General features: G+C 39.4%; 4 protein-coding genes and 1 long non-coding RNA gene across 6 annotated transcripts in view; 2 read left to right on the plus strand and 3 right to left on the minus strand.

Annotated features, from left to right (window-relative positions):
- Positions 1–2541: 2541 nt before the first annotated feature.
- On the plus strand, positions 2542–15195 carry BRD7 (bromodomain containing 7). The gene is made up of 17 exons (XM_035336374.1): positions 2542–2705; positions 3038–3246; positions 4004–4133; positions 4534–4591; positions 5505–5649; positions 6062–6172; positions 6500–6684; positions 7486–7609; positions 8256–8331; positions 9226–9333; positions 9709–9841; positions 10704–10815; positions 11977–12033; positions 12818–12929; positions 13088–13231; positions 13877–14020; positions 14995–15195. The coding sequence occupies exons 1-17, from the start codon at positions 2657–2659 to the stop codon at positions 15057–15059; spliced, it is 1962 nt and encodes a 653-aa protein (XP_035192265.1). The 5' UTR covers positions 2542–2656; the 3' UTR covers positions 15060–15195.
- Positions 15196–18504: 3309 nt separating this feature from the next.
- Positions 18505–75752, minus strand: ADCY7 (adenylate cyclase 7). Its single transcript, XM_035336373.1, has 28 exons — positions 75411–75752; positions 58464–58612; positions 48230–48763; positions 46779–46979; positions 44601–44762; positions 43646–43795; positions 41206–41354; positions 40795–40906; positions 39389–39516; positions 38977–39135; positions 35281–35413; positions 33811–33996; positions 33652–33695; positions 32643–32723; positions 31800–31872; positions 30939–31036; positions 30080–30164; positions 28375–28512; positions 27109–27171; positions 26478–26516; positions 25053–25219; positions 23774–23855; positions 23044–23199; positions 22204–22350; positions 21675–21782; positions 20503–20617; positions 19748–19872; positions 18505–19651 (listed from the first exon to the last, which is right to left on the minus strand). Exons 3-28 carry the CDS (start codon positions 48398–48400, stop codon positions 19505–19507), a joined length of 3219 nt encoding a protein of 1072 aa, XP_035192264.1. The 5' UTR covers positions 48401–48763; positions 58464–58612; positions 75411–75752; the 3' UTR covers positions 18505–19504.
- Positions 75753–86952: 11200 nt separating this feature from the next.
- LOC118172484 lies at positions 86953–87459 on the plus strand. Its single transcript, XR_004753720.1, has 2 exons — positions 86953–87046; positions 87159–87459. It is a non-coding gene; the product is annotated as an uncharacterized LOC118172484 (long non-coding RNA).
- Positions 87460–88051: 592 nt separating this feature from the next.
- On the minus strand, positions 88052–113327 carry TENT4B (terminal nucleotidyltransferase 4B). 2 transcript variants are annotated; one of them, XM_035336375.1, is made up of 12 exons: positions 113260–113327; positions 109160–109283; positions 104226–104272; positions 101590–101710; positions 100469–100576; positions 97758–97886; positions 96221–96434; positions 95215–95341; positions 95007–95110; positions 92976–93163; positions 92204–92368; positions 88052–90943 (listed from the first exon to the last, which is right to left on the minus strand). In XM_035336375.1, exons 1-12 carry the CDS (start codon positions 113310–113312, stop codon positions 90764–90766), a joined length of 1560 nt encoding a protein of 519 aa, XP_035192266.1. In that variant the 5' UTR covers positions 113313–113327; the 3' UTR covers positions 88052–90763. The 2 variants fall into 2 exon arrangements, with proteins under 2 accessions (XP_035192266.1, XP_035192267.1); XM_035336376.1 differs by lacking the exon at positions 113260–113327 and adding an exon at positions 109515–109663.
- A 10256-nt stretch (positions 113328–123583) lies between these two features.
- LOC118172867 (putative mediator of RNA polymerase II transcription subunit 21) overlaps positions 123584–127874 on the minus strand; it is a 5225-nt gene continuing 934 nt past the window's right edge. Inside the window, exon 2 of the mRNA XM_035337053.1 lies at positions 123584–123692. Coding sequence (XP_035192944.1) covers positions 123584–123692 — 109 coding nt within the window. The remainder of the gene's footprint in view (positions 123693–127874) is intronic.

The raw sequence follows: 127874 nt of genomic DNA on the forward strand, positions 1-127874 counted from the left end.
CAACAAAATCTTACCACTAACAAACCTTTAGGGTTTATTTTTGGTGTGTGGGTTGAAATTTATGATTTTTATAAAAAAAAAAAAAAAAAAAAAAAAAAACTTTTTTTTTTTTTTTACTCTGGTAAGGCTTTGAAATTGTTTTCCTAATCATAGCAATTTAAAACAGCTGGACAGCACATTCAGGAAGCATTACAAAAACAGAATTTTAGAATGTGTGCTGCATGCCAAGTTAGGTCCCAGTCATAAAGTCTAGAATATTGCTAATAAAAGTCACAGAAGTATGAAACAGAATTCAATAAAGAATCCATAAATTTGAGTTGGAATTCTGAAGAAATCACCAGTCTTAAAATTTATATTATTTTATTTGACTTCTAGGTTTCTAGGGTTAGCTTAAACCAGATTTCCAAGTCTTTGTCTAAAATAATAGTATGTAATAACATCTAATTTTAATTACAGTTTATAATTACAGGTGAGTACATGGTTCCAGTAGATGTGAATTTGGCAAAATATTGAAGTGTGAGACTTGCAATAAATCTGAAAGAATATTAAGCTTTCTGAAGCTTGTAGCTCTGTCTACACTGACAGCTTTTTTACTATGTCACCAGGCAAACTTTATACCAGCCAAGCTTTAGCTATCTGGAGTCAGCTCTGTAAACTACCAGCTTTCAGTTTTACTGGGTGAAAGGAAAATTTATAAACAATGTGATTTGTTGTTGAAAAATAGCATCTCATTTGAAAATATGAAAATACATCACTGGGAAACAGGAGGTCATAAGTCTTCTTCTTTATGGCAATAGAACAAATCACTTCTCAAACATTTAAATGACAGCTGCTCCAAGTTGTACACAGCCTTTGTGTTGATTTATAGGACATTCAGGACTTCTGTGTTTCCTCTTTACACAACTGAATTCCCCTGAAATTGCAAGAACTGCCCACGATCAGGGCTGAGAAGACAAAATGCATTGGAAGAGGATGCAGGGATAAGATTCCTTTAGCTTTCCTCTAGTGCTACAGGTAACAGCAGAGCCAGCTGAGTAGGCAGGAACAAAATGTGCTCAGTTCTCAACGAAGAACTGTGTTTTGAAAGGCAGTATTAATACTTAGAAGGGAAAAGAAATACATATCCTTCAATTGAAAAGGAGACATCGAGACAAGGACGGCAAAATGGCATGTATTCTAGGAATGAGGGCCTCTGCTACCAGTTGTAAATGTATCTTCCTCTGATCCAGATGTTACTGAATGAGACACCTAGAAAGGGCAGCCCTCAGCATTGGCAATATCCACATGACTTGTTTGTGTATAATTCTCTCAAATTTCATTAGATTCCGGACGAGATTAGTCAGGAAATTTCAGAAAAACAATTGAAAAAACAGTCTTGCCATATAACATTTAGAAGAAAAAAACTTAGAAAGCCTGCCAGTTCTCTTGTGGGAATAGAGGATATAGCAACTTTTTTTTTTATTCTATAAAACATGTCCTTTAAATATTTACTAGACTTGTATTTTCTATATGTGGCCAGGTCCCAAGCAAAGCCCTCTACATCTCACTGAAGTATGCTTAAGAACACTCACTGCATATGTAATTAGAGTATTAAAGGATCCAGATGTGAAGTAGAAAAACAACTGTGTCTATTATAGCTGAATTTCAAACTACTGGAGCAAGATCAAGCAGGAAAGCTGTGGTTTATTCCAGAGCACCACCCACACGATCCTCTGAGTAGGTTACCAAGCGGCAGTAAATCTCCCCAGTACAACGCAAAACAAAGCTGTCACATCTGATTAAATTCCCTGTGACTGAGTGGCTAACAGACATTTTTCTGGATCTTCTCAAGCTTTAAAAATTAACCTTGTGAAGATGTATAATAAATCTCTAATTAACATCTAATTATTATTTTCTTTGGCTATAGAACATCACATATGAGTCAACAAATTTGAGGAACAGTTACAGGATTATCAGTGCGGGATTAAAATTGAAGTTTCCCTTTAGAACGAGGCACAGTTTATTTCTGCACTCAAACTTTACAGAAGTAACATTCTGACAGGCGTTACGGGGCAGGCGTTAACAGAAAACAGTAGCTACGGCGGTGCTGCTGAAAACGTGGAGGCCTCGACAAATATGCTATTAAATTCGAAGGAGTTTATAGGAAGCCTTAGTTTCCATCTAAAAGATAATTTTTGCACTTGTAATGGACAATAGGGGTGTTATTTCCCGAAAACGTACGAGTGGGGTGGGCTGTGAGGAGCGGAGTGAGCTGTGAGGAGAGGGAGCGGGCGGTGAGGGGAGGGGCGCCCGGGCGGGCTGAGGAGAGGGAGCGGGCTGCGAGGAGCGGGATGGGCTCTGAGGAGAGGGGAGCCCGGGTGGGCTCCGAGGGGGCTCTGCGGAGGCCGCACCCTCGCCCCGGGCTGCGCAGGGACGGGCACGGCTGAAAGAGCCCCCCATGACCTGGGAGAGCCGCTCGCGAGGGGAACCGCCCGCTCCCCCCGCTCACCGGCGCGGGGCGCGCCCTCACCGCCGCAGCTCACGGCCGCCGCTCCGCATGCGCCGTGGCACCTCCGGGCCGCCAGGGGGCGCCGCAGCACCGCGGCCCCATCTCCCCCCCCCACACACCCCGGCGCCGCGACAACAGCGCGGCCTGGCCGGGCCGGCCGCTGGCGCCATGGGCAAGAAGCACAAGAAGCACAAGTCGGACAAGCACCCCTACGAGGGTGGGTGGGAGGTCGGCGGCTGGGGGGCCTGCAGGGAAGAAGGGAGCGAGCGAGGCGGGCGTGGGGTCTCGGCCCGCGGCCTGGCCGGGCCCGCCGGCCTTGGGCTGCGGCTGACGGGCGGGGAGCTGCCGGCCCTCAGCCCGGGCTGGGCTGCGTGTGCCCGGCTGCGGGGAGGGCGCTGCTGCCGGGCCTGCAAGGCGGGGGGGGCTCTGCGCCTGTGGCAGCCCCGGGGAACCGTCTGGCGGAGGCAAAGCTGTCCCTGTGTTGTTATCCGGGTGGAGTGCGAGTGTTTTCTGCGCTGCTCATGTGCCTTATTTCTCTGCTATCCTAAGAATACGTAGAAAAGCCCCTGAAGCTGGTGCTGAAAGTTGGAGGAAGTGAAGTTGCCGAGCTCTCCACTGGAAACACAGGACTTGATTCAAGCCTATACGATGACAAATCCGAGCACGAGAAGCACAAAGACAGAAAGCGGAAAAAGAGGAAGAAAGGAGAGAAACAAGTTCCTGGAGAAGAAAAGGAGAAAAGAAAGAGAAAAGTTAAGGTATGCATTCGTACTATTGCGTTTAAGCCCTCCACCCCCTCCCCCCCCCCCCCCCCCCCCCCCCCCCCCCCAAAAATAAATCTTCAGCTTTCTCTAGACCTCTTGTCAGATGGTGAGCAGATATGACTAACTTGTATCCTTAAACTGGAGTCCATTCAGAGTGCATATGCTGGTTCTGCCAATGCCTTTCCTCCAGGTACTTTCAGAAAAAGATGAGTAAAGCCATCTGAAATAGTGGCCAGTATAAACAAAGAAAATTAAAAACAGAAACAATTTTCACGTCTAAATAAATTAATTTACATAAAATGAAGCCTTACTAGTTCTTAATTAAAAAGAAGGAAATATATTTCCCTTTGGGAGTTCCTTAGCTGATAAGAAATTATACCGTACTTATTTGAAGCATTAGAGGTACCCCTCGTTTTAAACTTCCTGTCTCTTTCCTACTAGTTTTTCTAAAAGCTTCAAAATAATCGTAGGGGCTTCAATGGAGATAATTCTCTGTGCAGAATTGTTCCGCTCATACTATAAAAGTCTGTCATGTTTTAAAATAATAATAATACTGGGATAGATTGTTATATAGCTGAATTAAAGTACTGTCCAGTAGATGGAGACAGTACATAAAGAATACAGGGCCTTACAATTACTTTAAAAAAATAAAAATGCTAGATTGTATTGAAAAATCTGGAGAGCATTACATGCAGTAATAATACTGGTTTGGAGGTTCCCTGAGCTTCTATAACAATCTTTCTCTTGCTAGGACGATAAAAAGAAACGTGATCGAGACCACCCAGACAGCGATGGAGAGCAGGAACTGAAATGTCAGACCCCTATCAGGTTGGAATTGCCACCAGAGAAACCATTGACAAGTACTTTATCAAAACAGGAAGGTAGGAAAAAAATTACATTTTGTTTATCCTTGGTTAATTCCAGTTTTCTGCAATTGACTTATGTTTTGTTTGTTTCTGTAGCAACTGTCTTGACTTTTTTTTGCCATCCCAATGTTCTTCCCCATCTTACAGAAATACATGAAACTATGTCACCATGTACTTCTTTTGCAAAAGGGTATCTAGTGTCTGTGTCAGTGTGTGCAGGGTATTAAGGTCAATGAGAATAGGAGATCCCCTACATATCCTGTTGTTTTTGCAACCTTTTTTTTTGTTGTTGTTGTTAATCAGGAATTCTCAATTTAGATCAGTTTTACTTGATTGCTAATATCTTGGAAGTTTAGTACCACTTGCTGTCAGTTCTGTTTCACATCCTTTCTCCCCCGCCTTCTTTTTGGTCTAGAGGTGGAGCAGACACCACTTCAGGAAGCTCTGAATCAACTCATGAGGCAGCTGCAGAGGTAAATATCCATGCTACAGGCTTTCAGAGCTATGAAATGAATATAACATACATTAAGAGAAGAAGCTTATAAAAAGCTGACTGAAAATGTCGCTAAATATTATGCTGACATGACTATTTTAGAAATTGAAGTACTAGTTTAAGAATACATAGTTAGAGTTTCTGCTCAGTTTAGGCTTCTTGTAGTCATGTCAGTTTTAAGTTTAAAGTAATTTTAGAAAACCCTTGAAAAAACAAAAAAAACAACAACACATACACAAAAAAATCTGTTCTAGAATAGAACCTCAGCAGCTCATCAGCCTAACCTGACTCCACAGAGAAAATACCAAGCAACTAAATTTGATGTTAATGCTATTAGAAGCACCCATGAACATCAGTGTACATCAGAGATCACAGAAAGCCTTGGAAACATTTTAACGTAAAAAAGAATGTTAAAATTGTGTGAACTGAAAATGAACAGAATTATAAATACATATGTTCTATCACAGATTTTGGCAACAAGCTTTCCCTTCTGTTAATTTCAGGGGAAGAAAATTAATGAATGACAGGTATACGTTCTTATCGCATTTGTTCCCTTTATTTTTCATCGACCAAAGTATAGCATAAAACCACTCGTGGAAAGACCAAAACTTCAAAAGAATGTTTTTTATTTTTAAATCTTTTGAAGAATACAGATAGTTATCCAACTGTAGAACTAACTCCTAAAATATGTTTGTAGCACTTTTCTGGTATATGGGTTTGTTATGGAATCTTTCCAGCCTTCAAAAGTGAAAGACTGTGCTGACACAAGCCATTTCTGGCTTTATGCTTTTGATTCCTTTTCAGCCTAGTCTGTTCCTTTCTATTTAATTCCAAGCTCAATATGTTCTTTATTATAAAGTCAAAACATAAAATGTCTTTTCATATCTTAACAGAAAGGATCCAAGTTCTTTCTTTTCATTTCCTGTGACTGACTTTATTGCTCCTGGCTATTCCATGATCATTAAAAATCCAATGGATTTTAGTACAATGAAAGAGAAGATCAAGAACAATGGGTACCAGTCCATAGAAGAATTAAAGGTAATTCTGTAAATTTCATTTTGACTAGAGATGGATTATGGTCAGTTTACTTTAGCTCTAGAATTTTATAAGAATATGAAGTTACCAAAAAGAACCAATACTTCGGCATGAAGAAATATTTCTTCTTGACTTTTTTTGTGAGAAAGAGGTTTTGCATCAAAACTTTAAAAATTAGAAACAATGCTTAACATTTAGGAATATTTTCAGGATGGTATTGGGAGGCTAGTTTTCAGAGGAGTTTGATTTACTTATTTCTGTTTAAATCTTTAATTAAATACATTTAAATTCATTTAAAAGGTTCTTTGAAGTTCTTTTTCACTAAAGCTCTAGATAAATCATTTGCAACAAGGATTTTAATACAGCATGCTGTAAAATTTTAACTTTAATTCCAAATTTATTAATGTTTGCATAGGAAAACTTCAAACTGATGTGTACTAATGCAATGACGTACAACAAACCAGACACCATTTACTACAAAGCTGCAAAAAAACTGCTGCACTCAGGGATGAAGATACTTAGCCAGGTAATAGAAAATTACAAAACAAACTATTAAAAGATACCCTTCTTACCTTTTGACTCTTCATTCTGCTTTTCTTACAGGGATCTCATGAAAATGAATGAAAACTTGCTTAATATTTGTCAAATGCTTGCATATTAGGATTTCATTGTATTAAAAGCTCATGCTTTAGTACTGCTAGAAGATCACTTATTTGCATTTAATATTTGATTTTTCTAAATTGTCTTTATACTTGCTAGTAAAGAAAGAAAGGATTAAAATTAAATCTCTGCAGGTAAGTTAAGAAAAGATTGATTGAAGTAGGAAACAGAAAGATTCTGCTGTGTTTTTTAGGAGAGGATTCAGAGCCTGAAACAAAGTATAGAATTCATGGCTGATCTGCAGAAGACAAGGAAACAGAAAGACAAGATGGAACAGCAACTAACTGGAGAAGATGAAAATGGTTCTGGGAAAGACAAAGGAGAATCTGTGGATGGTGATACCAAAGCATTCAAAACACCCAACAAAGAACACAAAAAGTGAAGTATTGTCTCATTACTGATTACAGGATACACCTCTTTAAAGGCACTGAAAGATGACAGCTATTAGGGACTAGTAGATGTGGGTTTCTCTGGTACAGGATATACACTGAGTCCTTCATCTCAAGGGAGCAGCATGTATATAGAGCATTCTTGTATACCAAAAATATATGTAGAATCTTTTATATAGTACCATCATTTTTTGTGGAGGTAACCCTGTACTGGTCATCAACTCCATTCCTGCAGTTATTTTCTATTTTAGTGTCTCGTTCACATAGACAGCACTGTTTTGAAGAAAACTTATATCCCAGTACAAAATAATTGTTTAGCCATTTGCATGTACCAATTCTTTTGTGCATAATACTTGTATTTGAAACTTGTAAATGCGTAGCTACAGAACATATACTTTCTAAATTATCTTTTAATATCTATAAATACTTCTGTTAATGTTCCGAAATACTAGTGAATTCATTTTCACAGATTCAAAAATAGATACTAAAATCCAGAATATACAAATTAATTTTACCCAAAATATCCATGCTTGTTTTGTGGGAGTAATGATGTATAATCTGACAAGCTGCCAAACTAGGACATCTGCATGGCTAAAGTAAGCTAAACAAAGGCCTTTACAGTCACTAATTTAAAAAGATTTTTGTATAAGTAGTGTCTGTCACATTTTTTCCTGCTATATTAAAACAGTTTGCATAGTTGACAGGAAAAAAAATCCACTTTATCCTTTCCTGATAGTTAGCTAATTGGTGTCTGTTAAAGCTAGTAATTAAGACACAATTTTATTCACAGGAAAGACAAAGATCTACTTGAAGACAAATTAAGAAACAATAGCCTGGAAAGGGAACAAGAGCAGATTGATCGCATTGTTAGAGAATCTGGAGGAAAGCTAACAAGACGACTTGCGAACAGCCAGGTAAGCCTTGGGGTGTTTGCTAACTCCATTCACTTTTTCATGGACCAGGCTCACTTAGCATCTTAAGTCAGTTGAAACTCAAGGGGTGCTTTTACTACAGCTTACATCATTTTACATGAGTAATCATGTCCAAGATAAGAGGGGGATGGGGAGAAGGAAGGATACCCATTGAGCGCATGCTGGCTTTCATCAGCAGAGCAAGTTCAGCTTAAGTTTCCTGTTTTTTTTAATAAAACAGCATAAAAGGTTGAATACTAAGAACTTCCAAAAATATCTCAAATCTGATCTGAAAAAAAAAAAAAATTTGCTCTTAGTTCTGAATTTTGAAGCAGTCAGATGTCTGAGCAAAGACTGTTAAATATATAGGAGGGGGAACCCAGTTTGGTAAAATTGGGCCTACTTTTCTATCAGGTATGAGTTATGTATTAGTCTTTACAGAAATGTTACTATTTTTGTAACTTGTTAATTCCTAGATCAGTAACAGTTACCTAGTGAGAGTAAAAACAGTAGGAGCATTCACTTTGAATCGGACTGATCTTTCCAAACTGCTTTCTAATTCATACAGTTGAGAGTGTTTTATTAGAGGTATTTATAAAACTAAGAGCTGTAAATTTCAACTGGTGTATAAACTAAAATCTTACTTCAGTGTGAATTTGAAAGAAGAAAGCCAGATGGTACAACAACTCTGGGCCTTCTTAATCCAGTCGACCTTACGGCAGGAGGTAAGTTGGCATGGTTCAGGTAACAAATAGTTTCCACCTACCTGTTCTGTAGCTTTTTTGCTGGGGTAGATGCGTGAATGGTGCCTAGCATTCAGATGGTTCTTACTAGCCTGGTAATTTGAATTTTAAAAGTTGCAGCTGATCACTGTTAGGAGGAACAGGAGAGAGCCCTCAGTGGCTATTGCTTCTCCATTTTGCATCACCTGTTCGTGGGAGGTGTGAGAGACTTATTCTGCTATAGAGATGGAACTACCAGTCATGCTAGGGCACATTTAATTTCTGGACTACCCTTAAGTCAGGATCATTTGTAGAGTGAAGTCTGGGACCTGAAGGGTCACAGACCTTTCGAGAACTGGGAACCATCTGGGACCTCAATCATTTGTCACATCAGTGCCATCTGTGTAGTCCCACTAGCTAGAAGAGTGCAGGTGCTTGATTAACTGTCAACTCACTCCAGACCTTGTCAGATCAACTCTGCAATAGAATGAAACCTTGCTGAAAGTTTGACTTGTCCATTCCCCTAATTTGTGCAGTAGGAAATCTCGGCAAGAATAAATAAATTTGTCTGTCACATTTACAATCAGATCCTCTTTAACAATAAAGCCTTTGTTAGGGGAGGCAGGAAGGAAGAAAATTAGTAGTGAAAACATCTAAGTTAAATCTTCTGTCCTTACCTAGCGTTATCACTTGAACTGGTATTATCATCGCTTGCTTAAGTCTGACTTCATGTTCAAGACTACACATAGATAGACTTTAATACGAAACAGTTGGACAAAAATGCACTTGGGGTTGTATCCTGAAGTTTCTGGCTATGAGTATTAAATGAGTTTGGATGTCTTCCTATGTCAGTTAACTATGCCATCATTACTTTTGTATTTTGATTATATCCTATAGAACCAGGTTACTGCCCTGTGAAGCTGGGTATGACAGCAGGGAGACTTCAGTCAGGAGTTAATACGTTACAAGGGTTCAAAGAAGATAAAAGAAACAAGGTTACTCCAGGCAAGTGCTGAATTATTATTTTTTGTTATTATTTTAATTCTTTTTATATAAACAAAATAAGTCGATCTCATTCCTCGTACAGTTTTGAACTTATTCTTTAATGATAAAGCACATCTTTGCATATATTTATCACACAACTAAACAGCACATCACAAACTTACACGTACAAAATGGGAGGCACATTCAATAAAATCTTCACCTACATTGAGAAGAGGAACCATACCAGTGAGGTACAAAGGTTTTTGCTAAACATGTTTTCATCTTAAGAACTGTGTTCTAGAAATTACTTTGGGGGGATTGTTTTACAACCGCTTCTCACTTTTATCTGATACGTGCATACCAGAGGTGATAATTAGTGCTGTTGTTATTCATTAGTGACATACTTGAATTATGGACCTTATAGTTCCTATGCTCCGACATACGATTCTACTTTTGCCAACATCAGCAAAGAAGATTCTGACTTAATCTATTCAACGTATGGGGAAGACTCTAATCAAGGATCTTTCAGGTAATCAAACAGCTAGGATGTCTATTACAGTTTTCATGTTCAGAAGCAGTTTTGTGCAAATCTCTGCATGGACTGCATCTTTGCTGCTGGAATGATGTTGCTACTGTCTTACAGCCTACTGTGTTTTTGTTAGTTTTAAGAGCAAAAAGTAAGAGAATTTGTATGTGATGTAAAATTAGCCAGGGTTGAAGGATCTTTATGGTACCAATACATAAGAGCATAGAGTCTAGCACTTAATTATATTCGTAACTAATTAATTCTGAAGGACTCATGTTCGAAACCAGAAAAATTGTTGAGGTCAGACAAACTGAATTTTTAAATGTTAATGAGTTTTATTACTGCCTTGAGAAAAAGTCATCTTTGTTAACGTCAAATAGTGACCACATTACTGTGGTTACAGTGAGAGATCTGAGTCCAGACATAGTGATTCCTAATTTCATTCTTAAATAACGTCTATACTGCTTGATTGATTTTCCTACTATTTGCTATGGCAAAAATAATTCCCATGGCTGCTATTATTCTTGCTTGTAAAAATGTCAGAATGTAAGTCCTTTTGTTTTATGAGAACTCATAGAATAGAAGACAGTAGTACAAACTCGTATGAAATATAGGAATACTTAAGTACAGCGCAAATGTTAAGTGCCTGTGCAACTTTGCTGTCAGTTTCACGCAGCTGCCTAAAGCAGTATACTTTTAGTCCTTTTTCAGGTTTTGTAAGTAATCTGAATGGGTCCCTAGGCTACAAAAGCCATAGATAATTAAACAAAAGCAAGTTATTTAGATTAAATTCTATGCTGTTTTTTTGTGTTTTCCATTCTGTAAATATTGGTCTACCTTCCTTAACTATCTTTTAATCTTCTAGTATTCATGAATTTTTGATGAAATCACAAGATTATCCTTTCCTAATGGCTGATAGTTTGCTTGATGTTCTAACTAAAGGAGGACACTCTAGATCTCTCAGAGAACTTGAAGCGGTAAGAGTGAGTTTGTGGACTTTCTAGTCTTTATTTTTGCACATAAGCCACAAAGCTAGAGAAAGATGATACTGATCCTATTGATTGGCCCCCTTTTAAGTGGTAAAATTTGGAAGTGAAGACACCTTTGTCTCCAGTGGATGGGTTTTCTGGGAGGAGATTATGCTGGTTTGTTAATTAAGGAACTGTGAATAATTACAAAATATTGGAAGTTACCCAGAGTCCCATGGCCTTTTTCTATCTATTCTGGCACTAGTGCTTAGAAAGAAAACAGCAATACGGGCCTTAGAGACAAGGCAAGCCCAGGTTTTTTTGTTAGTTTCCATGAAAAGTTTCGCATGCCCCTAGCAGCCACTGTTCATGTCGGAATTACTACCTAGTTTTTTTTTTAATAGTTAGCACATACTTGAGTTTAAAAGTACTGCACTATGAAAAAACACTGAATAGGTAGTCCTCAGATGCTCCTGAGACTCAGTACCCACATATGCCAAACATGACTCGAATCAGAGGATCTGATGAGGTGAACAGAATGAGACTAAAACTTCATTCACAATCCTAGAATTAGTCGAGCATCTCCAGAGGGCAGTTACTGCTAACTAAAAGTGTTCATTTGACCTACTTCCACATGAATGGAAACTTGAAATACAGATCATAGCTTCTTAGTAATGGTTCATATACCAGCTAAACTAATACTGGAAATAGCTCATAGAGCAAAGATCAGCCTCTAGCCTCCAGTTCAGAGCTTTGCTTAGCATTACTCTTTTCTGGTACCCAATAGTGACACTGACTTACAGGGTTCAGTTGCTATTGGTGCAAAATATTAAGAAATAGGTATGTATTGAAGTGGTCTATTTCAGCCTCTAATCATCATGCTTCCTTTCCTCCCTTCTCCCCAGTACATAATCTTTGAGCTGATGGCACTGGGGAAAAACACATGGATGTTTGCAGAGAGTAATAAAATGCATGCTATAAAAATGTAATTTTAGCCAACATTGGTATCTGAAAATGCCTTCTAAAAATAGTTGCTTTGTAATGTGGTTTTACAAAGAAAGCTTGCACCATTTACCTCAGTTTAAAATACCATATTGTAAGGTGTTACTTTGACCTTAAGGAAAAGTTAAGTTTTAATGCCTGCTGCTTTTAAAACCCTTTGTTATTCAGCCCCTGGAGGAAAGTGAAGGCCCACATGAGAGAAGTGATGCAATAAAAGATGTAAAGGTAAGATTCTTCTATATCTATTAGCTACTGTAAGCAACGTGTCTAGCTGGTCAGTTATAAAACTGCCAACAATTGTAAAGCCTATGAAGCAACATTGGAAACTTGATTGTAAATATACACAATGTAAATCATGACAACTGCATGCTATTTTGGAGAATCTCCAAAATCTTCAAAAAGTTAATTCTTAAATTAGACTGTATGTCAATGGAAGTGGACGAAAATGCTTTTATATACTTCTGTCTGCAATTATTATACAATCCACTGGCTTTTCTGGTTGGCAGCTGTAGTTATTCTAATTACTCCTAAAAATGATTTCTTTTAACATTAACTTGTAATAAGTATAAAATACCATACCCAGTGACTTTGAGTCACATTCTCAACTAGCTTGTGTCACTGTAGGCATACAAAATATCTCTAAATTCATTCCACCTGACAAACTTTGTTCAGTTAGAGAAAGTGTAGTAGTAGTTCTACTGAAAGGCTGCTCTCCTGAAGCTATAACCTGCTGCCCGTTCCCAGGCTGTTTTTGACTTTTGGTCTCAGATCATACATAAGTTCTGTTCTAGGTGAGATACCAATTTTTGAGTATGAAATAGTCAGCTGAGTAATTAGAGAACAGTAGAAGTTTCATAGGGTATCTTTACTTCTTTCCTGCTATAAGTTGACTTATTTTTTTCAGACCTCATTGATTTTAACTAATTTGGTATTCTGACTTCCCCAAAACAACTTTGTTGTTTCAAGACTGATCTAATATTATGTAAATTATTTCTTGCTGCTTTTTTAGATTATGGAAATTGACATTGCAACAAGGTTGGACTCTGCTAATAATGACAGACTCACAGCACTAAAAGCTGTTACAAACTTTGGCATGCCTGTAGAAGAGTTTGATTCTGAGGGTAAGTTATCTTGGTACTAGCAATTCTGATGTGTCTGTAACCTTTAATGAAAGGTAATTAATGTTCTCAGTCTCCTTGCATATTCAGTCTTATGTATTTTATATCATAATGTAAATAAACACACACTCTTACTAACAGGACTTTTCTTCATTAAACAGAGGCTGAAATTTTCCAGAGGAAACTTGATGAAACAACAAAGCTTCTCAGAGAACTTCAGGATGCTCAAAATGAACGACTAAGTACAAAACCACCCCCGAACATGATTTGCCTTCTGGGTCCATCTTACAGAGAGATGCACTTAGGTAAATATACTTTTTCTGCTCATTTTTGGGGAAGGGATTAAGTCTCAGTGTTTATCAAGGCAAAACTTTAACAGTCGGGAGTCTCTGCCCTGTTGGGTATAGTAGACTCATTTGTTGTATGGAAAGCCAGATGCCAGTTTTAAACAGTAATGACAAGTATTTCTTTACTAAGTGAATTTCCCTAAAATTGAGAACTTTCTCAATGCCCCAGGGCAGATAGCCAAGCACTTCTAACTTCATGATTTTTCCAGTCTTTGAACAGGAGTAATTTAAATGTTAACAAGTTTTTACTGTAAGGATAGTTTTCTTCTAGTCTAGTCTATTTTATTATAACCAATGAATAGCAATCACTCTTCAATTATTTGCGTAAAGCCACTTCCTCCAGAGCTCAGTTCCACAGCCTGTGTTAACAGCAGCCTTCTCTGACAGGACTGCGTGAAGAGAGTGTCTATTCTGTGAGTAAAACTAAATTGTGCAATATCCACTGCAGTGTATGTGGCCTAAAATTGCTAGCTCACTGAGAAAAGATAAAATCCCCATTATTGCAGAAATATGACCAATGTTGGTCCAGTTCTATGTCAGTGATTTTATATATGCATGCTTGTACATGTAGCCTATGAGTACATCTATTTTTTTTTTTTATAGCGGAGAGAGTAACCAGTAATCTGAAAGAACTGGCCCAACAAGTGACTCCTGGTGACATTGTTAGTACATACGGAATCCGGAAAGCAATGGGAATTTCGATTCCTTTACCTGATACAGAAGATAGTGGGGTAGATCTAACAGATGGTGAGTATACAAAACTGTTTTGTAGCATCTGTTCAACTAAAACAAAACCACATCTGCAAATCATTAGAATGGCTTGTGGTAGAACTTGGCAGTAACTTAGTTCCAGCTTTCAGTTATTCTCTATTTTTTAAAATTTTGTCTTTAATGGAAAGTTGTTGTGCTTGGTCTCAGTCCAAAGTTAATCTTTTGAATATATGGAACTTTGTTTCAACTACTCCAAGTGGTTATTTTATCGTTCATCTTATAGCACTGCCAAATTGTAAAGCTTGGCAAATGTATTAAATTCTAGTTTTTCCATTTAGAGTGAAGTTACAAGAAAAGAGTTAAAATTCCTCACTTGCTAAAATGAGGACATCGTGCTTCCTTCTTCCCCAAGCTTTTGGCTGTGCACGCCTTTTGCTTAATTTGGCCAGCTGTAGTGCTTTTCAGTTGACAGCATCAACTCATTTATCCAGCACGAAGTAACTACTGTTTTTGCTGGATTGACGAGTTTGTTCAGTGGAAAACCTAAGTGCCAGAACCAGATCTCCCCCTTGTGGCAGCGGCTTATTAAGCCACGTAAACTGTGAAAGCATTCCTAGAATTTGTGTGTGTCCGCAATTTATAAGACAGGCAAGAATTTAGCTTCAAGAAAGGCAATTCACACAACAAATTTGCACAATATGTAGCTTATAAAAGGTTTCAGGTCTCATGTGACTCAATGAGAAGAACAGGACTGCTTCAGTAACTTCTTTTCAAGGAAACTATGAAATCTCAATTTGACAATTATTGAGCAATTTCTTTTTCATAGTGTACTACAAGCCAGACTATGTAACAAACAAACAAATTCTTGAGCTGTTACAGAACACAGAGTTAACTCAGGACTGTCTGCACAAATAACAAATTACTTTAGAAGTATTATATTGTATATGCACTTCTTTCATTGACAAGTTATAAATATACTTATTAACCTGGTGTCTGTTGTAATCTTTCAGAGTTTCAAGAACCTAAAAAGACTGTCAGCATCACTGAAAATGAATGTGGGCCAGTTAAAGTCTGAAGCTTCAGTTAAGTTTACAGGAGTTTGTTTGATTCTTTTTGAGAACCAGATAAACGTTCTTCAGGTGCATTCACAGAGCATGTGTATATTGTGTGTTAAAGAAACTACTTTTGTTTATTAAATTTTGGAACTGAAATTTGAGTTGGGTTAAGAGTTTCTTCTGCTACTTAAATACATTTAATTATTCTTTTGTCATTTATTATTTTAAAGGACTTAAGCATGTAAGTTTTCCTTCCATTAATATATGTCTGGAAAAGTCAAAGAATGAGTGAAAATGGGGCTATGTATGGCAAAAGGACTCAACCACAACTTTCCAAAAGCACTGCTTTAGCTGTAGTTAATCTTGGTTGAGGCAAAAACCATTAGTATGTGAACATACAAGTTTCCCTTTTTAAAATAACCGTGCAACTCTTATGATCATGAGGGACAGGAAGAAAACAACACTGAATGAAACTGATGTAGCCTGATAAGTTAACAAAAGCTCACCTTTGTAAGACTTTCAGCATAGATTAATTTCCTCATAGATGAGCAGCAACATCCATTCAAAGTATTCTAAAACTTGAAAGCTTTGAAATGCATCATGACAACAGTAAGGTAAGACTAACAAACCCATTGGCTGCCAGTAAGTAAAAATTCCACATTAATGTAGCAATATTAACTCCGGTTGCATGTAGAAAACTAAACACCATCGAAATAGTTATTTTAAGCTTGTTTATCAGAAAGAAGAGCATATTTAGAAAACTAAATGGCAGTTAAAAGATGATTCCCTTGTCACCAAAATTGCTTATAGTGTTAAGTCTGTTTTGTCTACACTCAGGCAGAGAGGAGTTGAAGCATGGTGGCAGTATTACGCAGAGCCAGAGAGTTCTGAACAAGAATTCTTCCTATGGTCTAGTCAATTACTTTCACACACTTGTCCAGTGCTATACCGTTCTACCAGAGACATCATTACCTACTTTTAAATATTGCTTCTTTTTACCCCATAGTATTTATTTATTTGAAGGTTCCAGTGTTACCGTGGAGTGTTAACAGCGATGACATGCAGCAGTTCATCGCCACCTGATTAGCAATGTATAATGTTTGTAGTGGCATGGAACTGAAATGAAGAGGTAACTTAAAGACAAAACAGAATAATGAATTCCACTCGTCATTCCTAGTCTTATGGCCAACATCACCTTTATACTTCCTTTCCTCTTCCTCCTCCTCTGTAAAAAGGAGCTGCAGAGGTGTTTAATTCCAGTTTTAAAATTTCAGTTCTTAAAACTCATTCCAAAAAGTTTGAACTGTCAACCTGAATACTTCTCCAGTAGTTTCAGATATCAAATCATCACAGAATAGTTTTTTGTTTTCTTTAAATAAAATATTAAGTTGTTTTTTTCCCCCACAGTAGTGGCTAATTGTAGCTGATTACTTTGAAATACTTCAGGGAATGATTTTTTTGATAAATATTTAACTCATTTTCACAATACAAGAGAAGGCAAGATGCAAAACGTTATTTGCTCAGTCTATAGCATCTCATTTCCCATCATTTGTCTTTCATATAGTGTAGTAGAAGGCCACAGATGGCAGAAAACAGAGCATGGACATTTTTCTTTAGCTGTTGAATAGATGTATTTTCTACTTAGATAAATTCTCCAAAATAGGAGTATTAAATTTACTTTAAGTAAAAACAATCTCATTAACTCTATGGAGATATATATCATGCCTCCTGTTTATGGGGAAACTTCATCAAAATAATTACAAAAAACAAACAAGTTTCAGGAAGTTCTTTATTTAATGGTAAAAAGAAAAGTTTGTTCTTTAAAATAGATCGCTAATTCAAAACACGTTATTAGCTCTTCAAATTAGATACAATGCCACTTTTACAGTTCAAAAAACCAACATAATGCTGTAAAGATTTTCAAACAAGATTACTGCTTCAATCTTAAGTTTCACAGTTCCTAAGAAACGACTGCTAAAAACGATTACTTAAAGACAGTTGCCATTTAAAGTGAACTTAATGTCTGGTTGAATAGAGCTCTCTTAGTATACACTTCCAGTTCTGCTAAGTTAGTCATTCTCAGATATAACCCTTTTTCTTTACACGTGGTTTCCAACTTTCTCCATTACATAAGCTAAAACTCAGTGAGCGGTGTAAGTACACAATGTCCTTTTAAAACCACGACAACAAGAAAACAAACTACTACGTCCAGTTCAAAAGCTACAGCTTTTTATACCACTTCTGTAAATGAGGTTAAGTTTAAGTTATGCCCAAGCAAGTTATTAGCCTGATAGGCAATATAATGTAAACAAAAGCATTTCAAAATGCTGTTACAGACAGCCCATTTTTTCATAGATAACTTACACCTACATTCTACTAGTTCTGTGAACAGAAACACTTCAGAGCCAGCTCTATTTATAGGCATAATGCACTTTCCAAAATATATTAGAGGCAAATTGGGACTTTACGTAACATATGACATCAAAGACTGCTGAAAGGAGCCTTTGACACATGCATGGTCCTTACAAAACAATAAATATCTCAAGATAAATGCTTGCTGAGCATCTGTTACTACAAATGCACAACATACAAGAGTAGCAGAAGCTGTTTGAAAGTCTATTCAATTGTAACACTGATCTGATGCTGACAAGATGCCGAGTCTGAAACTTCCTTCTTCAGCGGGGTCCGTACATGACTCAGACAACCTCGAACTATGGTTTTCTAACATGCTATTTCCTGTCGGAGGCTTACTACAGACACAGTTTTGACCTACTCAATTGAAAAAGGCTGTAAGCACAAGTTTTAATCCACAGTTGGACAATATCTAGATTTGTTTCTGTCTTGAAACATAGTCACTTCTAAAGAAATTACACAGTAATTAGAACGTGGCAGTAATGCATATGACTGCTTGTTAAAAACTTTTCCAGTATAGTTTAATAAGTGCTGCTTTGTTTGTAGAAGAGTAAGGATTAACAAAGCAGATGTATAACTTACTAACCACTGTGCTGTTTAGTCATACTCCGTGTGGTATGAAGGGGTAAGGGGAGAATCCATCCTTAGTTAATGCATACATTTAGGCATGAGATGTTGTTACAAAATACTGTCATTCCACTAACAGAAAATAGATTGATTACAAGTAGAAAAATACTAATTTAGAATTTTGCCAAAGCTATTAACACAAATAATTTACAAACTAAGAGCAAGTCTATTTCCATGATCATCTTACCAATGCACCAAGCATACTTTTAGTATCGAGGCTCTGCTGAAACGTGTCCATTAAGCATGTTTTTCCACACTTCCTTTTGTAATTTTAAAAACCAAACTGTTCTTAAACTGCATTGCATTTCAAAGGAATTCAAACCAGCAAGTAGCTAGTCAAATTGAAGAAACAAAAATAGAAAATAAAGGAAGAAAAAAAGAAAACCCATCTCAGTTGCAGTTCTGTTTGTACAGTATTAGAAACAGTAACAGTTACTATTTTATTAGTTCTGTTTTTCAGTTTCCAAACTATTCAAAAATGCCCTCAAGAATACAGTCAGTATGCAGAATTCCAGCTGGATGTCAGTGATACGAGCCATTATCAGAGCCTGTCTAACCAAGCATTCAGCATAAATGCAGGTGCCCAGTGCTCCTCAAGATAAGTTTTTTTGTTTTGTTTTGTTTTTTTAAAAAAATTCAAGCCAGAATTTTTAAAGAACATTCTCCTATGTGACTGTACAGAGTCTGCATGCAGATGCTAATTACAGAAGCACAGAAATACAAAGGACAATATGTATTAGAATGTAAACACTCAACTAGTTTAAAGATTTCTGAACAGCTGCTGGTCAGGAAAAGCGTTTGTACTACTGTAGAGGATAAGATAATGAAGAAGGGATCCAAACTGCAATTAATTCCCTCCACAACCAAAGGAGCTCAGCACAATTATCATACGATGTATTGGAGTTTACTTGCATTTCTCTTTCTGTTATTCAGCTGTCTTCTGTCATGAAGTTTGTTTAGCATTAAAAGCAGGGTACACGGTGCCCAGAGTATCATCTCAGTACGTCTGTGACAAATGCAATACTGTGTGCACGTGTGACAAAGAATGAAGCAGTGGAATGTTTTAAGGTGGTAAGGAGTTCTACAGTGCATCCACGCGGGTTGTTACTGGAGCTGTTAGACTCTCTCAGTGCAGGGAAGGAAAGGAACTAACCGAAAATGCTTCACGCAAATTCCAGGTAAATCCTCAAATAACTTTGGGAAAAGGTAGACTTTTTCAAACTGGTGGTTCCATGTCTTCTACAAACTTCTCAGAACTTCTTTCAAAAAACAACAAACACAACAACATTCTCCTATCTTTAGATGTAGAAGAAGTATGAATAGTATATATAGTTTTGAATAATCTCCTTTACATAAGGAGGGAAATTCTAAGTCTTCACAGAAGGGAGGCAGTTCGAAGTCTACTTTGATTAACTTTGTTATAGCCTCAGTTCAGTCCAATACCTTGGAATTTGGCTGTTTCGGTGCAAACAAAGTAAGTCCTCAGTTCTCCCTTGCCTTTGACATTAATGAGTCCCCTACATTCACACGAATATCCCAGCTCCTGTAGTATTCTACTTGTTTCTTCTGTGACCTTTGTGTGAAAAGAATTAGAAAACTCTTGTGAAATTCTACTCATTATTCAAACAAACAATTATAATTTCTTAGACATTTCAAGGCTCACGTGTACCTGGATTTTCCCAAGTTCCCCCGTACTCTCCATTCTGCTAGCAACATTAACAGTGTTGCCCCAAATATCATACTGTGGTTTCCGAGCACCAATTACACCAGCAATCACAGGGCCATGATTTATCCCTGTATAAATAAAAGCACGTGTCGTTACTAAAGTAGGTGGTTACATGATACCTACCTTCATTATTAGCTATAAATTGTGAGCTTCAGGGAAAGAAAAAACAAACAAACAAACACACCACACTAACCCCGCTACACTTTTCTGGCAGTATTATCACTGTTCTATGAATAATAGTACTGAACTTCAGGAGATGGGAGGTCACTCAGTCATTATATAATGGAAGTCCAAAATGAGCTAGGGCAGAGTTTATGCCAAAGCAAAACTTTTCTACTTTAAATATATAGAAATATATATTTCTATAATGACAGTACTGTCTTTAGCCAACAGTTAATAATTACAGACTACCTCCCTCTTCACCCATACCTGTAATTTTCTCCAAACTCATCCAGCTGCTGTCTTCCTATTGCTCCTTTCAGTGATTAGAAAAGCCCATCCCTGGCATTTCTATAAGTCTGGCATATTTAAAAAGTGAGACAAGACAACACTACCTTCAGCTAGCTATTAATAATAATAAAATTACTGCATTCAGTTTTAAGCAGGGCTCCACAGCGCTCCATTTACTTCAGTCATCCTGCCTCGTTTTTAATTTCTAAGGAGCTGCAGAGTTCATGTTCTTCACAAACTGAACTTACCAATACGTAAGCGGAAATTGTTAAAGGAATGTCGGTTGATTCCATCCAGTTTACTCATCAGGGCAATTCCATATTCCACCATAATCCCAATGTGTGCATGCTGTCTCTCCTTATCCTACAGTTTGTAATGTGATAATGATCAAATAACACAGATGATTGTATTAGACTGGTTTGTATCCAAAACCAGTACTGTTAACGAATAAAGTATATAAGGATGAGGCTACACAATGAAATTGCACAGTTCAACAAGTATTTAAAATGGATTAAATTCAATTGGCATGGCTGGTCATAATAAATTTACATCTCTCCTTCTGGATTCACAGAATTGCACAGAATCACAGAATGGCTGAGATTGGAAGGTACCTCTGGAGATCATCTGGTCCAACCCCCCGCCAGGCAGGGTCACACAGTGTGCATTGCACAGGATGGCATCCAGGCGGGTTTTTACTATCTCCAAAGACAGAGACTCCACAACCTCTCTGGGCAACCTGTTCCAGTGCTCTGTCACCCTCACAGTAAAGGAGTGTTTTCTCATATTCAGCCAGAACTACCTGTGTTTCAGTGTGTGCCTGCTACCTTTGGCCTGTTGCTGGGCACCACTGAAAAGAGTCCGGCCCCATCCTCTGGACACCTTCCCAATATTTTACAATTCCGTATTTAGAGTTCCATATTTAATGTATATGCTTTACATACACACAACACCTGCATGCATCCTAATGTCACGTACAATCCTGCTAGCCTGAGTACAGAAACTGGTCTTAATTCTTTTGGGTTACGAATGTTTCAGATTCAGATCTAATGAGATATTTGAGGCTTCTCCTTTTGTGCCAGTTCTCAGCTATCTAAAGCTCTCTGTCAAATTATAAGATGGCTTTTTCTCTGGCAGCCATTCTTCCTTATCTTCAGGGCTATTCTGTTACGCATCTAGAAATGCTAAGCTGCTGTACTCAGAGATGAAAGAAGTATGCAGTCTTAACACTTGCTTAGAAACTAGTGAATCCAATGAGACAAAACAGTTCTGTGATCTTCCACATTTCAGAAAGTTATTTTGGTGATTTACTTCCTTTTTTCCATCACGCTTCATTCTGCTACTTTGAAACATACATGCGTACACACAGCTTCATAAAACACATACAACACTGAAGGTAGATTTCAGAAAAAAAAAAACATACCTGGTTGTTCTCTTGGCCTGGTGTAACACTGAGGCCAGCTGCTGCCATATAAGTGCTTCCAATAGTTTTTATTTTTTCAACACCACTAAATTTAGGTTTTAGCAAGAGCTGTTTGAAGGTAAAGAAAATAGAGACGGAGACTTTAATAGAATATTTCAGTGTGTGATTTAACCAGAAATCCTACGCTGCCCGCAATAAACACTGAGCATTGGTAGGAACACTCAATCACATGAATGTTAGATAAGAAAGCACTAAGTGTTCATTTCATCTTTTTGCTCTAACAGCTCATAAGAGAAATAAGGCAACTACTGAAATTCACAACTTTCAAGCCATACTACTAACGAATTAGATGATCCCATTAGATGGAATCAGATATGGAATATATTTTATTTCCAAGATTGCAAGGCTGAACTCAAAATATTAGTTCAGCATAAAAGCCTTTTTTTTCTCCTTCCACTGCTCACAGATCTGTTGAAACATTTTGCAGCAAATACGTAATCCAGTCCATTTTAGCCAGAAGCTTAATTACCTCATCAAAATCAGCAATGATTTCATTTAACAGCCGCAAGCATTCCAGACCTTCTTTATTGACATCACATTCAGTATAGAACACCTTAAAATCTGGCACTGATGCAAACATGACACAGACACAGTCATAAGATTGATGGTACCAGTCCTACAGGAAAACAAACAATATAGTTACAGTCAGCAGTCTACTTACACCACAGGCACTCAAAACTACGATTATTGTTTGCAAACAGTAATCAAATCACAATTTTCCTTGGAACCAGCTACAGATCTTTACAGTTGGTGTGTCTAATTTTATCAAAAACATTAACAAAGTTGATTTGCCTAAGGAAAAGCTGCTGAGATATTTACCTATCTCAAAGATTCTTATCTGTTCTGGACAGTGCCTGTTTTCTCCCACTTACCATAGCTTTGAAATCAGCAAAATACTTATTCTGATAACATGCTGGCAGAATCAATGGCCTTTGAAAAATCACTATCGATGAACTTTTCTCACAGGGTTGTTACCACAGAGATACTATCCGTTGCTGAACTAACTTCTTTAGAAAGAAGGCCTATCTTCAGTGAATTATGGCCTTTAGAAAGCAGTAAATCGTTGTTAAATATTTGCCAAATTCACTCTGTCCCAAAGCTGAACAACCAGTTCTGAAAAACAGATTTCAGAAACTGACACCAGAAGTTTGTGCTTTCTGAGCCTGTCTGGATAGCAGGTTAGGTTTACAAAGTTCTTGGGATACAAACAAGATGCAAAATATTGCAGTGTTCTGTGTGCTTGTTGGCCTAATGTTCTGTGTCACACTGGTCCGATTTACTGTCATTCATATGGTAGAGACTAACATACCTCATTTCGTTTTTCACCAATGAAATAGGCAGCGACATGTGCTGGAAGTACATTTTCCAGCAAAAGCCTGTTAACATTCTCCATCGTTTCAAACTGTTCATGTTCTTTTTTAAACTTATTCTTCCACAGACAATCCAGTCGACAGTAATAGTCAATCTGCAAAAGAATCCGATACCATAACTTAAATCCATATAATTTCTCACTTAAATATATAATCAGTGAAATTATATATTAAAAAAAAAAAAGCATAGTAGCCATAAGATTTCTTCAAGACATTTTTAACTTAAACAGTTATGAACTGTGTGCCTCAAAAATGGAAGTCAAACAATACGAAGCAGTCACTACAAATGAATGCCATTCAGGTAGCATCAGATGTATGTACAGCAGTGGTATTTTAATAAAACAATAACAACAACAACAATCACAGTATTAATACAGTGATGGTTTTGATCTTGAATTACTGCTTTTAGGACAAATAATCACAATGGATCCAAACTGCAGGAATTTCTAAAAAGTTCTGACTTCTGTAATATAAATACTACTGAAAAAAATCAAAACATTCCTGCCCTTTCACAGTAATTTTTTTGGCATTATCTACAATCTACAAGAGAAAAAAGATAAATATATATATTAATTTAGAGCACAATTTCAATAAACGATACTTTTGCATTGTATTTAAATCAACTTGTTGCAAGTAAGAGAATTAACCTATTGCTTTTTATATACATACCTGTTTTGCAAGTAGTATTAGGGTTACATAAAACAGAACCAGATATATATTAATCATTATCCTTGGCTCTTCAATGAAAAGCCTGAAAACAAGAAAGCAATACAAAATCATCTGTATCCTTTAAGAAAATCCACACGACTAAGGGTTAGTTTGCGAGTGGGACGGGGAGCAGAAAGCATAGCAGAAGAGGATGTCTTTGTGCACATACATATTACCAATTCATTCGTGCCAATGGCTGCCTTGTTACCTGATTACCCGATTACCCTGATAGTGAAGAAAGAATCATTCAGTTCTGTACATGAACTGTGTCTGACACAATGACAAAATGGTGCTGAAGCCTTGTTAAGTAGCTATTGTAATGGGATGTTCCCTCCCCACACTGTCCTACAAAAAACACAGTGAGTAAAACCTTGAAATAGGAAAACAAACTTTCTTATTTGTGGAATGGAAACTGATAATAAATAAAAACCTGAATTACTAAAGCAAACGTAACCATTAAATCACACCTGTACAGAACTCCACTGAAATCTGAGAGATCATTCACATCTCAAAGGAAAATCAGTCTCTTACCACATTACTCGTTTTCACTAATGCATCAAACTAAATTCTTGTGATATGAATCATCTGGGATTTCAAGGCTGAACTAAGAGCTCATGTAGGCTTTTTTAAGCACTGAGAACTCACAGCTAGCCTCTGCAAAATAAATTTATCCTAATCTTCAACTATGAGAATATGCTAAGAATATAGGAAACAGACTTGCAAATTAAGAGTAAAAGCTTTCCACATGTGATTTAAGCATTCTTGTAGTTTCTTCAGATAGATCAGGTAAGGTGCTGTTACTTTTCAAATTATCACACAAGCAAATGAGGAGTTCACTATCTTCTTGGGCACGTCCAGCAAACGCAGCTTAGGAATAAGATTTATCAAGGCTTCACTTACAAGAAAATCTACCCTACTACAAGACTGATACTCTACCCCTTCTTTCCTCCAGTCTTCAATGCAAGCTAATTTTCCAGATATCTTAAAAGCCACATGGTAGAATTGTTCAGGGAAACAAACAAACAAACAAAATCCCACACCTCCACTCTCTTTCCTTTCCAAGTGAATAAATAAGTACAAATGGTGTTATGGTCTAATGAGATTTCTGAGTCATTAACTTTACAAAAAGGTTTATAATGTCTGACTCATGCCATTATGGTATTTCAATATTCTAGTAAGTGTACAAAGATCCAACACCTTGCATAGAATATTATTGTTAATAAGAAGCTTTATACTGCACCTGGTACTGTTGGCAGATACCTTCAAGTTCCTACAGTTTATAAAGGCATTGAAAATGATGAGGTATACAGTCACAGCAATGGACAGGAGGAGAACCTTGAGTTCAAAGCTCATTTGAAGAAATACTGAGCAAGCAATGAACCCCAAAATGCAGCAGTAAGCGTAATACTGTAAAAGAAGAATTCAAATGCAGTTGCGTTATTCACACTTTATGCATATGCAACTTTCAAGCCATAGAAAATGCTCTAAGTTCATGACCATCAGAAAAAGAAATGATAACCACTTAATCCTTTATTTTTAATTGTACTAAAATGCAGAATTTAACACTTTTTATAGCTACTAGTATTTAATTTGTTAAAGATGAACATTTAAACAAAAAGAATTACATTAATATGAATGGTACCAGAGTGTTGGGAATTTATTTTCTGTAGACTAGTAATTTAAGCAATTACTTATTTCAAGGTCAGGACTAACTTAGACCAGCACTAACTTAGACATTCCCATCTCCCCAGCTTGTAACATGTAAAGCTGTGAGCGGCTCTCCAACCTGAGGCACACCTTCTTCATGAGAACCTTGATGCATTATCAAGCTAGAGCCATTATCCAGTGGAAGGCATGAAAAAATTCATAAGGAAATCACAGTGCAAGCCTGGCTTCCTCATTCAGCCAGCAGCTGGGAGCTTTCGGGACGTCAGTTGCTACAGAATGTGTTGCAGAGACAGGATTGCTCTCTGCTGCCACAGGTACAGATGTAGCATACTTCAGTCTACAGACAAATCAGAAATTACCTCTGCTTCTGCTCCTCAAGAGTTTATTTATCTTTATGCACACAGGATCACCTTATAGCAGCTTTTCACCCATAACTGCACTGACAGACCTACCACTTATCTGGGAGATCTCAGACTAATCAAAAATTTCTGATGAAGAAAATGAAGCTGTAAAAATTTTTGGGGCAACTCAGAATCAGACCACCTATAGCAATGCATTGTACCAACTTTGTCATCCTAATGGCTTTGAGTATAACTTTCAAAAGATAATGAACACACAATTTCAACCCCAAAGCCAACCCTCTCAGAGACCAAGTCTGTTTGCTGTTTAAGCCCTTTCATTCTGCCAAGGTACTTTACTGGGACAACTACAAATTCAGCTCTCATTTCACAAACAATCACCACCCTGTTCTGCTGCTTTTCCTCAAAGTTCTAGACCTACTTTCAATTTTGCATATATTTTTTGTTGTTTAAAATGTCGAAGCCATGCTTTCTTCATCACTGCAACAACAGCAGAAACATCTCAGTTTCCTTAAGAACTTTGATACTGCCAGATGCCTAAAAAGCTGTTTTATACAGCAACGGAACCCGCTAGTTATCGAGAATATATGTAGTATTCAAATATCTGAGTTTTAAAATAAAACGTATTCACTACTTACAGTTTCCTCAACGAGGTATTCAGTTGTGTTTCCAAAGGACTGATTTGCAGGCATGCAAGAATAGAAAATTACTGGATGAGTACAATTTGCATTACATTATGTACGACTTTTCTGTCAAAAGGACTTCAGTTAAAAGGGTCCTCACACGCCTTACTATGCACTGTTCAATAAAATGCTCATCACCTGACGGGGTGACCAGGTGACAAAGGAACATCCCAAAGATTTGAACAATCTCAAAATAGAAAGCTATTCTGAAGCTAAAGGACTAAATAACTAAATCCAAAAAATAATCCTTTTGTGCAGTTAGCGGGTGCTGCATCTAGCTATCCCTGACACAAATGCCAGGAAACACCTCTCAAAAGTGCTGAGTAACCAAAGTAAGCCGACTTTGGCTTTATCAGTAAGTATGAGACTTTTGAAAATCCCTAGAAGATGCACAGTAAAGTCATGGATAATAACAGAAAATATTGCTAGAACTGCCTTTAGGCAGTAGTAATCTTTGTGTTCAATGGTTTAAGAATTCTGTCTGAATAAAAGCATGAAAAGATATCAAAACACTGCCATCCATCTATATTCTACACACCATCCGAGTCTCATTTCGTTTTATCTTAGAAATGAAGACGTTACTCACATTGATGGTGCCATTCACGTCATTTGATCCAGTAACATTTGCAGTACAGACGTTTACAGTAGTCTGATTTGTTAGCAAGAAAAAAAACAAAAACAAAAAACAGACAAAACAACATACAAACTGGTTAGCAGGTAGTCATTCATTATAAGATTTTTCACCACATGCTATACAGTGAGTCCTGATTTGACAGTCTTTCAGTGCTACTGCAACTTAAGTGTTAGAACTCCGTGATATCCCTTATAGCTTCATTTAACTATACATTCACACACAAGGTAACAATAAGGTTAAAATTGCCAAGTATTTACTTACTTTTTTATTTGGGGGTGAAGTTTCACATTACAGCTAATCTAATCTACGGGCTAACTGGCACAGACATCATTCTACTGTCTCCCCCGCCAGTTTCACAGCCGCTGTTCCTGTTTTCTTTTGGGCTGTCTCTGGTGGTGTTCACATGACACCACTGTGAGTCAATTCAAGGATCTAAACCAGCAGAAAAATAACCCTACAAAAGCTACAGTACAGCTTTCAGAATAAACTCCCCATGGAATCAGGAGAACGGCAGACTGAGAACACAGAATAGGAAGAACATCACCTTTGGTAGCTAGCTATCAGACAGGTTTAACTGTTAACATGATGTCACATAAAGCTTGTTTAAAACAAAATAAAACAACACAAATAACATGGTCTTAAGCATAACATAATTCCAAAGGGTAGTTTTTCATGTGTGTGTTCCCCAGGTGCAACACAATACTCAAAGTTAAAAGATGGATTCTGCTTGCTTCTAAGTCTAGCCACGATGGTTTTAAAAGAGAGCTGAGCTATACACCTCCCTCCCCCATCTATATTATTCCTAGGTCGTGACCATAACAGAGTAAACCACTTAAACCTATTTCAGCCAAACATTTAAACCCATGTAAAATACTTGAAGACCATCTTAGTGATGACGGTCATAATCAATGGTAATTATCAATGCCATCTGGAAAGCAAGAAGAGGAGATGAAAACATAGATCTCAAGTCTTTTGCAAGAACTTCTAGTTCTACAAACTAGTGGTTTTTTCCTTTGAATTATTTTACAATTTTACTATATTCACAATATTTTTTATTATTTATTTTAATGACACGGTGCATTACCCATGGGTAAATCAACTCAGGTGGAAATTGGACATCAGAAAAAAAGCAAAAAGCAAAGTACTTGATAAAAAGAATACAGAACGTTGTTCAAAGCTACGACATGTTCACAGAATAAAGATAATGTGATTACTTACCAAGTTAAAGATAGCTATAATCAGCAAGGCACCTATAGTGATGACTGCTAAAGGAAGCCTAAGTAAAGGCATTGTTTCCACCTTTTCTGAGATAGCACAAAGATGGTGCAGAAAAAGCCACCGTTCTGAGCAGTGCTTCTGTAAAATAATAAAATAAAATAGTTTTAATGACACGGACAACATTTTGGTATGTGTGAAGAAATATTTGTAAATTTAAAAATACTTTTGTCTATGCAAGAGAGTCAAGAGACTCATTACTGGAATCCAAATTTAGAGCTCTGAATCTAGTAATTCAGATTTAATGCCTAATGCCTTAAATTCCAGACTTGGAAACTGAGATAATGATTTCTGATTTCAAAGCCTGTCAGTGTTATCATTGGCTGATAGCATTTTCTGAATGTCTGCTATAAAAATAGCAAACTATGATCTGATTGAAAGTGCTAAATATTAATAAAAACATAGTGACAGCCTGCACTGTATTTTTTTATTCAGATTTATAATACTTTACTGGAACCAGAGTTTCAGATGACTAAATCAAAACCAAAGACAGTTCCCCTTGCCATCCTAATAGCCTTCATTTATTGCTTCAGAGACAATATATTTGGTGAAGCATATGCTCTGAGAAGACTGCAAACATTGTTCAAGGATACTATACTCAAACGCTGCCAGTGTAAAACTCAAGCCTGATGCAGTTGTCATCTTGGGATTTTCTTTTTTTCTCCATGTGTTTTACATATGTAGAAACTACACATGGATACATATGTAGACATACACACATAAAATCCATATAAATAAAAATTATTCTATGTAAATGCCATGCATGTTATCTATTTTTAAATTAGTAATAAAATTTTACAGTGTAGAGAGTGCACTGTTTTTACCTTTCCCTTTTACACAATTTGAACCTGGCCCTGTAAGAGACCACCTCTTTCTGTGACAGATTTCCTGGGAGACCACCCTCACCAGTCTGCAACAAGGTGATGGTGGGACAATCTCAACAGAACTTCAAAATGCACTCCTACCCTTGGTCTAGCACAACGAAGATTTGATGAGTGTAAGGAACGCTCAGATCCCTTCCCTCTCCAACCCCCAGCCTCCAGGCAGTTCTTGGAGAAGAGGAGGACTTTATTTCATTTTGCACAGTTGAACTCTATGTCACTACAGGCTGTTTTATATATTTTTGAACAGCAATTGCAGACGTTTAATGATGCAATGAAAAATTGATGTAATGGTGAATTATGGAGAATTTCAAATTCTAACAGCTATGAAATCATTGTCAATGAATTATTCATATGTTTGTAGCTTTCATAGGGCTTTACAAGTGATTATGAAAACTAACCTTGCATTCAAACTCCATGAGATTTTAATATTTTTTCCTGTATAGAAACCTCAGGATTTACAATCAAAATTACTATTAAGGATAAACACGGAAAAAAAAAAAAACAGACACACACACACAAAATAAAAGCAACCCTGTGTCACAAAAGTGTTAATACCTTCCTCTTCCTTCCTAGCCATCTATTCTGGCACTCAAATCATTCCGAACTACAGTAAGAACTTAAAAAGATGTCATTCAGGCAATACAATCTACTGCCAACCTAAAGTTTCAGGCTTCTGCAACTCTTATTGAATAAACAGCTTAATCAATCATCCTGAAAGATAGACTGAATTGTCAAATTATATTCATCTGCTTTTTTAAACTTACCATACATTTCTCAGCAAAGCATACAAGCAAAATAAGTGCAATGATGATTGCAACAACACCAAAGGAGATTCCTAGTTTTGCAGTTCTAAACAGAAGAGAAAGCATTAAACAAAACAGTGTTAAATGAATTTCTTTTTCAGACTCTATGTCAGACTAATATTTGCTAACAGCATTTCTCAAATTATAAATAGATTTTTTTTCTAATGGCACTGGATGTCCATAAAATAGCACAAGTTATTTATGCAACAGAGAGCAACAATCTAACTTTAAATTATTCCACCCCATCACTAAGGGCCTGAACTATTACCCCCGTGCATAAATCACATGGAAATTGCACTGCGATAGTTGTAAAAAAAAAAAAAAAAAAAAAAAAGAAAAAGAAAAAAAAAGCAAGTATCCCATAAAGTTCAGAAACATCAAATATCTGCTTTCTTGGAGATATGAGAAGAAATTAAAGTTCCTTCCTTGTAGGTCTATGAAAAAAAGAAAGAAAAAAAAATTGCTGATCACTTTTTATTTTTATTTTTTAAGCCAACTAATCCCATTTTTCTATTCCTCACTCAGCAAGATTACAGCCAACTATTGTTATAAAATAGTAATTATCAACCAACTGACCACCTCCCTGTGTATATATCCAGTCATACATGATACTTAAGAAATATTTCTATTTCATTTCCATACTGATATCTGGGCTGTTATGCCAACAACATGAATGCGCTCTTTTAGTCTTAGGAAGGGCATCTTTCTTAAGCATAAACCCTCAGGAACTCCAAAAGACTTCAAGAAGTTTCATGCACATGATTTTCTTTTAAACCATTGGTTAATTTGAACTATAAATTATTAAAATACTGACACTTACTTTGGCATTATAAACATCTGTACCAGGAAAATGCAGAAGAACACAAAACTCGCACAGGCAAAGTAACTCTTCAGTTTTAGAATAGGAATGGTGCGATACTGAAACACAGATTATAACAAATCAGATTACGATAAAAAACAATTCCAGGATATTTTTTGAGTCCTATTACATCTTTGTGACTACACATATATACACAAATCTATACTGTACTATTCAAAACGTACACAGAACTAAAAGACAACAAAAGAAAATCAGTGAACAAGCAGCCCAGTCCAAAGGATAATTTCTAACCTAGAGGGATATCCACCATGGAGTAAGTAAATCAGCACTTCAGATACAAATGATCAAAATTTTACAAAAAAAAGGATATACACACAGTGTATATATATACACACACGTGTTTGTGTGTGTGTACCAGTAACTATGTATGGTGCATTACAGCACAGTGAATCGAAGGACAGCAAACATACTCTATACCTAACAAATAAGGGTATTATACTTGCAATGAAGCAACCACAAACAATATTTTCATTATATATATTTTAAATTCTCATTACTTTTGAAATAAGTTCTTTATATAGCAAAGCTGATTAGAATCCTACTGGCTCCCTTATGGCAAGAATTTAACCAGAGATCAGAAACAATCTCCTTTAATTAGGCAGTAACAAGTAGCATTGTCAAGGAAGAGTGACCAGCTCAAATGAATCATGTGATCTGCTTCCCATTAGTTATCAAAAGTGTCTCTGGGTGTGCAGTCATATCTAGAATCCAGTTTAGGAATGAAAACAGTTTCAAATATATTCTTATGCTGCTCTGAAGTGCAAAACAAAGATCAAAAAGGATTATTTTGATCTTACCAACCTCTTTTTCAAGACCAGATTCTGCAAATATCAGTGAAAATCCATAGAAGTCATCAGATTTGCTACACCACGGACTACGTACAAAAAGACACGTGTTACAAGAAGTATGCAGCAGGCCCACGGAAGATTGCAAGAGCATTGTTGTAGTTACAGCTCTACAGTACACAGGGTGTTGGTGCCATGGTTTTATACACATCTGACAGCTCTGGAAGGTCTTTATGTTTCATAGGGTGACACATGAGCTGCTAAATTTTAATGTTGTTGACAGGCAGATCCAAAACTTCCACAGACAGCAGTGTTTGCTAGTTACATGCAAGATATAATCCCAGACTTTCTTTTGAGTTTTAAAAATAGGAACACACAACATCAAATGTTAGAGATGGCTTACAGCCTCCAAACACTGCCCATAGGTATTACCAGGCACCTCTTAGGAATATGTGAAGAACAGTGTTAACAGCCTTGCTATGATTTATGTCTTTATACATAAGTTTTGTTCAGAACTGCACCCCATTTCCTCATAGATCTTATCTTAATAATCAGAATGCAAATATTGACTTCCTATCCCTGTACTGCAGTTCATCTCATGATTTCAGAGGGCCCTAAGAAATAAAGCAGCACTTTTGCTATTTCATAATATCAGATCACATTGAACAGCTCAAGTAACCATTTGCTTCTTGTTCTAATAATGAATATAATGATATTATTACTGCAAAACTAAAGCAAAAAGAGAACTTCAGTAAACAAAACCAAAAAAAAAAGCAGCAAGACAAAATCCTGGTAATGTTTTCAAAAAATAAATTTGCTATTTAGACTTAAAATTGAGAATGAAAATTATTCTGCATACTTAGTTGAACTGAGTCCCTCGATGGTTGACATCATTTCATCATAAATATCTTCTTCTATCCTTCCCTTTTGAGATGAATTTCTGTGAAATAGCACAAATGCTATTCAGAAACAATGGCTTATAGATACAATTCCTTAAATATGTAGAAAAAGTTATGTACTGTGGGATTATCAGACATTGTTTATCTTATTTAAACAGCTTTTTGATAAATATGGGTATCCTAAAACACATTAAAATAACATCTGGCTACTTTTAAAATCAGGCAAATATTTTAAAATAAATTATGTACTTTTTCAAATAGACCTAAGTCAAATGCATGCCAAGCACAAACGAACATTAACAAAGCAAAGCTCCAAGACAGAAATCAGATACAGTTATAAAGTATGCTTTCTAACGCTGATAATGGCAACATCAGAAAGCAAAGATGAAACTAGAAATTCCTATTAACTTCTCCTTCCTCTTACACAGTTATCTCATAGTCCTATAAAAGACAGAACATCCTCGTTACATCTAAATGTCAGTACTCAGAATCTTAGAAAGACAAGAAACCCAGGAATAAAGAGAGGGAAATGACATTTAAGCCACTTTAACAACAACTGAGTGTAACTGGCTAGCTATGAGTAAAGGCAGGCTCAAAATTAGCACCCTTAAACATTAACAGGTTAACCCAGGAGTGTGTGAGCTGTTAGAAATAATTAGAGGATTCTCCCTTGCCTAAGTCATATAGTGGAGGTAAACGATATAACAAAGAGTATGTGCTCTTCAAGTACTTGAGCAACAAGATCATCCCACTACCAAAAACCAACAGGTTACTGCTGGGAATCAGCAAAGAAGTTGCTTTTTCAGGACTTAAAAAAGGACTCCACCAAGAAGGGATAACAGAAATGGTTTTGCTGCAAGAAACTTGAGAAAGCCTTATAGAGCTATACATCTGTGAGTCCTGTCTCTTTCAAGAAAGAATGGCTTTTTCCTAAACCACAACAGTTGCTAAGCACCATCAAAAACAAACCTGTCGGAAGTCCTCTGGCGCCCAGTGGAACACAAAGGTATTTCCTAAACCAAATAAGGAATAAAGAACAAGTTACAAAAAGAGAAACTCAGCCTCAAAAAGCATCAGATTTCAAGTAGTTCACAATTTTAAGATGACAATAATTATGTAAACCCTCACCTTTCTTTTCCTTCCTTGTGAAGTGGAAGAGTCACTGCTCACACTTTCTCTATGGTTCAAGTGGGCAAAGGGCCTGGCTGCTCCCCAGGACTCCAAATAACGTGTCATCCGAACAGATGCTCGCATCTTCAGCCCATCGTTAACTTTTGTTTTAGGAAGATGATTATTCGATATGCACTGTTTGGACTAACAGAAAAATGCAGTAACTTAGACAACAGAAAGTGATACAGATTACAAACAAATGAAGCTCAGGGTAGCTAAGTTTAAGAACAATCTAGCAACTTACTAGGACTCTAAACATTCATTGGCAATGTGTCAGCCAACCTGATTCCTTTGTCTCACTTAATTAACTTGGGCTAAAGCAAATCATGACATAATTAATTTGGTTGAGCTCCCATTACAAGCCTTCACTTGTGAAACAATTTCAAGCTTCCTGGTTTATAAGTGATGATGCGAGAGATCCTGGGATCTTAGATGCAGTTTCCTTGCAGTCAGCACAAGCGCAGAAGCATGAGATATTCAATTTCTGAGCTAGGGCATATCAAAACAATGCTCAGGAGAAGATCCCACAAATGATACTCTGCCTTAGATTACATCCCTACGCAGCAGGTGAACAGCCAGGCAGTACTCATACAGCAGTACCTCTTTAGCTTCTAAAAGGAAGCTAAAACTACAGAATAAACTGATAAGTCATGGATTGGTTAAATGCTAACCTTTCATAGGTATCTTCAAGTGAGTAGGGACCATTTAAAGAATTAGATCTTAAATCTGAGAAGGTATGCAGTGCATATGATGTGTGTTTGTGTGTGTGCATGCGCACCGTGGCATACATAAAACATACAACTAAGATAAGCTTGAGCTCTTGGTAATTAACAGTGACTCCCATAAAGATCCTGAAGGAAAGGAGTTTGTCTTCATTCTTCTTTCTTTTAAAATATTTTATTGTCAACCACAAGCCAATTCAAACCAGCAATACCTGATGTGTTTGTAGTTATCTGGCCCTAAATAGGTAACCAGCAGTTATCTGTATACCAGCATATCTGTATTCCTTGAAAATAAGGTGAATCTAATCGAAAACAGTGAGGAAGAAATTGTCAGAGGATACTTCACAGCGAATATTTTAACTGAAAGTGGCTACACAGTACAGGTACTCTTTCATTACTTCATGCCACCTTTTGACCTTAATTTGAGAGTCACGCGGTTCAAGCAAATACATAATACAATATAGATTTTGACTCTATGCAGGCCATGTAAGAGATTTCAATATAACACTTATTACCTTCAAGCTAATAGACATTTCACAGAACAGTAGGATATACTTTCAGATCTAAAGTCCCAAATCAAAGCAATTCAGATAACTCATTCCATGTTTTAATTCTGTTCCTGAATTAAAACGATGTATGCAAAACAGACAGCTATGCAATTAAAATGTATTTATTTAAATATACGTCTTCAAAAACATACACGTACCCTTGGATCAACCACCAAGTAGGTTTTGATATTCATGGATTCAAGGTAAGGATCTCTAAGGTGTCCATTTCCTTCTTCTACTTCATAAGCTTTGCCTAGGTGATTTAACGTTGCTTCAGTGATGTGTACACGGCTGAGAATGGAAGAAAGAACAAGAGACCCAAACATTTACAGAAAGGTCATATTAAGCATCTCATTTACATTTCAATGGCTACTGCTGACATTTCTGCTTTTCAGCCATTCTGTGCTTTGGCAGCCAACTCCGAAATCCTGCTAGTATCTAAAACAATATTTGCAATCCATTGCTGCAGATTTTTGTGGCACATCTTTCATAATGAATATGCCAAAAAACACTTTCAGATTGGGATACTAGCAGCATAAAATTAAAGTGAAATAAACACGGTAGGAGACAGAGAGAAATACAAGAAGCAAGAAGAAATATGATCATGGGAGATTCAATGACAAACAAAACAGACATGCAGGCAGGTTGTTTCAGACAGCAAGAGCCACAAGGAAAGTTCACATACAAAGCACAAGGGAGGACTGCCTTACACAGGAAACGCATGAGGAGGGGAGGAGAAATTGACAAAGAAAATATCGAAAAGAGTTGGAAAAGGTTTTTTTGTTTTGTTTGCTTATTGTTTTGGTTTTTTATAGTCAACAAGCAGGACAATCCTGAAAGTCTGTCTTTTCTGACTGAAACAATTTGAGTGTAACACAGCAACAACAGCAACAGACTTTTAATGGGAGCAGCTAGCACTTGTCTGTATCCACTCATGTTTTCCCTTGGATGCTCTTTAGTCCAGTATCCTGAATCATGTATTTCCATATAAATAATGAGTAATACCTTTCCACATAATCTCTCAACAAGAGACTTCAGTACATTCATAGAAGTGTACGTGTGTATATATGTATATAAACAAATATATAAATACATTTGTTATATTCTTTCTAGTTGTTCATCTTCCCACTGCTTTTCTCAGTTTCCCTTGGCACTGAGGGGTTAACTGCTGCGCTGCCATTCCTGCAGCCTGTCAGCACGGAGCAGAACATTTCCAGAATGGAAGCTGACAGCACTACAGAAAGAAAGGAGATCATGGTCCCATCCATCTCAACTTCCTTATCCTGCAGAGGATACCTGAAGATAATTTAGCCAAGACTTGGAGACCACTGGCTATGGCTTCCCACAAGGAAGAACAAAAAATTCTTCAGTTCTTTCAGAGGCAGAAGGTAAGAGTTTTGGAATATAGTGGATGCATGGTTTTGTTTACTGGTAGTTGTCTCAAAAGACTGTTTTTTCTAATTGATACCTCAGTTAAGAAGTTTTGTAGTAGAGGCAAACCTTCAAATCTTAAATTTCATAGCCTGCTTTAGATCATCATTTCCCCTCCTATTGGAACTGAAGCATACTGGGTGATGTCTGTATTAAAGGAGCATTCAATCAGTCACGTACTGCAGTAAGTTTTTTCTACTTATCTCATTTGTTCGGTATCCATAATTTTCCAAATTTATCAAGAATCCTCTCCCCTCTTCCCAAAGTCACACACTATCATAGCACATTTCAGATCTCACTGTATGGTCTTCCTATTTGAATGACTATGCTGACAACTTCTCAAGTAACTGGTGCTTACCGGACTCCAAAAGTTGCTAAAGTTGCCTCTCAAAGGCAAGTTTTAACATGCACCAAGACACCTGATGTAAGTGCACAACATCGAACATATGCACTCTCATTTCCCTGTGCTAATGTGTCTGAGAATAACATACTACAGTCTTTCAGGCATATACATTAGAGAAATAGTCATAAAAGCATTTTTAGTTTTGGTGTTATGCTTGTTCTTTCTGCTTTACCAGTATATTACATTGTTACAAATACAAATCTTTTTTAGTCTAGAAAAGAATGAGGATATTCAGTCAAAGGAAAGAATATATTTATAAAAGAAGTTTCCCTGCATCCTTTCAAATGTCTTCAGAACTTCTTCATTGACAGAAGCCCAAAACATATATACTTCCTATTTTAAATAAAACCCTCAAACTGCTCCCAATGACAAAATTTCTGCTGTCTTCCGAAGGAGCAGAACTAGCTAGGTTTGCAAGCTGTGGAGAATCCCAGACAGATCACTGTTCCACAGAGGAAGCTACATAACAAATAGAAATCTCCTCCTTCCCTGCGAGGTTTAGTCTTCCAGGAATTGAAGGTTTCCTTCAGCTAATTTTAACATGTGAAAAGCAAGTGCTAGACATGTATAGCTACAGAAATGATTAACTGTAATGTTTTGCAATCAACAAGCCAACCTAAAAGAGCTTCAGTCTTGAAGAGAGAATCAAATGTAAGCATGACAAACATAATGGAATAACCAACTTTTAAAGTTAGGCCATAGTCCTAAACATGACTAAAAAAATAAACTTTCGTGCCACGTTCAGAGTCATGTTGTTTGCTTTACCAACAAAAGAAATTTTACAACTCCATATTCTTGTTTCATCATGCAGAATCACAGTAAAACACTCAACCTGGATGGCATTGCAACTGTTAACTAAGATTCAATTAGTTTGTTTTCTGTTTCTGTTACCAACGAAAGAAAAGAACTCATATTCCCTTACTATTTTGCAGAAAACCACTTTAAAGTTACACCTTTTAGGTAAGATCCTGTTCAAGGCATGCAAATAAGATGATGCTTACTGATGATACAATGTCCCTGCTTAAAATCTCTTTCCAAGAGAAATGAGTATCTTAATGCTTAATGGTTTTTAATGGCAAACATATACCCCTCAGAATGTCACTGCATTAGTAAGCATTAATTTGCACAGGCTACCAAGAACATGCAAAATTACAGCGTCATTTGGGAATGGAAAAAGGAAAACCTGTAATATTATCTTTTTTGTACAGACTGCTGAAAAGAAAAACAAAGTTTTTAGATCAATTCAATCTCTGATTCAACTTCAAAAACAGAAAACAGGTATAGTTTCCTCAATGTGGAACATACACAGTACTATTAGAAGCATTTATATTTGTCCTTTTAAATAAGGATCTTCAAAAAGACGGCAAAAAGATCAACCTCAGTCCCAACCCTCCACACCGCTGAGCAATATACAGCAAGGTACACTACTGCTTTGCCTCAGTTCTTCCACCCAGGACTACTCATTCTGCTTCTCATTCTGCCCATGAGAAATGCTATGCAGAAAGAATACACAACAGTCAACAGCTCCAAATTCTTGCTTGGCCACTTCTCACCAGGGTCTATTTTAATTTCTGAGGGTTGGGGCTTGTGGAGTGTTTGAATATAGAGCTAATATCAATTGTTCCCGCTTGATTTATACGTCAACAGAAACATCAGGTAAATACACTGCTTTGCCTTGTCAGCATAAGAAGTGCATCTATTCTTTATCTAAACTTAAAATTACAGTACACAACACAAGTTAACATAATGCACTGCTAAAGCCACACAACTTTCTCAAATGAAGGAGAGGTCAAGAAGTAGTCAGTTTCCTGAGAAAACAATTGTATAGCTCATTGAAAAGTAACCATCAGAAAGCATTAATATTTTACTGCTCAGGTAAGTAAGTACACATTTGACCTATTTTCTTCATGCCATTAGGATGATTTGCATTATGGCACAGTTACAAATTCCAGACTCATAAGCCACAAATATTAAAATGGTGATGATAGAGTGAGCCAGCACTGAGAGCTAAGGTTCTCACCCAGGTACGCCCGCAGACTCCATGCGGTTTGCTAAGGAAACGTCGTGAGACCAGACATCGTACTGCCACTTCCGCAGGCCGATCACGCCGCACAGCACGTTCCCAGAATGAATACCAACTCTCATGTTGATGTCCACACCTGTGGCTTCTCTTACTTGCCTATAGAAGAAGGAAGGAATTAGAACACGTTTTACGTTTTTGACGTTGTCTCTTCCTTCTGGAGATCTGTTAGGGTTTATTCTCAACATACACCCAGTGCAAACACAAGAAACAAACTTATGACCTATTGTATAACTATCAAACTACAGGTAATAAATGCTTTTCGAAGGTCAACAAGAATACTAAGAATGACTCCATTCAATATCTTCATAGACTCTATCCAATTAAAAAAAGTCTTCTGTGCTATACTTACTTTATTGCTTCACACATGTCAAGTCCCATTTTAACACAGTTCCTGGCATGTACTGGCAAGGACACAGGTAGGCCTGAGACACAGTAGTAACAGTCTCCCAGGATTTTTATTCTCATGCATTCATTCTCCTGTGAAATTAAAGTAAACATATTTAACAGGAAAAAAAAAAAAAAAAAGTGAACTACAAGTGGGCCAATGACACCAAATCTAGGACTTGTCTACACCATTTTGACAAAGTCAGGCTCCATTCAATCCTGTTTGAAGCAAAAACTACTTCTAATTTTCTTCCAAGTGCCTGGAAGGTATTAGATATGACTACTTCAAGCATTTCTGAAATAAAATAATCTTATTTATTTCTGACTTTATTCTTGGAACTGTTTGCAATTGAGAAACTATAGATGAAATTATAGCAGTGAAAAACTGTCAAAGAATTTACTATCTGAAGGATGAAATCTAATTATCTCTCTTAATATTAGTCTTTAATTTATTAACACCTGAATAATAAGTGTTTTGTTCACCTTTTCCTCAATTTCCTCATGGCAGTCTCATAAATAACATCAAGTAGTGACATAAAATCTGCACAGAATTTAGGGATAAATTAGGGTTTGACCGATGATTAGAGATAGCTTAATTTGGGACAGCTAACACCTTCACCTGCCCAACCATCCCTACTGTGGGAACAGCTCAGAAATTCTTCCATCAACTCTAAAGTACCACAATTTACAACCAGCCCAAGTCAGTGACAATTTATCAAACTAAGCTGTTCTCACTCATCAGTCCAAGCCTTAAGAGAACACATCATTCTCCAACATCTGAAGCCACCGTGTAGGTTCTGATAAAGTAAGCTTAGACAGTCCTGTGCTTCTCTGTTTCAGAGATCCCTGGGGTACCTTTAGGTTAGAGCTGGTAGACTTTAGTATCCAGCCAAGCATCCAGGTTAGCCATGGACTTTTATTAATTAGGTAGTTTGGAGCCTACAATGTCCTCACATTGCGGAAGAGATGACTGAGAATATTTCCTTGCAGAATAAAAATAGCACAAAAAGCAGCAATCTCTTCTTACAGCCCAACCACAGAGTTGCAAAAGACCTTGACTCACTAAATCCAAATATTTTTTAAACAGTGCAATTTGCAGAAGAAATTCAAGCATATCACTCAAAATCTTAAATCCGTACCCAAGCAACAGTTGCAATGACCAAATGTCTTTAATCCCAACTTCCACTGTAGCATAAAAAGCTGGTGGCAACTAGGATGGCATGACTTATTCCAAGAGTTCTTAATAGCTGCTTCAATACAATATAGCAAATATGAAACTTTTAATTTCCAGTACTTGAAGTTTTAACAGCTGAGTTTTAACTGAATGAAAGTAGTCTTTAATCCCACTGTACAAGAAACTGCAACACATACCTTTGCAATCTGATCAAACTTTCCAAAAAGTTCGTTCAGCATTACTACTAGTTCCTTAGGAGAGCAGTCACTGGCAAGGCGAGTAAATCCCACAATGTCTGCATAGAGAATGCTACACAACGACAAAAGGAAGATAAATAAATGATATATGAAGATATGTCTATTCCACAGTCAGCTAAAATATTAAAATGCATTTAATGGAAAGCACCTCTCCCTCAGAAAAAAAGGGCTCAAGTATCTCAACTCGTTAGAAGACCACACATGAGTTTGGGACAGATTACCTTTCAACAACAGGAAAGAAGTCCACTTCAGCCTGGAAGTCTGCCTCTGAATTTTAGTTTCACTGGACAATACGCACTGGTAAAAATTAGCAGCTTATATTAACATAACTACTTTGGAAATTAAACTTACCTTACATTTTGGTGTCTTTTTACATACAGACTGTGGAAGTTGTTGTCATGCATTTGCCTATTATCATTAGTTTCCTTTAGTCTCTCTATGATTGCTAACTTCATTTCCATAGATATATGAGCTGGCAGTATGGATAAAAGCAAATTTTCCTAAAGGGGGAGCAAAAAAATTAATGATGCAAAATTCTTCATATAGTAATTTTGAAACTGCAAGATTTTAGTGGCCACAAGAATGAATTAAAGATATAAAACCTCCTTATTCAAATAGCCTTTGCATAATGCATGTCAGGTTCTCCAGAAAAGACTGTTCCATTTCAGTTCTCAAAAGCAAAAACAATGATTTTACATTTAAGTGGGTTACATAGGTTGCTGGGTTTTTTTGTTTGTTCCTGGTGCCCTAGATAGCACATCTCTCTAAGTATGAAACAGGAGAAAATTAAATACATAAATCAGTATTACTACAATTTCTAGATAAATTATTTTTTTTTCACAACCAATCTCAGGATTACGTTAGCATCTGATAAAAATTCTGATAAAAGCTCATGCTCTATAACTAGTAATCTATGCAGCACTAAAAACCCTTATGAGTTCACAAACGCTGGAATAAGTAGCTGAGAACCTCAAGTGCTGGGAATGCAGTAGATACAAAACTCATGACAATATGCTGCTGTAGCTTAAATGAACCAGGAACTGATACCACTGAAATAAAAGTCTTCTGAACTGCGTGAGGATAAAGAATTGTTATAAACCACTTAGATTATTCAACTATTTTCAGTGCTCTGCATGTTTTGCTGGCTTTGTCTTAAAAGCCTGCTCTTGAAAGAAGAGAGCACCAAGTTGTTGGGCAGAAGACAGAGAGTAGTTTTAGCCCAGGAAAGGCTCTGCTGCCCCATAGAAAGAGCCACCACAGAAGAGAAAATGTTGTGTGGAGCTGCTACAAGCAGAAACTTTTTCAGATAACACTGCCAGCAAAGCCAAGAGATTGTGTGACTGAGTAAAACTCTGCCTGTTTTGACTAAATCCTTGTCCCCTTTTCCTGAGCAAAGGATGCAGCACTACACAGATGGGAGCAAGCTGCCAGGGTTGCTTAACCAGCATCTACCAGCAAAAATAAATGCCTTGGGATCACAGCAGGAAGAAGGGCTCTGTCAAGTACTTGACTAAACTACCCATAGACTGCAGTTTGGCTTGAAGCTGCCTCCCAGAAATAAAACTACTTCTTCCCCTCCCCTAGCATTTTAGTATTAGGGGAGTCAACTTTAGGGAGCAATTTAAGCCAACAACAGAGCCCCGCTGGATGTAATGGGGCCGTTTGATACTGACACATTATATAGCTTTCCAGAAAGTGATGATGAACCCTGACCTGCATTTCTCACATCATTTCCATTGGGAAGAAGTGGGTGGCAAAAAGGCAGAATTGTCTGACAAATTACAACACAGATGAAAAGTAAATTGTCCGTAGACTGAAGCTCATCTACACTTCAAACAAGCAACCACAGAAGGCATGCAAGTTACCACATCGCCCAAAGATGTTATAGAAAGCACACTGCTTGTGTAAGCTGCTTAAATACTTCCCTGGCTGTTGTGTAGGGAACAGACTTCTGCTAGGGTTTTCATGCAGATTTGTCATCTCATATCACAAGACTATCATCAGAGGACAGGCTGCACCAGCAGTGTCACATTTTCTTTTCGACTCAGCCAAGTTGGTCACTTTTCAGCCCCTTCCTTTCATCTCGTAACTTGTGGGCAGAGAACTCAGCACACATCAGCCTTGAGCTGCCAGCTTAAACCCTTAACCCAACTTATACCAGGATAAAAGAAGAAAGGCATACTAGTTTCAACTGATACTTCTTTACAGTCCTTCCTCAGTAGAAAACTCATGTTCCTTGCCTACTTCTTTAAATCCCGCTGGAGTTTAGAGATAAATGATTTATAATCATACTCCAAACAACACAATAATGTATTATATGATTTCTTTCCTCCCTTAAGTTTCAATTTTCTCCTTCTAGCAAAAGAAAGACTTTGTGAGACAAGAAAATAAAAGAACAAATATTGCAGAATTACAAAGCAAAAGGAAGACCAAGGGAAGCACAAAACTAACTGTTGAAATTACCTTACAAGTATTTGTCAGGACATTAAGGACATTTGCTTTTAAGTTACCAGTCCCTTTAACTTTTTATACTAGGAAAGAAGTTAACTGAAATAACTGGCAATTACATTCCTGTTACAAATATTGTGATTTTCATACAGACAAGCCACACAGAACAGCTTCCTCCCTTTAACTTCCTTCTTTTGTTACTAATGGCATAACTTTTGACATTAGGTAGGTATCACAAAGATCAGCCCTAGCCTATCAACAGGCATTAGTCACAAACCTGATAAAATTACACCAACTTTAGAAATGAAAACAAGCAATTCATAACATGAATTATTTCACTTACTTGTTGCCTCTTTTCAATCTTCAGTTTCATTCGGACCTGAATGCACTTTAACGTGTACCTATACAAATCCCATGAAGCAACCTGCATTTGGCGTTTGTGAAATGCACCCATCAAGTTCCCACAAAGGAAAATGACAGCATTGGCAAGTACCTGCACAAGAAGGAAAATATTTACCTACAGCAGAACAGCCACTGATCTTTCACCAATACACACTTACCAGTCCCTAAAAAAGAAAAAAAAAAAAAAAAAAAAAAAAAAAAAAGAGTAGTCACAGGCCTTAATTTTCCCCTAACTCTGTCACACACCAAATTATAGCATTTCAATTAGCCAGGATGTGCCTGGGAAATATAAGCTAACACAGTGACAGGCATTCCTGTATGAACGTACAGTAGTACAATGTAAAAGAATTCTGCCGTATCGCTTAACACTTTCATTTGCAGACACCAGTGTTTGATTTAGGGATAACCCAGCCAACAAACTGATGCATCAGCATACTGTGTGAAGTCTGACAACATCTGCAAAAGAGCTGGGGTGCTGCTTTGAACACACCCAATTAATAAGCTTTGGGAACCCTGAAAGGCACCTGTAGCACTCCCAGGGCCAGCAGCGGCCCTTTTGATCCACCCAGTAGGCAGTACCAGATGAAGTAAGATAGGACCCATCTGAAACAGCACAGATTGGGAAGAAAGATTGTGGCAAAGTTTGTTGTATTTTAAGTAACATGTTTAAATAAATAAATAAATCTGCTTCTTCCACTAAGGTCAGCAAACGCAAATGCATGATAAATGAAAATAATTATATTTTCATAAAAGCAAGCAAAACAGATGCTGGTCCAAGCTCCAAATCCTTGAATTGCGTGGACGTTTGGTACTTATCTAAACAGGATTGTTACGCCAGTATCAAGTGGTAATATGACTAGGATTTTTAATTTTTTAACCAAGTAGCTTCTCCTTACCTGAAACAGAAGGGATCTCTTGTCTGCCTGAGAATCCTTGGATAACACGCTTAGAATGATAATATGGGAGAGAGCAGAAAGAACACTAATTATAACTGCATCTCTCATCCCAAAAGGTAGCATGGTATAAACTGTGAAGATTATGAATAGGAAGAATGGCACCTTTGGAAAAACAAACAAACAAAAAGTGAGTCACACACACACTCTTACATGTTACTATGTTCACCAAAAATCACTACAGAAGAAGGAAAGTAGCAGCATTCTTGCCTATTTTCAAGCCAAACAATAAAATATTGACATTTCCAAAGCACAGTTAAAAACATGAGAGAAGTAACCCTAAAATCCTTGGAGGAATTAGCAGTTATAGATTCATAGAAAAAATGGTTTAGCTGACATATCACCTTTAATTTTTCCAGTTGTCCTTGCTCTTTACCTTTAATTTATCCATTACAGCTGAAGATGCACTTCAGACATTATGTACCAGGAAGAGCACAATGCACAGATAGCAAAACTGAATAGAAACAAATTTCTCACCTTCTCCAAGTTAGTATTGTAATTCTAAAAACACCAGATGACATTTATTTGCTCCATATTTGATAAATACTTCCCAGTGCTGACAGCAGCGAATAATCCCTATTGCTACTACCTACGTATTTAACTGCACAGATTTTACAAAATGCCCAATGGTTTGCTATGCTGCTACAGATCAGAAGGAACATCTACAGAACTTATATCCATATTTATAGATTTGTTATAGCGATTAGCTCTTCCATATGGAAACTAAACAAAGCTGATCAGAAGGAAATACTGCAGAGTTCCTGACTCGGGTCTGTCTCTTCACTGCTGCTCAAACTTGTGCTGTTCCAGACATCAGCTTCCTTCGAGGAAGTCTCCAGGCCCAGACAACACTTAAATGCTTTGCCAGCATTAAACAGATTGCTTGGCTGGGACAGAAAGTAGCAAACAAACAAACAAAAATTTTCATCCAACAAAAAAGTAACTTTTCACATTCATATTTACTATTTCAGCTGTATTAAAAATCTTTCTACTGTATTTACAACCCTATCAGACTGTTCTGAATGCTGTATAATTTATTTTTTTTTATAAGCATAGGCAAGCAAAGGTCATACCTGCATTTAAACAGTAGCCTCAATCTGTCAGAAATTCATAACTTGTGATAAAATTCTGGAGTTCACCTAGTCACTTCTGCTTTCTAATCTATGGTCTCCTTATGTTTTTGGTTTTAAATCAACTTTATTACCAAATTACAACAATATAAGGCATTGACTTGCTGCACAGAAAGCAACAAAACCAAATCTTGCTTCGTTACATGGCTGTACCTATAGTTAAGAATAGTAAGTTTTGTTTTTTTCCTAAGGAGTTATCTTCTTCCTTAAGTCAAAAAATACGGAATAGCAACTGTAAATACTGATGCTGGATCCAGGCCATAATACAAATCAGATTTTGGTTGTTTAACTCATAATTTATATCTTTCTTTATTTGAAATAAAGAGGGGAAGGGGAAGAGTCAGTAAAACAAGATAAAAACTCATTTTTATTTCATTAAAAACTCTTCTGTTTATATTATGAAAGTTTAGGAGGAGTTTCCTACAGATTATGATATTTTTGGCATCATGAAATTGTCTGTCTTCTGATCAGAGATACTAAGTAATGAACTTGAACCGCACCCAGCTATGCCAGGATGTGTCATTAATTCTTATTGTTCACTTCACCTCTCCCACTGATTTGAAAAACTGCTCCCTAGGGCACACCCAGTTCTAGAGTCCTTAATACATGTCTTGAACACCACTTTGACACTCATAAATTAACAAAGCAAGCATTATTAACAAAAAATTCTCTTAAAGATGAATTCATAATAGTTAGTATTTAACCTGCTTAAATAGAATTAAAATTACAACTTAAAGATGCAATTTCTGCATAAATTTATGCAGTTATCCAATTTTCTTAGCTGAACTGTATTTTCACTACCAGAAGAATACAAATAAAAACTGGCCACAATATAAACCAATAAAACCAATTTAGGAAAGTGAACCTAAATCTCAAGAAAAAAAAAAAAATATTATGCAGTTATAATGTTCAGAAAAAATAAAGCATGCAAGTAGATCTATATATAGTGATCAGATCTGTGGAAGTGCCTGAATTACGAGGAAATACATACCTGTTCCCATGCTGAAAAACCATTTTCTCTTTCAAGAAGAGGAATATATCCTATGGTTAGGAAGCAAATCCAAATCATAACTCCAAATAATGTTAGCCATCTCCGAAACAGGGATTCGATACATAAAAGTAAGTACATGACTGCAAATATGACCAGAACAGCACATACTGCAATAATGAAGGCAAGATGCATATTTGCTTCCTGCAAAAACAAGCCAAAGCGTTATGTTTGATCTAACTTTCTCCTTTAGTAAAGATGGAAAATGCATCTATACAGTCCCGGAAAGAGTTTAATTAGCTTTAAAATATGCTAAGCTGAGTTCCTAAATAGTCAAGCTGTGGCAGCATTAATACTTTCTGGTATTCACACATAAAGAGATAACAATAAATACTATTATGGGTACCCTGTCTATCCAGTTTCATCATTATCATTTCCCAAACTGGTCTTTCTGTTGTTATCTTGTAAGCTGTTACAACTATACTATATTGTACACAAATAAGCATATTTAAAGAGCTCAAGCTTTGCTAAAAGGGGTGCAACAACTATTTTCTCAGGTTTTACAGCAGCCGACTTGTAACACATGTAAACAGCACTGATATTTCTTTCCATTTTTAAGGAATAAAAGCTAAACAGGATACGAGTGCAACTGGCATGATTAAGTCACTTTCTCATGAAGCACTCTATTTGGAAAGCAGTGTAAGGCGGCAGTGGAGGACTGTAACAGCTCCCTCATTACCCTTTTACAACATTATCATTAAATCAACTCCCCTTTTTACCAGCTGTCAAGTGGGCTTACTTGAAGAACACTTTTTTTATTTTCTTTTTAAACGAAATCATATTATGCTACACAACAGCCAGTTTCATTAAGGTGCACCCTTCCTATGCCTATAGGATCCCTGCACTTTGCTAATGACTATTGATTCAACAGATCTCTATTGTGGGATTTTTTGATGTCTTTTTAGTAAGTAAGTAAATAAATATACAATCCTAAAACAAACAAACAAAAAACCACACATCAGGATTTCATAACTGATGTTAATTTACATTTTTTAGATGAATCTAAAAAAAAAAAGTTTAAAAACAAAACATGCAGGAGATATTTTAACTTAGGATTTTGTTGTGTCTTTGGCCCCACTATCACTTATTTACTATCATGGCCACTATTCAGAGTAGATTACGATTTGTTCATAACATATAGGAAGGGAAGAACATGCTTTCTCCTAACTGTGCATGTGTAACAAAACTACCTTGTCTCACCCTATCCCTTCAAAAGCATACACAGCAGTATTTACATAATTACTCCATTTCTTTCAACATCAAACTTTCATACCAAGTAGCTCACAAAATGACTTAACCAGGAATGTTGAGTGCTGTTTTATGCGTATGCTATTATACCGATTCCTCATCATCTTTGAAAACACTGAATGCCACCAATTAAATAGTATACTCACATTTTTGACAAAAAAGATGATAATTAGTGTAGTCCAGAAGACGATTGCAATGAAGAGCAGCAACAGCAGGAGTGGATGCTGCTGGCTTGTATAGCGGTACTTCTCATAGAGAGGGTCTGTTATCCTGCAGTCATCGTTTTCATTGAAGAAGTATTTACCCTTAGCTGGCATTTTATCCCAGGTTGGCTGCTATTTCTCTCAGTTCCCAGGGCACACAAAAGGACCCAGCTGAAGCCCCTACTTCAAAGAGAATGTCTGATTTTTCGCTGCTGTCTCTGCAATCTTTAGCCACGCTGAGCACCCTGGGTTCTCCGATTTTACTTCTCATGAGCACTAACTTCAGATTCCCGATGCAACCAAAAGCAAGTTAGCAGAGTTAGCATCCCCCAAACCAGGGGCTATTCACCAGTTTCAGGTGGGAACCTCTAGATCAACTTGTACGTGTGCGGCTAGGATTTTTTTATTTTCTTTAAATCATTTTGAAAGTCTCTACCTTCTTTCCATAAGCTTGAATTTCACTTCCTGAGATGAACTCTGTAGAAAAACAGTATTCTTAAGTTAGGTGTCTTCAGACAGATGTTCACAACGTTCCCCCCACCCAAAAAAGCACACTTAAGCTCACTGTCTGAGTGAGCAGTGGCTGAAAGCTGCTTCTGGCTCGCAGAGTGGAAGCCCGACAGCCCCTTGTGCAGGCGATGCTGTCTAACAGCCACAGAGGCAGGGCTCCAGCAACGCTTGGCAGAGGCTGCTCAGCATGCGCCATCACACCTTACTCCACCAACTGAAACTTCACTTGAAAAGTGTACTAAATTTGGTTTGCATCCTTTTGAGCAAATGGGGCATTTTCTGTGGGCGCAGCATGCAACAAAAGCTAAAGACAATTCATGCTATCAAGACTGGAAGAACTAGTAAGCGTGCTGGTTTGAGGGCAGAAAGCTTGCTAACCAGCTGATGTGGAAACTTTTTGAACAGCGAGCATACAGCTCCCTTCTGAAACCAAAATGTGCATTAGATTTTTGTTTGTTTGTTTTGTGGGTTTTGTTGTTACGAAACAACACTTTTGAAGTGATGCGTATATATAAATCTTTAATCATAATACATGTTTCTTGCTTTAGTTCTTTTTCAAAACGTGTATTTTAAAATTGTTTTTTTTTTTACTCCTTTCACAATTTGTTTAATTAAAAAGGAAACCAAAAATTAGAATACAACAGAAGCCAAAATTCACTCAACTATATATTTAAAAAAAAAAAAAAGAAAAAAAGAAAAAAAAAAGAATCTAGCTTTATATATTTCATTCAACTCCAATTAATAGCATTTCCAGGACAAAGGGTGCATTCTGTTAACAATGAACATTAAGAGATTAACTGTATTGTTAATTACTAGTGACCAACGTTTTTCAAATAGATTTGTGAATATAGCTCACCCAGGGCCATGAGACGTAAAACAAAAAAGCAGGGGGATGGGATGGAGGGGAGCATGAAAAACAGGCTTTCAGAAGAAGTTTTATTAGAACTTGATAACAGGACGACAGCTTCTTTGCCACTTGACTGCCGTCACTATGGTGCCCAAGACTATTCCTCTGGCGAGAAAGAACCAGCTAAAAGAAAAGCCAAACTCTAGCCAGTTACTCTAAGACAAAACTTTCAACGACACATGTTCCCACTGCATTCACATTACAACCAGAAGCAGTGTTAAGGAAAAGCAGTTTCAGAAAGCATACTGAACGATTTGGTTTATGCAAATATAGCCAAAGATTAATATACTACCCACTTATTAGTGACCAAGCAGGCAAAAACAGATGCACCATACTGAGACTGGGCCAAAACAAAAAGTGAGCTTCTGCAGCAAGATCAATAACTAACTTCTTGCTCACAGTATAGAACGAACTTGGATTAATCACAAAAAAATAAAAATAAAAAACCAAACAACATATTGCATCAATTTTATTCAGTATCACCCATGCAGATGCATATTGAAATCTGAAATAAAAGACGAGTTTCAATAGATCTTCCCCTTGTACAGTTAACTGCACACCTGTGCCATTATTAGGCACACCTGTACTTGCTGTTACTGAGCTTCCTTTCCTAATAAAGAGGTCTCCGATATTTTACCAGAAAAAAATCACCTGGCACTTATGCTATTTGCATACGCATCATTGTGCTCTTGCAAAGGTGTGTGGATGCATCGTCGAAATCAGTGACAGTCACACAATCCCAGAACGGTTTGGGTTGGAAGGGGCCTTGCGGATCACCCAGTTCCCACCCCCTGCCGTGGGCAGGGACCCCTCTCTGTGTGTATTCTCAGAAAACAAAGAAAAAATTAGTTACTATACTCACAGAAATACAATTTTATGGTAATTTTTATGATAATAGATATTTTGAAAGGCTCTTTGAAAAAAAAAAAAAAAAAAAAAAAGGCGCCTTTTTCCAGTTTGCAAAACCAAATCCATTTTCTAAAAATAACCACTAATTGTTAAGCAGTGATACATCCACTGTTATGAGACACATAATCCTGTCTTGGGCTACTTAATCTGCAATCCAAGAAAAACGACTTTACAGCTTTTCTTTGCCATTTATTCTTCTGCCTCTGCCAAGGAAAATACACCACCAGGCACAATCTATTCTTCAGAACTACTCTGGTTCAGTTATCTAACATTCAAAAGATGAAAAAGATGTCAAATATCAGCTTTAATACTATTCAGGGATGGCTTCAAGAGTTTTACAGGACACAAAAATCAGAGAGATGTCTCTTCAATGACTTAATCCATCTCAATAAAGTAAGAGAGTGCTAGCTTATTGATTCACGTATTCCTTCCCTGGTTGTTATACTGACATACACAGCAAGTAATTACTAACGAGCCCTGGGTCACAGCATTTTCTTCTCAAAAACTCCGTTAAGTAAAGAAATCCTCAAATGGTTTATTGGTTTAACAGGAATCTGTAATACACCACACGAATACTATTTTGAGATGAATAATTCAGTTCTGGGCTAGTTTTGGTCTGCATCCTGCATCCACTGCCACTACCAGAACCCTTTTTAAAAAGAGCCACCCAGCAACTTGTGCTTCTTCAGGACAAGCAAAATACTTTAAAATTTCAAATTACTTAACCAGACTTGAACACAAAAATGGTATTAGTGATATCAATTCCTCCCATTAGCTTAAAACCTCCTGAAAAAAAGATCCATTCTTCAAGAAACTAACAGACTTAGCTGAAAGTTTCCACTCTTTTTGTCCTTCTTCCCCCTCTGAATATTTTTTTTTCCAACAGCCACTTTAAAGCAGAGGAGAAATGCTTGTGAGAGGGAGAAATGTTCTGTCTCAGAGATGACATGACACACTAGTAAAATCATCAGTCGAAGGCACTCCTGTTTATGTATTTAAGGATCACATGAGCACTGTTCACCACTGCACCACTTTTACTTTTTTTGGTCATTGCTTCTTGGAGATTTGGCATTCTGACACCACAAGAGAGACATAACCCTCAACTGGCAATAGACCACAAAGTCCAAACAGCACTCCCAGGAGCACCAGCAGCAAACAAAAAGGAGCTCTGACCATCCCTTTACAAGGAGAAGAGCTTTCTTTGGAAGTCTTCGCCGTGTTCTGAAGAATTAGAAAGGAGAAGGAACAATTTGTTCAGTGTATAGATGGAAGAAATAACCCAAATAGTATGGATTGGAAACTGCACTGAGAACTGACAAGAATGTCTACCAAACAAATGAATAAAACTCAATCAGGTCTAGATGAGTTCCAGCCATGTGCATGCCAGTTAACTTGAAAAATATTTGGTCAGACAAAGAAGCTGGCCCAATGAATATACAAGGACACTGGACTCGTGATAGGCAAAAAAAAGAAAGAAAAGAAAGAAAAAGCAAAACAGACAGTAAGATTCCTTTCAGAATGTGGATCAGACAGCTGCAGCCTAGTAAATCTATTCTGTTCCAATGCACTGGGAACAAGGTTGCACTCAGATTCAGCAACAGAAACTTACCATGGTAAGTACTGGGCAAGACCTTGTGCACACACACAGAGTCACCTCTTGCTCACCAGAAAAGAGGCATTTCTGTTTTCCACAGGACTGGGTATTTCTGACAGCAGCTCTGTGGTTGCTTCCCGTTGGTATTGGCTGTCAAATACCACTGCACTCTCATCTCCCGGACAAAGCCATAGGATTTTGTTATAGCAGACCGAAAGCTTCTAGGCTTGGAATGATGCTAATGATGCTCTTTTGTTCTCTTGGACTAGTTAAAACTGTCCACAGCGCTCTGTGTCAATATTCAACATTTGCTTAGGAATTGGCCAGGACTCAAGAGCTGCAGAAGAGACATGGCCATACTGCAGAGCCTAGAGACACCAAGTGTTTAAAAATACATATAGAAAAAAAAAAAAAAAATGATATCCTAGAGTACACTAACAAGCCATATTACAAAAAATCAGCAAAGACATTCTTTTGCAGTTGGCTCAAGATAAGTAATTACAAAAAAAGTTTCCCTGGTGAAGAGACTTGCTATCTGGGAACTTGCATCACTCAGACAAGAGGCACATCACCTGATGGGGTGATAACATCCCTGTGCCTCCACAGCTGCCAGGACTTCCCTCATTTTCCATCTCCAGCCTTGTCCTAAACAGATGCAGAGGGTGCTGAAGGACAGGGTAACTTCCGAACTGTCCCAAAGGACCGGTGCCAGGGCAGGGCAAGCAGGGAGACACAGGAGAACATCCGAGGCCCTGAGAGCACGGCAGAAAGCTCCCGTCAGAGCAGCACAGAGCACGTTCTTCCTTCCTGACAGCGCAAGGTGGAGTGACAGAACGACATGCTATCTGACACAAAAACCAGGCTGATAACAACAAAACAGCTCTCCGTAGGGCCTTCCTTTATTCTATTTATGAAGCACAAACTGTTCTCAGGTTTCAGACTGTGGAGTGGACCTGGCAAATCCGTATCGTCCTGCTCAGGACTGACGTAGGTGGCCAGGAATCACATCCTTTCTCCCCTTTCCTTACAAATACTGTCCCTACCAGACGCTGACCAAGTTGATGCCATTCCAAGTAGGATCCAAGTGCGCTGCAGTTCTGCTTTCCATTTTGAAATTATCGATGTATTCACAGACAGGTTCTCAGGATCTGCCTGGATAATAAGTACTTATTTTTCCACTTAGCTGCTCATTTGCTAGGGACTCAAGTCTTACTCACCTCAAGCTGTTTACTGAAAAGCAGTCCCATCCATGAAATACTAAAACCAAACCGTAACAGCAAGAATCAAGTAAAATGCCATATATTGCCTTACTTTTCTCAATAGCCAAAGCACAAAAGTGAGCAGAAGCAGTTTTTCTGTTTTAAACTACTACAGCGTGAAAGAAAAAGGTGCACTTTTGATTTCCATTCCATCTTTTGTTTCACACAAATGACAACACTGTTTCTGAAATTACATTAGCAATTTCCATGACAAGAATGATTGCTGACCATAATTACCCATTAGCAGATATTAAAAGGGAATCAGGAATCTGTAATCATCAAATAGAATAATTGCAGGAGGATTAGTAGATGAATTATGAATTTCAGGCAAAAATAATCTACGGTCTAGTGGACCCCACAACTAATTCAGTCTAGGAAATGAATGTTAGCAATCCTTTTGGATTTTGCATACTTCGTAGCAGCCACCACAGGAAATACCACTCATGTTAAAGACAACACTTCTTCCTTTTAGGAATTTGCTTCCAAATGCTAGCCTGCAGTCATCTTAGCTCCTATAAAAATATTAAAAGAAGAACAGACACATTTGTAATGCCTTATCTGCTATCAGCAGTAAATCTAACTTGTGCAGTAAGTTTCTTTACAAAGATAAACCATTTTTGTACCCTGAAGTTCTTTGTGTGTCATTCCACCTTCCTTATTTATGCTTAATTTGTGAAGAGCTCCTTCTGGAAAACAGAAAAAATCTGATCTCCATTTACCTTGTTTTCCTATTTAAAGTGAGCATTCCCGCTTCATCACATGATCACTCAAAGCTCTATTCACATACAAAAGCCAAAACAATACAAAAAAGTAGTCTGACAACTGGAAAAAAAAATCAGGAGACAGAGGAAATCCTGACGTGTCAGAACAAGCGTTATCAATGAAATAAAACAAAGGTTATCACTACGCACTCAAAGCCGTAACGATGATAGTGCTAAATACTCTGCAAAGAAAAACCAAAATGTTTTTTATTCACACTCCTATTTGAATAGATTGCTTCTTCTCATGACAAGTGTACAAGTGCCTTTAAAACCAGAACAACAACTTGTGTAGAAGTAATTTGAATATAGCTTTCCAGTCACTGATAGAAACAGAAGATGAGAAATAGCAGAGGCCATGGTTTCACACACATTGGAGCCGAGCAGGCAGCTCTGAGCACAAGAAGGTGTCTCCAACCGGGACCCCTCTCCAGGCCAGCCTGCCCAGGCACCCAGCTCTGGCACCCACCAGCCTCTCTTCTGAGCCTACCCACCAAAGAAACAACAGAAAGCTTGTTTTGCCCTGTCACTTCTCTGTCTGGGTGCTGGAGCATGTCAGCGAGCGGAGGCATCCAATGAGCTCCAGAGCTGGCCCAGCATTTGGAAAGGAAAGGGCAAACCACAAGGAGGGTAGCAAGGGCAGCAGTGAGTTGCTAATTGACTCATCAATTCTCACGGGTCCACAGCCCAAAAAGAAGTTTACTGATAACATCGCATCTGGTGCTGCGGTGCTCACTGACGAATACCGCTATGGTGGCAGGACAGGCTTCAAGGAGAGCCATTAGCCTGTCACAAAGAAATCTCTGCGCTACTGATGCACGCAGGACGCAGCAATGATTACAGAAGATGGCTCAGGAAACTAAAGACTCATAATTTACGACTAGCTCATAAACTAAGCTAAGTAAGAAAGGAAAAAGAATCCATATAACCACAGCAGTGTGACTGAATTATATGGGAGAGTTTACTACAGTTCCAAGGTAGTTTATTGTGCAAACATAGGGCAGCTCAAACAACAAGCTCTCCAGCCTTATAATTAACTTCAGTTTCTATCTCAGCAGGAAAAAAAAAAAAAAAAAAAAAAAAAAGTCCTTTCATAATGCTGATTTTCATAAGCAACAAACTCCAGGGTGTAAAAAAGTATTATCACACCAGAAGAGAATTCAGCTGTGCTTTGCATCTTTCGGAGTCCAAGGTGTGTGATTATTTCATGAGTCCCAGACACTCCGATGTACCTCACAGATAGATTTTCTGACTAACTGATTTAAAATTGAATTTATGACTACAAAAGTCAATATCCCACTTACAGTTTTCCATGACCTGTTTTAAAAGTCACATCTTTGAACACTGTGTCCTCAGAAGTCAAGATAAGTTTTCATTGTATAATTTCAATTATATCAAAAGCAGAATGCTTGTTCAGTTATGTATAGTAATAAAGAGCAACATAAACTACATTAAAAAAAAAATCCAAAATACAGAATATTTAGCTAGAAGACTATAGGTAAAAATACTGTTTCCAACAGAGAGGGGAGGGGGGAAGACTCAATATTTTCTACAGAAAATACCCCTGAGTTTTACAGAAACTGAACTCCCTGATATTTTCAAAACATTTTTCTTTTTATAGGAAAAATACATTGCACTAGGTAATACTCAGTCTATACTGAAATTAGTACAAAGAAAAAGGATCATTTGAAGAAAGGTGTGTTCAAACTGACAAGTTCTTTTTCCCGATGTTATTGTTTAGGATGCTAAGGCTGACAAGCTCCCTTAGCTTAACAGAATTACGTAATTACATCTCGACTTACATCTCTCTCATTTGTATAGCAATATTTTAAATATGCCTCCACTTTTCTCTCTCACTAAAGCAACCAAGAAACAGTCTGCTGATGTGCCAGCGTCAGAGCACATGGACGTAACTTGCCTCTTCTTACAGCCAGGGGAGACGCTCAATAAATAAATAAATCACAGCGAGTGCAATGGGCATCACACATTACTTTTACCTTCCCCCCGTCTCATTTAGTTATTTAGGGGGAGTGTTGCAGTTCCAGAGAAATGCATGTTTCCCACCTCTAGGGTAAACAGTGTATTTGCACAGAACAGGTGCAATCACAACATGGCAAGGGATAAGGGGCATGCTATGGGCGGGAGGAAGATAAAACCTGTCCTAAGTCAGATAAGAAATCACTTGCTATTTAGATTTAGGTTCAGTCCAACTAAAGACAGTGAAACAGAGAAGCAGGCTCAAAGATAAACACACCTCTCTCTTCTCTCTACAATACTTGTGTGCTACTGACCTGAGGAGAAACCCATACAGACAGCTGAGGCTCAGCTGATGCACTGAACCCAATAGCTTTGGGGTGTTAGTCTTTTTTTTTGTCCCAGTCTGGGTTTTTGGAAGAACTAACATAAATGTTCACGTTGAAAATATGTCACTGAGTAGTAGGCAACTGACCCTGTAAGGTTGCTCAAAGCATAGATCAGCACTGCCTTCATGCTGTACTCTGTTATCAATAGCTGTTATAGAACCACTCATTTTTAAATGCTTTTACCTGGCATCATAACCAAAATACAGAGTAAGCCATAATACAAGAACAACATTGCTTGTGTCTAAGCCAAAGGTAAAAACCATTTTTTTCTGTATGAATTTCTGCTTATTCATCTGTACCTGCTTCAGGAAGAACACTAACTTGAAGAATATCAGGTCTGCAGACAATTTCACTTTGGAAACAAACCTCATCCCAAAGCTGATGGCAGACGGACAATGGAACCCACATGACTGTACATCAGCACCAGGAACAACGTACTGCAGCACACAGTACTGGGTGCTATTGCAGTACAAATATTTTTGAAGTATAAAATGCCCTTAAAGTTTCATAAAGAAAGCCTTCCTACCATTTCTGAAACAGGGGGAAAGGGACATATTAAATCCAGTTCCCCTTTATTTAATGACCAGTGCTTCAACAGTAAATTCTGTACAGTACATGTTTTATAACATCTTATTTCTATGTACTATTTGCTATATAAGGGAATTTTAACATTCCCCAGACACCTTCAAATATCAGCCATGCAGTATTTGTTACACCACCACACGCGTGCTTGACAGCCAAAACCAAAACTAAAACTAACGCTTGCAACAAGGAAGTTCCCTCCCTTGGAGGTTAAGCACTCAAGTACCACTGAGGAGACTTGCCTGCACTTCTGACAGGAAGTTTTGCTTCTGCTGTTATACCCTGCCTCAGCTCACAACAGACACTAAAAAAGAACAGATTGTTTAAGAAAGGTTTCAAAAACACAACATGGGGTTTAGGAAAGGTCATTCATGAGCTCACACCACCAATGGGATGAAAGCTCTGAAGTCTTATATTTTCAGTCATACCTGATAGCAACAGAAGCTTCCAAGTTGTCAGGGGTTCCATACATATTTATCACCGATCCACACTACATGCTATGTGAACCAAGTGTTCACAAGTGCCTGGGTATGGTCTCTTGGATAACTGAAAGAAGAAAGGTGTACAGAAACAGTACGAAGCTCTCTGTGTTGTACTGCTTCATAGGCAACCACATAACCCATGGGAATTTTTTACACTAAGTTTTGATTGTCTAGCATGATAATGCAACTGCTGAACTCAAATCTGTAATCACTATCATTCTCATTTCATCTTATCCTGTATCTTTTTTTTTCAAAGCTTTGCCTGGCAGCCAACCCAACTGTTCTCTACACTAACAAGCTACTGGAAACCTGCATCATGTGAAGCATTGAGTCACTATGGGAAATATTGGTGTCTCAGGAGGCAACAGCTGAAGTGAAGCAGGCACTTAAATTAAATTATCTTTGAGCAGCTTTACCCTTTGGATTCACTGATACTAAATTCAGTTAACTAGTATCATAAAACAGGAATAATTAATACCAAAACCATGAAATAATTCGATAGTCATGGCAAAACCTGAGGATATGGTAAATGTTACTTTTCTAAAAAACTCTGAAGTTACTTCCCTGGAGCAACATAGAGTCCAGAGAAGATCTTTCCAAAATAGCAAATTATGTAGCCACTATCACATGAAAGTTTATCATGCTGATCAATATCTAACGAATCCCCAAAACAGTGTGAAGCCACTGAGAAGGTACTTTTTACCTAGACTGTAAGGCTGAGCTGTGCATGACACGTTACTCTGGGGTTTTATGGTCCTAAATTTTACTTAGAATCCCAATTAAAAAAAAATAAAAATCTTGTTGTTTGCTTACCATTGCAGGCCACAGAATTCATCAGCAAAAGTAGCATTTCTTCACTCCACTGTGGTCTGCTTGATCATTTTGAAATTTGTGCAGCAGAGTCAGTACAACCCAGTCAGGTACAATTCTTTACACCAAATCTTTGAGATATTCACACCAACCTGCAACAAGATGAGGACTCTCTACTCCATGGACCACCGTAGGCATTAACGATGTTTCTACTTCTCTTTGTAACTCAAGGAAGAAAAGAGACTACTCTCAACCTCTGTCTTTTGCCAGGAAAATCAACAGAAGAAAAACTTAGTTTACTATACTCTGACAATGACAATGCACTGCTGTAGTGGGTTTACGTGGCAAGGTTTTGGTAGCAGGGGGCCATAGGGGTGGCTTCTGTGAGAAGAATCTAGAAGCTGCCCCATGTTAGGTAAGGGCCCCGCTGCTGACTAGAGCTGAGCCAGTAAGTGATGTTGTCTGCACCTCTGTGAGAGCAGAGTTAAGACAGGGAAAAATGAACTCTGCACCACACAACGGCTGGGAGAGTGAGAGGAGTGAGGAACAGCCTTGCAGGCGCCAAGGTCAGCGAAGAAGGAGGGGGAGAGGTGCCCCAGGCGCCGGAGCAGAAGTCCCCTGCGGCCTGTGGTGAGGACCATGGTGAAGCAGGCTGTCCCCCTGCAGCCCATGGAGTACCACGGTGGAGCAGGGTTCCACGCTGCAGCCCGTGGAGGAGACCACGGTGGAGCAGGTGGCCCTGCACCGACGGAGACTGGGGCATGTGGAAGAGCCCTGCTGGAGCAGATTCCGGGCCGGACCTGCAGCCTGTGGAGAGGAGCCCACGCAGGAGCAGGTGACCTGGCAGGAGCTGCTGCCCGTGGGGGACCCAGGTTGGAGCAGTTTGCTCCTGAGGGATGGACCCCGTGGTACGGACCCAGATCTGAAGCAGTTCTTGAAGAGCTGCTGCCTGTGGGCAGCCCACGCCGGATCAGTTCAGCAAGGACTGCATCCCGTGGGTGGGACCCCATGGCACAGGGGATGAGAGGGACCGAGAAGGAGCGGCGGAGAAGAAGCACCACAGACTGACCATAACCCCCATCCCCCCATTCTCCTGCGCCGCTCAGGGGGAGAAGGTGGAAGAGGGTGGATGGGGGGGAAAGGTGCATTTGGTTTATTTCCTTTGTTTCTTGTTTCTCTAGCTTGTTAATAATAAGTAATAAATCTTACTATCTCCCTATGCTGAGTCTGTTTTGCCCATCATGATAATTACTGTGTGATCTCCCTGTCCTTATCTCAACCCTTGAGCCCCTTTCATCATATTTTCTCCCCATTCCTCTTTGAGGAGGGCAAGTGAGAGAGTGGTTGTGGTAGAGATCAGCTGCCCACCCAAGTAAAACCACCACAACTGCTTTCTTAAAACAAAATATACATTTATACATATTTGTATACTTATCTAAAATATCTTTGTCACCAAGAACACACACACAAGTGTGCACTCTGTCTATACGCAATCCCACTCAGCAACAAAGCTACGAAAGCACTTCTGTCCCAAGGGGTTAAATGCCCGGTTCATCCTTAAGCACTGGGACAAGCTGTGACCTTGTTACTTTGGGGGCAGAAGTTGCTTGGCTCCACTTAGCCAAGTTCATGAGCATCAGTATTTATAGAAGTCAGGTGGAGATTGGAGACAATTCTTAAGAAAAAGGTCAAGATCCTGACAAAGTCTTCCTGCAGCCTTAGAGATAAAAGGGAAAGGAAGAAAACAAGACCACATCTCGCAGAGCTTATCTGAAAAGGCAGATATAAATCTGCTGCATGTATGTGTGCGTGTGTAAATGGAGATAAAAATGGGACTATAACTTCTGTACATCTTATTAGAGGTACATGTTTGATCTGGAATGCCCAAACAGGTTTCCTCTTTACTTTCATCTTATTACTTCTCCAGCAAGGATGGCTCCCTGGTATTCAGCAGACAGATGCCTCGAGCTGCTTTGAAATGTGTCAGTGCGGTCCAGAGAGCAATACCAGCAGCTGGTCACTGGTACTCAGGCAGGAAAGTGAGGAGGATGTCCAAACAGCCAGGGTGTCCCAGAAATTCATAATGCTTTTTAGAAACATGTGCTATGATTTATTCATTTATTTTTCAATTACTCAGAAAGAACACTTCAGAGATTTTACACAAGTTACTAGAGCATTATGGTTTTCAGTGTTTGTGAAAGGGCTTACCTGCTGTTATTTGTGCTTGTATCGTGTTAGCTCTTAGAAGGTTACAATAAGGATTATGCTCGATACCCAAAACTTCACCAAATTTCTTTTTTTTTATTTTTTTTATTTTTTTTTTTTAAATACCTGTCTGAAAATACAACGTTCACCAGAGCCTCTGATAAGCAGTTACATGTAAGATGAACTTTATGGGCAGAGGGATCAAGCTGCTCAGCCAGAAGGGGTGTCAGGCCCAGGCCCTAAGGACAGTATGCTTCACATCATGCACAAGCACTGAAAACAAAGGCAGAAATGAGAGAAGTACTTTGCTTCAGCACCTACAGAGAGGAAAAAAGATGGTTCTCTCTGTATGCGTAACCAAAGCTCGTCAGAGGCACAGAGAGCAGCCTCCTGATAAGCAGCACGTTTCAGGAAGCGACACGCAGTACTTCGAGCCATTTTTTGATCTACAAGACAGAGAAAGCTGCCTGCATTCAGCGCTAACCACAGGCCCTATTACCCTAGCAACTGTTTGCAGGCCCTGCTCATTCTGCCTGTGGAACAGTTACCAGCTACACTGCGGGCACTGCGCCTTGCTGCTCTGTCTGCAGGTGCTTTTCACACTTACCGATTTGTTATTTATGTGGCATTGAGCTGGTGGATCAATGCACCTGCAGCACAAATCTGTTTTATCTTTTTTTGTGTGTGCACTTTTTGCTGTTTTTTGTTTGTTTTTAATATGTGTTCAATCTTTATCAAGCTAAAGCTATTAAAAGTTGTAAAAACCTACAGCCAAGCTGCAACACTAAAAAAAAAAAAAAGAAAAAAAAAAAGTCTTCTGTTCAGTCCTTAGTAACACACTGGCTATTACTTCCCACGCCCGCCCCCCCCCCCCCCCCCGAATTTATCCTTTGCTTTAGGTTTGGAGCCTTACAATATCAAGAAGAAAAAGACATGAGATTAGCTCTCAGTTAATTTTACTGAGAGTTCCTTAGCTTCAAGAAATAACAAATTTGACCTAACAGAAACTCCAAACAGAGGGATGGATCATTTTTGTATTACGAAGTCCCAGACTTAGCATACTTCACCCAAATGTAATACCTGTTTAGAGCACAGACTTCCAAAACTGTTTGATTCTTCCCTGTTTTATTCAGGGCATCTGTTCACCAACATATCAACTAAACTGAGGAAATTCAAGTTTCACTATTTTCCAAAATACTTCAGAAATGCTTAAAATACATTTCATATTATCATCTTTTTAAAATTTAAAAACAACAACAAAAAGACATATAAAGCACACCAAAATTACTACAAAGACTAAGACGTTTCCTTCTACATTACTGCCTGGCTAACATTTACAGATTTCCTTAAAATCACTTCCATGTTATCCTAAATTTCCAAAGAAACATAAATTGAACTTATGCTTAGCTTAAGGTTTACTTTATTCAGCAACTTGTAAGATAGTTTACTGGAGAAACAATATAAACGCTTAGAAACAAAAGTCAGATTGAAACTGTATCAGATAAAGCTGGGACTGCTTCCTCTCCTATACTATCTGCAGAATTACTTTGAAAACCACAAGAAATGTCAAAATAGTATCAATTTCTCCCATAAAAGGAATTTTAAAATTACTAAATGACAGCACAACAGAGCAGCCTGACTGTACTTGTTACAACCAGCTGAGCATTCTTCACTTCTCTTCTTCATTTTACCTTTTTTACATCCAAACCCCTTGGCTACCAACGTCTTGCAACTGATCCCCCTGGGGAAACACCTAGAAAACAGGACTTCTACACAAAGTCTGGTTTCTGGTCTCTTGGAAGTAATATTTAATTAACACAGGAAATATTTCCTGAACGCACAAAGTTTGAAGTAAGAAGACCCACACAGAGCCTGTCTCAGAAGCACAGCTAGGAAGGTCTCCAGGATTTGCTGGTACAATCTTTCTTGCTGCAACAAGTCTGAAGGCTATACAGTGCTGCTGGAGTGGTTTTATGTTTCAGTGACTAGCGTTTTTCCATCTGATGCAAGCACATAGTTAAGAATTTAGCAAACAGTAGCTCATATTTAAACTATTTCAAATTTAAAATTGCAATTATTTTCACGAGCAAACGCAGAAGCAGAAACACCATTACTACAGGCCGCATCAAATACGCAGTTTCCACTCCCGCAGCTGCAGCTCTCCAGCACCACTTGAAGCTCTTTGCCAAAACCCAGTGGGGTCCCATTACAGCTCTCTCTCTCAGCAAGGTTGTACTACCGTTTGTTTTACACTAGTGCCTTGGCAGGGCTGGTATTAGCAGGAACTCGCTGGCTGAGACACGATACAGACATGCACCAGAACTAACCTGAGTGAAGAATGCTATAGAGCTGAAACCACACAGGACCAGCTGTAGAGGCAGAAGATACACCACACCGGTAACGCAACAGTGGACTTCAACTCCTCACCTACAACAAGATCAAATGGCAAGAGATAAAAAGCAGAAAGTGACAAATTCAAAAATGACAATCTAGAAGCAATCTGAGAAAAGGATATCCCTTTTAATGAAAACGTAATCAAATTATATAACTAAATTCCATAGAATTACAAGGTTAACTCTTATTGCTCGGGGACAAAAAGGTGTTTTGGTGTTTTTTTGTTTTTTTCCAGCACTATACACCAAGAAAATTCTGACTAAAAATGGAATTAAGTAATTGCCCTAAGCTCTGACCAAACGCTAGTTTCCTAAAAGATAATCCATGATTCAGAGACTTCACATTTGAAGTAGAAACACAAGAGGAAAGCAAGCAGTTATACACTGGAAAAGTGCTTAACTAAATGCCATGAAGCACCTCAGTAGCAAATCTGGGAATACAACCCAGGCTTGATAGTTCACTGGCAAGATCTTATCTGGTAGATCAGAGAGCTCCAGTGGAAGCATAAATCACCCTTTTAATTAGCGTCACAGCCATTTCCCTGCTTTTCAAAATTCTGATTACTTTTAACTTTCACTGAATTTGTTCAGTACAGTTCAAGAGTAGGAATGAAATCCAAATATTGCCAAAAACCCAAGAAATTATTTTAACAACCACATCCTGTGGTTAAAGCATAATAAATTCCAGAGGTATTTTTCCTGCCTGTAATCCCTTCTTTCCATCCTGTGCACATACAAATTCTCAAACCTTCTGAAGCTCTCAGCCTATGTATGAGAAGGATGACCACTGCGGTTAAAGCGAGGAACTCAAAATCCATTTCCTAACTTTCGGCTCTCCCACAGATTTCCTGCTGGCTGGCTTTGAGTGTGCGGTATCCCTTTTTCTCTCCCACAGGAGCTGAACTAATACCATCATCAATCCCCCAAAGGTGCTGACAAAATAAATGAACGCTCACAGGACATTTTATAGTCCAAAATGATTTGCGTCTTTAACAATGCATTACAGTAATCACCAGCTTTGACACGAACTTTTTGTTGGACTTTAACATCATGCTTCCAGAAACTGATATCCCTGGAGGAGCCTGTCTCTTTAGCTGTGGCAGGAAGCACAATGCCAGGCTTTAAATATTGCATGAAAAATAATTAAGTTATTGTATAATATTATTATATTCAAAAATAAAAATAAAATTAAATAAGAACGCATGCTAAGGAGAGCAAAATGCTAGTCATTCAACTCCCTCTGACAGTCATGGTGGTTACAAAAACTACAGAGCGAGTCAGTGCTGCAATTTCAGTTACACAAGCAGAGAAAAAATAATTTATGTTCTGATAACCTGAGAAAGAAAGGTTTGTTGTTGTTGTTTTTTTTCCAGCATAAAATAGTGTTATTTAAACAATATCAAGACAGAGCAGTGGCTGAAATCACAGAGGCCTTTGCACCCCTTTCACATATCTGTAACCCAACCACCACTTTTTTTTTTTTTTTTTTTTTTTTTTTTACACATATCGTTCAACCTGACACCTGGGCAATTGCCACCACTTCCTTATTTCTAAAGCCCAGCTTACTGCTCGAGCCAGGAGCCCTAATGTAACGGGACAACAGCCTCCTAATGAAACGACAGGCATCACTGCCAGGGGTGTATTCACATACGAACAGCTACTATGGCAAGGGCGCATGTTAATAAATCAGCCCCCTCTCCACAGACACACAGCTTAAATTAGTTTAGTGAATGGAAAGCTGGAGAGGAGCTTTAGCTGCTCATTTTTTAGCAGCTAAACCCATAGTTCTTGGCTACAGCTCTGGGACAGGGGCTTGTTCAAAGAGTTTCCCCTCCTCTCCCCCTCTTCCTCCCATCGTGTCACCATGCCGCATCACCGTTTCATTATGAGCGTGTGAGTGTTTCTAGGCCCACGCTCGGTCGGCTCAGCTCAAAAATAACCTATTGCGTCCCTCAGGTTCTGCTTCCTTTTCTCTGCTGCACCCACCAGGTCAGCGATCCAGCACGGCCGACAGCGGGGAGCTGCGAAGCACAGGCAGGAGGCAGCTCCTTCACCTGGCAGTGCCACCAAAGGCCCCGTGGGAAGGAGCTGTGCTCCCACACGTGTCCTGAGCCCACAGATAACGAGAGAAGAGCCAGCAATAGAAAAGATCAGCTTCTCAGGGAAAACAGACTTCTCCAAGTCTTTGCTGGGCAAGCAGTCAGAGCAGTCAGTAATTCTCGCTTCAGTTCAGTTATACACAGTCCGTAACGTCAAGGAAGTATTCGAGAATTTAAGAGGCACTGATACATACCCACTACAAGTGAAGACTCACCCCAGTCAGACTGGCTTATCCCATCCCTGAAAACTGCAGCAGCGAGCGAGATGTGAGATGCTTTCCCAGAGCAGGGAGGAGAATGGCAATTGCATCATTTTTCGAGATCAGCAGTGGCAATGGTTTAGGCAGTGGCTCTCTTTCCTGTGAGTCAGTATTGAACCCGTTGATGCCCTGCAGTGATCCCTGGGGCTCTGCGCTGTTAGAAGTGATGACTCTGACACAGTCTGTAGAGCAGGACCCAAGCTGACTTGTGCTTATTAGAAAAAGATCTGTTACTTCAGTTTTCAGAAAGAGTCAGAACATACTGCTAATACTTTGGGCAACTTCCAGCAGCCAAATTACTGTTAATGCCCAGAACACTTTCCACTTCTGTCAGGGGGCCTCCTATACTCTTGTTATCAGCATTTTGCAGAAAGAAAAAGCCAGAAAAAAAAAAATAATCTGACTTGCGAGCACCACCTTACAAACAATATCCACATCTGTCGACTGCCAGGTTTCTGCTTCCACCACTGTATCACACTAAACTTGCTGCCTAAAAAAATAGTAACTTCATATGGGAAAAAAAAAAAAAAAAGTGTTCTTCCAACTTAAAAAAAAACCTGTTGCATGGCAAGACAAACGCCAAAAGTATCTGTATTCAAGTGCAAGTGAGGGGGGGATTTATTGAAGGAATTTCAAGATAAAAACCATTTAAAAGGTTCAACTCACGCTTTTAGTTAAAAAAAAAAAAAAAAAAAAAAAGTTATGCATAGAAACTGAAAAAATATCAGTCCTTTTGTGACTTCTTACACCTTCCCTAGTCAAATCCAAACCCAATCCAAATTTTGCATTTAATTTCCAATCTAGAAAGACATGACTGCTCACTGATAAAGAAAAACCACAAACATTTGTGCATGTGCAGAGTGTTTCTAAAATAACACACTCCCCAAATATTTTCAAATCCAAAAGCCACTTTTACACTAAAACTTCCCTCAGATATTTCTGTTGCTTTTAAATTAAGTCACTTAACTGTTGCTGACAAACTTTCGCTAGGAAATACTGCGAAGCTTGCAAATAGAAAAAGTCTCAAAGGCAAGAATTTGACAAATGAAGCAGAAATACAGTGCAACATGCAATGTGACAAAACCTGTACTCGTCTCTATCACTTAGCCCGCTTCATTCAGGAGCTAACAGTCAAGTGTTCCTGGGTAAGGAAAAGCATAAACCATATGCAACCCTTCAGTGACCTAAGCCATGCATAAAACAGGCATGTCTACATTTTTAGCTACCCTACGTGTTACACACAGCCATAAAAATGTTGTAACATTTAGTTAAAGCATGAGACAGTGGTTTATACCCAGACTTCCACGTTGTCACCATGGTAAACCTAAGTGTACAGATAATACAAGAAGTCAGAAATGAGGAAGCGAAAGGATGAAGCATAAATAAAAATGTCTGGCATGTATTTTTGTTGAAAAATACAATCAACTTCTTCAAATGACTAAGTATATACCATTTGATGATGTATGTATTCAGGCACATACATATGTGTTTGTACCAATAATTTCATCACTTTCTGAATTATTCACATAAATATATTCTAGCTCAAAAAAATAATGAAAAAATAGTTTGAAATTAAATGCAAACAAACTGTCAAAACTTAACTTTCTAAGTGTAATTGCTTCCGTTTTTGAAAAAAAAGACAAAACAAAAAACCCACTAAGATGACAACTGCTTGAACATGTTCAGTGACAAGCATAGAAAAAGGCAGTCTTTCAGACTGTCAGCTTAAATGGATTTTTAAAAAAAAGGCAGACGGAACATAGCAGCTCTGACTAAGGTGCTAACAGTATAAGTGATGTCCCATTGGGAAACAAATTGTATTGTGTCAGTAAGAGATATGAAGCACAGATTAAGTTGCAATAATAAGTTTTTATATTTAGACAATGGCTACAGACAATGAACAGAGAAACTAACATTCACTGAACTCTCCACCCAAAACACTGATTTATGAAATCCCGAATCCTTAGACAGGGTGACGCACAGAAGTTAAAAAACAAAACAAAACACTACTAATAAAAAAGCAGCTGCAATTAACTATGCCAAGTACAAGAAATATTTTACATGTACTATGAGCCATAGATGTCTGCATAATTGACATCGTGGATGAAAATAAATCTGTACTGTGAACATGAAGCAGGAATTTAAGTAACCCAAAACAAACAAATTTTAAGATTTGCAGAAAATGGTATTCACAAAAGTCTCGTCTTGACTGAGATTATGCCTGGAAGCTAGCATAAAAATGCGTGAAGAAAACTGTCATTTAAATAAAAGGCAATACAGAAAATTCATAATTGTGAGCAAAATTGCTGAACGAAGTACCAGTCCGACTGCATGCAATACTAATCCTTCCTCCTGCAGCTTACAGCGGGAAGGTGGACGGCGGCACCGAGTGCCGGAGTCCAGTGACCACGCAGCGCCTGACCTTCCCAGAGCCAGTGCAGACTGGATTTCCCCTTTCCCTCAGGGATCAGTGCTTGGCTGGGTGATGACTGCTGCTCCAAGCAGTCAAGTGACTCTCCTAGTTTGCCCTGCTTTTATGATCCTACAGAAACTAGTAACAGAAGGTCAGCCTAAGGAACAGGGAATATTTGGTGAATCTTCTGGAGCATCAAGAACTCAAACCACAGGGTAAAATCCTGGTCAAATAAATCCCAAATAAGAAAGGTGTATTCTCATTCTGGCCAAACTCAAAAGAAAAAACAGGAACCATCAACAAAAACACGGGTTTATTTAGTTTCAGTACTCTTATTTTGAGGGGGCTTTACCACTAGTCTTTGTTCAGAAATTAGTCACTTGCACAAAAGCATAAAAACGAGACAATAGCATCAATACAAATACATCTTGCATATTACACATATCCAGCACATAACCTTACCGGTATGTTCCTTCATTTAGTGTGCTTGTAATCTAGAATTAAAGCTGCTTTGTAGGGAAACATATATAAAAATGTAAGTCACAGGCCCTAGGAAAGTGCAGAAAGGTTTGCTGACTTCTCCATTAAGACAGGAAGGAAGTTATAAGAATGATTTAGCATTCTGGCTGACAAGGTTAGTGCTATATCGGGATATTTATGCTTGCTGACATTTTTAGTATGTCACTAAATCACAAAACTGTGTGTTTTAATCAAGCTTTTAGCACTCGACTGCAGAGAAAAACTAAATTTAGGCCAAAAAAGATCAAAATTGAGAAGGGAAGAGCAAGATGAGTCTTACAGTATTAAAATGCTTTAAAAAAGAACAACTCAGAAGTGACATTTGGTAATACTGCAAGGTGGGTGTTTCCCTTATCCCCTAGGTTATTACCTGGTAAAATACTGTTTGTATATTTATTTTAACAGAGAAAGGAAACATGGGTAAATATGACTGCTGCCTACTTTTGCAGCCTGTACCTCAACACAGGAAAAAAAAATAACGATCAATAGCCCATAACAGTCCATGGGTAGTACAGGTAAATATCCAAAGCAGCTTAGGACTAAATCAAATTTCATTTTAGAGTCATTCTGACAGGGGTCTTACTTCAAATCACAAGGCATACAATGTAGTTTCTATGTTTTACAGTCTGCCCAAATTATCAAATTGTCCAGATTTTAAATATGTATATTTTAAGACTATCATGGTAAAGGAAACTAACTGCATAGTTACATAAGTTATTAGTAGATCAATTAAAATTTGGGGATTAGTAGCATGCAAAATCTCTCATAGCAAATGCTAACGTGCCAACTACATCCTCCTGTATATGACAATAGAAAAAACCATCTCACATTTACCTTATATAGGATAATAGTATGCACAAGTAATAACTGGGGCATTATAGCTTGTTCCTTGGCAACTTTCTGTGTAGTCATCCTCTTAGATTTGAATGCAGACCAGTTACCAGCCCAATTATTGGCTAAAAGCTACCAGAGCCGTCATTACCTAGCCGCTCCCTGACGTCAGCCTTAGAAGCCATACAGGTAGCCTGGATGCACGCGCTTCTGGAGGGGGAGAAAGAACAAGGATGTAAAATACAGCTCTGCTCTACAACCACAAATTCCTTTTGATTACCCAGGGAACCAATATCCATATTCTGAAGGTCAGCTGGACATTTCTAACCGTTCATAGGTAACTTTTTGTTCAAGAACTGGAGCCCAGTTAGAAGGATGGATTGTATTGCACGACACAGAGGGAGGAGCGGCGCTCAGCCTCCGCTGCTGAACAAGACATCATTAAAGACTGTCCACAATTACATGGGCCGTTCCCTAACAGAACAGGTGGTTAGTGCTTATAAAAACCAGTTTTTCAGGTCTAAACTCAAACCGCGAGGTAACCACGCAACAGCCCACCAAAGGGTTTGTGCCTGACCAGAGGCACAAACCAGCAGCTGAGGGAACGGTAAGAGAATTGAAGCCTGCCGGGATCCTTCTCACATGGGAGAGCAAAGAAAAGCCTCCACTGAGGGGTGTGGAGTACGGAGACACAGGAGCCCTACAGAGCGTCGACCAGATCCTCAGAGAATACCCCAGAGAAGGGAGACCCAGGGAATGGCACACAGGATAGTTGGTTCTGCACTAACTAGCGATTTCCAGCATCACCTGAAAAGCTTTAAAAACTTCCCCCGCTAGTGTCCACAGGGACACTAGCTCAGTGTCCCTGTGACTACCAGGTACCCCGGCCTCCAGGAGAGAAGTGGTCCTGCTGGACGGCCTCCCGAGCAGCTCCCTTTACACAGGCGCAGCAAGTCACGCTGACCTTCGGGCCCAGGGCCGTTGTTCCGAGGTTTGGGCTCTGTGAGGGAGCCTGGGGAGGCACGGCCCAGACCCTCCTTCATGCCCTGAAGGCCTTGGAGCACTCACCTACAGGGTGGGCACAAACACAGCTAACCACTGTCCTGCGCACAGAGCTCAGATCAGGTCATTTAACCACCAACTAGCGCACGAGAGAACTCACTAAATTCAGCCACGACACTGAAAAGAAAGATGGGGCTGTTCCACCCTGAGACCACACAGCTCCTCTGCCTACTGCTAGAGCTTTGCTCTAAGCGTGGGCTCAGGTCTCTGCAACTCAAGGCAACATTTCTGACCGTTTTGGTCTCCAACGCAATGGGTAGGTGCAGGCAAGAGCTTTTGAATCATGCAAGATTTCCAGAAGAGATATGTGGCCTTCCCCCTTCTGGTACCTCCAGAGTCTCTGTCTCAGTGTTAGCGTTAATCCAGCCTGACTCTGGATCTTGGAAAACCTAACCGAGATCCAAAAAAGTACTATTATACAACATAATTTGATCTCCTATGCCTGCAGCCAACAGTGAGCCCATTTCTGTGAGTACGGTGCCACAGTTAAAGTCATTTCTCATCTCCCCCCTCAGCCACTTTTTCCCACTCTTGAAATCCCCTCTATTCCTACTGAGAATGTTTTCCAGCATGTAAGAACAGCAACACTTCATCCTCTTTCCAACTACTTGCTACGTAATTCAGCACAGCTTTCAGCATGCTGAATACACTGGGTGCTGGAGAAGTGCTGCCTCACTCCTTGGCTTGATTTTAATGACAAAATAAATTAACCGATTCCCATCCATACTTTCCGCAGCTAACAATCCTTATAGATTTACCACTAAGTAACATGATTTATTTTTTATTTTTGCAAATGTTTCTTAAAATGTTGGTTATCCATCTATAAATACACAAACCAGAAGAATGATGCCTGGGATACCTGTACACAGAAAGACATGGGAAGCCTTCCAGAAAAACAAGCACAGCATCTTTTAGATTCTGTAGTTTCCAGAAATTACATTTAATTTTTCCTTGTATATACATGCACTTTTTTTTTTGGTAGCAGAGATAGCTGTAAGAAAAGCCTTACCATCACTGGCTAGGGAAACTTCCAGGACAGGTGAAAATAAGTACAGCAGAACGAGAATGCATTTCTAAAACATGACAGCCTGTATGAACACAGGACAGAAATTCATTCAACATTTAAAACAAGTGTTTAAAGTTACTCTGGTAAACCAGTTTAGCTACAACTACATCCAAATTCCCTGTCTAAACATGTTTTATCAACAGTTACAGAACACACACATTCAAGATATGAACATGAACAGCCTGATTCTTGCCTCAATCTGTCCATAATCTTAGGGGGGCGGGGAAGAGATAATTCCCCCTTTATTCTTCCAATATATTATTCATGAATTCCTATTTAATCGCCATTACCCAGCAGTGTTATTAGTTTATTGGTTTGCAGCTCACCAGAAGCAACGTAACACCCGTGCACAGTTCTGCTCACGCTGACAACTGATGTCCCTAAATCACGCTCTGAAACTCTGCAAGGGAGCTCTGAACATGCATGCAATCATCACGTCAGCTCGTGGGGGAATAAAATTGCCTGTGTGGAATCTTGCATATTCCTGGTGCTGTAAGAACCACATCAAGTCACATTTATGAAGTAGCTGTGCTGGCTTTTTCCTATTTCTTTGAATATGCGGTGTTTATACTGCTATCAAATTCGCACTTTCTCAGAGCAACTCCTAGTTTTGACTACCATCCGACTTCCGTGAATTCCATACTGTTGTGTTACATTAAACACCGCACTTCCTTCACCAAATCACAATATGTGCCAACACAATTGTCAATATAGCACCATGTTGCATTTCCTGCCTTATTTTAATAGTGCAGTGTCCTGAGAGAAAAGGGAGTGGGGGGCTTGTAACTGATGTTTTATTACAATTAGCAGACTAAAAATAAAGAGTATAAAACACAAAATCCAAAACAGGACGCTCCTCAGGAACTTAGAAAAAATACATAGATTTTTTTAAGAAGTACTAAAGTGAAATATTTTCACATTCATTTCCTGCTGTACAAGTAAAGCAGAGGAGTGAAGATCTTTCTTAAGCAGTACTGTAATTAGGCTAACAATTATTTCAGCTAGCAATACCTCAAACCAAAATACAGCCCAGGACACTTTTCCAGCATGTCTGCAGAAGTACAGCTTACTACTTGGGTAACAGGAGCACAGTTTTACAGCACAGCTACTGCCTAAGAGAAGGGAATGGTCTCTGCCTGTCTCTCCAGAAGTTCAGCAATACAGTCTTGCCACTTCCTCTCTCCTGGTTGTTCTGTTCCTTCAGAAGAAGAAAAATGCTTATCCAATTAAAAAAAAAAAATAGCTTTTTTGCCCATGTAGTTCCCCAAAACAGCTCAGCAGTAGGTCAGATGAGCAGCAGGACCAATTCAAGGAGGGGAGGGAGCAGCCCCTGGGAAGCAAGCAGAACTGCCCTCTCCTAGGGGCAGCAGCTCTTTGAGCCATGCCATAGGAATCCCACCAGAATCACAGACAAGTATTTTCAGAAAATATACCTTAGAAAGACATTTATATAACTAGCAAGTAGAAAGCAATTTAAGGTCCCAGGACATTCCCAAAAGAAGCTCTGTTCTCTCGTACATATGCAAAACCCTTACTGGAAGGAAAAAAAAACAAACCAAATAATAATAATAATAATAAATTGTATATGACCAGTTTGTAAAAGATCAAAACCGGCCGCAAAAAGCCAAACTTCAATTAGCTCACAAGATTCTGAAGCAACTACCAGATTCTCTCAGTTCTAGAGGATGAAACAAGACTTTTCCAGATAAAAAGTCCCCTGCCAGATTGCTCATGGGGGAGAACAGAGCTGGGCTCTCCTCAGGCCCAGCCAGGCCTCCAGCTCTGGTGGCACTGACGCTCCACCTCAGACTTCGGCTACCTATGCAGCCAGAGCAAGCAGGCTCGCTCCTCTCAGCGAGAGAGTAGGAAAGACCACTCACATTTCTCTTCTGTTATTTAGTTTATTCCAGTAAAAGTATATCACACAAAGATATAAATGTTTGCTCCGCAGATACCACTCCCCCCACCCAACTCGATAGTGAGATGGCAGTCACCTCCATGGCAGCTGCCTAAAATTGCCAGTGAAGGAGCAGCAGCAGATCAGGCAGAAAGCGTCAGGAAGTGAGAAAGTGGTGATAGGCATACCCCAGCTTCCTTTCAAATGAGGAAATGGAAACTGAAAATCTATTCTGCTACTGGAACTCATTTTTTTGATTCAGTCCCACGGAAGTTCAGTGGCAACAACAGAGGACGAGCTGTAAACACGCAAAAAAGCCCAAGTAGGAAGTTCATTCTCTCTCAACTTGCCCCAATCTGCTTCTCCCCCCCTCTGCCTGACTAAGCTCAAGCTTGTTTCAGCAAGTCCTACCTGAAGTAATGTAACAGATGGATTCAGGCTGATGTGAGCCAGGTGCTAAGAATATCTGCCATTTAAAATGATCAGACTTTATTGTTCATTTCCATTAATTTCAGCTGACTTTGTGCCTCAGTGTGCTTCAAATCCAACTTGATGGCTGCTTCCCAGTTGTACTCATTATCCAGCCCTTTCCTGTGCTTCGTCATGTTATTGGCATCCTCATCGCCTCATCATTTTGGTTACACGGATGGAAGACTATATCTGAATAAAAATTAGTCACTGCTAGGTGGTTTGATCATCAGCTAGTTCTAAAAAAATGAGTGTTTTAGAGAGAAATCCCTAGAACAAATAAATTATGTTTTATATAAATAAATAAAGCAGAAAACATGCAGATTGGACGTTAAGTAAATAATGACTAAAACCTAGGGATATGTTACATTTTACTAAAATATTTTATTCAACTCACTGAAATGCTAACAATATTAGTCATAACAAAACTTTTCCCAGAGACAAAAGTAATGTGTTACGTGAAAAGTTACGTGTAGGCTATTTCTACATTTATCTATCTATAAAACACAGAGGGTGCCTCCTTCCCTTACATAAAGCACGCATACTTAAGACCTTAGAACTTAAAGTCTTTTCAAAACAGTTTTATATTGGCTACAGTACAAGAGTACACTCATGGTTTTATAACCAGTCATTTACAAGGCAGTTTTATAAAAAGAGAATTTATTACTATACTCCCTGAGAATCTCAGAAAAAATATATGTTCCTTTGATTGTGGGATCAAAGACAACTCTCGTGTCAAATAGTACGCGTTTACGGATCATGCAGAATGGAGGACGATACAAAGCCCTGCAGCTACTCTGAAGCAAACTGCAAGGCAGGAGGCATCGGAGCGAAGCTGGAAATGCCCTCAGTCAGTTCCCCTGCAGGCTGCTGGAGCACAGCTGGCACTATGCAGACATACACATACGTACAGCATGTGGGCACGTCGGAGGGAAGTTGCCAGAAACAGACAGCCATATTTGAAGACACTCGTCACCTTTCTTTTACTTAGGACATTAGTTACAGCCTTGGTAGTCTTTGTGATTTCTGTGTTTAACTGCAATGTGTTACTTATTCACTTCGTTTTATGTCAAGAAACAGAAGTTAAACACACCCTGTTTGCTCCTTCTGTCTAACTACAGACCAGAAGCTACTTTTAATGTTGAAATGAGGACTGCAGAACAGCTGTTCAGACACAGTTCTACAGGGAGGAACACTCAAGCTGCAAGGAAGCTCTTCGGAAAAGCAGTACGTACGACCCTGGGTCTCATTTGGGCTAACCTGGGCTTTGTCTTTAAACCAAAGGCAGACCTGAATCTGCTGAACTTTTCACAAAACAAAGCAGCAGCCTGGCTCACACAGAAGAGAACACCTGCTTGATTTATGTAAAATAAAAAGTACTGAAATCAAGCTACATAAAACAAATGTTTCTATTCGAAGGATACATTTCAATATAAACTCATGTCCTAACTACAAGCTACTGAGTTAAAGCAATGCCTCCATTAGAAAAGGAGCAGCAGTCCCACGTTCTGCTTAAATTTTGCCATTTTAACTTTACATAACCTAGAGGAAATGACTTCACCTTTTCTGCCTTCATTTTAGTAACTCCAAAGAGAGAATACTCAGCTACAGTAGCAACCTACAGTTGATATGCAGGAAGTACTACTACAGCACAAAATATTTACACTGTCATATGCTTATTAAGCAAAGAAAAACACATGCAAAAGGAAAGACCAGATCTATTGCTTGCTCCTGTACCTTTATTGACCACCCCACAGCTTGGCAGCTCCGGCCGCAGCTGACACATTGCAGGACAGCCTGGTTCCTACTCGGTGTGACTCAGGAAAACAGGACGGTATTCAAAGCAAAAGGTAAGCAACAGCAAAAGATACCTCTGGAGATAACGATGGAAATTAATAAAAATGGTATAAAACTCTTTTATTTCCTCATGATAAAAATAAAGACAGAATTTTTCTTTCCAGGTGAAAATGGTTCTTCAAAATAGTATGAGTCAATCCCAAATGAATAGATCTTTCCTGCTTTCAAAAGGTAAAATATATATATACGTTTTTCAGCAGACGGAAGACACTGACTACTTGTGAAGTACACCATACTGACCTAAGGAAGAAGCTACACTTCCTTATTTTAATGCATGATGATCTAACTGCAGAGTGGTTACAAACTATTTCACACTGTAATATCCTGTCAGCTTAGCAAATAATCAGCTTGAAACTTTACAGATACCAGCTTAATAGATGATCTATTTAGCAGCATTCAGCCTTTGAATGAACAGGTTAGCTCTTCAAAAGGCATTTTACAGAGTCAGGGCACTTCACCGAGAGACGTTTGTGAATGTCAGTACTGACAGAGCTCCAGTTAGAGAAGGTCCCGCTTCTCATTCGAAGAACTTCCTTGTTTTAAACAAGGTCCCTAACTCCCTTTAACAGTATGCCTAAATCTCTGGAACTGTTTATAAGCACAGATGCTTCTCACACAAGAGCTTTAAATCTAGCCCAAAATAACAGCAGGAACAAGCAACTAGCACACTTGGAAAAAGGCCTCACTGTGTTTCATAACCAGAAGTTTCAACTTCCAGACACAACATCTATATTTATACTCTCTTCCTCAGCCTCCTGCCAGAGCGGGAAGATGAACACACAGCTGGCAACACCTGCTCAACACAAAACGTAGCAGAAGCGCCGGGGCACCAGGCAGGAGCCGTGCAGGCCCAGGGCAGGCCGCGCCATGGGGCACCAGGGCAGGCCGTAGCAGGCAGCTCCCGGTGAGCACCTATTCCATCTGCCGGCAGCTCACAGGTACAGGGTTACTTTCTTGTTAGGAATAAAACAATCTTTGATTTATAAACGCATGTACAGATTTGTGCATAGGAGCCCCAAAAGATGGTTTGAATGTAGAAGACCTGCTCAGCGCACTTTAACTACTGTATTTGATTAATCTAAACAACAAACTCTTCCAACCATCAGGCTTTTCCAGAAAGAGAAAACGTATAAAATGTAGCTTGAACACAACTGATGGGACTGAGGGAGGAATCTCTGTGTGAAGTACTTCATTCTGTGTTTTAAAGCTTTCACAATAGATTAAAATCACAGTCATTTGTTAGATCACATTAAATTCAAGTCAAAAGATAGATCCCAAGAAATAGATATGTAAGAATTCAATTTAGAGTGTTTTGTTTTGTTTTTTAATTCTGCAAGGAGTATTATCTTTTTTCCCCCCTTCTTTTTCGATACAGGAGCAACTGGCAATTACATAAACACCCACATTAACAGAAGACAACGATCATCTGTCTCTAGGCTAACACCTAAACTAATTAGCTCTCTACCAGCACCTGCTCTTTCACTTAGCACAAACCATGAGAACATAAATATCCACATACATTAGGGAATGAAGTGTCTTCGCTGTTCACTCCTAATGGTGTTGACGTTAGCTTCATTAAGAAAAAAATTAAGAACTTTAATGGCTTCTTTACAAGAACCCCCAATGACCCTAATTACTGCTAGTAATGGCTTCTGGAAGCATAAATAACATGGTATAACAGCCATTAGAAATCAGTATTGTTCTCTTGTTTTGAGGCTGCTATTCCTCATACTCCTTGTTTTCCGTTCTACATCGCTGTCAGTGAGTGATGATTTTGTCAGCCACTCACTACACCACAGACTTATTTTACAAGTACTTCACTATACGCACAAGCATACCATGAGAACACCATATCACTGGTCTTAACATAGACCGGCAGCAAATTGTTCTCCCTCCTAAAGGGAGCCATTTAAAAACTTCCTGATCAGGACATCAACACCCAAAAGATCAGCATCTCTTTAGAATAAACAGACAACAAACCACACACACAGCACGCTATTTGTTTATTTCTGACCTACTCGGAACCACTAAACTCTCCCAGAAACTCTTGCTTTCTTCCCTGCAATCCTGCTTGCTTAATGATAATAATAAACAATTTCATAGATTTTGTTTGTTTAAATAAATAAAAGAGACCCCAGCATCGTGAATCATAGCACAAAGCAGCAAAAACACTATCACAGGTGCATCTGTTTCTTACTCTGTAGAAATTTTCACACTCCCATGTCCAGCAGCGGACACTTTATTTCCTATAACAAATCACAACAGCCTCAGAATCAAACCCACAAGTTTTAGACTTCCTCACCTAGTATTTGCACAGCACTTAGCACAGCGTGGTCTTGGTCCATGACCAAACACGTTAAGCAGAGAGCAATACAAATAAAATGTTAACACACTGACAGGAGAAAAGCAGGCTTCTGCGCTGAACTGAATTCAAACGCTACATTGAATATTTACTTTTAGTGTCCAAAAATGCTTTCAAGTGTCTTTGACAGACTTCAAGACTTCTGCAGACCAAATCCCTAACGATTACAGAGGCAGCCTTGGGTTCAGCAGCCTTAAAATGGTCCCGGGTCCTCAGTGACATCTGCAGGATGACATGTCCCTGCTAAGCGATGTGCTTTATCTCCCTCTGGCAAGCAAAATGTGATCAAACAATGATGATCAAGCATCACGTTATACGTATTGAAGTGTTTTAATCCCTTTATTGAATGCTCACTTATTACAGAAATGCCGTAATGCTTCCTACCAAGAGCAGAGCTGAATGACCGACTTGTTCATCAGCACTAAAAACAAGCCGAGCCAACCTTCTTCACACGTTTCAAGTCTTCTTTGGGTGTTTAAGTACCTCCTTCGGTATTTTAAAGCCCTAATATTCTAAAATAAATAAATAAATAAAAAGTACCAAAAAAAGCTCCCAAAGCACTCCACAAAGCCGGGTTTGGGTTACACACCACCGCCGTACCCAGCGGGTACGTTCCCCGTTCATCCGCCTGCAGACACGGCACCAGCTCCGGCCTCGGGCTCACCGAGCCCTGCCCCGGTCAGCACACGAACCCGGGCACAGGTCTGCGGGCCTGAGAGGTGTTCTCTGCTCCCGAGCAGAGGGCGCAACACGGGGCGCTGTTACCTACAAGTTTCGCTCTTTCAGCCTTTCCCCCACCCCTCTCCCTCTCTCCTTTATTCCCAATCCGTCGCCGTTACCGGGAGCCGGACCGTTCCGCGCCCGGGCTGGCAGCGGCTTCCCCCCGCCCGGCCCAGCTCTCACCTGAGGCCGCCGGAAGAGAAGCGGGCTGCGGGGCAGGACCGGGCGCTCCTCCTGCTCTTCCTCCTCCTCCTCCTCCTCCTCCCCGGCCGGTGCCGCCGCCCGAGGTTTCGGCGGGGCCCGGCGAGGCTCCGCGAAGGGCGGAACGCGGCAGCGCCCCGCCCGCCTCCGGGCGGCGGCCGCTGAGGGGCGGCTGGGCGGGGGGCTCGGCCCGGGGCCTCGGAGGGCGGCCACGGGAGGGCGGCCTCGGGGACCGGCCTCAGGGGGCTCCTCGGGCCCGGGGGCTCGGTGGGCGTCGTGCTGGGAGAGCCGTAGGGCTCTCAGTAAGGAGGGCGATGGTGGCTTCGTGTTCCTCAGTTTACCCGCCGCTTTAGTCCTCTCACTGGCTTGTGGGTGGATTTCACAGGGCCGGCCGGGATTCCTCAGTGTGTTCCTCGCAGCTCAACAAGCTGTGCGTGATCCCAAGCTCATGGCAGGTGCTGGGGAGAAGACACCAATCTTCGTGGAGGTGGGAAGAAGACACTGATCTCCACAGAGGTTGGTGTTAGGCTCTGTGGGCCATGCCTGTGCCCCCCGCCTGCAGCTGCTGCGCTGAGGGAAGGCAGGGGAGCATGCTAACAGCACGCTGTGAACCCCAGTCTGACATTACTGCCGTAATACGGGAAGTAAATACTATGGTTTTGGTGTGGGCATGGCTAGCCAGCTGGCGATTTCTCTGTAGGCCCGAGTCTATGTGCCTGAATTCACCCCCTCCAAGGGAGCAGCACTTCAGCACATTCACCACAGGCAGGACAGCTGCATTCACCCAGCTCCTGTCTGAATGGAAACGTGTTTTCTGACACGGCCAGGCAATCGGGATGCTATAAGGACCATGAATCTTGGAGAGGAATAAAAATCTAGTTTTAGCTGCATGGGACAAGCACATAAGCAACAGAGCTAGAGAAGCAGTAGTGATCATACCTGAGGCACAGGACTGGGCAGCAAACAGGCTGGACTCTGCTCATCTGTTCCATGTCCTGTGACGCTTTTATGGGCAGTCTTGTACAACTTGCTTCATCTTACCTGGGTCTTCCCATTCCTGTTTTGGACACTGTGTATTTGAAAAGCACTGGGAAATTATTAGGGCGTTCACATGGAAGCAGGGCATAGGCTAGTTGGACCATTTCTTAGGGGAGGAAAAAAAAAAAAAAAAAAAAGATCTTCCAGTAAAACACTTGTTAAAAAGAATTCTTTGTCTTCACTAAATGTTGGAGTAGATAACAGGGATTTAAAAAACAAAAACAAAAAAAAAAAAAAACAAAAAACGCAGGAAATGGAAAATACATTGCTCTTCTGAGATCATAAATGGACTGATTTCAGAACAGATGGATTCCATTTACTTCATCAGAATTTTGTGGACCTTCTGAGTACACGGATTGCTTAACATCATTTCTGTATATCCACAAATATTTGCTATTCCAGACAAAGTTCTAAAATTCCTGCATGATTCAGTGCTACTGACATAGTAATTTTTTAATGGCAGCAGTTCCAAAACACTAAGTGCTGTATGTACACTGTTGTGCAGATTACTCTTAAACTATCAGTAACTAACATAATACATTTCTAGCAAAATGGATATAAAAGGAAAAAAAGCGAAATGTAGAAATTAAGATACATTTCGTTGGCTCCTACAGATGATGTGGATCGATTTCCCCATTTCTTTTTCTGCAGCTAGTTTTTCTCTCAAGTGCCGCACAGTTGAAGTACGGCCGGCTGAATTTCACAAAGGAGATGCTACCACCCCTTACTGGAGAGCGCCTGACATTGCGACTGCCAGCAGCGTAAGGTTCTGTCCCAGGTGAGAGTGATAGCCCCTAGCCTGTAATTTTATTAGTTTATCTTTTTGCAACTATATATTGATCTAAAATTTCTTGTGTACATGATAACTGTAGATGTTTGAAACTGTGAAAATAAGAGCCCTTTATAGAAGGTCCACCTGAAAATGTTGTTCAAATTAGAAAATAGCAGTCCCTAAGATTTTACTTGCTTCCCTGAAAAAGTTACTCTCAGATGAGCAGACATTATTGTTCTCAAGCACTTTTCCAGGAAAAGTCCAGCAGCTCTACAATATGTACATATTGAACATATAAAAGGTACATGTCTGTATTAAACACACAAATCAAATCTTTCCGGACTGAACTGGATAAGCTATCATAAATATAGATTTGTTATTAAAATTAAATGCCACACATTAGCTGATAAAATCTAACATAACAAAAGTCAAACTGTTTTTCAATTTTGTATTTGAATTACTTGTTGGTGTGTTATTTATCTATGTGCAGCAGCATTTACAAATTGAGTTACAGAGCATTACAGAAGTCTGTTTTGTACAGTGAGGATGTATGCTTCAAGGTAACTTGCCATAATGTCCGCGAACCATTACAAAAGAGGGGGAAAAAAATCACTATTTTTTCAAAGCAACAGAAATGAAAGAAAATATAGCACTCTTTTGGTACGATTTTGATTTGGGGGGTTAAATTGGCTTCTTAAGTCATTGTGTGAGCCTGCCTTCAGGACACACTTGCTTGGACTATTCACAATAATAAAAGGGTTGATTTTGGACCCAGTAAGTTACTTTTTTATAATTTTAATTGCAAAGTGTTTCAACATTTTGATTTCTAGTGGCTCCCATAAATTAGTTAGCTAATACTCAAAAGACAGCTGCTGAGCAAATAAGTATACAAAGAAGGCAAATCAGAAATGTAGTCATAATTTCAGAAAATAATTCTAAATCCTTAAGACAAATTTGAAAATTATTACACAGTAGAATATTTTGTGGGTAATTTTTTAGGCATAATAGAATCTTCAGGAGTTGGACTCGATGATCCTTATGGGACACTTCCAACTCGGGATATTCTATAATTCTATGATCTTAACAAGCACAATATATTAAGATGTACTTTTAAAATTAGCACAAAGAATTTTAGATATAGCTACTTATTTTTAATAGTCTTTTGAAATACTGCAATATCACAGAAAATAGCCTGTTTTAGGAAACTATGTTTTATAATGCTGTCTCTTAGCAGTTAATCAAATATCCAGAAGAAGTGACTAAGGCAGTCTTAATTTAGAGAAAGATGAGACAAATAGCTTGAGTAAATTATGTGTTATTTCCTGCAAATTTATGAGTTTAAAGACGTCTAATAATAAAACAATGCCAACGTGCTAGACACTACATGCTTAGGAAGGAATGAAAGGGAAATTATTCTGAGCTGTTACACTGATATCATCCACATTTACAGGATATCATGTATCAGACGTGATAAAAAGAAAGTAGAGTTTAACTGCTATTATGGAATTTGTATTTCTGGTCTCTCAGATCAATTGAAAGAACTGTTGGGAATAATTTGCTGCTTTTCTTTAAATAAAACAATCAATTCCATATGAATCACCTGTCTTTAGGGAAATGAAAAGCTGCTCAGGTCTCTTGTCATAATTGTTACTTGTTTTACAAGTCTCCCAGATTCTAACTGACTTGGAACCGAGATCTTATTTTCTAGCATTCCAGATTTCATGAAAGTCAGTGGGACTTAATTCTACAAAAGTAGCTTCTCTAAATAAAACTTTTAAAACAATACAAACTCACAGCACTGTGAAACAATAGAAGAAATTATGAAAAGCATCAACAGTCCAAAAAAAGTACCTATATGACTGAGGAGGTAATATGCCATTTTCTAAAGGAACTGAAAGACTTAGGAGTTCAAGTCTCACCACAAGATGTTCTTCAGCTTTGAAGCCTTGGCTGTGAGGTTTTGTTGACTTCTTGAATTAAGAATCAGAAAAGTACTTCCATCTCCTCTCTCACTCATATTTAACGTTCTTCCTGCAGAGCAAGAACATGTCTTGTGCCTTAAAACAGTGCCTGGCTAATTGCTTAAACCTTCTACCTGTGCTTGTGGGTGTGATTTGGACTACACTAAGAGGTCAGACCTATTTTATAATGCTTCTGTATACTCAAGTTGATCTGTATTAAAATGTTAACATTTTCTTCTGGAAATCAAATTATCCACACCAGCGCAGAGTGACAGAAGATCCAGCCTGTAACTGACTAAAAAATGATGATGATGATCTTATTGAGTGGTCACTCTTTCTTTTCCTTAATTGGTAAGTTATACAAGGGAAGAACATAAATAAGAGGAGGTCATCTCTCTGTTAGAAACTGCAGCACTGCAGGTGGGGTTTTTAATAAAATGGAAGATGTTACTGATTTAAGGAATACAAAAAAGAACAAATTGTTTTATTTTCACAGTGAATGATGAAACTATTTAGCTGTTTTCAATTTGCAATTCCCATATCTTTACATTAGTAGCTAGAAGGACATATCGGAAACCAAAAATACTTTGGAAAAATCAGGAAAGGACAGAGACCATGTGTATTATTAGGGAAAAATGTTTCTACATAAATTAAAATACAATGCTACAACAAAGTTCCTAGAGAATCCACTAGAAAACATGGGTTTACTGAAACAAACAGAGTCTGTTACAAAGCAATTTTAAAAAGTGGATAAAATCATCTGGTTAAATCAACATTGCTCCATTATATTGAAGCTAATGGAGCAAAAATGATTTATATTACCTCAGGATCTAGCCTTATATTAGCAGAGAGCTTTAAGTATTCTAATACTTTTGTTTTCCTTTATACTGAGAAAAAGGCTTTTTTCTCCTCCACGTAGCTGGCATGTTCAAACATACCGATGTAGTTATTATCCTAAAGCTGAGAAGAACTAGGATGAGAAATGTTTTAGTTTGTTACTGTAGTGAAATCAGAGTTCCACTGTATCAAAAATTTTGATGATATCAAAAATGGATACTTAGTGTTCTTTAATAGTGATCTACCTGCTCATTAAATCAAGTCTTAACTGATGCCAGCAGGCAGGTAGGATAAAGGTGTGGTGGTTTTACCGTGCTAGGCAGCTGAACACTACAACCGCTCTCTCACTCCCCCTCCTTAGAAGAGGAGGGGAAGAAGTAAAGGAAAGAACAACTCATGGGTTGAGATAAGGATATTTTAATTAAAGGGAAAAAATAATTTTTAAGGAAAGATTATTATTCATTAAACAATTTAACTAAAGGAAAAAAAAAACTAAAAAAAAAAACAAACAAGTAAACAAAACAAAACAAGTAAAGGCTGTGTGGAAGTGCAGAGGAAAGAAATTACTCTGCTTCCCACAAATGAGCGATGCTTGACCACGTTCTTGAAGCAGGGCCTCAACGCACGTAGCCGGTGTTTGGGAGGAGGACAGACGTTTTCGCAACGAGAGCCCACCCCTCCCCTCTTCTTCCTTTTTCCACCTTTTATTACTGAGTGTGACATCATATGGTATGGAATATCCCTCTGGTTGGTTTAGGTCAGCTGCCCTGGTGATGTTTCTCTCTCACTTTTTTGCCCACCCCCTAGGAGGGTCAGAGAGAGTCCTGATGCTGTGCCAGCACTGCTCAGCAGCAGACACAACACCAGTGTGATCCCACTGCTGTTCCAGCTACAAGTGCAGAGCGCAGTACTGTATGGGCTGCTGCAGGGAAAGGTAACATCCCAGCCAGACCCAGCAGAAAAGGACACCTGTGATTTCTCATACAGGCCAGATGTGTTAAAGGCAGAAAACGTATAAAATCAAGATATCAAGGAGGCTATGAAACAACAAATGAAAATAACTTTCTAATAATGACATCAGGAAAGTAAACATCAATTCTAATATATGGCCTTTTAGTATTGCACCAGCTCATCAAAATTGCTCATTGTAGTTTTCCCACACTAAACCACATTAGAATATTCAGTATTCAGACTCTCCCAAAGGTACACGTACAGAAACTCGTACACACAACTCAAGTACAGTATTTTTCATGGACAGATTTGACAGTGTTGATAACTAGAGAAAGTACATAATATAGAGAAGCTACAGAACTAGCATTATTTTGTGAATTGTTAATGTTTTTACTTCAAAAATATCCCCCTATAATCACCATTGTAATGTAAAATATTATTTTACTCAGTAGAAATAAAGTGCAGTAATACCATTTGAAGATGGAGCATTCAGTTTGTTTGTTTTAAATCAGACTATCCATGCATAGTAAGGTTTTCAGACCTGTGCTCTCTGAAACTGCAGAATTTTGAATTCCTTCCCTTTTACATTAATGCTTCAGCTTTTAGGTTTCCCAACACCTGTATTTGCCCATGCACTCCAAGTGTGTTCTGTTTTTGATAGACCAGCATGTGACTTTGCTCTCAAGAATTTAGAGATACTTAATCGTTAAGTGTATTTAAATGAAGTACTTTGCCTAGGAAGGTGGGCCCACTCTATGGCCTGTTTTGCCAGAGGAGGTGAAGGCTGCCTGCATGCGCCGGGGAGGTGCTAGGGCAGCAGGTCACTGCAATGGCTCCTTTCTCCACAGCAGGCACTGCTCTTAGCCACTGGCAACTGAACCCTGCTAATATTGGTTATTTCCTTTTTTAAGCACAAATATACAGTTTTCTAAGTTATACTCTTAGAGTAGTGGGATTCTCTAGAATTTGGGATGTATGAGGAGTGCAGATGGTAGCTCAGCAGTACCAAATAAGCTACTATAACCTTAAGATACTAGCATTATGTATAAGCAACATTGCAAAACAGAAACCTTCAAACTACCTTTCTTAATTGGGGTATGTTGCTGAGACACTGCACAGAAGTCATTCACTGGACAGCACACACTCCAGCTCTGAGGTACGTGGTTTTCAGGAATTAGACTGCTTTTTGTCACCTTGATGGATACAAGATAACATTATAACATAGGTTTAGTAACACGTTATTTGGTGCAAATAAAGGTCTTATAGAAAAGATCACATTACCTTATAAATTATTCCCTTGCACTGTCAAACATTTTGAAAAGAATGAGCAAACAAGCTAGCACTGAAGGAAGAAAACATGAAAGATTTCTACCTGCTGTTGGTTTAGTCATTGATTTTTCTGACTGAGAATGGTCTTTTCATAGTTACTGATTACCAGGCAACCACAAATGAGTTTGATTCAACATCCACTGTAGTGAAGAGGAAAAAACCAAGAACAACCAAGAAACACACATCTCATCCTTAGTCAGTCCCCTACTTACTGTAAGAATGAACAAGACTTGTTTGGAAATAGGCCACAGAACTAGGGATTTACAAACAGCAAGCATTAATGCATATTTCACCTAAACCACATAATGTTAACGGGGCAAAAATATTTCTTCATACTCTAGGTGCAACCATCAGTTGTATACATACCAGCAAGTTAGTTTTGTTCTTAGATTTGTTTTGTTTTTTAAGATGGGAACATTAAGTTCAGAGAAGATACCGTAGTGCTACATGGTCAGGCTGCATGAAAGAACAGTCTAACCAGCAGGTTTATTTTCAGATTTTGCTATCACCAGATCTGTTGCAGTAAATGAACTTTAGACCTGGAAAAATGCAGCTGAGCGTACTGATTTTTTTCCTAATAGCTAATCAGCAGAATTTAATTGCTTAATGATCTTTCAGCTCAGGAGTCAAACATTGTTCCATACCTAAGCAAAAGTAGTTTTATATTACTGCACAAGGGTAGGTTTTTGTTTTTTGGTTTAGTTTTTTTTTTTGGACACTCATCAGAACTGCACCAATGGTTTGTCAGACTTTGTTCAACACCACACACGTGTACACGTTTTACAATTCATGAAGCCACGAATATCTGTCAGAACTGCTGGTAAATGGCTCATGCAAGTAGAGTCAAGACACTAACATTTAGGTCACTGCAACTGGAAAACACTTGAGAAACTAAACACTACAAATTAGATAGAAAATAAAGCTCTCGCATTTTGCACTTTCAGGACAAAGAAACACCGTTTCAAGACATGACAAACTTGATTCTGGAAAATCATTTTGCATTGTTAAGCAAAAGAATCAAGTTGTAGGAATCAGCGGAGTAAGTAATCACTAGTTTTCACACTTTAACAGTAGCTGGAGGTATTTTTTATTACAACCCCTGAGTGGCTAAACATACTCCTTTTTTTGAGTAATCGCATACTTTGCAATCTCCTACAGCTTTTACTATTCAGGAAATAAAGTTGGCAGTCACACATTCAGTTTTAACATCTATTGCGAGCTTTAGCATCTATCAAGATGTCAAATGGCTGGCTGCTTTTATTTAACATTTTCAGTATAGACTATTTTCCAATCACTTGCTCACATATTGCATTTAGAAAGCATACATGATGACTCCAGAAATGAAGTGAAAAAGAAAGTAAATTTGAAAAGTAAAAAAAAAAAAGAAAGTAAAAAGTAAAAAACTTTTCTTAAAGTAAGAAAAGTAAAGTAAGAAAGTAAAAACTTTTCTTAAAAAGAAAGTAAATTTTGAAAGTAAATTTGAAAGAAAAAGTTGCCACCAGCAATTGGACAACTTATTTTCTAACAATTTAGTTCTAGGAAAATAACTTTATTTAAGATTTAAAAACATGAGATGTAAATTCTGAGGATGCTGCACAGAGCATGGAGGTCAATAAACAGAATCATGGTGTGTCACAAAGAATGACCTACAGTTCACCTTCTTTTTGCCACAAGGTAGAGGACTGACAATATAAAAAATAATAAATACACAGCTTTTAAACTATAAACACTATTTGATCTATCCTTTAAAAATGTAGAGTAATAATCAACTTGATGTTCTACAGGAAGCATACCTAAGAATTTTAGGTGGTCTGTGTTAAACTACCCGCAGCAAGTCTGTACGAGCTGTCAGTATGTGTGTGTCTTCTTACTGATCTATGCAAGGAAGATAACCGAAGGCATACATTAGTAAGATCAACCACGCTTCAGGAACTATGCCAAACACACTTTCTAGCCAAAGGTAACCCAAATTAACTTGTATATTTCCAGAATGTCCTGCTCAGAGTGCCACTTCTGAACAGCAGCTGCACTGCAGCACTAGATGCAACACAAGTTTGTAGCCCAAAGTAAACCGACCTCTGCACAAGTTTCCTATGTATATCGCAGAGGAAAGCTAGAGAAAAATAATACTTAAAAATATACATATATATTACTTCTCTCATTCTCAGAAACACAGGTTCTGCTTCAGCTCCACAGACCAGCCCTACTTGAACAGAAGGTAGAGGCACCCAGCGAGAAGCACCCAGATACTACAAAAGTTACAAAGCGGTCTCACTGTTCTGTTCATTCTGTTCCTTCCAGTACTGCAAAGGGAAAAACAGGGTGTCAAGAATGGTGATAACTACAGTAGTTAGATTAAACATTTATTTTTCATATATTCACAAAATCTTCACAAAAGTATTGAAACTCAAAAAGGAATTAGACTTGAGTCAAATACAGAGATGAAATGTACAAGACAAATGAGCAGGCAAACTAAAAGGTCTTGAAAGTATTTTACTTCAGATTGAAAAACGAACAGTTCAACTGTTCTGTTTAAATAAAGATTTGCAAGATATACAGTATTTTATGAATACAATGCTGGTCATTTGAGGCAATGTAAAATACCTCAATTCTTCCTTCATGCTTTTTTTTTTTTCTTCTTTTAGAAAGATACTGTTTACCAAAAAGAAACTTGAGCAGTCCAGGAAAAGCTATTTTCCATTAAATTTATGAAAACCATAAATTGAGGCAAACCTAAGATTCCCAATGGAATCAAGATTATCTTCCCGCTACCACCACCTTAAAATTATCACATGCTTATTGGAACACTAATATCTGCACCCTAAGAGTACATTTGCTTTCAACAATGAGGGTGATTCTTTTAAAAACACTTCAGTGTGGTAAATGCGATACAGATCTTTGCAAGTATTAAGTTTTGGAACAGTTTTGCTAATAGCAGCTAACAATACTGGATTAATATAATTTATAAATAATTGTTCCCTAAGCGGTGAACTTAAGTCTACACATTCACAATAATCTAAAACAAAATAAATACTGTGATTATGCATAATGTGGTATAACTTTTACTAGTTTCTATGAACAAAAGCTCAACATCGTGTTGATAAAATTATCTCAAATTAAAATATGAATCTAAAAATTTTAAAAAATATTGTCAAATTAACATCACTTAAGCTTAGTGTTTGAGTAACTGTTATGACTTTCAACATTTTTGGAATATACATATATATTTTCCTTTTTGAAGTAAAACACTTTAACACATTGAAAATGTTTATTAATTTAAGTGATAACATCAGTTCTGGTCTTAGTTTAGCATTATTTTACTTTAAAAATCATTGCACTCATTAGTGCCCAGTAAAGGTCAGGTTGGTCTGTAGAATTCTGCAAATGTATATAAAAAAAAGTTTCTAAAAGCTAATAGCACTTTTTATAAAAGCATAATCTCCAGAACAGCTGCATTAAATACAGCCACATATGCTAAGTAGAGACTTTCCTCTTTAAAGAAATATGTGAAAGTAAATGCCACTTAACATTTTACCAGTGAAGTGTCCCAACCCCTTTTCCAAACTATGCCTGTAGTTACACGTTTGATTCGCATTCATGGCATCAAGCTTACTGCAGCCTAGGCTTAAAATGTGACAAAAACCAGACAAATGCGGAGTTTAAATGAAGTGATAACTAGATCAACGAAGAAATACTATGAGATATGAAAGGTTTGGGTCTTTAAGGCAATATAAAATATATTTCATTATTTGAAGGTTTTTTGTTTTGTTTTTAATTATTAAGTGTAAATATAAAAATGCCTTAGAGGGGAGTGAGAAAAAATACTTTAATTGTAAAATTTACTTAAAGCTTCAACAGTTATCTCCTACAGGAGTTAGCAGAAATATAAAAGAAAAAAAACAGACCTGAAAATGGGAGGGAAGGCACAAACAAAGAGGCATGGGATTTAAGCAGCCCAGGAATGCAAACATCTATAACAAACTGAGTTGTTTTGGTTTTGTTTTTTAAACTGGGGAGGAGGAGGGGGGAGAAAAAGAATCATCAACACCAACCAAACAACCCCCCCCAAAGTGGAAAAAAAAAGAAAAAAGAAAAAGAGGGGGGGACCACTAAGGCAAGGAAGAGAAGGAAGGTGCAACTATAAAACCCCATTGCCTGAAATGATGGCACTCTAGAAAACAAGGTGAAGGTTACTTCTCCGAGATGACAAGCTCAGTGTCTACACGAAGTACATCTACGCTTTATACAAATGAAAAATTTCATTTGCCACTATAAACCTTTCTTTCAGAGGAACAGCTTTTGCAGATCAAATGCTCTATTAAATCTTTTAAATGCCAAGAAAAGAAATTCTGAGCAATATAACTAGTAATGTCTCTTTATATGGATGTTAAGATGACAATTCAGATTATTTTCCAAACTAATCCTGAGAAAAATTTATGTTTACAATTTAAACAGTAATGTTATGTAAAAAGTATTAACAAATCCACTATTACAAATGTCAGTTTTCCTATATGGTCATCTATATATACACAATAAAATGGTAAGTATATGCAAAAATAATAAAAAAAATCATGCACAAATTACTTTCACCTTTAAAGGCTGGGTTTCCCTCAAAATACAATTTTTTGCCTTTTTTCCTATTTTTATTTGTTTGTTACCACCCCCTAGACACACTGAGTACTACCCCTACAGGTCAGCATGAGCTGATGGGAAATACATTTATTTTACATTCAAGCTTTTATATCCTAATGACCCTGTTGTAGCATATGACTTATCAAATGAGCAGCCTTTTTCCTTTTTTTTATTTTTATTTTCTCTTTTTAATTTTTTTTTCTTTTTTTTTTTCCTTTTTTTTCTTTTTTTTTTTCTTTTTTTTTCTTTTTTTTTTTTTTTCAGTGATCAATCTTCATGATCCGTTCCGTGGCGAGCTGGGAAAAAAAAATGCAGTTGCTAATCAATGTCTGAACAGTCTGAAGCTCCGGAAGAGATCCAAGGAGTCACTATCAAACTATCCTGTAGCATGAGATCATTGCACACAGAAGAACAGTCATAAAATAGGCAACTATCTACAAAGGTCTGAAAGGGCCGCATCCCTCTTGTGTTTCCTCTTTTTGCCATGGAAGTACTGATGGTGTGATTTGCTGCCTTGATGTTGTTTGTTTGTAACTGAGGTACCGTGGCTTGAGTTTGCTGGACCTTGGAAGCCTTTGTTAGAAGAGCGAAATAACCGTGCAGATCCATGCTGCAAAATAAAGAGAGCCCGATAAGTCAGTGTAAGAAGAAAGTGTGGCAATTACACAACCCCATTTCCAGATAACAAGGATGTAACTCACAACCTGACGTGGCAAAAGCCGCTAGGCCATTGCTTAGGCAGCAGCACAGAACCACATATTTTTCATTTTGTTGGCTGCAAAAAAATGCTCATCTCTAGACCCGAAGCCATGCAAATGAAGAGAGTGAAGAGTATATAGCACTTGGAGTTCTGAAAATGATAGAACTTCTCTCATCCACTGCACAGCCATCAAAAAAGTGGTTTGCAGAAACAGAAGTCCATAATCCAAGAAGAGATGAAGATGGCTTGAATCTATCTTCCCTGCCCAATTAAGACAACAATCTTTTAAGACCAAGACTCATTTTATATCACGGCTTTTTGCAGATGGCACGTTATCTCAGACTGTGCACATTCACATTCCAGCAACACAATTTAGTAGTATATATCCAAGGCTTTGTTTTTTAAACTTCCTTGTTACTAGCTAGAGATCACCAGCAAACAGGAACCAGCAAGTCTTCAGAATTACTTTTCAGGAATATTACTCCAGAAGATTCCAGACTAGGACTTTTTTAATGAATGAAAAATAAATTCTGAGAAGGTGTAAAAATGTAAACTGCATCTCTCCAGAGGTATATTGTATATGGAGGCATATAGCATTTCCAGATCACTGAGTTGTCACAGAAGTATTCTCAACACGAGAAACCCTCTAGTATATAAACTCTGGTAGGTCTCATCATAAAGACATTTGAATTTAAGGGGAAATTAGAGGGAATTTCATGTCAGCAAGCGTCTCCATCTCCCTTAATAGATATTTCAACAAGGATCAACAGCCAGTCATAGTTTAAACGTACATTTTTGTTGTTTGTTAAAGTGCATGCAAATCTCATTAGATCTCAAATTCAGCAGTTAAGACTAGACCAACATGATTTTTGCATAAAGGGAACTTGCACAACACAAGTGTGTACTGGCAAATCTAGATTTCCCCAAACGAAGTTACTCCAATTTAGGCTGTTTAAGGCTAGGAAAAGCACCATTATAAATTCACCTCTCAAATCTGAACAGAGAACGAGATAATTTTTAGATACACTCAGTGCTCAAAGTTTTCTAGGAGGGCAAAGAGGAAGAGAAAAAACACGCTGTTTTATTTCCAGAACAAACTATCCTTCCAAGGAGGGCATGTGTAATATTCCAATAACCTACACAGTTGTTGCTTTTAAACGTTTCACAAACCTGAGATTTGTTCGTGTTGCTGGATGTATTGGCTGTTTGGCTATTTTGTGTTTTCCCACTTGACTGGGAGGATTCCAGTGATACTTCTTGTGACCCCACTCTGTTTGTTGTAGACTGACGACAACTCAATTGTTTAGAGGTTTTGCAAGGTGTTCCATCAGAATCCTTCAGGAAAATTTAAAGTATTAGTGAATTTTTCTTAAGAATAAGTGAGTCTTTCTATAAAGTGAGTGAGTTTTCCCCTAAAATTAAAGCTAGCAATGGGCAAAACTTGAAAGGTGTTTATTAAATATTAACACTTGCAATCCAGAATTCTTACTGAGTCAACAAATTGATTTAAAAATGTATTGGTAAGTGATTATGATTTGGGGCTTTATCTTTTATTAGCTTTTTAAAAACAGAATTCCCATTCAAGTTTTTTTTTGTTGCTGTTGTTGTTTTTTTTTTTAAATAAGGCATTTGGTATTACTTTTTAAGCATATGGTTTAGGACTACCAGTCTTTTTTTTTTTTGAAATACAGTTTTCCCAGAGAAAAGAGGGCTATGAAGCTTTACGTCTACTATATTCACTTTCCTACATTCACTTTCCTACAGTGTGTTAAAAAACACACTGCAATTTACATGTGTAGAAATTGCATAAGACGTAACATCTTATGCAAGTTAGGATTCTGGATGAAATAATTAACTAGGATTCTGAGCTTTTTGCAGCAATATAAGTAAAGAAAACAAATAAATTGGAAAAAGCAAAATGCAGACAACCTCCAGTACTTACTACATCACTAGAACTGGACAGTGTAGATGATGACGATGATAAGGGACCTGATGAAGAATTTGAAGAATGTTTACTAAGGGTTTCTGAAGTTTTATTTCTAGGTTTTCCCAGTGCTTCATTCTCTTCAGCAAGATTATTGTTGCATTTGTCCAGCTGCTGATTATCTACTATCAAGGTTACTCCATTACCTATTAAAAATGAAACAGAAGCATCACCTCACATTAACTGACAAAATTTATGTTGCTCTGTTTCTTCCCTCCCAGTATACACACCCATTCAGGTACTATGTATCCATTACACCCCGCGGGACATGGACAGACACCTGTGCACATACCCAGTTCCATTACCTACAAGCACATTTGTACACGTGTTTGTGTGTACTGGGTGTAGCAAGCAAATTCTGTGCAGAGGCCTTGGTGGTTTCCTGACAAGACCCATGATTCTACACTACGAAAACCATCAAGCATTACACACAGTCCAAGATGGAAGTTAGAAATGAGGCACGGAAGAAAGTAGTAATGGAGCTCAGATGTGCTGTTTAAGTAAGATTGGTTTATGACGTGCTTAAACAGCTCTCAAAGATCCAGGTTTAAATACAGTTCCTATGAGCCCCAAATTCTGCAAGTCACAGTTGTCTTCTACTGGAGTTGCTAGGGTAATAAGAACTCTAAATTAAATCCTCATTGTATGTTTGTACGATACCCTAAACTGAAAACGTGAGATATAGAAGACTTCTATCTCACTAACTTCTGTCTTAATGAATAAGAAGAATCAGAACTTAAATCTAAACTAAACCTGCAAGATGAGCACTGTAATGCCATCATTACCCTCCTAACTTAGGATTTTTATTTTTAAACCGACTGCTTTGTCTCACATAAGGCACCTTGGAGTCACTTCTGCTTCTTTCCTAGTAACTAGTACCTGCAGAAAAAGTTTTTTTTTTTTTTTTTTTTTGTCAACTTGTATTAAATTGACTTTCTGATAGATTTATGTAATATATGTTTATCACACCACTTGCTTTATTTATATACAATTTAACATATATGTCACAATAGATAATGAATGGTGGTTAACTGCCATTGCCAAGTGGTACAGCAGTGCCACAGAAGTCTACAGATTGATAAAACAAAAATGGCCACAAACACATTGTATTTACAGGGACAGCGGGGGGAAATCACTAACAAAAGCTTTAAAAGCAAATAAACAGAAACCCAACCTAGCCTGAAGATGGGGTACATCTGTCATCTTCTCTGATTGGTATCTAACAGGGGAAGACTTCTAATGCCTAACATTCTAAAATGAATTGTAGAGTATTAAAATTAATGTTATTTTGAAAATTTCCAGCCAGCAGATACACCTACACCAAAACAGGGTGGCAACTTGCGGGTGGGGTCAGAAGATGGGCAATGAAAATAAAGATGATTTTAAAGGATGTTTCCAGCAAGCTCTCTGGGTATATTTTGTGTATTTCCATTTGTCAGTAATATAAATTGTGATTGGTATTTTAGTATTTCTCTTGTTTTAAGACTTATTCCACTTACATGGTCAGTCCTGGCTTAAATACTCCTTCTGTAGACAGACAGACTTCAAATACTTTAAAAAGAAATAAAATACCAACACAAGGCAAGGATTTAGATTTAAACTAGCATCTCTAGCGATCCTTTCTAAAACCTTGTCCACATTTTAAGGGCAAAGGAAGTGCAATAGTAACAACACATGTAATTTAAATTTGAAGTTTTTCAAAAGCTTCCTTTGCAAGCCAGCATGCTAAACAGACTGTAACTTTACACACTGTACAGACTCTATGCTGAACAAATACATCAGCAGAACAAAGATGTTGTGGGATAGCCTTTCTATTCTTGTCCTAAACTAATTTTTCTGGGTGAAAACAAAAGAAAGTTCATCACCTCTTCACTAATCAAGTAAATTCATATTAAGGTGCATACACATGGAGCAAAAGCAGCAAAAAATTTACATAATCAAAATATGCAGGAAGTTTCCCACCACCAGCCAAGCTTTGACAAATCTTACCATTACATGAAGACTCGGTCCTACTTTGCATTCCCCACTGTTTTGATATCCAGTCTCTGTATGTGGCCACTTCTTGTGTTACTCTAATTATTCTACCTAATATACTGTAAACCAGGAAAAGAAAAAAAGAGAAATACCCCACACGATTAATTTTAGGTACCCAAAATACAAGCAATTAACGTCTGAGATTTAGACTCAAAAAATTTACCTTTCAGTTTCGTTGTTGGGATAATATTTAGCTATTGGGGAAACTGCATGGCTCAAAACAACATAGGCATAATCAAAGGCCTGTTTCACTTGCATGGCACCATATGAACTCCTCCCAACATCATTACCTTAAAATAAAAAATATAAATAATAACGGTTTCAGTTTCAAATATTTAATCTCCTTTCAGACATGGGACAGTTACATTGGTTTAAGAATTGTCCTTAAGTCCCATCTCACTACAGTAACTTCCTTTAGAATACAAGAGTATTAGGGAAGCCTAGATGAGAGAGCTTAGAAAACTGATAGATATTTACATATATGGAAGTCCAAAAAGGAAATTCTGCGTGTAAAAATTCAATACGTGAAGAAAAATATTAACCATTTACTGCACGTATTACAAATGCTATCCCTGGTGACATTTTTTACGTTGGAAGTATGTTAACTCTTTCCTAAGAGCAGCACTTGATTCACCATTTCAGGATCCAGCTATCCATGTCAACAATCAACCTTAACAGAAGAGTAAGGCTACAGAAGGAAATCACTGTGTGTTTACGTGACTATAGAATCAAAGAGGAGGGTGGACATAAGCACATACATACAGTACAAGGTACAACTGTGGTGCTGGCAGGCACAAGGCTGGAAGGGAGCAGATGTATATACCCGTATATCTAGCCCATACTCAGGCTTGTGCTGCTGCAGCCTTGTCGTCATCACCACTCTAGAGGACAGCAAGGCTGTTTGGCACGCCTCCTTCTACCCCACCTCCTGACTGTAATATAGGCATGCTCTTGGGTAACACTGTAATTTTTGCTAGCAATATCTTAAAAGAAAATAACCATGGTATTTGGAATGTATCTTGTGTTCACAGACATAAATTAGATGTTTGTTTGATTTTTCATGGTCACTGCACTATTCTTTGGTTTAACCCCTTTGAATGAAGCGTTCCCTTAACTGTTTTCTTAGTTGATACAGCAAAACTTATCGACTTTTTGGTTTACGAGGATACCTGGCTGTAACGGATCTTCAATATACAGCATTGATGGTCTATAGCCATCCAGCATACTTTTTTGCACTTCATCCTTGGCAACGTAAGAGCCACCATCCTTTATTCGGATTCCAGTCTTCAGATAATTGAAGTGACGTCCATATAATTCAAAGAACTCTATTAAAAGAACACCATAGTTGGCATTGGGCATGCAGGCATCTTCTCTGGGATGCAGCTATTAAGAAGAGAGAAAAAAAAAATCCTTAAGATTTCAAGTGCCTGTAGGTTCTCTTTTGTTTACCTTTATATCATTTTCTATTTCAAAGCAAGCATGCCTAATATAATAATAAATAATACATAATAAAGCAAACATATCTAAATGTAGTAACTATTCTTAATAAAGCAGTTCTGCATCTTTCAAACAAGATGCAGTCAAAACTTTTATAAACTCATTACCTCTTAACAATAAGCCTGGCAAGTATCACCGCTTTTATATTTGAATTTTAAAAATGTTTTTAATATATAAATATTTTGTATTTGAACTTTCAGTTCAGTAAGTGAACTTCCAGTGCCAACAGCATAGTTTGTGTAAAAAAGCACAGGCGAGTATTCCAGAATCAGTCTGTACTTCAAAAACCTGTGTTTGGAATACAAATACAAGATTTCAACGTACAAAGCTGTATAAATGATTCCCTCTACTGTTAATTATGCAGTCTGAGAGATTATGAACTAGTTTTCTAACTGATACAAATCTTGACTGGGTATCAGATTGTTTTTTGTGAATGGAGATGCCACTAGTCACAGTTAGACAAAATTAAGCCTGGGAGAGATTCTGGTTTCTTTCACAAAGATATGCCTGTTGCCTTCATTTCTTTTGCTGCTCAGGAGTCAATTGAAAATAGCACTGAGCAAACACTGATCTCCAGTTCAAGGCTCAGCTTTAAAGTAACTACAAGCTGGAAAAGTACAAATGTACACATACACACACAGTTATAAGATAAAGTTTAGTACAAGAATAAAAATGAGGTCGGTCAAGTCAGAACTTGACTACGTCTTGTTTCTGCAGCATTTTTCTCCCCCAGACACAACAACGTATTTTTAGCTTACGTATTTTGTTCTCATATATTTAATAGAAAGATGTAAAATGTTTTATTTCGTACCAGCTTAAAAACCTAAAACAAGCAAACAAAATTATGCTGCACTCACTAAAGCGCACACAGGATACATGACTTGGAAAACAAGTGTTATAAAGGACAGCTGCATCTAACACTAACCTATGCAGCTTGTTCCAGAGAAATTACACAATAGACAAGTTATTTCACCATGAACGACAAACATGCCTGGTATTAATACACCAACAGATGTTCCAAACACCTCTTCTAATACTGGTAGTACCAGTATGGAAGGAAGAGTAGAAGGCGAGTGGGATGCCTCTATTTTTAAGTGAAAAGGGTGTGCAAAGCCACAAACAGGAGAGGTTAAGTTATTAAGCTTAAGAACTAAATTCCTTAACATAGAGTCCTTTTGCACCAAGAGCAATAGATTTCATTCAACTTACCTGAAGGAAACTGACAGCCATTAAAAAAAGACTGTAAGAACCAATTCCACCTGTGAATACTTCATTAAGGTCCCTCTGCAACAGGAACTGTTTCAATACTAAGACTAGGTAGGGTAATACAGGGTATTTCTGAAAAAGAAGAACAAAGGCGTTAGGACTGCATACATACAATCAATGCTAAAAGCAACTCGAAGCCAGTTGTTGTAAGTCTCAAAGCTAGGCAGAATTCTGACTTCTTGTTTTTAATAACAGCAGAAGCTGAGTGCTCTGCCTGTGATCAAGACAGTTATTTTACCTCTCCAACTCTGGTTAGAGTCATTAACAATGGAAAAAAAACTATTACCTCACAAAATCAGTGCGACTTCATTTGAGTATGTGAACACACTTGCTTTTGTAATACAAATGAGAAAGAAAATAAAGAAATATCTGTGGAGATAATCAAGTCTGTAACAGAAACTGCCTGCTACATCCAAGGTGATATTCCAAAATGAACTGAGACTTCCGTCCCGCGAGTACTTGAGATGCCTACAGTATGTAACAGCCCTTCAAGAGGTTTGTCTGCACAGATTCCCCGAGGGGTGAGTATGCTGCACGTGGGGAGAACCTGGACCTGTTGGACAGCAGTGGAGGCTGGGGCTACACCTGCACTCTGTACACCCTCCTCACAGGGGAGGGGTAAAAAGGGCTCAACACCATCTCTCCTCTTACTGTCACGGAGCTGAGAAGGCCCATAGTGTCAGAGAAGAGATGTGGATCAGGGTCCATGCTACCTGCTGCGAGCAACCTCTCCCCCGCCACACCAGGCACAGCTGGCTGTGTCCAAGGCCAGTTGTGTGGCCTTGACTTGGGCTGCCAGGAATACAGCTGCAGGAGAAAACACCTTGTGAGAAGCCTTGCTGGGGTCCCCTGCTTTGCTCAAGAGCTGCTTTTAATCCCAGTGGTTCCCCTTGGTGTCTGCAAGAGCCACTGCTGCACCCTACCCAGCCCCTTACTGATGCTGCCCCTACCTGCTGCCTTGGTTTCCTGAGCCTCCACCTCTTCACCCCGGGCTTGGCTGGACTGTGAGCTGCCCGAGTGCTGTCACCAGACCTGCTCTGCTCTTCAGGCACCAGCGGGCTGCACCCTTGGCTGGCAGGGATCCTGCCCAGGGGGGCACCCCGTCCCTCCCCAGGTGTGCAGCCCACTCCCACTGCACCCTGACGCAAAGCCAAAGCAGCCTCTCCAGAGGGGTACAAATAACCTGGGCAACGGGAGCACAGCAGCACTTCTCTCTTTTTTTTTTTTTTTATGCACCAGAAAAACAAACGCCTTTAGGCTGAAGAGAAGACTACTTCCTACATTGAAGCTAAGAAGTATGTAGGTACAGAAAATCACGGAATCATCTAGGTTGGAAGAGACCTCCAAGATCACCGAGTCCAACCTCTGACCTAATGCTAACAAGTCCTCCATTAAACCATATCCCTAAGCTCTACATCTAAATGTCTTTGAAAGACCTCCAGGGATGGTGACTCCACCACTTCCTGGGCACCCTATTCCAGTGCCTAACAACCCGTTCAGTAAAGAAGTTCTTCCTAATATCCAACCTAAACCTCCCCTGGCGCAACTTTAATCCATTCCCCCTCGTCCTGTCACCAGGCACGTGGGAGAACAGACCAACCCCCACCTCGCTACAGCCTCCCTTCAGCTACCTGTGGAGGTGATTGGGCAAGTATGCAGGGCTTGATGGACTTAACTACAAATAAACTTGCAGTGAATAACAGAAATGCCACCACCCTCTGTGTTGTGGCAGAAAAAACAAATACAGATTACCTGTCCATCACAAGGCAACGTGACAACACACAAGATGTAAAAACTGAAAGTGACTATCAAATTCCAGGTAGGTGTCTTGTGACCACGACATTATCAAGGCAGATGAACGTGACTTATAATCCTGATGATTTAAAGTGCTTGCTTTACTCAGATTTATTGAGTTTTCTGCAGAACTTTTATTTGCCTAACTGTTGAAATACTTTCCTGCTGTCTGTTAATTTGTTTAAAAAAATAAACCAAACACAAAATAAAACACTCAGCAATAGAAAAGCGATACCAAATCACCAAAATGATGCACTAAATGCACTTCATATCTCTACACACAGCATGAAAATCCATGTAATTTTTTCTATTGTAAGGCATTTACCATGAGTGTATAATGCACTGAGTAGAGGAAGAAAAGTAAATGAGTATAAAGATACTTTAATACATCCTATGTATTAAACAAAAATATTGGTAATGGCACCTACAAGATAGCTGTTAGTGAACTCCTGAACAGTAACTTGTTAAACCTAACTTTCTATTTAATTGGCATTTGTACGCTGGAACAATAGATATCCAGTCTAGAACAAGATTATTCCCCCTTGCTGCACGAATGCAGAGCGACACTGATTTGTGTTCAAGGAGCCACAGCTAGAAGAGAACATTGAAAGGCAGTATTAGTGTGTTTTCCTTGGTCACTGGATCATTATGACTTCTCCACGCATACTTTCTTTGTACGTTTTGCAATCTACATGCCTTCTAGGACAACATAGCAGAAACCCAGGAACTTCATACGATAGTAACAGCAAAAAATAACAGAGTGAAAGTGTATCTGTAGTAAGGATGCAGTCAAAGTCAAACAGAATCAAATTAACTCATCATATATTCAGCTCTATAGCTCTATCATAGTGTTGCCTAACCTTGATAAAATCTTTGATGAGCTGGGCTGCTTTAACCCCATTCTGTACATTAAAGCTGATATCAACTTTTACTTCAGTGAAGGAATCTGTCAGTTTAATAATAGGTACCTGCAAAAGAAAGACAGATTAAGTCAACGCAGACTCCCAAGACACATTTGGTTTCATTAATGATTTCTGTAAAACTGAAATATTTTATGAATTTGCAGAGGAAGTAGATAAAGAGAAGAGGAAGACTTCTATCTAGTTATGAACTCACTCTCCTTGCCAATCTGTTCAAATAGATGTTGATTTTATTTTTAAACTCATGTATGCTATTTCCAATTTGCTCTTCTGTTTTAACTGAACTTAACACTTCAGCTTCCAGTTATTTATTTTGCATTGTTTTTAGTCAATTTCTGGTGCAGAAGCATAGTTCTATTGGGAAAAACAAACACCAGAGGGAGACAAATGCTTAAGAAATAAAGATAAATTGTAACAGACATACTCTTAAGAAAAAACACAGATTCCTCATCAAAATTATCTTTAAATAAGAAGCACAAGGTCCTGAGAGCACTCTAATATATCTCCATCTGTGTGGCTTCCAAATTCTCTCTTTTACTAATAATAGCCATCAGTTAGACACCTGTTTAAACCCTAACACTCTTAACATAGTTTTATAATAAGCAAAAGGTAGGACGTTATAATGGAATTAATCCTATCCTGCACAAGAAACACCCCTAAATGTTCATATATGCCCATACTTATTACTTATATACGAAAATGTATTGTGTTTGCTTGCTTGCAATAAATATATAGCATTTACTTATGTACTAACTCACCAGAAATTCCAAATCTGACGACATTAATTCACCCCCATGACTAGCATATCTACACTTGAAAGCAAGCACGTGCTGTTTGTAAAATCCAAAAATATTCCCCAGCAGAAGAAATGCTTCTGTTGGGATGGTATCAATTATTTTGTCAGCAAAAACACCTGCATGACAAAGAAGTTCTGTTTTGAATCTCTCTCTCTCTATATATATATATTCTGCTCTTACGATAATTCATCCTTTTAAGAAAGATCTTTCTTTGACTGAAAATTTAGCTTAGAACAAGGAAATGCCCTCCTTCCCCAAACTTACAGTTGCTTTATCTAAAACCTTTACTGAGTTTTCATCTGCTACATTGTGCTTTCTAAGAGCTTCTTCCAGTGTCCAAAGAGGTAATGTCTCCCATTTTCCAAACACAACTAAATCAATATCACTGAAACAGAAAGAAAACAAGAGATACATTCAAATTAAAAGGCCAATACACCAAAAGGACAGACTATCTGCACATAACTAGAAGAAAGTTTATGGAATGACAGCTTAACCAAGAAATTTATTCTTGTTTTGTCTTAGGAAAGGGGTGGGGATAAGCCCTTAAACTTGGGGAGATACAGAACATTTCAGATTACCAAGGACAGATACACATACCAATCCATTGGCTTGCCTGGCAGAAACCCAACACCCACTTACCTCCCCCCCCCAAAAAAAACAAAAGCATTCTGGGGGTAATTTCCTGCCTCTTCATAACTTGAAGGGGGTTTTCTGGGTGATCAGAGCGTCAGAGTGGGAAGCAGCTGATGGGGAGCAGGGAAGGAGTGAGAAAAACACAGCAACTTTGACTTCAGGAAGCAACAAGCTGTTAACATCAAATCTTCTAATTAACCCCACTCATTAACTCAGCTTCTCGAAGAAGTGCCTCTGTCCCTCTGTGCTTCACCCTATGCACACTGATATTCATATAGAGGGAACTGAAAACTTAACTCCTCTTTGCTCCTCCACTTCTTTCCTCAATCTCCCCTGCTTGGCTGGGAGCATAAAGAGGGCGAGTGTCCAACCAACCCTACAGCTACACCAGCCAGCCACTGCAGTAACAGGGAAATATTACTGACATAACAGAAAACACCAACTAATTTAGGAATGCTTTTTTTTCCTTCCTGCATAGTTTTTACAGGTCTGCTCATTCACAAATAATGATGCTTTAACAATCTCAGAATGTTCAAAGGAACTACATCTGCCTTAGACAAAACATCTCCTGCCAACAACTCATGTCAGCAACAGGCAAGTTCAGCACCAGTTCAGCTGCATACCATTTAGCTGACAAGGACGGGCAGCGTTCAGTGAGTTTCAGAAAACTATGTTTAAAACCTGCTTGGAGAGCAGGAAATGGTGCTGAACACTTCTCTTCTAATTTACCTAAACTAAATGAGTGTTAAACCGACTCCTGGTGCTGACGCTTAGCAGTGGGAGACATTTTTCTGATGCACACCACGACAGAAAAGGCAGCTCTCTCATCACCTCGAGTATACGTGTTACCTGCAAGATAACACAGGGATCCAGCAGCTGAACAAGCATGTATGCAAATCTTCGGTATCAGCTTAAGTAAAAGAATATCAGACAAACTCTAACATAGAGGAACAGAATTAAAAACACCCTGCAGGTCTTTCTGAATCTAAGAACCTGAAATCTAGATTAACTATTGACTCACTGATGAGTGGGGAAAAGCTGTGGCAAAGGGGAGCTCTGTTGGAAGGCAACACTGATACCAACACGTGGATGTTGGTTATTTTGAAGTTCTGAGAAAGTACTGCCACAGGAACATTTTTCTGTAGGCCCGTACTGTTTTCAGAATATCCGCATTTGTTCTCCACCAAAAACTCAGCTGAAACTTATACGTAGGAAAAGTAGTACATGAAATCAAACAGAAAAGAGTAAGCTTTTTTGTTATTCCATCAGCTTCAACAAAGTAAATACAGTAAAGAACTATAGCTGTCACTCATGGACAGAAATCTCTCTCTTGAACTACCAGCATATGAGTTCAATCAAACCCTTCTATAATCTACAAAAAAAGGCCAAGAACAAAGCTAAATGTGAAAACAACGTATATTTGTAGACCTCACTTCTCATCTTCCAAATAAAAAATGAGTAGCTCAGCTTTCCTGCAACTCCTTAGACGAAAACAATCCACGCAGTATCTATCTCTCTTGATCTGACAGATACTTTCTTTTCATTAGGAGACGAAACCACTCAGGTATCACTTGCAGTCAGTAGTAGATATTAATTCCTCACGTTCCTAAAGAATATTTCGGAATATTTACAGAACTGACTTCAAGTGTTAACCTCAGACTTACGCTATGTAAACGTGTTTATCCCCTGCAGCCATTTAAGCCTTTTGTTCTATTTCTATTTTGTCAAAAATATTTCCATTTCTATACAGAGGACACAAATGGGCACTAAGTTTTTTTTTTTTATCTTTTTTAGTGACAACTAGGACTAGATTTTGAAAAGGTAGAGATTGACTATTGTACGGATTTCACAAAATACGACAAATTAAAACATCTTTTATCTTCAATGCTAACATTAACAAGGTAACATTACATATTTTGATTTAACTGTGGAGATGATGAAATCCAGCTTTCCTTTTTAAGAGTAACCTCTTATTTTGGTTCAGTCACTTAACGAAGCCAAATCACAAAATAAGCCTTTTTCTTTTTTGACAATTCTTATCATTTTCTGATCCTTGTAAAATCTATATAGACACATATTACTGTCAGCAGTTCCGATTATTGCGTTTCTGTCCATTTTGCAGATTATTAATAGCTTAACCCTGTCTTAATTCAGCAAGTATACACACAAGTAACAGGTGTTAGGAGATGAGGTAAATCACTACAAGGGTACAGATTCCCGAAGGTATCTTTTTACTTGTATGGAATTTACACTGTAAAATTACTAACCTCGTAGGTAAATATAAACCAGTTTTAAAACTTCCAAATATCTGCACCTGAAACACAAGAACAATATATATGAAAACAAATCTTCAGACTTCAGAAGACAAACAAATTCTATTAAGTTGCTTGTAAGGGATGGCTATGGCAACCCTCCACTGGTAGATTTTGGTATTGCTAACAGGCGCGTTATGAACGGGACTCGTCACAGCATTTACATCTTCAGTGTCATATAAACAGTTAATCTTCATTATTATCACCCACATAAGTACAGATAATAGTGTTAACAACCTCGACTTTTCTCCTACAAAATCTTCTTTGTAATGCCAGAACTTTTCAGCATAAAAACTTGGCAGAAACCATAAACCAGAAGATTTAAAAAACTAAACAAACAAAAAACAGAACAACAAAACTGACAGAACAACAAAACCAAAACCAGTATTAGTTCTGTTTGTTTTCTTGCTTTTGTATCTTAAAGTATACCCTTTCGTTTTTAAACACATTTTCAAATTTAGGTTTAATATATTTCCACTGCTCTGCATACTTAAAAAAAAAATAAAATAAAAAAATCTGACTTATAGAGCAGGTAGCACAACTCCGGTATTTCTGCTTCAACAACAAGAAAATGGTTTCAGGCATTTTCGTATCACCCAGATTTAGTTCACTTTGCTGGATTTTTCCTAGCACCAGAGGTTTAAACGGCCAGGTATCTTTTGTAAGCTGTCCAGAACCACATTCTCATTAACATAGCCAAGCCTCACTGGGAGGTCAGACTCGTATGCTGAGTCTCAAAGGGGGACTGGTGAGACTTCAAAGGAAAGGTACCTACACATTTGGACTAATTTTCAACCAGGCTGTCTTCTGATGTGTTTCCTGGAGCCACCTAACAGAGTTATGTATTCTGCTCTAATGAGTCTCACAAACTAGCTTGATTTCCACTATCTGTATGTCAAGTGACCCACTTTTTGTTTTTCCCCTTTGGGATAAGAGAAAAGGGGAGATGGGAAAAAAATGATGTTCTGTAAATAAGTGCCTTGATAGTTTAAGAGACTAAGAAGCAGTATGAGTGCTTCCTGCTGATTATTTTACGTTACTTCACACTTTAACCCTTCTCACCTCCACCTCCAACAAAAAGCACACACTTGCAGTAAATTTATATTCAAAGTTCATAGCTCTTCACACTAGAAAAGACTGCAAGAGATGTTACTGCACTAGTATCAATATTTTACTAGATCTTGACAAAAGCATAAAGGCATGACAAAGCTAGGGATGTAATAAAAATATTTTTTTCTTAACACAGGATAATAAAAAAAGCATCCTCTGTCATACAGTTTGGGTCCAGTCAAACCAGGATTTATTCTGACACCAGAAAAGTCTGAGAAGTACTTTTGCACAATAAAACAAACAGTGATGGGTTCAGAAGTCTAAATATACTTTCACATTATCAAACAAAATAGTGTCTTCAACTGAACAGCAAAGAAAGCCTTTATTGAATAAACAATCCTGAAAGTATTCATAAACTTACTGATACAACATATATGACCTTTACTGAAAGGAATGAGAGAACATCTGCTATTGTACAATAATTTGGAGTATGAGAAACACTGAACTGTTATAAAAGACACCCACACCCACACTTCCATCCCTTTCTCATCAAATTGGTAGAGACTGAAAGGGTAAAGTGGGGACATGAGAACAGAAATTTAAAAATGTTGATTTATTATCAAATTAGAATCTAACCCACAGTAGCTGCGTAGCCATTTTCATGTTTAAAGCATCCCAAAAGCAGGATACTATTATGTCATGAGAGACATAAACGCTAGTTTTTGTGGAGTGCCAACATGGATTATTATTTTTTTTTTTTCTCTGTGGACAGAGGTAAGTATTTGCATCCATAACATTTCAGAGGACTGTAACGGACTCTTACTGCTGTATGTTATTGTTAGTGTTTATCCTACACTTCTGCAAACTTGTTCATGTTAAATTCCGAAGTTCCTGAAGGAGCTTTACAGATGCTGTGTCCAAAAATGTCCTCACTGTGCAGAACTTGGAAACTCACAAAAGCTTGTGAAGTCCTTGCTACCAAAATTCCCCCCCATCAAAACAAAAAATCTATCCATAGCCAATTAAAACTCCTCTTTCTGCTATGCTGTTAAGTTCAAACACTGAATTTTCTGAAGGCCATCAAAATAAACAGGGTTCCTCTTTCCAGTTCTGTTGCTGATCAGAGTGTTTTCACAACTGAAGTGCATGAGGTATGCAGAATAACATCTCCAAGGCCACAGACTACTCAGACACAAAGTTGAAGACATTACGACAAACGTATCCTAAACTCCATCGTCTAAGTCAGTATTTGTTCAATGCTCAGTTTTTCATATTCAGCTGGTCAAAAAAGCTTTGTCTCAGAATGCCTTAATTTAATGTTTTGGGATGCTCAGTTTCAGTGTAATTAAAGCCTTTCTTATGGTCAGAGCATTGCTGATGCCAAGAACAGTTCTCACTTACTAGGAATGTTTCCTTCTAAGCACATTCCCTTGAGTAAGAGAGCAAATGACACAATTGCTAATTTCTATAAATAAAGTAACAGCTTAGGACACCTAGTTTTACACCCCCCCCCATCTGTTTTTTTCAGCCTTTTCCTAAGTGGAACAGGAAAAAAAATATATATGTGTATGCACACATTCTACACTCTCTTTTTACAGTTAGATTTGTGAAGCCCAATTTTACTTTTCTTGGTATCTGATTTTTACAGTGTCTTCCTAAAGCGGTTTAGTGAAAAACTACAAACAAAATGTGTATGTTTAACTTAAAAGTTTATTTTAGCTGGATTTGCTGCATCTATCAGTCAAAATGAACAGCTTAAACATTAACTTATCACTTTACACTACAGCCGAAGCTGAGGACATTGGACCAGACACCACTCCACCTTCTCAAAGCATGTACTCAAAACTTAAATCTTCCAAGTAGCTAAACCAATACAGATTTTCAAAAGGTTAGTGATTAACTCAAAAGGCTAAAAAAAATCCAAAAGACCATCAAAGCTGAAGACAGTGGAGCTCAGCAGTTAGTTCCCAAGCAGGTCTGTAAAGTGTTAGAAAAACGACATTACGGTAACTGCCAGGTTATAAGCTGGCATGCTTCCCATTCCTAAAAAGATTATGGGCTTCGAAAAACAGTATCAGTAGGTTAGATAACTATTTTCTCAGGTTATACTTCTTTTTTTGGTTTTGTTTTTAAATATAGAATACCTCGCTAGCTTTTACAGGTTAAGCCTGTCCTACAAATGCTTAGAGTACCTTGGGAAGCAGTAAATTCTTGTGTACTATTCAAAATGCCAGCAGTAACAAGGAAAGATCCCATGGTAATAAACGCACTCGCCCCATTACGCTAGTAAGCCTGCAGCATACAAACTTGTCTGGAAATAGTGGCACCTAGGCTGAAGCAAATTTTGGGGGGTGAAATCCACTACTACAAGGCTTTGGCAAGGTCTATCATGGTTGGAACTGTTCAACGCCAGCACAGTTTCCTACGCTACTTCTTGTCACACTGGCACCCTGCTACTCCTGCTCTTCAGCAGCGCCTACAGCACTGGTTCTCTTGGTTACAGGAGAGCTATATAATACCTGGGAGATATGCTGATGTCAGATACAGTTCCCTTGGAAAAATTAGTGGTTTTCCTCAAAGAGAAAATTACCAAATGTGCAATAATGACTATACCAATCCTCTGTAATTCTGTGACAAAAACTGTGATTGAGCAACGTGCTCCTTCCATATTTGACATCACTAACATGTTGTCTGTCACATGAACCATGAGTGTATTTCACACACACACACATATATAGCTCATACAGAATTCCATCAGTCATTCTGCCAAATTCTAAAAACATTTTCCAAAAAACAGGTTAAGAAGACCTGAAAGGAACAGTGGGTTAAATCACTCACGTCGTAACATTACCTTTTACTGTGGCAGATCAAAGAGCATTCCTTATAATAAAGATTCTGCTGTCTGAATTTGGTTTGCTATTCTGGTTAACAAGTCCTTATTTTCAGCTACTGTTATCTATATTTATCTGTAGATAAATGACTGAGGCTACAAATCTGCATTCTGGAAACGAACACCATGTTAGTAGAGGGATGTAATTAAACTAGAGTCAGTTATGCTAAAAATCCAACATTGTCCGCATAAAGAACATCTTGAGATGTAAAAGAAACTTCTCTAGCTTCCCTTTAATCCACTCTTTATTGAAAACAAACAGAACTAACAAGCAACCCCCCCTACACACACAGAAGCATAGCTGTGCAGAGGAGAAAATCTTGTTTTGACTGTACAAAGTCCTGGCAAAAATCTACCTTCAGTGGGAAGAGGCATTAGAGATTTAAAGCTCAATAGACAGCAAAGAGATCTACAAGCTTGTTTCTTCCCATACAGAAACCTGGTTTCTTTACATTTGTAAGATATTTCAGTTTAGTTTCCCTGCCTATTAAAAACAGCAGTCTAGATAGCATGGCATTGCTGGCATTCCAGCGTACAGACCTATTCAAGACTGCACGTCTTTGGACCAGAAGCCCTGCTACAGACTTTCTCAGTCAAGCTGCGAGTTTCAGAAGATTTATTTTTAACATCGCTTTTCATATGCATGCATGCCTGATATGTTTCCATTAACCTTAATGAATATTAATGAAGCTAAACATTGCCATACCTTATGCCCTTTCTTTGATACAGCAGGTTTAGCTCCTCTTTGTTCTTTCTGTTCTTATGTGTGATATAAAACGTTGACCTGTATTATTCTACAAATAAACATCACCTCTCTCTCATTTGACTAGAAAGCCTTTTTTATTTTTCAAAAGAATAAACAGTGTTTTCATTATTCAGTACTTTACAAGCTAAACAGGCACATCATGTTGCTTTTATATGTCAATAAATAGAATAGTATCCTACTCACATCTGCATTAGGCCAGAGCTCCTTTATAACGTTTTCTATCCTGTTCACCACTTCCATCCGCATTCTCTCTTCTTCATGTCTGGGAGACATATACTTATAAAAGTCAATGATCTCCTCATGGAGACTGAAAGGAAAAAAAAGATCAGAAAGTCAGGAAAAAAAACACACAGAAGAATGAAATTGCAACTACTCTAATCAAACCTAACTTTTAAGTTCGGTTTATGAGTACCATGCAATTAAAAAAATGAGATCCGCACTACTTCGTAAGGTTTAGTCTCCCCATAGGCACTTGCATCATACATCAATATTGTACTGCATTTGCTGAAAGTACGGAAGCAAATCTAAACCCAAGTACCTTCAATTCACGTTAGAAGTCACGCTGTGTATTTTTAAGTCACCGTTAAACAGAAACGCTTCAGTCTTCAGCTAAGAAAGCAGCTGCGAGCTCAAAGTACACACTGCTCAACAGCTTAACCAGGAGGTTTTCAGCCAACGCTTTGCAGCCTGCCCCTTGGCACCAGCAGGGTCGTTTCAGGCATCAGTCTGGATCCAGCACCGAGCTTTCAAAAAAAGTTTGCAGTAATTGTGCCAGTACTAGAGCTAGGAAAACTGCCTCCTTTATGTTTAGACAAGACACCAACTAAGCACGCATTCCCTCCTCAGAACAAGCAGGTCAGCAGCAGTGGTGGCTCGGAGGAGCAAGTGCCTGAGAGGCAGCTAACCACTGCCTCTGGCAGATGGGAGCTCCCAGCCCCGCTGTGAGACGCACGTGCAGTAAGTTACATTCAGATTGCCTATGAGCAGAGCTGAAATAACAATGTCTTCATACAGTGCCACGAATTTCTAGGCTTCCATAATATCATAAACATATCATCGTCCTGACTAACAATGTATTAAAGAAAACAGACAAACAACCCTTTAATTCCAGTAAAACACAGAGGAACTCTGGCACTGAGTAGCTAAATTCATTTCATTTGCTTCCTGCAATGATCATTATAGTTACAGGTAGTTTTTTGTTTTTTAAATGGATTGTTTCCTGGTACCAAGAGCAAACACATCTCTCCTTAAAGCTCCGAGGGACCATCAAGGGAGCAGTTCATTAAGAGCGCGTCCTTAGATAAGATGGGGAATCTAGCGCCTCCCCGCCGTGTACACATCTACCTAAATCACAGGTTAATAACTGCACGTTGTACACAGGTGTCAGAAGGACAGATTAAAACATCAAAGTTGTATTTAACAGAGCCCGAGTAAGGACAGAACCCACCCCATCCATCTGCCTTGCATCCTTCGGCATCATGTGTCACAGCACCAGCAGTGTCTTTCCCCAAGAGACCGAGGAATAAAATACCTGCGTCACTTCCACCGGGCATTTACGGGAATCTCCCCCCAACACCCGCAGGGCAACAGTGCTAACAGTCTGTTAGCTTGAGCTGGCAAACACCACAGGCTCTCTGCAGCTAATGCAAAGAGAAGAGCTCCTCTGAAGGAGTTCCTCCGTGGGGAGACCCAGAGGGAGAAGCAATACAGCTGCTTGAAACCTGCTCTGGGAGCAGCTTCTCCTCTGGCGCCTGCCGAGGGAGCCTTCGAGCCTGGACTGGCTGGAGCAGCCTGGTTGCACCCACAGCGTGCACGATTTGGCCCAGAGCAGTGTTTTTAACAAGATTAAGCACGCACAGCCCGCTGTCAGGGTATTTGATGGCGGGAGCCCTGTTGGGATGACGCCGAGGGACAGCTCCGGGGACGTATTCGCGCAGCCCAGAGCCCTCCTGGTGGTCACCGGTCCCCAGCCTGCGAGGGGGCCTGGGGAAACCACACAACCAGGATTAGGTCCCTAAAGCAAACAACAGGCCAAGCCATGGAGACGCTGCCATTCTCAGTGCTCTCTGTATTCACTCAGCTATCCGACACTTTGAATTGAGATCACTGTATCAGTCGGTGCATTCCTCGGGAGCACATAAAATACTGGTGTGCTGTCAGCACAAGGTCTGCTTCTCTAACTGGGACCGGTCTTATTCTTCAGGAGTCACGGACATCTTAACGGCGAAGACAAGAAATGAAGCAGTATGCAAACACACAGAGACTTGCATCCCATGCACGCCGACTGGTACTACACAATGCAGGTACAGAAAAAAATGAAATGTGAACTTTCTCACTGACAGACCGGCTTTAAGACTACCAGAGGAAGCCCCCAGCAGACGAGCCGTATCTCGGTGCCCCCAGGCACCCACGCTGCCCGGACGGGGCCACCTGTGCCGCGCAGGATCACAGGTGGCCAGCAGGAGCGGTCAGGGCTTACATCGACGCCTGGAACTGCGCTTCCCTGCCCAGCAAAAACTGCTGCCAAGAAGTAAGAGAATGATTAATTAAAGCCACGGCAAACAGAAGCGGCAACATGCACATTTCAGAGCAGTACAACACGACTTAGTAGCGTGACTCCAATTAACGCGGAGTTAACTCAACTTGTATTGAAAATTAAAACTCAAGGTTATTCACTGTCTTAATCAACATCTATTATAGTCACTGCTCTTCAAAACAATTTGTTTGGATTAATGGAGGCTGTTTACTGGAGTCTCTAGTGGAATTTTATATCTTTAGCTGAAATGAAGATCAAAGAGACTGAGAAGTTATTTGTGGCATCATAACAGTATTTTATTATTTAATGCCACTACATTCATTAGTTATTTAAGATAAAAGTCCTTAAAAGGAGGCTTGTTTTTAGAAAGAAATTACACTGTAATAAACCTGGTTACACTATGCAGGGATATTTTATTTGGCTTTATAGTTGTATCGAAGCTACTGACACCCAAGACCTACTTGGGATGCATGAAGAGTTCCTTGCGACACATGGGAACATTAATTTACTTTATTTATTACAGTAAATAGCGATAAACCAGGGCATCTTAGTCCTGTATTTCAGGAAATCTTAACCTTTTGGAAAAAATATCTTACACTTTCTCTCTGTTTTAAAACCAAGTACTAGCCGCATCTTATCCCATTTTAAAACCTTGGAAGCTGAGTTCATTTGAGTTCTACAGACCAAACAGAACTGAAGTAACAGAAAACAGATGCCACTAAATACAGTGGATTATAGCATTTGTTACGTTTACCTGACAGAGATAATGATGCGACATTAAAAAAATGAATGCTGGTCAAAAAGCTGTAATCACAAGAAGAACTTCTCATTGTAACATCACCAAATCACACTGTGAGCAGCACAGAGACTGCTAGACTCACGCTGTTTAGGTGGAAAGCTGCAGCTTTTGTACAAATGCAATAACCTGGAACACAGGATGTTAGGTTTCCTTCTCAATCTGATCACACCTTACTTTCTTTCGCAGTGGGCTCTAAAAGTGCAACTCGGGATTCTCCAACTAGTTTATGTGTCCAAGATGACAATATTCTGGAGGACAAATCCTTCCGCGTGCTTGCCAATTGATTAAAAACAGTCACATACAAACAAAGCATTATTTCTGTTTCAAATGCATGGCACAGAGAAGACACGTGATGAACACATCGGTTTGACTGCACACTTCAGTTGCCTGAGGTACAAAGCAGCACAACCCACTACTACAAGTCCCGAGCTGGAACCAGGGGTGACACTGGCAGTCGCACTGCTTCACAAAAACATTGCTGGAGATGCTAAAGTTATTGTTTCTGTGCACGGGGATCTTGATGCAGACTGAATGACTGGCCCACTGTGCTTATAGGTTTCGACAGCTTGGAGGGAGCCAGCCAGACACAAGCCATTTGCAAGCCTTGCCAGTGGCTGCCCCAAGTTCACACCTAGCCTGGGCCTTCGTCCTGCTCTGGGCAGCTGTGCAGCAGACAGCAGCCACGCGAAGCAGAGCCGCCAGCAAGATAAAGATCATTCTGATTTTTTGTTATTATTAATACCGGAATAGCAGCTAAGTGTTGCCATCGTGTGCCAACACGCAGTGTTACGCTAAGCAGAGAAATAAGTTTTAATTGAAAAGTTTCCTGCTTTTGTCATTCCAGAATTGCATTATAATTCTACTCTCCTTTGGCTCTTCTTCACTTTTCATTTCACAAGAGAAATTATGCAGGCATGCATGTTCTAATTTCTCTAGTAGGGGTGTTACCTGTAGCTTCTGCCCCAACTGTTCAAAACAACCGAGTTAAAAATTCTGCTCATCTGTCCCAGAGAATTCCTTCTGCCGCTGGCACATCTATACCTCTGCACTGGAAAAGCTAGCTGCAACAACATCACCGAAGATAATTTAAAACAGTGGATATTTACTACACGTAAAAAAAAAAGGGGGTATGATGCTCATGTACTACAGTTTATTCTACAGGATTTTCTGAAGGAAGCCCTATTTTCAGAGTGATGAAAACTTAAATTATTGAGAACCTCTGTGGACTGAGGGCAGCAAGCAATGAACACAGACAACTTTTGTCTCCCCAAACTCTATGTTTTAAGATGAATCACTTCTGATTTCAGAGTTTATTGATTTTATACCCACACTTGGATGGGATATTTACAATGTTCTCCTGTAGCACTGAATAAGTCTTTTGTATCTGAATTTTCTTTGGCTGAATAATTCCTATCTGACAGTGTTTAGTCTCCCCTGCCATTTTAAGTCTTCTCTGAAGGAAAAACAACAACAACAAAAGAATGTAATGCAACAGAGAGAAGTAACATGGCATTTCAGTATTTGGGGAAGGAGGAACCTTTAACTTCTTGAAAGCATCAGTTCTAAGAGCCCTAACTGCATCCATCCCTCTGCTCCAGCTAGGAAAACCAGAATTGCACAGGAGGAGAACAATTTTGGTCTGAAGCTTCCCACGATGTTTTACTAAGAAGATGGTACTGGTTTTGGAACTGTCAAAAAAAAAAGTCAACAGAATTATGGCAAGGATTTCTGATCCTTTAGAAGTCTGATGAACCGAAGAAAGCTTGTCCATCTCTCATTTGTGAGCTATGTGGTCCTGAAGGGTCTTTGAACAAAACTCTAACTGAGACAAAGGAAAGACACTGGGACCCCAGTCCTTTCACCCCGTTATTTTTAGTAGTTGTTTGGAAGTAACAAGATGGGGAATCCAACAGCTTCCCAAATTCTCTTATCTCCTACAAGCCTAACAAATAAATTCTAGCTTCCTGTCAACATCTACATGCACTCAGTAACAAAGCAAGAACACGAGTAGACACTGTAAAGAGCACCAATTATTTTGCCTACCTTCAATCTCGAGCAAAAACAAACATGAGAGTACTGAAGGGAACCGTAAATACAAAGCATCTGCTGAAGTCCTCTCCCTACCACCTGTGCCTCTCTAGCAGACAAATTCTTTTAATATGTGCTAGGTTTTAAGCTACTGAGAAAACACCTAACTGCATCTGCAGGTGATTTAATAGGCAATTAAGCTTCACGATGACTGATACATCAGCCCTGGTAAGAAACTAAAATTGCACATAATGAAGCAAACAACTTTCAATAGCCTCGCAGACTTTGACCATCACTTTTCATATCCCTGGTGACTGAACCATATCAATATACCACAGGTCACACAGCAACCGTATTCTGTGGCCACATATGTCCTAGGGGAACTTTAAAATGAAACATCCCAAAAGATTTCCGTATTAGTAACTTAACAAAAATAGAAAAGCTTTAGGAGGTGGGGTTTTTGATCACACAGACTTTCCTCATTTACCTGTTTGAAATACAGCTTCACCAGGCCACCTTCTCAGAGTTCACATTAAAATAGACATGCATGAAAAAAAACAGAGGTGCTTTGCCACCATATGCTCAGTAAGCATCACTAAAAATCTGGCTACCCGCTGCATAAAGCAGTTCCCTAAGATGCAAACGGAGAAGTTCACTTTGCAAAGAGCTAGACAAATGGGATTTATTTCTGCCCTCTTCCACTACACCCCAGGTGTTTGTCCCCACTCCCTGGCTTTGTGCTCGCAAGGTCTGCTATACAAGGATTACGCGAGCCTCCCTAACCCACCTAAGGCAAAGTTAGTGAAGTTAAACCCAGCACCCTCCCGGCCAGCCAAGCTGCCAGCTCTCCCAAGGGGCTCCCTGAGCGCTGCAGCTGCCACTGCCACATCTACCAGTGCAGCACGGGGTAAGCAGCCGCCAGCAGGACAAACACCTTCAGCTGGCAGCTCTATACCCAGAAGGCAGGATGAGCCATCTCTGGGGGGCTTTCAGGAGTTATCCACGAGAAGGAGGACATTTCTGACCTGCATTAGTAGTTCTGTACACAGAATTGCCTTTTCACGCTGAGGGAGGGCGGCATTTTCACAAATACCTGCGTGATGCAGGAACCCAGATCCTGTTTTCAGGACCAATGCCTTTCAAGATTAAACTAATTAATCTGACATTAAACTTGACAATGTTTTCATGAATGGGGTTTGTACTCTTTAAAAATTTATGGTGGACTGATAATAATACCCATTTCTTCAGTATGGTCAGCTGACAGTAATACACATTTCTTCAAATGTGGTGGAGCAAAAAAAGATGCCACAAAAAACTGTATTACAAGACTTAAAGTTTCTATCCTGTGTAAATATTTGGAAACATATGTAGTGTAGCCCCTTCCTCCCAATAAACAGCATTCCCCCCTGACACATCAAAACAATGTAACTTTTTATCTATGATCTGGATCTAAATTAACTTACGGGTTTAACTGCATCATAAAAAACTAGTATTAAAAACTGCATTTCTCAGACAACGTAGAAGTGAGCATTTTTTCTCTGTTTATGAATTGCAACGTGTGCTTTGTCTTCTAGAATACACTCCAGATATACTAGATATTTTTTTTTCCTAGAGAAATTTGTCTTTTAAGAGGAAAACATCCTACAGAACTTTAATTAGAAATTAAGTGCTTGAATGAATCATACCTATAAGCAGTCTCAGGTATGACTCCACAACTGATCCACTGGCTTTTGAACCCAGGCCATATACGTACCAAGTCTTTTGCTTCTATTCTCCCAGGCAAGAGGTTGCCAAAGGAAGGAAAATTCATGTGTGTTGTTAACGGGCGTGGGGGGGGAGAAACTGCTACCTCAACTTTGCTGAAAGAAAAAAGGATTAACAAAAGAACAAGGTGAAGCAGGAGGGAAAGGTTTTGTGCAGGAAAAAAAAGTGAGAAGAGTAGATAGAGATAAGATATATCTGTTTTATTTCATAATGATAGTAAGGCTTCAACTCCTGGTGATATCTAATTATCTTGAAACACACCAGTAATTCCACCATCTCTAGTGAGCATATGTAAAATCCTACCACAAGGTTTTTCTTCAGCTGACTTGTAGAAAAGCTTTAGTCTGCTGGAATATAGTTGAATGTATAGATCAGCTATGCACTTTGCAAACTCAATCTAGAAGACTGATACATATTAAAAAAAAAAAAAAGCCCCCCTTTAGAGGGCACCTATTAGTATGCACTTTCTACGTTCTGTAATTACAAATTGAGGTAAAATTCCAAAGAGCTAAAACCACAGAGAAGTTATAAAAGCATCTATTTCCTATAGTGAGGAATTAGTAATTGCTTAGCCTGCCAGTTTCCCTTGCTTAAAAAGCTCTCGTTCAAAGAGCCCAAACAACAGATTTTTAAGCAAGAGCTTAATGAGAAGTAAAAGTAACTATCAGTAGTAGTTTAATTTGTTTTAGCTGAACTTCCCCAATAACACAGTAAGGGCTGAGTTAGTGCTCAGGCTGTGACAAAAGTTACTGTCAGTACATCCCCTCAAAGGCTTGCAAAAAACCTTCTGTATCAACACAAGAGGTAAGGAAGTCTTTTGGTTTGTTTGTTTTTAAGAAATTAGATCAGTTTTGCAATTGCAACTGTGGTGTTTACTGTTAAACCAGACTGGAGGAATGAATATGGCAGGTCGGCTTTCTGTTTGTCTTCATGAATATACACCACCATGGAAGTTCTTCATACATCACTAGTACATCGCTGCTATTTTGTCAGTGCAGCAAATATTATTAAACAAACACTCAGCCTCTGATCCACCAACAAACGACAGCGCACGCTGTCAGGGCAGAGGTGAGATGACCATGCTCCCCGAAGGCTGTCGAGTACTTCCGATGGATAATGTGTGCTCAAACAAAAAATCTCCATCTGAAGACTTGGCTCTGAGCTGAAAACTTGCAGTGCAGGCCTTTCCCAGCACAGCTGAACGGCTGTGAGCATGCCGGGCTCACACGTGCCATGGAAGTACACGCAATAACCCAACGAGCCTTGCAGGGGACCCAAAGCAGGGCTTGCTCCACAACAGAAGGAAGCTGAGACAAGTCGTCGGCTTTCACAGACACAGCGGGTTCTACGTAGCAAATACTCTTCTGGCTTATAACTCGATAACTGATTTAACTTGAAAGATTAGTTAAATGAAAAGAAGGAGGGTTATGCAATTATTCACCACGTTCTCCTTCCATCAGAGTTGACTTTCAAAGCTCCACCCCAAATGTACCCATGCCAGTCCTAGGTCGAAGAGAGACACTAATGCAATCCCAGGCCAAAGTCAAGTGAGAAAGCTGTTTAACATCTGAGTTCCTACCTATAGCTGGTCCTGCTTACCCACTTGTCCCTGCAGCTGAGTAGCATGCACCTCTGAGCGCAGCGGTAATTCCAGAAAACCCCTCACGTCCATTTGTGCAACAAGCCTGCTTCTTCGCTACTAAGTAGACAGAAGAACCAAGAGCAGCATAAAACTCAAACCACCTCCGTTTCATTCACACATTAAACATTTTTTATATTATTTGTAAGTCCAATAAACAAGCTACATTTGCAGTTTGTTACGACCTTTTCAACTCCAGCATAGGAACATTTTCAAATGATGAAATCTGAAAAAGTATGCCACCTGAAAGTCAGTGCACACTGCTAAAGCTTTCTTACATTTATAGCACTGGGTGGCTATTCTGGGGGGCGCAGGGGGAATGGAGGGCTTGGTTCTTCCACATCTTCTGCATTAAAGGTTTTTTTTTTTTTTTTTTAAATGAAAAGATTTGAAGTTAGCACTTACTGTTTTGCACAAGGTTTCATATTTGTGTGTTAAATTTATATTCATGTAGTAAAATGGACGGTGATCCTGACTTACCTGCCCAGCACATGTTCAAGACCATCTTACCACCCATTTATGACTTTTACTGAACTTCGGTGACACTGTGCTATAACAGCATGCAGCATTGTCATATCAAGGCAAAATTTAAGTCACAGAAGTATTTTTCCCTCTCAATTTCCAGATGTTCACAAGTCACTGGAGCAAGTGCATTTTAAGGGAGAAGGAAGAATTACACATGCTATACAAGGAACATCTCAGACAGCTTTTTACATTGATGATTTGTTATTTTTACAGGAAAGGGGTGCACAGTGAGCTATGTTTGGACTAGAAGACTCAGTGTTCATTTTGGGACTCATTTATCCAATAGGATACTCTCTCAGAGGTATTTATTATGAACTACCTGTTCGTATTCTGGTTTGTTTTCTGGTGCTCAGATACTCTCACTTGCAAGACAATCTTAAAATCCACAGAGACTATGATACGCTGAAGGACGGCTTGTAAAGGATTTAAAGCAACTACATTAACTACTGAATTCTGCTTGGACACAAGCACAAGGTAATCTGTATGGGGCACATTAGGGACTTTAATAGCTTGAGAGTCACAGCAGGCAGAGGCATAACAGCAAGCAGCTGAACACTGGACCCTGCCCTAGGATGGGACATCCCCAGGCCACGCACGTGCGGTACCAAATTTGTGTGCAGCCTTCTGGCAAAAGCAGCAAATGGAAACGAGGCTGTCCAGAGCTCTCCCAATATGCACTCAAGATTCATCCAACTAATTTACTGAAACCGCTATCTCAAAATAATTTAATTAATAATCTGAACATTAAGCAGATTTGTCTAGTGTACCAAAAATTGAGTGGAAGACCCAGCAGTGGAGCCCAGCTGGCCAGCTATCAGAAACCCGCAGGAGGGTCACCGAATCTCTACCGGCTGCTGAATCGACAGGCAGCAGGAACGGCACGCTGCAGCATGCCCGAGCTGGTATGCTTCAGCGGAGCAAACGCTGAAGTGAACTATTCCAGCATATAATGCTCAGTGACTTCATGCCTACAGGCAAATTCTGCATTATACAAGAAACGAGAGAGGAAGTTTATCATTACACAGTTATTCTATTCATTTGCTCCAAGGTACGGTTACCCTGGGAATTGACGCTGCTACTTATTGCCACTGAAATAGTATCTTTTACTACCTGTATGTGCACTGCCGCATTTGGCCAAATTGTAACAAGAGCAGCTTCAGAACATCGCTGGCTAATTCAAATCTATATAGATTTTAGCTAAGAAAATGTATAATGTAATTAAAAGACAGCAACAAAAGCAAGACAACGTTGTTCTTTCTGCCTCATTTCAAAAAAAAGTTTAAGACCAAAACCCAACAGCGTGATGAGACCAACTTCTCCTCTAGCCGCGGTTGGAAGCAGAGGTACGTGTAAGGAAGTTGTTTACCTCAGATAACTAGCTCCTCAAGGCAAAAATCAACATGAAATTGTTCTCCTAGGAGTACCTGCCAAGTATGACTCCAACAAGAAAAAATCCACATGAATGAATGGGAATAAGGCACCGAGTCCAACACACAACCAGAAGGCCAAGTAAACAGAAGATCCTCACAGGCTGCTTGAATCGGCCAGCTACAGTGTGACATCGCAAAGAAAAAAAGTGAAAACCCGTGAGGATCTCACCCTGAGCACAGCTCCGTCCTGACCTCGGACCCACACGGCTCCATCCAGCTCCTCGGCAGGCGGCCGGGCAGCAGCAGCCCTGCTTGTGCAAAGGCTCATGTCCTCCGCAAAACTTCACACAGCTCCCAAAACCGCTACACACACATATTTTAGATTAAAGCTGAAGTCCCACTGAGGCAGAAAGGGGAGGAACATAAATGCATCCAGAAAATTAAGGGTTTTGTAACATCCTCCCCACCCCACAACAAAGAAAAACCTTTTGGTGTTTGGCTGCTTCCGAAGTAACAGCGGAAGGGAACAGCTTCAAAACTGACAGAGTGAGACAAGAAATTAAGGCAAGAGGAAAGCTGTGCTGTCACACACCCTCAGCCTGGAGCAACCACGACATCAAGAGGGCAGGCGAGGCCAGCAAGCCCTGAGTGAGACTCGCTCCCCTCAGCCCGCACACTGGCACTCGGCAAGACCAAGGCCTCAGCCCCGAAGTACTGCGAGGTGCTCCCACACGCCCTCTGTGACTGACACCCCCGCTCTGATTACAGTAAGACGTTTTATGAAGGGCTTACTTCTATGTGGTATTTGGGACAGGTTAATGCAAGTTCTCGCAGCGTTTACCCGGTCCGTAAACAAAGGCAAGGACAGGGAGCGACATTTCACTCGTGTGCACGCAGATCAGACTGGCAGCGAGCCTGCGCTGAGTGCAGATGACGAGATGAGGTTCCCTGTCACCTGTAACTGCAGCTCTCCCTGATCTGGAAGTTCCTAAAGGACTTGGTTTGCATTTGCCTGTTGTTAAAACCCACCGCCTGTAGAATCACAGCACTGGATCCTGTCCAACATGTTCAGATCAGTGCTGGCTGTCTCGTTCCTCCCTTCACGCCCACCCATCATGCCAGTAAAACGGCCGAGCAGGCACACATGGGCACAGACTTTGATCCTAAGCCCTCTACCACTGCTTTTCAGCAAAAGTCCTGTAAAATCCAGTGCAGAAGAAATAAATAAAACACAAGTCCATGCAATGCAGTATGGTGATGGAGCATTCCATACTGCAAAGCCTTCTCCAAGTAATCGCAGCGAGACTGTGCCTCTTCAGCCGCACACTGCTTCTGAATAATTCAGATGTAGTTCCCATGCCAAGGAGGACATTACGAGACTGTCAGAGAGGCTGATCTGGAATGAGGGCTGCCAAATACTCTTAATTGTCACCATGGGAGGAAGGAAGTTAACAGATGTTGCCGACGCACCTTGGTCGGGCCGCAGGGCCAGCTCACGGCGGCGGCCGAGGAGCTGCTGCCGCCCTCCTCGGGGCTGCAGCACCCCTCAGGTACCCGGTCTCACCCAGATTTTGGGATGCTGCTCTGCAGATCGGAACAACCACCATCAGGGACAGCTGATTTCAGAAGGGTGCTGAACACAGCGGCACTAATACGTTAATTGGTATTGGGTAAACAGGCTCCAGAGATTCCGCAGGAGAGGTTTCGGACTGCCTTACAAACACAAGCTCTGTTGCCTCGATCCAGCCTGCCTTGCTTTGATATCAGAAGTTCATATTCCAGGAAAAAAAAATCCTGCCGTGTTATCTGTTGTAGGTTAAAGTTTCAAAATGATTAAAGTTCAAATTACTTCTTCTTTAAAGCTACCTGCACCCTAGGAAAAATATCTGAAGCCAGCAGCCAGCTTCCCAGCTTTTACACTTTTTATTGCTTATAGCAATGTTTTGTTTAGCCCCAATTTCTAGATGAAAGGACAGAAAGCAATATACAAGTGTGACCAATATCTTGAGCACTCTTTGGCAGTTCATCCGCAAGGATAATTCAAAGGAATGAAGTCGTAATTTCAGAAATTAGGTGTTCACAGCATGTTCAACTAATGAATTAGCACGCAAACTGCTCGCTAAGAACAGCGGTACTGTTTGCTTATAACATGTATTATGCAAGGTTTTCACATTGTTTTCTTCAGAAACACTTCTCTCTCTGAGAGGTTTGCAGGTTACACAGCAGTGTCACTACCAGCATGCAAACATCTCAATACCTAACGGGGCCACCTCCGTATTCTGGCATATCTGTTATTTTGGAGAACATGTTCTATATTCAGAGATGCACTCAGAATCACCAAATTATGAGGTCATTAAGAAGAAATATGAAATATTACATCATTACCTATTGAGATTGTAATGTTACATACACAGCCTCCCAAACTGCATTTCAAAGGTTTAAGAATTCCCAAAGTAAAAACCAGATCTTACACTCCAACTTAAACAGGTTGAGCACCAGCTACCCGGAACAAAGTGTAACAGTAGGATGGTTAAAAAACAACAAAGCAGAGAAAAAAATAACAATATGCTCCTGTGATACAGCTCGAGGGCCAGCAGCACAATCTCATGCTTCCTAAAACTGACCTCAAGCTAACAGCTTGCCAATTAAAAAGTAAGAGCTGTAACCCCAAGACAGTTTAATATGATACTGATAAAGGTTTGGGGTGAGCAGGTCCCCTTTTTCCAACTGCACACTGCTACAAGAGCACGTATTGGCTCTTGGGAAGCAGCAAACACTCAAGGGAACGACATACCCTTCCCATTACTTAATATAGACATCCCTGTCCACCAAAAACGTCTACCAAACTTCTGCTCCTTATATAGCCGCTCCAAGGTAAATAGGTGCCCAAGTCATAAACGGAATATAAGAATGGGAGCAAACAAAACAGCCCACAAAAATACATTCAAATACTCTTTCCCTGCACGTGTGGAAACCAGCAGGCCTCTGAAGTCCTCTTTAAACTGTTTAAACAAGACGTGCTGAAATTTTGGCCCCGTCCCAAGGCTCTGCAAGCTCAAACAATACTGTTATATAATATTTACAGTATATTTCCTACAGGTTTCCTAAAACTGCCTCTAGTCTAACAGTTTCATCTCCTAGGAAGCCTGCTTCTCTCCCCCAGCCCCTCCAAGAGAGCAACAACAGGCTGTCACTACTCAAGGCTGTGGGCTAACAGCTGACTTCACGTCCATAAAACCCTGATGCCCGCCTCCAAGGACCGCACAAGCTGTCACAAGCATGCTGCACCGGACAAGACCAAGAAATCGGGACTCCTACCAGACAGGCACAAGAAAATGATTCGTACTTGACTCACGGCCCTGCATTGTACCTGAACACTTACACGCACGGGTACGAGAGCGAGGGGACAGGACCGTTCTGAGACATTTCCAGGGAGCAGGCAGATTGCCGTCTGTGAACTCTTCCCAAGTAATTCATTTCTATGCATGATGTACGTGGAGAATCGACTGCAGCTGATGTTTTGACATCCACTCCTTCATTAGATCCCAAACGCATGCAATCCTCTAAGTGACGACGTGCTGGAAGAGCCGCATGCACCCCTCACTGCTGCCTCGCCAGCAGTCACACAGATGCCTCCGTGTCTGACGCGTGTGCTTTATTTACCTGAAGCACTTGTAGGTATCGAGCTGCTGCAAGAGCAAAGCAAGTGCCACCCGTGTGTTTGATCTGAACTCTTGGAGTCCATGATGAAAACCAGCATGGCTGATCAGGATTTTATCACATTTCCCTCCCCGAGTCAGGCATTTAGCATGGCTAGGCATTTTGCTACAGGTACTCACACACACAGCTTTCTCCTCCTGCTCCAGTGCCCGTGGAAATCATGCTGCTGTGCCTGGTACCAAGCAAGGGCCTGCACAAGACCTAAAGAGACACAGGGCAAGTTATCTCAGACCGAGTGCTGCATCAGGGCGGCTACATGCCTTCTGGTCAGCTCAAAGCTCGACGAGCATGAGCTTGCACCTGCCTTAGCACACTTAGCTTCTTCCAAAAAGCGACTAAAAGACACGAGAAGCTGGCATACTTCACGTGAAAAAAATCCCATTAGAATTTCTCCAGTAAGCACATGCTGTTTTAAGTTATTTTCTTCCTGAAGAAAATGGTTTTGTTTCCCAGTACCCCTGTAATCCTGGAGGACAGCAGGGAACCCCCGCGCCGTGCCAACCAATGCAGAGGGCTGCGAGCCCGCACCCACCTCCACCGGGGTCACGAGCGTCTCTCCCTCTGTGTCAAAGTCTCCGTCAGTACTTCAAAGCGCTGTGAGTTCAGCATTTCAAAACGCTCTGTCTTCTATTTAACCCAGGTTCTTCCTCAGCCGTGCACATGGCCTTTTCCTTCCTAAACTCTTACATTAATCAGGGTCTTTCTACTTGACCGAAAAGTCTGGTCAAAATTATCCAGCTTCCTACAAAGTTCCCAAATCCGCATCTCCTACCTGGGAGCTGCTTACAAACTCTTCCCTTCAGCGCAAGCATCGGAGAAACACAAGGGGAGACGGACCGAACTGAAGTGCCAGTCTTTATTTTTGCTGTTTTGTTGCCGTTAAGGCTTCTGGCTTAAGCAGTTCTTCTATCACCTTTCGGCTAGGCTCAGCCTACACTCAGCAAAAGCTGTCAGGCACCCGTCTGGGTACCCCAGCCTCTTGTTGTGCCCTTCGAGCGGCGGCACAGGGCTAACAACAGCTTGCTATTGCCCTGGGAAGGGAGGGAACGACAAGGAATCCCTCCCCAAAGCACAAATCCTACATCCCTGAGTTACGCTGCTCAGAGTACCACATCCAGGTGAATTCAGTTACGGTCTTCAAAGGTATGTTTGTCACCAGAACCATCCTACGGATCCCGTACAACCTTAGGTGCATTCCCTGCGCCGTTCTCTTCAGCACTACAGCCTGCTGACAAAGCCCACGGAGCACGTCAGACACGCAGCCTGAATCCGACCGCTGCAAAGCCATCACGGGCAGCACTGGACAATTAATTTACAGCGGGACCTCACAAAGGTAGGAGGGCCAGAACTAGGGAAAGAAGATCACGTGTAATGTGAACATCGGCATTATTAACAGAACTACAGGTCTGAAGACAGTATAAGGAGAAATATTAAAGATATGCCAGAATATGATGTACACAACAGCACCGTTAACTCTGTCAAAACCGGCCCGAGGGTGGCCAGCATCTCAGCACCGAGGCACGTTCACAAACACTGCACATGCTCTGTAAGGAACCTACCCTGAAATCGGAACAACACAGCTGAAGATTATTTCTGAGTGATGTGGATATCACTTTGTGCACAGATAGAGCAAACTGAGGAAATACAGTTTCTCAATAAAAACCAAAAAACTGAGCAGACTCAAACATTTACCCGGACAGCTTAGTAGCAAACTAGTTACACGCTGTTACAGCAGAGCTGGTTTTGCACAGCTGTACACACAAGTGGCATCCCTGCACTGGAACTGTGAATTCCACATGTCAGCTTCCAACCGTGCTTGCTATCAAGTCAGGCCTAAGCTTTCTGAAAACGGGACAGCTCAACAACACGGCAGCGTTCAGGAGACTCGGAATTTAAAGCCATCAGCTGAAAACAGTCACAGGACGGTAGGTAGGGGAAAGCATCAAGCCTTCATTATTTTTAACATTTGCATTGGAACAATTTAGGGAGGAAAAAAAGGTACCTGTTCACACAGAAGTGGTGCCTGTAACAGAACCACAGTATCTTTTCCTCTCCTACCAGCTGCCAGGAACAGCCAACACAAACGCAGGAACCCATCTTGGAAAAAAGGAATTTAAAACACATACTTCAGCAGCGGCCTCATTTGCTAGGTTACTCTCTATCCATCTTCACCATACGTGGTGATTCCAGCCCCGAGACAGCTGCCTAACAGCAGTTATCAAAAAGAACCGCGTACGACAGGGATGGGAGCAGCTCAGCACAACCCAGGCGGCTCCGCAGGCTTCACCAGGCCTCGCCAGCAGCCAGCCAGACACAGAGCAACCCGCTGAAAATCTGAGGGTTTTCTGTGCTTTCCTGAGAGGCTACAGCTCCTTTTAGAAATTGTTTTTGCTATTTTTCATTAAGACATGTTAGCTAATAGCCTCTTAATACCTTAGGAATAAATAGCATTTAAAAAGCAAGTGCCACTGACTTCCATCACTTTGAAAACGAAATTCAGGGACGCATCTTAGAGACACTCTACCTTGCCCTGCTACGAACAAAGGAAATAGCTGAGAGAATCTCGGCATCATGTAAACACGTGTCACAAATTTGACAGCCAAACCTAGGACACGCCAACGTATTTGAATGCTTTTAAATACTAAGAGAAAAAAGTACGTCCATTTGGCTTTTAAACTCATTCAGACAAAATTCTGCTGTTGTGACAGCCATCGCCTTGAGTTCTTACATACAATTATTAGTTTATATCCCTTGATGAAGCTCACCCCCTTTTCCTACCTTGTATCTCCAATACCGAGAACAGGTTTACAGTTTACAAGAGAGAACGGCGCTTCTAAAAATGATCCTCAGCGTCCAAGTAAATAAATGACAAGCTAGAAGATAGACAGAGTCCAAAAACTAACTTACAAAAAAAACCATGGTATTTAGTATGCTTTGACCACAACGCTTTTAAGTCTTGCGAAGGAAGTCACGGAAGGCTCCAACGTACAGTGACTACAGAAGTTGAAATAGCACACTTCTGCAGTGTCGTTTTATGAATTATTATAACCCCAGCAGTAAAGGTAACATAGGAGCTGGCAAGAAAGTAGGGAGCCCGAGGCTATAAGAGTTCGCCTTCCAAAACAACCAGCAGCTTTGAATATTCATTTTGACAGATCTTACAGAACTGCAGTTTTCGGAAGGCACGAGGTCAGTGCTTTCTGGTGGGAGGTGGCAGAAGGACCTTTAGGAGCAAACTGGGCACACAAAAAGCGACGCACCCAAATCATGACTGATTTCTAAAATGAGCTCTTCGTGGCCTCCTGCTGTCACCATACACCTCAGCCATCCGAACCCTGGAACGAAGCCAGACGTTTTTGTAAAGGAGAAGGATTGGAAAGGGTACTACACCTGCACACACCACATCAGAAATCCATACTTAACAAGTCAAACACATGTCAACGTGCTCCTGCCGGGGGGAGGAGGGCTAAGCAATGGGTCAAAGCCAAAGGTTATATTTTGAAAAGCACGAACGTAATACACAGATAAATAAAACATAAAAAGGCTACAGAAGTTATAAATGGCTTTTTACCCAGGGAATCACCCATACCAAAAGTCATCCTCGTGTTTAAAAAATGGGGGGAGGAGGAGCGCAGAACAGTTTTTGGGTAAACAGAAGAGATGTGTTTGCCTGCCCTCGGTCTCTGTGGGCTCGTGCCACGCCAGCTGATGAGACCTAAGCTAACACAAAAACAGTATGGACAAAATACTCGGATCAGCACATGCATTCCATAGTCAGAGATCCATGAAAACCACCAATAATCCCACACCGAAATCCATAACGCCCTGTGCACGCACACAGGTTCGCTTCTGAGAACAGGTGCCGGCCTGCGCGCCTCTCCCTTCTGCCACAGCTCTGGAAAACGCACTCCCTGCGTGACTACGCAGCGTGCACGCTCGCCCTTAGCAGCAGCGGCTCTTTCCGAAGTTGCAGCCGCCCCTCCGCGCTCGTTCCGCGGGGAGCACCGAGCCCTACAGGCGCAGGGGCTGCGCAGCTGCCAGCGCCGTGCCCGCCGGCCGCCTCCTGCCCCGCTCCGCTCCGGGCAGCGCCGCGGGCGGCACCCAGGGACGCGCCCCGGCCCGGCCCGGCCCGGCCTTCCCCGCCGCGAGCCCGTGAACGGCAGCGTTACGAGACGCTCGAGCACGGGAGGCAGGAACGCACCGCGCGGGCGAGAAGAGGCAAGCTGCGGACCGAGGAGCGCGCCCAGGCTGCAGACCTCTGGCTCGGCGTGCGGCAGCACCACGTGCGGCCGCGGTGACAGCCGGAGGAGCCTGCGAAGGGATCCCGTGGCCGCACCATCAGCGCGCACACGGGCACCTCCCGGCACAAGGCGCTGCTCCGCACGGCGAGCGCCCGCCCGCCCCTTCCCCGGGTCAGACACCTGCAGCAGCCAGGCCCTGCCGGGCACTCCCGCTCCCCCCGTCCTCCCCGGCTCGGCGGTGCGGCCCGGCCGGCAGAGCCCGGGCGGGGGGGGGGG

Source organism: Oxyura jamaicensis, chromosome 11, assembly GCF_011077185.1.
Source record: "Oxyura jamaicensis isolate SHBP4307 breed ruddy duck chromosome 11, BPBGC_Ojam_1.0, whole genome shotgun sequence".
Taxonomy (NCBI): Eukaryota; Metazoa; Chordata; class Aves; order Anseriformes; family Anatidae; genus Oxyura; species Oxyura jamaicensis.

What these genes read in the sequence shown, in the direction of transcription:
- TENT4B (XM_035336375.1), bottom strand. Translation starts at nt 113,312, where the DNA reads ATGAGCAGAATTTTTAACTCGGTTGTTTTGAACAGTTGGGGCAGAAGC. An exon ending in GACCGAGTCTTCATGTAATG is followed by an intron (nt 93,164 to 95,006) that starts GTAAGATTTGTC and finishes CATTTTTAATAG; the next exon opens with GTAATGGAGTAACCTTGATA. An exon ending in GCAACACGAACAAATCTCAG is followed by an intron (nt 90,944 to 92,203) that starts GTTTGTGAAACG and finishes TTTATTTTGCAG; the next exon opens with CATGGATCTGCACGGTTATT.
- BRD7 (XM_035336374.1), top strand. Translation starts at nt 2,657, where the DNA reads ATGGGCAAGAAGCACAAGAAGCACAAGTCGGACAAGCACCCCTACGAG. An exon ending in CCCAACAAAGAACACAAAAA is followed by an intron (nt 6,685 to 7,485) that starts GTGAAGTATTGT and finishes TTTTATTCACAG; the next exon opens with GAAAGACAAAGATCTACTTG. An exon ending in GACGACTTGCGAACAGCCAG is followed by an intron (nt 7,610 to 8,255) that starts GTAAGCCTTGGG and finishes ATCTTACTTCAG; the next exon opens with TGTGAATTTGAAAGAAGAAA.
- ADCY7 (XM_035336373.1), bottom strand. Translation starts at nt 48,400, where the DNA reads ATGCCAGCTAAGGGTAAATACTTCTTCAATGAAAACGATGACTGCAGG. An exon ending in CAGATGTTTATAATGCCAAA is followed by an intron (nt 30,165 to 30,938) that starts GTAAGTGTCAGT and finishes TCTTCTGTTTAG; the next exon opens with AACTGCAAAACTAGGAATCT. An exon ending in AATACCTCGTTGAGGAAACT is followed by an intron (nt 25,220 to 26,477) that starts GTAAGTAGTGAA and finishes CTTCTTTTACAG; the next exon opens with TATTACGCTTACTGCTGCAT.